This window comes from Ylistrum balloti, unplaced genomic scaffold (assembly GCF_031769215.1).
Source record: "Ylistrum balloti isolate Yb309-2 unplaced genomic scaffold, AGI_CSIRO_Ybal_v1 Utg370130, whole genome shotgun sequence".
NCBI classification, from domain to species: domain Eukaryota; kingdom Metazoa; phylum Mollusca; class Bivalvia; order Pectinida; family Pectinidae; genus Ylistrum; species Ylistrum balloti.
In genome coordinates, this window is record NW_026782142.1 from 92,739 (window position 1) to 222,613 (window position 129,875).

Here is a 129,875-nt window from a genome sequence, read left to right on the forward strand (position 1 = left end):
TACCCGTTTCTTTGATTTTACAAGTTCAAGTTCAATTTAAGAAATTAAAATTTTATAGACCATCGTATATGCCCATTGGAAAAAGAGTTTTAAAGGACGCGACAAACTCAACAAGGAGAGATTTATTAGTATTAGTAAGGCAGTGAAAGATGTCGCCATCTGATGGGGTAAGTAGACGGAGACTATATGACGAAGTTTTATGGTCGCTATCACGATTTTATTAGGAAACCACTACTCACATTTTAAAGAATACACTGTAAAAAGAAGATTAGAGTGATATCCATGTGTTCATCCCGAGTTATCCCGCCTATGCTCCTTGCTGTGGAATTATTTTATCCTTCATACATCTTCAATCAGTTTTTTTCATTTTTAAAATTATTAACTAACTTTAGATATAAGTTTTGATAACAATAATATGAAAAAGGTAAAATGCATTTTGATTTACTTTGCAAGACTTTTCTTTGCATCCTTACATGAGAAAGTGGAAGAGACTAATAATGATCTGCTGTCACCTTGGCAAACACGTCTGAACTTTCCATTCCTTCCCCTTTACCCGCTTTCCTTTTGTCTTATATGCCCTGTGGCGTCCTCATATGACCATGCCTATAAGTGTCCGTTGTTACGCTCGTCCTCACATGACCCTGCTTGTTAGTGTCCGTCGTTACGCTCGTCCTCATATGACCCTGCAGGTGAGTATACGTTGTGACGCTCGTCCTCATATGACCCTGCATGTAAGTGACCGTTGTGACGCTCGTCCTCATATCACCCTACCTGTAAGTGTCCCTTGTAACGTTCGTCCTTATATGACACTGCCTGTAAGTGTCCCTTGTGATGCTTGTCCTCATATGACCCTACCTGTAAGTGTCTCTTATAACGTTCGTCCTCATATGACCCTGCCTGTAAGTGTCCGTTGTTACGTTCGTCTTCAAATAACCATGCTCGTGAGTGTACGTTGTGACTGTCGTCCTAATCTGACGCTGACAGTAAGCGTCCCTTTTGACGTTCGTCCTCATATGACCCAGTCTGTAAATGTCCGTTGTCACGCTTGTCCTCACATGACACTGCACGTGAGTGTAAGTTGTGACGCTCGTGCTTATATGATCCTGTCCCTAAGTGTCCGTTGTTATGCTCGTCGTCATATGAACCTGCCCATGAGTGTATGTTGTGACTCTCGTTCTCATATTACGCTGACTGCAAGTGTCCCTTTTGATATTCGTCCTCATATGACGCTGACTGTAAGCGTCCCTTTTGACGTTCGTCCTCATATGACCCAGTCTGTAAATGTCCGTTGTCACGCTTGTCCTCACATGACACTGCACGTGAGTGTACGTTGTGACGCTCGTGCTTATATGATCCTGTCCCTAAGTGTCCGTTGTTACGCTCGTCCTCATATGAACCTGCCCATGAGTATGTTGTGACTCTCGTTCTCATATAACGCTGACTGCAAGTGTCCCTTTTGACATTCGTCCTCATATGACCCTGCCTGTAAGTTTCCGTTGTGATGCTCGTCCCCAAATGACCCTGCACCTGAGTTTACGTTGTTATGCTCGCCCTCATATGACCCTGCCTGTAAGTTTCCGTTGTGATGCTCGTCCTCACATGACCCTGCTTGTTAGTGTCCGTTGATACGCTCGTCCTCATATGACCCTGCAGGTGAGTATATGATGTGAGGCTCGTCCTCATATGACCCTGTATGTAAGTGACCGTTGTTATGCTCGATCTGACATGAGCCTGCCCGTAAGTGTCCGCTGTGACGCTCGTCCTCATATGACACTGCCTGTAAGTGTCCGTTGTGACGCTAGTTCTCATATTGCCATGTCCGTGAATGTACGTTGTGACACTCGTCCTCATATTACCCTGCCTGTAAGTGTCCGTTGTGACGCTCGTCCTAATAGGACAGTGCCTGTTATTGTAAGTTGTGCTGCCTTTTCTCAAATGACGCAGTCTGTAAGTGTCTATTTTGACGCTCGTCATCAGATGATACTGCCTGTAATTGTCCGTTGTGATGCTCGTCCTCAAATAACCCTGCACGTGAGTTAACGTTGTTACGCTCGCCCTCATATGACACTGCCTGTAAGTATCCGTTGTTATGCTCGATCTGACATGAGCCTGCCCGTAAGTGTCCGCTGTGACGCTCGTCCTCATATGACCTTGCCTGTAAGTGTCCGTTGTGACGCTAGTTCTCATATTGCCCTGTCCGTGAATGTACGTTGTGACACTCGTCCTCATATTACCCTGCCTGTAAGTGTACGTTGTGACGCTCGCCCTCATACGAAACTGCACGTGAGTGTACGTTGAGATGCTCATCCTCATATGACCCTGCCTGTAAGTGTCCGTTGTGACGCTTGTCCTCATATGACCCTGTCTGTAAGTGTCTCTTTTGACGCTCGTCATCAGATGATACTGCCTGTAATTGTCCGTTGTGATGCTCATCCTCAAATGACCCTGCACGTGAGTGTACGTTGTGACGCCCGCCCTCATATGAAACTGCACGTGAGTGTACGTTGTGACGCTCGTCCTCATATGACCCTGCCTGTAAGTGTCCGTTGTGATGCTCGTCCTCAAATGACCCTGCACGTGAGTGTACGTTGTGACGCTCGTTTTCATATGAAACTACCTATAAGTGTCCGTTGTTACGCTCGTCCTCATATGACACTGCCTGTAAGTGTCCGTTGTTACGCTCGTTCTGACATGAGCCTGCAAGCGAGTGTACGTTGTGACGCTCGTTTTCATATGACACTGACTGAAAGTGTCCGTTGTGATGCTCGTCCTCATATGACCCTGCCTGTAAGTATCCGTTGTTATGCTCGATCTGACATGAGCCTGCCCGTAAGTGTCCGCTGTGACTCTCGTCCTCATATGACCTTGCCTGTAAGTGTCCGTTGTGACGCTAGTTCTCATATTGCCTGTCCGTGAATGTACGCTCGTTCTGACATGAGCCTGCAAGCGAGTGTACGTTGTGACGCTCGTTTTCATATGACACTGACTGAAAGTGTCCGTTGTGATGCTCGTCCTCATATGACCCTGCCTGTAAGTATCCGTTGTTATGCTCGATCTGACATGAGCCTGCCCGTAAGTGTCCGCTGTGACTCTCGTCCTCATATGACCTTGCCTGTAAGTGTCCGTTGTGACGCTAGTTCTCATATTGCCCTGTCCGTGAATGTACGTTGTGACACTCGTCCTCATATTACCCTGCCTGTAAGTGTACGTTGTGACGCTCGCCCTCATACGAAACTGCACGTGAGTGTACGTTGTGACGCTCGTCCTCATATGACCCTGCCTGTAAGTGTCCGTTGTGATGCTCATCCTCATATTACCCTGCCTGTAAGTGTCCGTTGTGACGCTTGTCCTCATATGACCCTGTCTGTAAGTGTCTCTTTTGACGCTCGTCATCAGATGATACTGCCTGTAATTGTCCGTTGTGATGCTCATCCTCAAATGACCCTGCACGCGAGTGTACGTTGTGACGCCCGCCCTCATAGGAAACTGCACGTGAGTGTACGTTGTGACGCTCGTCCTCATATGACCCTGCCTGTAAGTGTCCGTTGTGATGCTCGTCCTCAAATGACCCTGCACGTGAGTGTACGTTGTGACGCTCGTTTTCATAAGAAACTGCCTATAAGTGTCCGTTGTTACGCTCGTCCTCATATGACACTGCCTGTAAGTGTCCCTTGTAACGTTCGTCCTTATATGACACTGCCTGAAAGTGTCCCTTGTGACGCTCGTCCTCATATCACCCTACCTGTAAGTGTCCCTTGTAACGTTCGTCCTTATATGACACTGCCTGAAAGTGTCCCTTGTGATGCTAGTCCTCATATGACCCTGCCTGTAAGTGTCCGTTGTTACGTTCGTCTTCAAATAACCATGCTCGTAAGTGTACGTTGTGACTGTCGTCCTCATCTGACGCTGACTGTAAGCGTCCCTTTTGACGTTCGTCCTCATATGACCCAGTCTGTAAATGTCCGTTGTCACGCTTGTCCTCACATGACACTGCACGTGAGTGTACGTTGTGACGCTCGTGCTTATATGATCCTGTCCCTAAGTGTCCGTTGTTACGCTCGTCCTCATATGAACCTGCCCATGAGTGTATGTTGTGACTCTCGTTCTCATATTACGCTGACTGCAAGTGTCCCTTTTGACATTCGTCCTCATATGACCCTGCCTGTAAGTTTCCGTTATGATGCTCGTCCCCAAATGACCCTGCACGTGAGTTTACGTTGTTATGCTCGCCCTCATATGACCCTGCCTGTAAGTTTCCGTTGTGATGCTCGTCCCCAAATGACCCTGCACGTGAGTTAACGTTGTTATGCTCGCCCTCATATGACCCTGTCTGTAAGTTTCCGTTGTGATGCTCGTCCCCAAATGACCCTGCACGTGAGTTTACGTTGTTATGCTCGCCCTCATATGACACTGCCTGTAAGTGTCCGTTGTTATGCTAGTTCTCATGTTGCCCTGTCCGTGAATGTACGTTGTGACACTCGTCCTCATATTACCCTGCCTGTAAGTGTCCGTTGTGACGCTCGTCCTAATAGGACAGTGCCTGTTATTGTAAGTTGTGCTGCCTTTTCTCAAATGACGCTGTCTGTAAGTGTCTATTTTGACGCTCGTCATCAGATGATACTGCCTGTAATTGTCCGTTGTGATGCTCGTCCTCAAATGACCCTGCACGTGAGTATCCGTTGTTATGCTCGATCTGACATGAGCCTGCCCGTAAGTGTCCGCAGTGACGCCCGTCCTCATATGACCTTGCCTGTAAGTGTCCGTTGTGACGCTAGTTCTCATATTGCCCTGTCCGTGAATGTACGTTGTGACACTCGTCCTCATATTACCCTGCCTGTAAGTGTTCGTTGTGACGCTCGCCCTCATATGAAACTGCACGTGAGTGTACGTTGTGACGCTCGTCCTCATATGACTCTGCCTGTAAGTGTACGTTGTGACGCTCATCCTTCTATGACACTGCCTAATATTGTCCGTTGTTACGCTCGTTCTCGCATAACCCTGCACGTGAGTGTCCGTTGTGACGCTTGTCCTCATATGACCCTGTCTGTAAGTGTCTCTTTTGACGCTCGTCATCAGATGATACTGCCTGTAATTGTCCGTTGTGATGCTCATTCTCAAATGACCCTGCACGTGAGTGTACGTTGTGACGCTCGCCCTCATATGAAACTGCACGTGAGTGTACGTTGTGACGCTCGTCCTCATATGACCCTGCCTGTAAGTGTCCGTTGTGACGCTCATTCTTCTATGACACTGCCTAATATTGTCCGTTGTTACGCTCGTTCTCGCATAACCCTGCACGTGAGTGTACGTTGTGACGCTTGTCCTCATATGACCCTGTCTGTAAGTGTCTCTTTTGACGCTCGTCATCAGATGATACTGCCTGTAATTGTCCGTTGTGATGCTCATCCTCAAATGACCCTGCACGTGAGTGTACGTTGTGACGCCCGCCCTCATATGAAACTGCACGTGAGTGTACATTGTGACGCTCGTCCTCATATGACCCTGCCTGTAAGTGTCCGTTGTGATTCTCGTCCTCAAATGACCCTGCACGTGAGTGTAAGTTGTGATGTTCGTTTTCATATGAAACTGCCTATAAGTGTCCGTTGTTACGCTCGTCCTCATATGACACTGCCTGTAAGTGTCCGTTGTAACGCTCGGCCTCATATAACAATGCCTGTACGCTCGTTCTGACATGAGCCTGCAAGCGAGTGTACGTTGTGACGCTCGTTTTCATATGACACTGACTGAAAGTGTCCCTTGTGATGCTCGTCCTCATATGACCCTGCCTGTAAGTATCCGTCGTTACGTTCGTCTTCAAATAACCATGCTCGTGAGTGTACGTTGTGACTATCGTCCTCATATGACCCAGTCTGTAAGTGTCCGTTGTGATGCTCGTCCTCACATGACCCTGCACGTGATTGTCCGTTGTTACGCTTGTTCTCGCATAACCCTGCACGTGAGTGTACGTTGTGACGCTTGTCCTCATATGACCCTGTCTTTAAGTGACTCTTGACTAATAGGACACTGCACCTGATTGTAAGTTGTGACGCTTTTTCTCAAATGACCCAGTCTGTTTCTCTTTTGACGCTCGTCCACAGATGATACTGCCTGAAATTGCCCTTTGTGATGCTCGCCCTCATATGACCCTGCCTGTAAGTGTACGTTGTGACGCGTGTCCTCATATTACACAGCCTGTAAGTGTCCGTTGTCACGCTCGTCCTCAAATGACCCTGCACGTGATTGCACGTTGTGACGCTCGCCCTCATGTGACCCAGTCTGTAAGTGTCCTTTGAGATGCTCGTCCTTAAATGACCTTGCACGTGAGTGTACATTGTGACGTTCGTCCTCATATGACCCTGCCTGTAAGGGTCCGTTGTTACGCGCGTCCTCACATAACCCTGCACGTGAGTATCCCTTGCGACGCTTGTCATTATATGAAACTGCCTGAAAGTGTCCGTTGTGATGCTCTTCCTCATATGACACTGCACGTGAGTGTGCGTTGTGACGCTCTCCCTCATATGAAACTGCCTGTAAGTGTCCGTTATGACGCTCGTCCTCACATAACCCTGTCCATTAGTGTACGTTGTGACGCTCGTTCTCATATGACGCTGACTGTAACTGTTCGTTGTAACGCTCGTCCTGATATAATCCTGCCTGTTGGTGTCTGTTGTGACGCTCGTCCTCACATGACCCTGCACGTTAGTGTACGTTGAGATGCTCATCCTCATATGACCCTGCCTGTAAGTGTCCGTTGTGACGCTTGTCCTCATATGACCCTGTCTGTAAGTGTCTCTTTTGACGCTCGTCATCAGATGATACTGCCTGTAATTGTCCGTTGTGATGCTCATCCTCAAATGACCCTGCACGTGAGTGTACGTTGTGACGCCCGCCCTCATATGAAACTGCACGTGAGTGTACGTTGTGACGCTCGTCCTCATATGACCCTGCCTGTAAGTGTCCGTTGTGATGCTCGTCCTCAAATGACCCTGCACGTGAGTGTACGTTGTGACGCTCGTTTTCATAAGAAACTACCTATAAGTGTCCGTTGTTACGCTCGTCCTCATATGACACTGCCTGTAAGTGTCCGTTGTTACGCTCGTTCTGACATGAGCCTGCAAGCGAGTGTACGTTGTGACGCTCGTTTTCATATGACACTGACTGAAAGTGTCCGTTGTGATGCTCGTCCTCATATGACCCTGCCTGTAAGTATCCGTTGTTATGCTCGATCTGACATGAGCCTGCCCGTAAGTGTCCGCTGTGACTCTCGTCCTCATATGACCTTGCCTGTAAGTGTCCGTTGTGACGCTAGTTCTCATATTGCCTGTCCGTGAATGTACGCTCGTTCTGACATGAGCCTGCAAGCGAGTGTACGTTGTGACGCTCGTTTTCATATGACACTGACTGAAAGTGTCCGTTGTGATGCTCGTCATCATATGACCCTGCCTGTAAGTATCCGTTGTTATGCTCGATCTGACATGAGCCTGCCCGTAAGTGTCCGCTGTGACTCTCGTCCTCATATGACCTTGCCTGTAAGTGTCCGTTGTGACGCTAGTTCTCATATTGCCCTGTCCGTGAATGTACGTTGTGACACTCGTCCTCATATTACCCTGCCTGTAAGTGTACGTTGTGACGCTCGCCCTCATACGAAACTGCACGTGAGTGTACGTTGTGACGCTCGTCCTCATATGACCCTGCCTGTAAGTGTCCGTTGTGATGCTCATCCTCATATGACCCTGCCTGTAAGTGTCCGTTGTGACGCTTGTCCTCATATGACCCTGTCTGTAAGTGTCTCTTTTGACGCTCGTCATCAGATGATACTGCCTGTAATTGTCCGTTGTGATGCTCATCCTCAAATGACCCTGCACGTGAGTGTACGTTGTGACGCCCGCCCTCATATGAAACTGCACGTGAGTGTACGTTGTGACGCTCGTCCTCATATGACCCTGCCTGTAAGTGTCCGTTGTGATGCTCGTCCTCAAATGACCCTGCACGTGAGTGTACGTTGTGACGCTCGTTTTCATATGAAACTACCTATAAGTGTCCGTTGTTACGCTCGTCCTCATATGACACTGCCTGTAAGTGTCCGTTGTTACGCTCGTTCTGACATGAGCCTGCAAGCGAGTGTACGTTGTGACGCTCGTTTTCATATGACACTGACTGAAAGTGTCCGTTGTGATGCTCGTCCTCATATGACCCTGCCTGTAAGTATCCGTTGTTATGCTCGATCTGACATGAGCCTGCCCGTAAGTGTCCGCTGTGACTCTCGTCCTCATATGACCTTGCCTGTAAGTGTCCGTTGTGACGCTAGTTCTCATATTGCCTGTCCGTGAATGTACGCTCGTTCTGACATGAGCCTGCAAGCGAGTGTACGTTGTGACGCTCGTTTTCATATGACACTGACTGAAAGTGTCCGTTGTGATGCTCGTCATCATATGACCCTGCCTGTAAGTATCCGTTGTTATGCTCGATCTGACATGAGCCTGCCCGTAAGTGTCCGCTGTGACTCTCGTCCTCATATGACCTTGCCTGTAAGTGTCCGTTGTGACGCTAGTTCTCATATTGCCCTGTCCGTGAATGTACGTTGTGACACTCGTCCTCATATTACCCTGCCTGTAAGTGTACGTTGTGACGCTCGCCCTCATACGAAACTGCACGTGAGTGTACGTTGTGACGCTCGTCCTCATATGACCCTGCCTGTAAGTGTCCGTTGTGATGCTCATCCTCATATGACCCTGCCTGTAAGTGTCCGTTGTGACGCTTGTCCTCATATGACCCTGTCTGTAAGTGTCTCTTTTGACGCTCGTCATCAGATGATACTGCCTGTAATTGTCCGTTGTGATGCTCATCCTCAAATGACCCTGCACGTGAGTGTACGTTGTGACGCCCGCCCTCATATGAAACTGCACGTGAGTGTACGTTGTGACGCTCGTCCTCATATGACCCTGCCTGTAAGTGTCCGTTGTGATGCTCGTCCTCAAATGACCCTGCACGTGAGTGTACGTTGTGACGCTCGTTTTCATATGAAACTACCTATAAGTGTCCGTTGTTACGCTCGTCCTCATATGACACTGCCTGTAAGTGTCCGTTGTTACGCTCGTTCTGACATGAGCCTGCAAGCGAGTGTACGTTGTGACGCTCGTTTTCATATGACACTGACTGAAAGTGTCCGTTGTGATGCTCGTCCTCATATGACCCTGCCTGTAAGTATCCGTTGTTATGCTCGATCTGACATGAGCCTGCCCGTAAGTGTCCGCTGTGACTCTCGTCCTCATATGACCTTGCCTGTAAGTGTCCGTTGTGACGCTAGTTCTCATATTGCCTGTCCGTGAATGTACGCTCGTTCTGACATGAGCCTGCAAGCGAGTGTACGTTGTGACGCTCGTTTTCATATGACACTGACTGAAAGTGTCCGTTGTGATGCTCGTCATCATATGACCCTGCCTGTAAGTATCCGTTGTTATGCTCGATCTGACATGAGCCTGCCCGTAAGTGTCCGCTGTGACTCTCGTCCTCATATGACCTTGCCTGTAAGTGTCCGTTGTGACGCTAGTTCTCATATTGCCCTGTCCGTGAATGTACGTTGTGACACTCGTCCTCATATTACCCTGCCTGTAAGTGTACGTTGTGACGCTCGCCCTCATACGAAACTGCACGTGAGTGTACGTTGTGACGCTCGTCCTCATATGACCCTGCCTGTAAGTGTCCGTTGTGATGCTCATCCTCATATGACCCTGCCTGTAAGTGTCCGTTGTGACGCTTGTCCTCATATGACCCTGTCTGTAAGTGTCTCTTTTGACGCTCGTCATCAGATGATACTGCCTGTAATTGTCCGTTGTGATGCTCATCCTCAAATGACCCTGCACGTGAGTGTACGTTGTGACGCCCGCCCTCATATGAAACTGCACGTGAGTGTACGTTGTGACGCTCGTCCTCATATGACCCTGCCTGTAAGTGTCCGTTGTGATGCTCGTCCTCAAATGACCCTGCACGTGAGTGTACGTTGTGACGCTCGTTTTCATATGAAACTACCTATAAGTGTCCGTTGTTACGCTCGTCCTCATATGACACTGCCTGTAAGTGTCCGTTGTTACGCTCGTTCTGACATGAGCCTGCAAGCGAGTGTACGTTGTGACGCTCGTTTTCATATGACACTGACTGAAAGTGTCCGTTGTGATGCTCGTCCTCATATGACCCTGCCTGTAAGTATCCGTTGTTATGCTCGATCTGACATGAGCCTGCCCGTAAGTGTCCGCTGTGACTCTCGTCCTCATATGACCTTGCCTGTAAGTGTCCGTTGTGACGCTAGTTCTCATATTGCCTGTCCGTGAATGTACGCTCGTTCTGACATGAGCCTGCAAGCGAGTGTACGTTGTGACGCTCGTTTTCATATGACACTGACTGAAAGTGTCCGTTGTGATGCTCGTCATCATATGACCCTGCCTGTAAGTATCCGTTGTTATGCTCGATCTGACATGAGCCTGCCCGTAAGTGTCCGCTGTGACTCTCGTCCTCATATGACCTTGCCTGTAAGTGTCCGTTGTGACGCTAGTTCTCATATTGCCCTGTCCGTGAATGTACGTTGTGACACTCGTCCTCATATTACCCTGCCTGTAAGTGTACGTTGTGACGCTCGCCCTCATACGAAACTGCACGTGAGTGTACGTTGTGACGCTCGTCCTCATATGACCCTGCCTGTAAGTGTCCGTTGTGATGCTCATCCTCATATTACCCTGCCTGTAAGTGTCCGTTGTGACGCTTGTCCTCATATGACCCTGTCTGTAAGTGTCTCTTTTGACGCTCGTCATCAGATGATACTGCCTGTAATTGTCCGTTGTGATGCTCATCCTCAAATGACCCTGCACGCGAGTGTACGTTGTGACGCCCGCCCTCATATGAAACTGCACGTGAGTGTACGTTGTGACGCTCGTCCTCATATGACCCTGCCTGTAAGTGTCCGTTGTGATGCTCGTCCTCAAATGACCCTGCACGTGAGTGTACGTTGTGACGCTCGTTTTCATAAGAAACTGCCTATAAGTGTCCGTTGTTACGCTCGTCCTCATATGACACTGCCTGTAAGTGTCCCTTGTAACGTTCGTCCTTATATGACACTGCCTGAAAGTGTCCCTTGTGACGCTCGTCCTCATATCACCCTACCTGTAAGTGTCCCTTGTAACGTTCGTCCTTATATGACACTGCCTGAAAGTGTCCCTTGTGATGCTAGTCCTCATATGACCCTGCCTGTAAGTGTCCGTTGTTACGTTCGTCTTCAAATAACCATGCTCGTAAGTGTACGTTGTGACTGTCGTCCTCATCTGACGCTGACTGTAAGCGTCCCTTTTGACGTTCGTCCTCATATGACCCAGTCTGTAAATGTCCGTTGTCACGCTTGTCCTCACATGACACTGCACGTGAGTGTACGTTGTGACGCTCGTGCTTATATGATCCTGTCCCTAAGTGTCCGTTGTTACGCTCGTCCTCATATGAACCTGCCCATGAGTGTATGTTGTGACTCTCGTTCTCATATTACGCTGACTGCAAGTGTCCCTTTTGACATTCGTCCTCATATGACCCTGCCTGTAAGTTTCCGTTATGATGCTCGTCCCCAAATGACCCTGCACGTGAGTTTACGTTGTTATGCTCGCCCTCATATGACCCTGCCTGTAAGTTTCCGTTGAGAATGCTCGTCCCCAAATGACCCTGCACGTGAGTTTACGTTGTTATGCTCGCCCTCATATGACACTGCCTGTAAGTGTCCGTTGTTATGCTAGTTCTCATGTTGCCCTGTCCGTGAATGTACGTTGTGACACTCGTCCTCATATTACCCTGCCTGTAAGTGTCCGTTGTGACGCTCGTCCTAATAGGACAGTGCCTGTTATTGTAAGTTGTGCTGCCTTTTCTCAAATGACGCTGTCTGTAAGTGTCTATTTTGACGCTCGTCATCAGATGATACTGCCTGTAATTGTCCGTTGTGATGCTCGTCCTCAAATGACCCTGCACGTGAGTATCCGTTGTTATGCTCGATCTGACATGAGCCTGCCCGTAAGTGTCCGCAGTGACGCCCGTCCTCATATGACCTTGCCTGTAAGTGTCCGTTGTGACGCTAGTTCTCATATTGCCCTGTCCGTGAATGTACGTTGTGACACTCGTCCTCATATTACCCTGCCTGTAAGTGTTCGTTGTGACGCTCGCCCTCATATGAAACTGCACGTGAGTGTACGTTGTGACGCTCGTCCTCATATGACTCTGCCTGTAAGTGTACGTTGTGACGCTCATCCTTCTATGACACTGCCTAATATTGTCCGTTGTTACGCTCGTTCTCGCATAACCCTGCACGTGAGTGTCCGTTGTGACGCTTGTCCTCATATGACCCTGTCTGTAAGTGTCTCTTTTGACGCTCGTCATCAGATGATACTGCCTGTAATTGTCCGTTGTGATGCTCATTCTCAAATGACCCTGCACGTGAGTGTACGTTGTGACGCTCGCCCTCATATGAAACTGCACGTGAGTGTACGTTGTGACGCTCGTCCTCATATGACCCTGCCTGTAAGTGTCCGTTGTGACGCTCATTCTTCTATGACACTGCCTAATATTGTCCGTTGTTACGCTCGTTCTCGCATAACCCTGCACGTGAGTGTACGTTGTGACGCTTGTCCTCATATGACCCTGTCTGTAAGTGTCTCTTTTGACGCTCGTCATCAGATGATACTGCCTGTAATTGTCCGTTGTGATGCTCATCCTCAAATGACCCTGCACGTGAGTGTACGTTGTGACGCCCGCCCTCATATGAAACTGCACGTGAGTGTACATTGTGACGCTCGCCCTCATGTGACCCAGTCTGTAAGTGTCCTTTGAGATGCTCGTCCTTAAATGACCTTGCACGTGAGTGTACATTGTGACGTTCGTCCTCATATGACCCTGCCTGTAAGGGTCCGTTGTTACGCGCGTCCTCACATAACCCTGCACGTGAGTATCCCTTGCGACGCTTGTCATTATATGAAACTGCCTGAAAGTGTCCGTTGTGATGCTCTTCCTCATATGACACTGCACGTGAGTGTGCGTTGTGACGCTCTCCCTCATATGAAACTGCCTGTAAGTGTCCGTTATGACGCTCGTCCTCACATAACCCTGTCCATTAGTGTACGTTGTGACGCTCGTTCTCATATGACGCTGACTGTAACTGTTCGTTGTAACGCTCGTCCTGATATAATCCTGCCTGTTGGTGTCTGTTGTGACGCTCGTCCTCACATGACCCTGCCCGTGAGTGTATGTTGTGACGATCGTCCTCATATGACCCTGTCTGTAAATGTCCGTTGTGATGCTCGTTCTCATATCACGCTGCCTGTATGTGTCCAGTGTGACGGTCGTCTTCATATGACCTTGTCCGTACGTGACGCTTCTCCTTATATGATCCAGCCTGTTGGTGTCCGTTTTGATGCTCGTCTTCAATAACCCAGCCTGTAAGTGTGACGCTCGTCCTTATACGACACTGCGAGTAAGTGTCCATTGTGATGTTTGTCCTCATATGACATTTCCGTGAGTGTCCGTTGTTACGCTCGTCCTCATATGACACTGCCTCTAAGTATCTCTTGTGACGCTCTTCCTCATATGACGCTACCTGAAAGTGTCCACTGTAATGCTCTTCCTCATATGACCCTGCCAGTTAGTGTACGTTGTGACTCTCCTTCTCAAATGACTGCCTGTAAGTGTCCGTTTTGAAGCTCGTCCTTATATGATCCTGCATGTAATTGACCGTTTTGAAGCTCGTCCTCAGCTAACCCTGTCTGTAATATCCCTTGTGACACTCGTCCTCATATGACCTTGTCTGTTAGGGTTCCTAGCTACTTTCGTCCTCATATGACCTTGTCTTTCAGGGTTCCTCGCTACAGTCGTCCTCATATGACCTTGTCTTTCAGGGTTCCTCGCTACTGTCGTCCTCATATGACCTTGTCTTTCAGGGTTCCTCGCTTCAGTCGTCCTCAAATGACCTTGTCTTTCAGGGTTCCTCGCTACTGTCGTCCTCATATGACCTTGTCTTTCAGGGTTCCTCGCTTCAGTCGTCCTCAAATGACCTTGTTTTTCAGGGTTCCTCGCTACTGTCGTCCTCATATGACCTTGTCTTTCAGGTTTCCTCGCTTCTGTCGTTCTCACATGACCTTGACTGTTAGGGTTCCTCGCTACTGTCGTCCTCACATGACCTTGTCTGTTAGGGTTCCTCGCTACTGTCGTCCTCACATGACCTTGTCTTTAAGGGTTCCTCGCTACTGTCGTCCTCATATGACATTGTCTTTCAGAGTTCCTCGCTACTGTCGTCCTCATATGACCTTGTCTTTCAGGGTTCCTCGCTACTGTCGTCCTCATATGACCTTGACTGTTAGGGTTCCTCGCTACTGTCGTCTTCACATGACCTTGTCTTTCAGGGTTCCTCGCTACTTTCGTCCTTATATGACCTTGTCTTTCAGGGTTCCTCGCTACTTTCGTCCTCATATGACCTTGTCTTTCAGGGTTCCTCGCTTCTGTCGTCCTCATATGACCTTGTCTTTCAGGGTTCCTCGCTACTGTCGTCCTCATATGACCTTGTCTTTCAGGGTTCCTCGCTACTGTCGTCCTCATATGACCTTGTCTTTCAGGGTTCCTCGCTACTGTCGTCCTCATATGACCTTGTCTTTCAGGGTTCCTCGCTACTGTCGTCCTCACATGACCTTGTCTGTTAGGGTTCCTCGCTACTCTCGTCCTCACTTGACCTTGCCTTTCAGGGTTCTTTGTTAGGCTTGTCCTGATATGACCATTGCTGATCATGGAAGGGTTGTCGTCTACGTCAACAGACCGCGTTTAGAATTGACCACAGAAATAAAACACAAAGCTCACGATATGATGTATTTTGATCACACAGCAAGACAAGATATATGTACAGATATATTGCAAATCCAGGCTTTTAAGAATGTTTACCTGTCTGAAAAATATGTTTCTCTTTCGCAAAACCATTAAACCTAAGATTATACATGATTGACATCCAAATTAATTTCATGGTGGTAATTTTTAGTTTGAAAGAATGATAAAAAATAAGTGTGTTTTTCTTTTCTTTTTTTTTTTTTTTTTTTGTACAAGACTTAAATGTCATTGAAATGATGTACATAATTAAGTTGATTTCAATCTAGATTTCAGCTAGTCTGTACATGAACGACCAAATATCGTCATCAGAACCGGAAGCAGAACAATGCTTTGCTAAGGGTCTATCATTTGTTTCTGATACAGGGGTGTTTACACACAAATATTCTCCTGTTTTAGTAACAAATTGAATGCGCCCATCTTTTCCTTGCGACAGGAACTTCCACGTGCCTTTGAGTACACTTGTGGTATTACTACACGTGTTAATACGTAAATTTTGACTTGTAACGTCAATATAAACACACTTGTCCTCAAATAGAAATTTGTTTGTTTTCGTGAATGTAAATGTATTGTAAGGCAGTATTCTGTACAAAAAACACTCGCTTGTAAACCCCACAAAATCATCATGAACTGCAAGACATTTTTGGCTTTTTACATGAGTGATTTCACCAAATAACAAAGCATCTTGACGGGGGAGTATCTGATCAGGAAGGATATTATCCAAATACCATTTAAATGGTTTACATTTTAGTGTTCGTTTCAACTGTATTCTTTTTCTTATCGACTTTAAATCTTCTTTAGTGAATCTTGGCATTTTTGATGCCGCTACTTTTGTAACTCTATAGAAGATGTTTTTATATTCTTCTAACCAAATCTCAGCTACTCTCATTAGATTTTTCACAATGATTGCCTCTCTATCGCCTTCATAGCTATATTCCGATGCTTTTTTGAATAAATGACCCACTCTAGAACATGGAACGGTATAAACATGTCCAGCACACAACCAATTCCGGAAGGACAGATCGAAATGTTCTCCTCCCCAAATCTTAAGTTCCTCGTCGAAACCCCCTATCCTAAAGAAGTGATCTTTTCTCACGACGATGGCGTTTCCAACCAGAACCGGCGTCCAGAAATGTTCTGTCTTATTTTTCGGCCAATATTGCGAAGGCAGCTTAAACCAGGCATAACTGTCAATAACAAGGGACGATATTCAAATATCATAAATTCAACAAAATCTTGTCAATATAATTACATGTCAAGGAAAATATTTCTAGTTTTGATAAATACATGATTGCAATGTCGTTTGTTTCTTGGTTTGTTTGTTTTTTGTTAAATGATAATACTACTCTTAGATTGTCGTACGTTTTTATAAACACTTGTGTATCATGGCAATATAAGGAATAAATATACAGGACAATAGCATATATCTTTTTTATCGCAAACAAAGCCATATTAAGAAAAGGGAAACAAACAAAACAGAAACGAAAAACTTGAAACAGATGTATATAGCATTGGACAGACCATTGTAGGCATATATCAGAATTCAACCTTTGATTGCCAAGAACGGTAGCCAGAATAAAATTTTATCATAATATCGATAAACTATACAACCCCCTCCACAGCCCCCCCCCCCACACACACACATTTTATGGTTCGTCATCCATCACCATTAATCATCATATCTTGAAGAGAGAATGAACATAATTTATAAAGCTGCTTATCAAGATTTAATCATGTCTATATTGAATTTTGTTATTTTATGAAATAACGTCAGACTTAATGATTGATTTGTTTGTGCCTGTTATACAACCTTAACGTTTCTTACTGAATAAATGCCCTGTGTGGTCTGAAGCAATCAATTGAAATATGCATTGAGTCTGCTTAATTGTAACTATTGACATGATGTGCTGACACATATTTCTAGGATATTTTCTAAATGGCTTCATTGACGACACCACTCAAGAGCTGAAGATTAACTTTAGGTCAATCGTTAGAAATTGATGATGTTACGGTAAAAGAAAATGTTTCTCTATTTAAATCAGAAGATTTTTCCGAATTTTTCAAAAGCAATGCATATACATGTAGTGTGAGATTCAGATACATACCGTAAATCCCAACCAAATCCTCCCGTAAAAGGAACTTCACTTTCAAGTGTGTAGTATTTGATATCGTTGTCTGATATTATATCAACTCGGGGCTGTAAAATCGCTGAAGGTTCTCTCATCAAAATTGCCAGTAACGGTTCAAGCCATTCCACATTGACTTCCATATGAGCATCAAAAAATACTAAGACATCAGCAGATGCAGATCTCGCCCCAATCATTCGTGATTTTACAAGACCTTCCCTTTTCTTATTATGAATAACCCTGACATTCGGAAGGTAAGAAACGTATAGATCTAGATCACTTTTAAGGTAGGGCAATGTGCTTTTGTCGTCGACAAGAATAATTTCCTGGATAAGATTTGAAGGTGACTTGTCCAGTATGCTGTAAATATTCCTAAGGATAAACTGGAGAGGCTCATCGCAAAATATGATCACCACGGAAACAGTTGGCATCGTGGATACATCCGGATAAGTTTGTCCAACACACTCCTTATACCTGGTGTCTGGAATAGTCCTCCTGACAGGCGTGAGTTCATTAGCTGTATTATTTAATTTTGTTATAAGGCTAGACGATTCCTTGTTACGTAGGACTATTTCTTTTAAAATATTGGCAAGTTCTTCATCACTTTTTGCCCACGTTGTTTTCCTGAAAATGATAATAATGTACAAAAATTACACTCCATCTAATTATTGTATCAGAAATATTTACAAAGGAATATAACAAGGCACACATTTTATGAAGTTATAAATCAACCCAATGTTTAACCATAATGTTGTATATATTTTGTCTTCTGTCATCACAGAAAAAAAACAAATAAATACAGGTACTTCTATGTTAACAAAATCTTAAATGACAGCAAAAACATAAGTATAAAAACATCAGCTTCGGGATCTCTGAAAAAGTACAAGGAGAATAAGACCAGGTGTTCCGGGAAGGTCATCGTCGTCTGATTCATCCATCACAGTCCACGTATTCTTGGTTAAACCTAATAATGTAAGCTTTCCAAATGTCGGCAAGAATGGAACCACCCGACACACTATAGCAGTATATGGACCGTTGGCAGAACAGAAAAATATTCAATATCTACACTAATGGTCTAAATGTAAACATATCTATATGCAGATTCTCATTTCTTAAGAGGATTATATATTTTCATTTAAATAACGATTTGTGCCGTAGTGATCAGTGAAGTCATGACATCAAGACATTTCTAAGAATTAGGTTTTCATTCGTGATACCTAATCATATACACATATGTTTGTGAAGACTGAGGGCGACTTTGTAAGATTTACATCACATCTGTAATGTTGTATTCTTACCTGTAACTTTTTGTGCTTATCATATTTTGTCCTTGTCGATCGTTGCTTAAGGTGGTAAAAGAAAATAAGTTGCTCTCTTCTCCTTCTTTCTTCATTTGGTCCAATCTGCTTCGAAGTTCTTTAATATTTTTTTCAAAGTCATCACCCTGTTCACTTATCTGTTTCCGTAAATCTGCAAGTCCAACACAGTGATGGCTGTTGTTGGCATGGTCAAATTCAAGAGACAAGAACGAAATTGTGATAGCAATGAAGAAAATGATAAAAAATGCCAGCAACAATACAGCAATTTTGCTGAAAAACCGGGGATACATCCTTAGCCTGGCCATTTACACTATTTGACTATTACGTATAAAACGCGACAGACCACGTCTTTTGCCTGCGGGTACAACCATTCAGTCAGTGTAGATGGCCTAGTTGGATATTTACCCGTAGGAAGGAACCAGACGACAAGGTATACCGAGGTGGGCTGTCTTCCCAAAACTTCTTTTCATTCTATTGTCATAGATAAGATAATATATGATGATTATACCGACAGCAATTGAATACACTACTATAACAAAACTCCTGTGTTATTATTTTGTGCTTTCTTTCGGTAAGGAATTAAAATGTCAGCTGTATAATTTCGTTAACGTTCGACCAATGATAAGTTAACAATGCTATGCCAAATAATGTTTCGGATAGATAAATCTTATTCTGCTGATGACAGATTGATGTTTAATGTAAGTAAGCGTCCCTTGGTATACGTTTCGTATAGATTTTTCGGTTTTCTTTTACTCGAAAACTATATTTACTCTAGAATATACAAACGTGTGAAAATTTGCATTACCGTGCTTTATGGTTGTGCGAGGTCACACTGAGAGAAAAAAAGCGGAGCTATAGTAAAAATTTACCAATGCATGTCTTTTTCTGCAGATTGCCTTTTGATCAATAGTGTACTAAACAAACAAACATGCTATTTCTCAGGACACATATACATCAGATTCATGTCTATTGTATGCAGAAGTTTAGCCTAGTTTAATCATTTGCCTTCGTCATTTTTACAGCCATGGTCATTTCGGGCATGCCAAGTTTTGATGGTGGTGGAAGCCTGAGTTCCCGGCGAAAAAAACTGCTTTCAGTACCTGGCGACTGTCCAACGTAGGCCCCCGATCCCGAAGTAAAAGGGTGATGATAAGGACGGTCAGACGCTTTAACCACTCAGTCACCTCTGTCGCGTGCGAAGAACCAAAACAGAAATATTACTGATCAGCTGAGATTTTGGAAGAGGATATTGCACACATAACCGGCTGAAAAAGGTGTTTGCTATCAGGCGGTAGGGTCAATAAAATGATACCATAAAATATCACCGCATTGATATATACTCAATTTCACATTGTAATACTGCAGAAAAGTAAAAACCAACTAATAGCAGGAACAAAAACACAAAAACTTCCCAGAAATTCGTAGGGAAAAACACACTAAGGAAAAATAAAAGTAGAAATATATGAAATCTCTCTGTTAATGGAGACGGAAACTGCCTTTAAATGCACGTGTTGTTTTATCACAAGTGCTTACATATAACTTGATATTTATATAACCAATGTAAACATATAACCTATGTTAACACATCAGTTTTCATATAGAAGTTTGTTTGTCCTGGTGAAGTAGAATATATTGTTTTGAATTTCAAATAAGTAACTTCGCCAAACACTACATCATCTCTGTGAGGAAATATTTTTTTAGGAAAAAACATCAATTTAAATGGTTTACGTTTCCGTGTTCATTTTAAGACCATGCCTTTTCTATTGATTTTAAATCTTCTTTCGTAAAGCTTGGTATCTTCGATGCAAGTATTGAAGCTACCGTCACAAAAAATGGTTTTTTAATCATTTATCCAAATTCCCATTAGATTTTTAACCATGAAAAGTCACTCTGTCTCCTTCAAAACTAAATTTCGCATTCATTTCAAACAAATGGCCAACCCTGAAACAAGGCACATTGTACACATGACCAGCACATAACCGATTCCGGAAGGACAGATCGATTTGTTCTCCTCCCCAAAGCTTAAGTTCCTCGTCGAAACCCCCTATCCTAAAGAAGTGATCTTTTCTCACGACGATGGCGTTTCCAACTAGAACCGTTCAGAAATCCGAGGACAACTTAAACCAAGAATACCTGTAACTATGATAAGGTATTTGTTTAGTGCTAAATCATCATCATCATCTTCGTCGTCGTCCGCGTCGTCGTCCGCGTCCGCGTCCTCTAGTATGTATAAAATTATGCAATTACGATTCTAAATTGAGTACCCATATTAGTATTTCTTTCTGGGAAAATCAACATCTCCGTATCTAAAGCCATACTTACTCCATCAAAAGAATGGAATGCTCTTTAAGAATTGGAAGCTTCATTAAAACATCTTGTTCATCCAGATAATACAATCGAAGTGATATCGTAGTGTAGTCAGTATGATTGTAAGGCATTACCTGTTGTACAAGAAAAATAGTGTAAAACGAAAAAGTGAAAATGTAAACCAGCCGAAGCCACATATACGGTATTTGTCGTCACCCAACGAGATGCACCGGATACTATAGTTTGAAATCTTTGAATTTTTGGTTGCACAATTGTCGATGGTTCTCTTATTGGAATGGTAAGTAACGGCTCAAGCCTTATTACGTTTCATTCCATGTGTATCGAAAAAAACACTACGACGTCAAGGTCCAGAGGGGATTTGTACAATATGCTGTGAACATTTCTGGAGATACTTTGGAGAGTTTCATTATGGAATATGATTACCATGGAAACAATTAGCATCATGGATACGTCCTGATATAGTTTTCCAAGGCATTAAACATGTCTTGTGTTTGGAATGGTCCATCAATCCATAAACTGTTTAATTGGAAAATATGACTGGACAATGCAGTGTAACATTTTGTAATGTCTTTCAGAAGAATGAGAAGTTCTTAATAACATTTTGATAATTTTGCAATTCTGAAAAAGTTAAAAACTGCACTGAATGTAACTGCTTTTTAATGATCCTACTGCACGTTGAAAGGCTTTGATACATTTACATTGTATCATTTCGTTTCTTCAGCTTTTCTCAAGGAAATAATCAAAGCTTATATACATGGGTCTAATGAACAATTGAACGATATTGCAAGGTAAGAACTTTGACGATACTATTTAAAGAAAACTGAAGTGTTTGACAAAGGCATATTCTAAATAGTGTATCACACCAAATGCCAATATCGTTTTTTCCTACCTTGCTCTGAATTTGATCTTCATTAAAACTGCAATGAAAACTGTCACTTGAAAGAGATTCGAAGGAGGAACACTAACAGAAAAAATTAACAAGAAGATAAGAACATTGTTCAAGTGTCGAGGAAACATGTGAACCATAACCGTTTATGGTATAAACGAATACCATCACTTGTATATACTATAAGATATTTTTTTCAGCGGGAATAAACTGCCTGTCATGTTAAATATCAAAGCACAGCAGTTCATCAACATAGGAGCTACTCCGGTACATTGATACAAATGTTTGACATATTCGCAATCATGTCTATAAAAATGTTAGACGTTAACTCAAGAAGTCGTCAACTAACAGATAAACTCGTAAAGAGGATTTCAAAAATTGTAGAATAATGAAAATTATAGGGATTTTTAAAGTCGTCATAGTAGTTTCAGTGAGAAATATTCCATTTCTTAGTGCGATATGAAGCTTGACGTGCTTGATTTTCGTTAGTTTGTCTGCTGGTTCCGTTGATGTAAATATTGATCTCATTTGAGAGCCTGACATCGCTCACTTGAATAAACCGAAATTTACATGGCGGGTGTCGTTGAGGAAGCAGAAGGGGCGTTTGCTCTTTCGGAACACCCGGTATTGTTGTTCTTGTACTTTTTTCAGGAATCTCCACGTAAATCTTTCTTTTGTTCATAGTTTGAGTTTAGATAATGATTATGTTGACTTTTTGGTGTTTTCTAGTTGTTGTTGTTTTTATATATATATACATATATATATAATACTAACATTAATGTAATGCCTATTGAACATTATAGATACTGCACTATTTTATTTTTTACCTCCATTTATCTAAATCGAAATTTGCTGTGTGTCTTTTGCACAATTTTGAAGATCGTGTCAGAAAGTTATCTTTTTAATATATAAATAAATTCATCGTTGAACCAAAAATTACCACTTTTGCGGTCTTAATAGAGGAGGGCAAGGAAACCGGAATACCGGCAAAAAATTATGTTCTTTGGCTGATGACCTCGTTCTTTTTCCTTTTATTATATTTGAATCTAATCCTGGTTGCCTAGGTTAAAGGTGAAAGAGACAATCCTTGCACAACCTTTCTGTTCATTCATTTGTTCTCGGCCGCAACGTTATATGTCACGTGGTGACAGTTTAACTAAGTAAAGGATGGAATTTTTAACTTGAGTTGTATTTGCCAGTTTTCTGAATTAAAAGAGCTCTGAAAAGCCATATTTTGATTAGTAGCTAGATATGTAAAGATTTAGTTGGTGACTAGATATGTAAAGTTTTCGTTGGTGACTGGATATGTAAAGTTTTGATGAGTGACCGGATATGTAAAGTTTTGTTTGGTGACTGAATATGTAAAGTTTTGGTTGGTAACTGGAAATGTAAAGTTTTGGTTGGTAACTGGAAATGTACAGTTTTTGTTGGTGACTGGATATGTAAAGTTTTTGTTGGTGACTGAATATGTAAAGATTTGATTGGTGACTGGTATTGTAAAGTTTTGTTTGGTGACTGGATATGTAAAGTTTTGGTTGGTGACTGGAAATGTAAGGTTTTGGTTCGTAACTGGATATGTAAAGTTTTGGTTGGTAACTGGAAATGTAAAGTTTTGGTTGGTAACTGGATATGTAATGTTTTGGTTTGTGACTGGAAATGATAAGTTTTGGTTGGTTGCTGGTATTGTAAGGTTTAGGTTGTTGACTGGTTTTGTTGAGTGACTGGATATATAAAGTTTTGTTTGGTGACTGGATATGTAAAGTTTTGGTTGGTGAATGGAAATGTGAAGTTTTGGTTGGTGACTGGATATTTAAGGTTTCGGTTGTTAACTGGAAATGTAACGTTTTGGTTGGTAACTGGAAATGTAAAGTTGTGATTGGTGACTGGAAATGTAACGTTTTGGTTGGTAACTGGAAATGTAAAGTTTTGGTTGGTGACTGAATATGTAAAGTTTTGGTTGTTGACTGGTATTGTAAGGTTTTGGTTGGTGGCTGGTACTGTCAGGTTTAGGTCGGTAACTCGATATATGAAGTTTTGTTGGGTGACAGGATATGCAAAGTTTTTGTTGGTAACTGGAAAAGAAAAGTTTTGGTTTGTGACTGGAAATGAAAAGTTTTGGTTGTTGACTGGATATATGAAGTTTTGTCGGGTGACTGGATATGTAATGTTTTAGTTGGTGACTGGCTTTATAATGCTTTTGTTGGTGACTGAAAATGTGTAGTTTTGGTTGGTGACTGGATATTAAAGGTTTTGGTTGGTGAATGGTATTGTAAAGTTTTGGTTGGTGACTGGATATGTAAAGTTTTGGATGTTAACTGGAAATGTAAAGTTTTGGTTGGTTACTGGAAATGTAAAGTTTTGGTTCGTTACTGAATATGTAAAGTTTTGGTTGTTGACTGGTATTGTAAGGTTGATGTTGGAGACTGGATATGTAATGTTTTAGTTGGTGACTGGCTTTATAATGCTTTTGTTGGTGACTGAAAATGTGTAGTTTTGGTTGGTGACTGGATATTAAAGGTTTTGGTTGGTGAATGGTATTGTAAAGTTTTGGTTGGTGACTGGATATGTAAAGTTTTGGATGTTAACTGGAAATGTAAAGTTTTGGTTGGTGACTGGAAATGTAAAGTTTTGGTTCGTTACTGAATATGTAAAGTTTTGGTTGTTGACTGGTATTGTAAGGTTGATGTTGGAGACTGGATATGTAATGTTTTAGTTGGTGACTGGCTATATAATGTTTTGTTGGTGACTGAAAATGTGTAGTTTTGGTTGGTGACTGGATATTTAAGGTTTTGGTTGGTGAATGGTATTGTAAAGTTTTGGTTGGTGACTGGATATGTAAAGTTTTGGTTGGTAACTGGAAATGTACAGTTTTTGTTGGTGACTGGATATGTAAAGTTTTTGTTGGTGACTGAATATGTAAAGATTTGATTGGTGACTGGTATTGTAAAGTTTTGTTTGGTGACTGGATATGTAAAGTTTTGGTTGGTGACTGGAAATGTAAGGTTTTGGTTCGTAACTGGATATGTAAAGTTTTGGTTGGTAACTGGAAATGTAAAGTTTTGGTTGGTAACTGGATATGTAATGTTTTGGTTTGTGACTGGAAATGATAAGTTTTGGTTGGTTGCTGGTATTGTAAGGTTTAGGTTGTTGACTGGTTTTGTTGAGTGACTGGATATATAAAGTTTTGTTTGGTGACTGGATATGTAAAGTTTTGGTTGGTGAATGGAAATGTGAAGTTTTGGTTGGTGACTGGATATTTAAGGTTTCGGTTGTTGACTGGAAATGTAACGTTTTGGTTGGTAACTGGAAATGTAAAGTTGTGATTGATGACTGGAAATGTAACGTTTTGGTTGGTAACTGGAAATGTAAAGTTTTGGTTGGTGACTGAATATGTAAAGTTTTGGTTGTTGACTGGTATTGTAAGGTTTTGGTTGGTGGCTGGTACTGTCAGGTTTAGGTCGGAAACTCGATATATGAAGTTTTGTTGGGTGACAGGATATGCAAAGTTTTTGTTGGTAACTGGAAAAGAAAAGTTTTGGTTTGTGACTGGATATGTAAAGTTTTGGTTGTTAACTGGAAATGTAAAGTTTTGGTTGGTGACTGGAAATGTAAAGTTTTGGTTCGTTACTGAATATGTAAAGTTTTGGTTGTTGACTGGTATTGTAAGGTTTTGGTTGGTGGCTGGTACTGTCAGGTTTAGGTCGGTAACTCGATATATGAAGTTTTGTTGGGTGACAGGATATGCAAAGTTTTTGTTGGTAACTGGAAAAGAAAAGTTTTGGTTTGTGACTGGAAATGAAAAGTTTTGGTTGTTGACTGGATATATGAAGTTTTGTCGGGTGACTGGATATGTAATGTTTTAGTTGGTGACTGGCTTTATAATGCTTTTGTTGGTGACTGAAAATGTGTAGTTTTGGTTGGTGACTGGATATTAAAGGTTTTGGTTGGTGAATGGTATTGTAAAGTTTTGGTTGGTGACTGGATATGTAAAGTTTTGGATGTTAACTGGAAATGTAAAGTTTTGGTTGGTTACTGGAAATGTAAAGTTTTGGTTCGTTACTGAATATGTAAAGTTTTGGTTGTTGACTGGTATTGTAAGGTTGATGTTGGAGACTGGATATGTAATGTTTTAGTTGGTGACTGGCTTTATAATGCTTTTGTTGGTGACTGAAAATGTGTAGTTTTGGTTGGTGACTGGATATTAAAGGTTTTGGTTGGTGAATGGTATTGTAAAGTTTTGGTTGGTGACTGGATATGTAAAGTTTTGGATGTTAACTGGAAATGTAAAGTTTTGGTTGGTGACTGGAAATGTAAAGTTTTGGTTCGTTACTGAATATGTAAAGTTTTGGTTGTTGACTGGTATTGTAAGGTTGATGTTGGAGACTGGATATGTAATGTTTTAGTTGGTGACTGGCTATATAATGTTTTGTTGGTGACTGAAAATGTGTAGTTTTGGTTGGTGACTGGATATTTAAGGTTTTGGTTGGTGAATGGTATTGTAAAGTTTTGGTTGGTGACTGGATATGTAAAGTTTTGGTTGGTAACTGGAAATGTACAGTTTTTGTTGGTGACTGGATATGTAAAGTTTTTGTTGGTGACTGAATATGTAAAGATTTGATTGGTGACTGGTATTGTAAAGTTTTGTTTGGTGACTGGATATGTAAAGTTTTGGTTGGTGACTGGAAATGTAAGGTTTTGGTTCGTAACTGGATATGTAAAGTTTTGGTTGGTAACTGGAAATGTAAAGTTTTGGTTGGTAACTGGATATGTAATGTTTTGGTTTGTGACTGGAAATGATAAGTTTTGGTTGGTTGCTGGTATTGTAAGGTTTAGGTTGTTGACTGGTTTTGTTGAGTGACTGGATATATAAAGTTTTGTTTGGTGACTGGATATGTAAAGTTTTGGTTGGTGAATGGAAATGTGAAGTTTTGGTTGGTGACTGGATATTTAAGGTTTCGGTTGTTGACTGGAAATGTAACGTTTTGGTTGGTAACTGGAAATGTAAAGTTGTGATTGATGACTGGAAATGTAACGTTTTGGTTGGTAACTGGAAATGTAAAGTTTTGGTTGGTGACTGAATATGTAAAGTTTTGGTTGTTGACTGGTATTGTAAGGTTTTGGTTGGTGGCTGGTACTGTCAGGTTTAGGTCGGTAACTCGATATATGAAGTTTTGTTGGGTGACAGGATATGCAAAGTTTTTGTTGGTAACTGGAAAAGAAAAGTTTTGGTTTGTGACTGGATATGTAAAGTTTTGGTTGTTAACTGGAAATGTAAAGTTTTGGTTGGTGACTGGAAATGTAAAGTTTTGGTTCGTTACTGAATATGTAAAGTTTTGGTTGTTGACTGGTATTGTAAGGTTGATGTTGGAGACTGGATATGTAATGTTTTAGTTGGTGACTGGCTATATAATGTTTTGTTGGTGACTGAAAATGTGTAGTTTTGGTTGGTGACTGGATATTTAAGGTTTTGGTTGGTGAATGGTATTGTAAAGTTTTGGTTGGTGACTGGATATGTAAAGTTTTGGTTGTTAACTGGAAATGTAAAGTTTTGGTTGGTTACTGGATAGTTAAAGTTTCGGTTGTTGACTGGAAATGTAAAGTTTTGGTTGGTAACTGGACATGTAAAGTTTTGGTTGGTGACTGAATATGTAATGTTTTGGTTTGTGACTGGAAATGATCAGTTTTGGTTGGTTACTGGTATTGTAAGGTTTAGGTTGTTGAGTGGATATATGAGTTTTGTTGGGTGACTGGATATATAAAGTTTTGTTTGGTGACTGGATATTTAAGGTTTTGGTAGGTGACTGGAAATGTAATGTTTCGGTTGTTAACTGGAAATGTAAAGTTTTGGTTGGTAACTGGAAATGTAAAGTTTTGGTTGGTAACTGGAAATGTACAGTTTTTGTTGGTGACTGGATATGTAAAGTTTTTGTTGGTGACTGAATATGTAAAGATTTGATTGGTGACTGGTATTGTAAAGTTTTGTTTGGTGAATGGATATGTAAAGTTTTGGTTGGTGACTGGAAATGTAAGGTTTTGGTTCGTAACTGGATATGTAAAGTTTTGGTTGGTAACTGGAAATGTAAAGTTTTGGTTGGTAACTGGATATGTAATGTTTTGGTTTGTGACTGGAAATGATAAGTTTTGGTTGGTTACTGGTATTGTAAGGTTTAGGTTGTTGACTGGTTTTGTTGAGTGACTGGATATATAAAGTTTTGTTTGGTGACTGGATATGTAAAGTTTTGGTTGGTGAATGGAAATGTGAAGTTTTGGTTGGTGACTTGATATTTAAGGTTTCGGTTGTTAACTGGAAATGTAAAGTTTTGGTTGGTAACTGGAAATGTAAAGTTGTGATTGGTGACTGGAAATGTAACGTTTTGGTTGGTAACTGGAAATGTAAAGTTTTGGTTGGTGACTGAATATGTAAAGTTTTGGTTGTTGACTGGTATTGTAAGGTTTTGGTTGGTGGCTGGTACTGTCAGGTTTAGGTCGGTAACTCGATATATGAAGTTTTGTTGGGTGACAGGATATGCAAAGATTTTGTTGGTAACTGGAAAAGAAAAGTTTTGGTTTGTGACTGGAAATGAAAAGTTTTGGTTGTTGACTGGATATATGAAGTTTTGTCGGGTGACTGGATATGTAATGTTTTAGTTGGTGACTGGCTTTATAATGCTTTTGTTGGTGACTGAAAATGTGTAGTTTTGGTTGGTGACTGGATATTAAAGGTTTTGGTTGGTGAATGGTATTGTAAAGTTTTGGTTGGTGACTGGATATGTAAAGTTTTGGTTGTTAACTGGAAATGTAAAGTTTTGGTTGGTTACTGGATATTTAAGGTTTCGATTGTTGACTGGAAATGTAAAGTTTTGGTTGGTAACTGGAAATGTAAAGTTTTGGTTGGTGACTGGAAATGTAAAGTTTTGGTTCGTTACTGAATATGTAAAGTTTTGGTTGTTGACTGGTATTGTAAGGTTGATGTTGGAGACTGGATATGTAATGTTTTAGTTGGTGACTGGCTATATAATGTTTTGTTGGTGACTGAAAATGTGTAGTTTTGGTTGGTGACTGGATATTTAAGGTTTTGGTTGGTGAATGGTATTGTAAAGTTTTGGTTGGTGACTGGATATGTAAAGTTTTGGTTGTTAACTGGAAATGTAAAGTTTTGGTTGGTTACTGGATAGTTAAAGTTTCGGTTGTTGACTGGAAATGTAAAGTTTTGGTTGGTAACTGGACATGTAAAGTTTTGGTTGGTGACTGAATATGTAATGTTTTGGTTTGTGACTGGAAATGATCAGTTTTGGTTGGTTACTGGTATTGTAAGGTTTAGGTTGTTGAGTGGATATATGAGTTTTGTTGGGTGACTGGATATATAAAGTTTTGTTTGGTGACTGGATATTTAAGGTTTTGGTACGTGACTGGAAATGTAATGTTTCGGTTGTTAACTGGAAATGTAACGTTTTGGTTGGTAACTGGAAATGTAAAGTTTTGGTTGGTAACTGGAAATGTACAGTTTTTGTTGGTGACTGGATATGTAAAGTTTTTGTTGGTGACTGAATATGTAAAGATTTGATTGGTGACTGGTATTGTAAAGTTTTGTTTGGTGAATGGATATGTAAAGTTTTGGTTGGTGACTGGAAATGTAAGGTTTTGGTTCGTAACTGGATATGTAAAGTTTTGGTTGGTAACTGGAAATGTAAAGTTTTGGTTGGTAACTGGATATGTAATGTTTTGGTTTGTGACTGGAAATGATAAGTTTTGGTTGGTTACTGGTATTGTAAGGTTTAGGTTGTTGACTGGTTTTGTTGAGTGACTGGATATATAAAGTTTTGTTTGGTGACTGGATATGTAAAGTTTTGGTTGGTGAATGGAAATGTGAAGTTTTGGTTGGTGACTGGATATTTAAGGTTTCGGTTGTTAACTGGAAATGTAACGTTTTGGTTGGTAACTGGAAATGTAAGGTTGTGATTGGTGACTGGAAATGTAACGTTTTGGTTGGTAACTGGAAATGTAAAGTTTTGGTTGGTGACTGAATATGTAAAGTTTTGGTTGTTGACTGGTATTGTAAGGTTTTGGTTGGTGGCTGGTACTGTCAGGTTTAGGTCGGTAACTCGATATATGAAGTTTTGTTGGGTGACAGGATATGCAAAGATTTTGTTGGTAACTGGAAAAGAAAAGTTTTGGTTTGTGACTGGAAATGAAAAGTTTTGGTTGTTGACTGGATATATGAAGTTTTGTCGGGTGACTGGATATGTAATGTTTTAGTTGGTGACTGGCTTTATAATGCTTTTGTTGGTGACTGAAAATGTGTAGTTTTGGTTGGTGACTGGATATTAAAGGTTTTGGTTGGTGAATGGTATTGTAAAGTTTTGGTTGGTGACTGGATATGTAAAGTTTTGGTTGTTAACTGGAAATGTAAAGTTTTGGTTGGTTACTGGATATTTAAGGTTTCGATTGTTGACTGGAAATGTAAAGTTTTGGTTGGTAACTGGAAATGTAAAGTTTTGGTTGGTGACTGGAAATGTAAAGTTTTGGTTCGTTACTGAATATGTAAAGTTTTGGTTGTTGACTGGTATTGTAAGGTTGATGTTGGAGACTGGATATGTAATGTTTTAGTTGGTGACTGGCTATATAATGTTTTGTTGGTGACTGAAAATGTGTAGTTTTGGTTGGTGACTGGATATGTAAGGTTTTGGTCGGTGAATGGTATTGTAAAGTTTTGGTTGGTGACTGGATATGTAAAGGTTTGGTTGTTAACTGGAAATGTAAAGTTTTGGTTGGTTACTGGATAGTTAAAGTTTCGGTTGTTGACTGGAAATGTAAAGGTTTGGTTGGTAACTGGAAATGTAAAGTTTTGGTTGGTGACTGAATATGTAATGTTTTGGTTTGTGACTGGAAATGATCAGTTTTGGTTGGTTACTGGTATTTGAGGTTTAGGTTGTTGAGTGGATATATGAGTTTTGTTGGGTGACTGGATATTTAAGGTTTTGGTAGGTGACTGGAAATGTAAGGTTTCGGTTGTTAACTGGAAATGTAACGTTTTGGTTGATAACTGGAAATGTAAAGTTGTGATTGGTGACTGGAAATGTTACGTTTTGGTTGGTAACTGGAAATGTAAAGTTTTGGTTGGTGACTGAATATTTAAAGTTTTGGTTGTTGACTGGTATTGTCAGGTTTAGGTCGGTAATTCGATATATGAAGTTTTGGTTGTTGACTGGATATATGAAATTTTGTCGGGTGACTGAATATGAAATATTTTAGTTGGTGACTAGTTATATAATGTTTTGTTTGGTGACTGAAAATGTGTAGTTTTGGTTGGTGACTGGATATTTAAGGTTTTGGTTGGTGACTGGTATTGTAAAGTTTTGGTTGGTGACTGGATATGTAAAGTTTTGGTTGTTAACTGGAAATGTAAAGTTGTGATTGGTGACTGGGAATTTTAGGTTTTTAGTTGGTGACTGGTATTTTAAGGTTTTGGTTGGTGACTGGTATTGTAAGGTTGATGTTGGTGACTGGATATATGAAATTTTGTTGGGTAACTGGATATGTAAAGTTGTTATTGGTGACTGGAAATGTAACGTTTTGGTTGGTAACTTGAAATGTAAAGTTTTGGTTGGTGACTGAATATGTTTTTTGTTGGGTTGACAGGACATGTAAAGTTTTGGTAGATGACTGGATATGTAAAGTTTTGGCAGGTAACTAGTATGATAAGGTTTAATTTGGTGACTGGATATATGAAATTTAGTTGGGTGATTGGATATGTAAAGTTTTGGTTGGTGACTGGAAAAATAAGGTTTTGGTTCGTAACTGGATATGTAATATTTTGGTTGGTAACTGGAAATGTAAAGTTTTGGTTGGTAACTGGAAATGATAAGTTTTGGTTCGTGACTGGTATTGTAAGGTTTTGGTTGGTTACTGGTATTGTAAGGTTTAGGTTGTTGACTGATTTTGTTGAGTGACTGGATATATAAAATTTTGTTTGGTAACTGGAAATGTAAAGTTTTGGTTGGTGACTGAAAATGTAAAGTTTTGGTTGGTGACTGGATATTAAAGGTTTTGGTTGTTGACTAGAAATGTGACGTTTTGGTTGGTAACTGGAAATGTAAAGTTTTGGTTGGTGACTGGAAATGTAAAGTTTTGGTTGGTGACTGGATATTTAAGGTTTCGGTTGTTGACTGGAAATGTAGAGTTTTGGTTGGTAACTAGAAATGTAAAGTTTTGGTTGGTACCTGGAAATGTAAAGTTTTGGTTGGTACCTGGAAATGTGAAGTTTTGATTGTTAACTGGTATTGTAAGGCGGATGTTTACGACTAAATATGTAAAGTTTTGTTTTGTAACTGGAAATGTAAAGTTGTGATTGGTGACTGGAAATGTAACGTTTTGGTTGGTAACTGGAAATGTAAAGTTTTGGTTGGTGACTGAATATTTAAAGTTTTGGTTGTTGACTGGTATTGTCAGGTTTAGGTCGGTAACTCGATATATGAAGTTTTGGTTGTTGACTGGATATATGAAATTTTGTCGGGTGACTGAATATGAAATATTTTAGTTGGTGACTAGTTATATAATGTTTTGTTTGGTGACTGAAAATGTGTAGTTTTGGTTGGTGACTGGATATTTAAGGTTTTGGTTGGTGACTGGTATTGTAAAGTTTTGGTTGGTGACTGGATATGTAAAGTTTTGGTTGTTAACTGGAAATGTAAAGTTGTGATTGGTGACTGGGAATTTTAGGTTTTTAGTTGGTGACTGGTATTTTAAGGTTGATGTTGGTGACTGGATATATGAAATTTTGTTGGGTAACTGGATATGTGAAGTTGTTATTGGTGACTGGAAATGTAACGTTTTGGTTGGTAACTTGAAATGTAAAGTTTTGGTTGGTGACTGAATATGTTTTTTGTTGGGTTGACAGGACATGTAAAGTTTTGGTAGATGACTGGATATGTAAAGTTTTGGCAGGTAACTAGTATGATAAGGTTTAATTTGGTGACTGGATATATGAAATTTAGTTGGGTGATTGGATATGTAAAGTTTTGGTTGGTGACTGGAAAAATAAGGTTTTGGTTCGTAACTGGATATGTAATATTTTGGTTGGTAACTGGAAATGTAAAGTTTTGGTTGGTAACTGGAAATGTAAAGTTTTGGTTCGTGACTGGTATTGTAAGGTTTTGGTTGGTTACTGGTATTGTAAGGTTTAGGTTGTTGACTGATTTTGTTGAGTGACTGGATATATAAAATTTTGTTTGGTAACTGGAAATGTAAAGTTTTGGTTGGTGACTGAAAATGTAAAGTTTTGGTTGGTGACTGGATATTAAAGGTTTTGGTTGTTGACTAGAAATGTGACGTTTTGGTTGGTAACTGGAAATGTAAAGTTTTGGTTGGTGACTGGAAATGTAAAGTTTTGGTTTGTGACTGAATATGTAAAGTTTTGGTTGTTGACTGGTATTGTAAGGTTGATGTTGGATACTGGATATGTAAAGTTTTGTTTTGTAACTGGAAATGCAAAGTTGTGATTGGTGACTGGGAATGTAATGTTTTAGTTGGTGACTGACTATATAATGTTTTGGTTGTTGACTGGTATTGTAAGGTTTTGGTTGGTGACTGGTATTGTAAGGTTTTGGTTGGTGACTGGATATATGAAATTTTGTTGGGTAACTGGATATGTAATGTTTTGGTTGGTTACCTGATATGTAAAGTTGTGGTTGGTGACAGGAAATGTTATGTTTTGGTTGGTGACTGGAAATGTAAAGTTTTGGTTTGTGACTGGATATGTAAAGTTTTGGTTGTTGACTGCTATTGTAAGGTTGATGTTGGAGACTGGATATGTAAAGTTTTGTTTTGTAACTGGAAATACAAAGTTGTGATTGGTGACTGGGAATGTAATGTTTTAGTTGGTGACTGGCTATATAATGTTTTGGTTGGTGACTGGTATTGTAAGGGTTTGGTTGGTGACTGGTATTGTAAGGTTTTGGTTGGTGACTGGATATATGAAATTTTGTTGGGTAACTGGATATGTAATGTTTTGGTTGGTTACCTGATATGTAAAGTTGTGGTTGGTGACAGGAAATGTTATGTTTTGGTTGGTTACTGGAAATCTAAAGTTTTGGTTGTTAGCTGGAAATGTAAAGTTTTGATTGGTGACTGGATATTTAAGGTTTTGGTTGATGACTGGAAATGCAAAGTTTTGGTTGGTTACTAAATTTTTAAAGTTTTGGTTGTTGTCTGGAAATTTAAAGTTTTGGTTGTTGACTAAATATATGAAGTTTTCTCGGGTGACTGGATATGTAATGTTTTATTTGGTGATTGGCTATATAATGTTTTGGTTGGTGACTGAAAATGTGTAGTTTTGGTTGGTGACTGGATATTTAAGGTTTTGGTTGGTGACTGGTATTGTAAGGTTTTGGTTGGTGACTGGATATATGAAGTTTTGTTGAATAACTGGATGTGTAAAGTTTTGGTTGGTGACTGGTTATGTAAAATTTTGATTGGTGACTGGAAATGTAAAGTTTTGATTCGTGACTGGGAATTTTAAGTTTTTAGTTGGTGACTGGTATTGTAAGGTTTTGGTTGGTGACTGGTATTGTAAGGTTGATGTTGGGGACTGGATATATGAAATTTTGTCGGGTAACTAGATATGTAAAGTTTTAGTTAGTGACTGGATATGCAATGTTTTGGTTGGTTACTAGATATGCAAAGTTTTGGTTGGTGACTGGTATTGTAAGGTTGATGTTGGTGACTGGATATATGAAATTTTGTCGGGTAACTAGATATGTAAAGTTTTAGTTAGTGACTGGATATGCAATGTTTTGGTTGGTTACTAGATATGTAATGTTTTAGTTGGTGACTGGCTATATAATGTTTTTTGTTGGAGGCTGGATATGTTAAGTTTTGTTTTGTAACTGGAAATGTAAAGTTGCGATTGGTGACTGGAAATGTAACGTTTTGGTTGGTAACTGGAAATGTAAAATTTTGGTTGGTTACTGAATATGTAAAGTTTTGGTTGTTGATTGGTATTGTAAGGTTTTGATTGGTGGCTGGTACTGTCAGGTTTAGGTCGGTAACTCGATATATGAAGTTTTGTTGGGTGACAGGATATGTAAAGTTTTGCTTGGTAACTGGATATGTAATGATTTGGTTTGTGACTGGAAATGAAAAATTTTGGTTGTTGACTGGATATATGCAGTTTTGTCGGGTGACTGGATAGGTAATGTTTTAGTTGGTGACTGGCTATATAATGTTTTGGTTGGTGACTGAAAATGTGTATTTTTGGTTGGTGACTGGATATTTAAGGTTTTGGTTGGTGACTGGTATTGTAAAGTTTTGGTTGGTGACTGGATATGTAAAGTTTTGGTTATCAACTGGAAATGTAAAGTTTTGGTTGGTGACTGGATATTTAATATTTTGGTTGGTGACTGGATATTTAAGGTTTTGGTTGGTGACTGGTATTGTAAGGTTTTGGTTGGTGACTGGATATATGAAGTTTTGTTGAATAACTGGATGTGTAAAGTTTTGGTTGTTGACTGGCTATGTAAAGTTTTGATTGGTGACTGGAAATGTAAAGTTTTGGTTCGTGACTGGGAATTTTAAGTTTTTAGTTGGTGACTGGTATTGTAAGGTTTTGCTTGGTGACTGGTATTGTAAGGTTGATGTTGGTGACTGGATATATGACATTTTGTTGGGTAACTGGATATGTAAAGTTTTAGTTAGTGACTGGATATGCAATGTTTTGGTTGGTGACTGAAAATGTGTATTTTTGGTTGGTGACTGGATATTTAAGGTTTTGGTTGGTGACTGGTATTGTAAAGTTTTGGTTGGTGACTGGATATGTAAAGTTTTGGTTATCAACTGGAAATGTAAAATTTGGTTGGTGACTGGATATTTAATATTTTGGTTGGTGACTGGATATTTAAGGTTTTGGTTGGTGACTGATATTGTAAGGTTTTGGTTGGTGACTGGATATATGAAGTTTTGTTGAATAACTGGATGTGTAAAGTTTTGGTTGGTGACTGGCTATGTAAAGTTTTTATTTGGTGACTGGTATTGTAAGGTTGATGTTTGTGACTGGATATATGAAATTTTGTTGGGTAACTGGATATGTAAAGTTTTAGTTAGTGACTGGATAGGCAATGTTTTGGTTGGTTACTAGATATGTAAAGTTTTGGTTGTTAACTGGAAATGTTAAGTTTTGGTTGGTGACTGGATAATTAAGGTTTTGGTTGGTGACTGGAAATGTAAAGTTTTGGTTGGTAACTGGATATTTAAGGTTTTGGTTGGTGACTGGTATTGTAAAGTTTTGGTTGGTGACTGGATATGTAAAGTTTTGGTTATCAACTGGAAATGTAAAATTTGGTTGGTGACTGGATATTTAATATTTTGGTTGGTGACTGGATATTTAAGGTTTTGGTTGGTGACTGATATTGTAAGGTTTTGGTTGGTGACTGGATATATGAAGTTTTGTTGAATAACTGGATGTGTAAAGTTTTGGTTGGTGACTGGCTATGTAAAGTTTTTATTTGGTGACTGGTATTGTAAGGTTGATGTTGGTGACTGGATATATGAAATTTTGTTGGGTAACTGGATATGTAAAGTTTTAGTTAGTGACTGGATAGGCAATGTTTTGGTTGGTTACTAGATATGTAAAGTTTTGGTTGTTAACTGGAAATGTTAAGTTTTGGTTGGTGACTGGATAATTAAGGTTTTGGTTGGTGACTGGAAATGTAAAGTTTTGGTTGGTAACTGGATATGTAATGTTTTGGTTGGTTACCTGATATGTAAAGTTGTGGTTGGTGACAGGAAATGTAAAGTTTTGGATGATAACTGGATATGTAAAGTTTTGGTTGATGACTTGTATTGTACGGTTTATGTTGGTGACTAGATACATGAAATTTTGGTTGGTGACTGGATATGTAAAGTTTTGGTTGGTTACTGGATATGTTAATTATTGATAGGTTGTTGGTTATGTAAAGTTGTGATGAGTGACTCGATATGTAAAATTTTAATAGATGACTGGATATAAACAAAATTTTCATTTGTTGCACATTTGGATTGGTATGTGGTGAAGCCTCGGGCTTCAGTACCAACTATGTGAGAAGTATATCGGAGAATTTCCTTCTCCTCCTAACTCATGCTCCACTGATGAAACATCTAACCTAAACAGTGTAAATGATGAATGTACAAATGAGCATTCTCTAGTAAAATCTGTGTTTTAACGCTTCATTTCATTATTATATTGTTAAACCTTATTAAACTATATATGACACACATCTTAATACCTAAAAGATTTAAAATAAAAGAAACAAGATCTCGGATATATAACAAAATGTAATATTGCAGTGTTTGACAATGCAGAATGGCTTTCAACATTTTGACTTCTGACAACTGGCATATTTTGATTAGGTATTAGGGAAACTGTGTCTTGCAAGTATCTTATATTCTAAAACCACCGATTGTAATAGATTTATTGTGATCTCAAAACAAGTAAATGCTACAATACAGATGTCACTCTTGCAACTAATCTATAATGCTACATAGGTTTTGATGTTTTGTCCGTGCAGATCAAATCAAAAGCTCAAACGCCTACACACGACGATAGGAAATTGTTCAGTAAATTGGTTCATAACCTGGTTTTGGAAAATCGTTCAGAGGTAAGAAACGGGGAAAATGAATGAATAACTTGATGACAACAGAATCATGCCCTTGATATGGCATTATCTCTTTAAAGTTGGGACCAAGGAAATATTTTCAATATTTGTTTTTTTCAACTGGTGTTGTAAAATTCACCCTATCTTTGTGATGGATTGTTGCTAAACCTACAATAACAATTGGTATGAGAGGTACGATTTCTTGAAATGTTACAAACTATGTAGCAATCATACGACTACATCTGTTTATTTATTTGGTTCAATATAATTCTAACATAAAGCGAATTCAACTATTTGCCAACATACATGTTCACTCTTTCATTTGTGTTAGAGCTGCTTTTTCAGTCTCTATTTGGTCCAGCTGATTATACAGGTAGTCGTCAGAGAAATGAAGGACCTGTCGGAGACAAAGGAGGGACAAAATGTTAACGTTCTGGTCCAGCTCCACTTCACATTCATAGTTTTTGATCGGAAGTATGTGTGACCTCGGTAGTCCCATCACCATAGCAACCCTGTCCACACATTCCTTGACAGTGGGACTAACGAACACATCACTTATTTCGTCAGTCACTAACTCACAAATCCGATCGATCTTGGTCAGTAATACCACTTGTGGAATGGCTGTAGGGGAAACACAACCGTACAAAGTGATATGTAGAACTGTTTAGAATATAAAATGGCGATAATCCTGCTAACTTACATGATGGTAAGATATTTTGAAGAATAACTAGGCGTTAGTGATCTGAAAAATGCCATTTATTGGGGATTAAATATTTTAAGGGTAAATTGTAATACAAAACGTAGAAAGTTATTAATATCATGATATGATAAAGTATTATAAAAGTATGGATTGTTTTCTATCAAAAATTCTTTGAAGATAATTTTACCAGCTACAGCGAAAGGCAGGAAATACAAATACATTACGTCATCGTAAGACGAAAACACTTACATCGTTGATTCATTTTTGTTTGCATGTTCTTTATTCTCTCAAGAACCTTCTCGGAAATAACGTCAACCGTGCTACTGTCAACCACAAATGCAACACAATGGATTCGGTCTCCTAAACCTGGGCCCTTAACGAAACCCATGACCTCTGGAGATAAAGGTACGGCTGGGTTAAACTGTAGTAATAAAAGAGACATTATGTTTGATATAGTGCACTGTTTTTGGCATATCTTGGTAGACTCTAAATTAACCATATTGATTTAGACAATCGAAATTGTGTGTTGAAGCAAAAATAATCTAGCAAACAAAATAACGTATTCATAATCAAAGGGCAAAACTTTGAGGTGAAATATTTAAAGCGATAGTGAAAGTGCAATTGATATACTTTTCGTTATCACAACATTCTTCTGTGGATAAGGACGGAAAGATTTATACTTCTCACCTGAAATCTGTCTGGAACATGCCCATCTAAAAGATAACATATCTCGTGATCATCCAACCCCTGTTCCTCTTCTAAACCGCGTGTGTCACACAGTCGGAAGTTGAGAGGTCTTCCTGCGTACCCGTCCCGTACTTGATACATACGGTACTAGAAAACAAAACAATTATAAAACATTAACATCATAACCAATCACATGATGATATTTGATGACCAAAAAGCACTGTAATACGTTCATGTCCCTCTTCATATATTAGATGTATTCCCTGTTATGACTCAACAATTTTGCAGATTAGTCGAATTTTACTTAACGACAATTGAAACTTACTGTTGTGGTGAGGCTATGTTCAGCACTTCCGGCGTTTGCCTGACCACTTATGTGTCCCCGGAAAATGGAGTTGATGGTATTGAAGAAACTTGATTTTCCCGAACCGACCTGCCCTACCATCAATATTCTGGTTTGTTGTAGACCTAGTCCAGGCAGGGGTTTATATGTTTCAATGGACTCCTTCAGCTCCTTCATAAACTGGGCATAAATCAAATATTGTTTAACGATACATCTTTCACACTGATAATTATCATGTCAGAAAAAAAAATCCAATTGTTCTTTCCCAATTCTAATTACATTTTCCCGATTAAATTGGCTCTATATGCAAATTTTATACAAAAGAAAAATTACAAATTATAATATTTTTCCATTAAGCCAAACATACATGTATATATAGATATGTTGATACCAGTAGCTCAATACATACTCTGGCATTCCATTCAACATTTCGCACCCAGGGTCTCTGTAGCATCTTCAACTCTGTAATTTTGTATTAAACAGTTCATAGTTTGATAAAGAACGAAAACAGCATAAGAACATCAGAGAAACGTTAAAAAAAGTCTATGTATCTGAGCATCTTCGATTAATCTTTATTTGTTCTTTATTACTAATAATTGTACAAGGAGAACTCGAAATTATGTAAAATATCATTCGAATTGACTGTGAAAAATTACCTTCCACACCGTAGACCTCCAAATCCAATACCTGCATGTGTCCGTTCATCACAGAGTTATAACTTTGTCCCTGCATATCGTAGTAACTACCTAGGCTTGTAGTACCATTTAATGGAAAGAAGTTACCATTTTTATTGATAATGCCGGTAAATGTTCTAAGATCATGTCCATTGCTTCCTCCAAACGTTGGTCCATAATTAGCATGCCCATAAATAGCACTTTCAGCGCTAGGCATTTTGGAGAATTTTTGTGGCTGGCAGTTCCCATTGTGTCTAAGTCGAAAAAGGAATGCCTTGTCGTCTGCTGAGTAGGTGTTGTTGGAATGCCAACTTGTGGAGGTATACCCTCCGAACACCGAGCCGTTAGTGTTGTACAAGATGGTTATGGTAGGTCCCTTGTTGTTACAGAAAGTGTGAAAGGTGGTGGCCACACAGCCGTCACGTGAAGCCTAGTTACAATTTAGTTAATTGATTAACCACATACAATTAACAAATATATATTCAATAGTGTAATTCAGAGATAATTTCATTTAAGAGATGAAAATGATAAAGCCAATAACAAGTCGTGTTTTATCAACTCACATGGACTATAATCTTTTGTGTAGTCAGCGATGTCTACCTGTGTTCTATGATTTATGCTTACATACATTAAATACTTCAAATATGTGTTGAATATTTACTTTAAACAGTAGAATGAAGCGCATGCGATGGTTGACGTCTATCCATCTATGGAGCTGCTCCCTGAACTGATCCGTCAAACTTGTTCCCATATCCTCCGTCAGACTTGAAACAACTGACGATGGTGTAAAGGACTTGTTTGTCGTGAACCTAAGAAAAGATGTCCAGACTTTGTACGGGTCCACATAATCAACGACACATATAATGTGGAACATGCTGTTTGGTCGATCGCCACGTGAACAGCCAGTGCCATTTTAAGATGAAGACTCCTTTATGTAGCTGGTGGCTATATCTCTAAACAACGCACGGAAGACCCGCCGCATACTACACTGAATAATAAGGGTTAGGTGTCTTGACCGAGGACACAACCATGCCAGCTTCCTGAGGAAAACTAACCGCTATGGATACTGAGTGTCGAACCACAATGTGGAACATACAATGTTTCAATACAGCATTTATATAGGCACATAAGCAGTACAAAAGCAACCTAATACCGTTCAGTATATAGGCAGAAAGTAGCAACATCGGATAATTGAATAAGCAATTCAATGCAATGTACATGCATATTCACATCTGAAGAAACTGACGATCGATTTACATGAGCTTATATCAATAAAGTGCCCTTGAAGTATATAACGCATATAAAATACAACTGTTTATTAAGGTGTATTATATTCAATTATCATTTTAATATGATGTTCCCAAGTTAGGTTTATTCTTAATTTGAATATAAATTGCATAGATACATACCAATGTTCTGTCAAAACTCTTTTCCCAGAATTATATCTTTGAGACAGACAATCCTTTAAAGAGTTCATGTAGAAAACATTCGCAACATTTCATCCGTCAATACAACTGCAGTGATGTAGACGGTATCGCTTCTCATGTGATGTGGCAGCTGGTTACTGAGTCACCGTAAGTTGGCATAAGGGCAAAATTTTAACTGCGTCTTATAAGTGATCCATACCATTATGCTGTGATCTGTTTGTCCACCTCATTGAAGTGCACCTTGTTTTTGAAGAAGAGACATATTTATGGTCAAGTCTGAAGGCTCACGAATTCTAAAGATGGTAGGTTCTTTGAAAAAAAAATAACAGAATATATAGAATAATAAGGACAAAACCTTGTGGTTATCTTGAAATCTACTAATTGATACTACCTTTTACATTATATCTGTATGAAAGCGATAGTGTTTAACAATCGTGTTTGGAACATTTTTCTATATAAAGTTAATACTCGTTGTCTCGAAATAATTTTTAAGTCCCGATTTTTTTTTCTTCTGTATCTTTGTAATCTTATTTCGGATGACTCGAATTTCATTGAGTTGCAATTTCGGTTGAGTTGAAACGATTTTGCAGTCCCTTCAATTGGAAAGCAAGGGAAAAATCATTCGTTGTATTGAAATTATTTTTTGTCAAAACATCGGCACGAAAACGGCTAATACATACACAAAGTAGAAAGTCACATATGTGTAACACATGGCTCATTACGACGTATCGGTGATCCATCGTACACAAAACACTTGGTCTCTGGCAATTAATTACCAATTTAATTATCCAGGTAAAGTTTGGTTTCTTAATAACTGTCACCATCCTGTAGCAGTGACTTACCTGTACATTAAAAAAGCAGCACGTTTACACAAAACATGAAAACATTTAGCTTGGTTGCGTGCATCTTCCGGAACGACAAAAACGAAACCGTCAAACCAGTATGACGTTTTAACGAAATCTGATTCCCACCATTCCGATATAAACTAATTTAATCTTGTTTACTTAGTTTTAACCATAGGAAATCTTACATTTAACATTAAAATAACACGTTGGTTTAATTATAATAAGGATTGTTGTTAAATGAACACATTTTTGAAACCGAATATTCACAAAAAGTATTGTTTCATTAATCATAGATAACCGTATGATTTAAACCAGAAAACGATTTTGTGTGTATTTTTTATGTAAACATCTTCCTGATGGAATAAATTTTGAATCACGCCAGACATATTGCGTCCGCTATTATTGTAGAAACACATTGCTTAATATTTGCTTCAGTTTATAAGGTTCGAGAAGAAAACTTTACTTAAGAGTCATTTTAGACAAAACGCTTAGAAACAACTATACATCTCCCTTATAACTAAAATAAGAGAAATTAGGATCTTCTGATAAAATGTCGTTTCCAATTATTTGGCGGAAAAGGATATGAAGACATCGTCAATATTCGTAACGCTATAGAGGATTATACAAAAGACACATTGGAACAAAACTTTTATTAAGGATATGCTGAAAGGCTATTTAACTGTTGCTGAATTTATGTATCTGGGACTTTTCAATGTCTTCTCAGTCCTTACTGGAAAAGTGAGGGGTGTATGACAAGTCTTGTTTCAATATTGATGCTTATATTGTATAAGTAACTCGGATGTTTATTAATTCTTTTCCACAAATATTTGTTTTGGTCATTTTATCTGACAATTAGCATAGGGCTTGCTGAATCTCAAAGAAACTAAAGAATATTGTAACGATTGCTTTTGATGATGAAAATATAATCTTACAGGATGTGTTTTCTCGGGTGTCATCATCCTCAAACTTTCAGAGTTTACGATAACTAAAGATCTCTGTACAGATCATTAGTTGACTTAAACTGTTATATTTCGAGGATGAAATTTCATGAACTGGATAAACTTTGGAAGCAATTTGTTTTATTCTCCTCGTACTCTTTTTCAGGAATCTCCGTGTAACTCTTTCTTTCGTTCATATTTTGCCCAGTTGTATGGAATTTGAGTATACATTATGATTATGTTGCCATGTTGGTAATTTCTCGATTTGTCGGATATCCATTCAATGTGTCTTTTTACCCGATTTAATTTCATTCTCGAAAGTAGAAAAAATCACGACATCTCTAATTTGTTATATAGTATTGCTATCTACGTTGTTTACAATTAAATGTGTTTGTTATTTATCTTGCAGTTTCAATATCAAAAAAGATTTTTGTTATAACCATATAATGTCACTGATTTATCTACTGTCTTTATACAGTAAACGTTTCACTGCCAGCTTAAAGTATATGGTACACAGTACAACGCAGTCTCGTTAGCATGTAGTAGTGTAAGTGTCATAAATATCAGTCAAAATCTAAAAATGCCCCCATATTCTGACAATTTACATCATCGCCTTTTCTTTTGAGGTACTTATCATCTGATGTATTAGATACATGTTTTTGTTAAGTGTACCGTCACAAGTCATTTGACTTGCTGTTACAGCTCTATACACGATTCATCCAAAGTCAACATATTTCAAACCATATAATATCTACTATGGGAACGTGCGGGCATGCATCAACTAAAATGATGTTCTGACAATAAACACATAATTATTAAAATACAGCTATTTTCATCTTATACACAAACGTTAATGACTTTGATACTTAAATAAAAATATATCTTTCCCATATTCTTTTGAGACAGTCTATCTAAGCATAACCTGGTCCTGCTTTCATCACAAGGTCTTTTTCTTTTTTTATTGGATCAACATATTTTAACAGTTTTCTCATTATTGCAAATACTTTGTCATCTTTCGTAACATCAAGCAACAGAACGTCAATTGGTGTATGAGCGTAACTACATATAATAAGTGTCAACAAATATGAATGAAATACAAACGGTTTACCGTGAGCTATCTTTATGCGAGTTTTACTTTCAATCATTTCTACAAATTCAAAAGTCGAGATGATAGTATGTCCATGAATTCAAGTCCCACGAATTCTTAGTTCCACGAAAATATATGATTTTACAGTATACCTTTAAATGATATTTTCTTTGATACTACCTATTTATGTAAATTAAAGCCCACAAGACTTTATCGTGTGCATTTCCTTTAGATTGCCTCGATGTTTGGTATCATGAGAGCTGATCAAAGTGTGGGAAGCTCAGAATCTGTGGTTGACCGCAAAACCAATCAATCCAGCTTAGACAGAGTGACACAAACACAGGTACGAGTATATGTGGATACAAACACTCTTCGTGTATACCTAATACTATATTATTGAAACCGTTTATATATTCTGTTTTATTGTGAAATATTGAGCAACATATGAAATAACAGAATGGCTTTAATACTTGAAGCATTGTTATGGTACTTCTGTCGAGCTTTTTAAATAATGTAAACATGGACTAATATCAATAATAGTGACCATGCTATAGCATTATTCACATGGTGAGTAACACAACTACCTTGATTTACAACAGAAGTTTCATTTTTGCTTTTAATAGAACTTGATTTCTGGTCAAGTAGAAGCACTATATGAAAGTGTACAGTTACAAAACGAGTTAGTTAAATCTCTAACTGAAGAAAAGGACATGTTACTTTATCAACTTGCTGAGGCTAGAAGCCAGCATCTGAAATCTCGTGTGGAACAAGGAGAAGAACCTGTCAGAACGAGACCTGCTTCCATTTGTTTGGGGCAAAACTGTGCCCACCATTCAGAACTTGAAAAACTGAAATCTAGGATGTCGGAATTGCAATCACATTCCAAACGCTCCGAAAGCATTCATGACAGACAAAGGAAACGACTTGAAATGGAAAACACAAAAGTAGTAAATGATAACAAAAAACTGAAGGAAGACAAAAAAACTTTTATACATGAAATTAGGCGGCTAGGAGAGATGAATGAGAAATTAATGAAGGAGAAAAATGAAATAGAAGAGAGGTGTCGGGCTTTAGAAGGAAATATCTACGATTTGTCTGGTGGAAGAGGTAACTATATTGTACATATGGATATTGAAAGTTTAGTCAAGGTTAAATTTTCATCCTCTTGTTATTGGGAAGAAACTAAAAGGTGGGTTTACATTGTGAGCTTCAACAGATTTATATATTTTTATGCATTTGTGGTGAATTAAGGATGAAAGTCATGTTTGGTCCGAAGTTTCAGTGGATTATTATACGTTTTGCGTTTTATGTACTTCTTTATCTATTGTTGTACTTGTAAGCCAAGTTGACATCGAGATTCGGTTCGTAGCGTCAACTATTTCTACGTTCTGCTGTTACTTTGATAATTGCTCTGAGTCAAACTCTGGACGTTCAAGGTTTATAATACTAAAAACAACACTCTGGAAACAAAACAAAAACGGGCTAAAGAACACATTTTGAATTCATTTCAATATCTACAACACTTCACGATATAAGTTTTGAAATATATCATATCTGTAACATTTTGAACTCTTTGGTGTTTTAGGTCTTTTTCGACAATATCAAGCAGGAAAACAATGTAACAAGTACTCGATTAAAGACAGCTTACACTGTACGTCTATGCATTGATATATCATTTGTATAAGGGATCAGCATTATATGTTAACTGTATAAATTTTAATGTATTATATTGTGTATTGAAGTAATATTTTATGTTTTGCGTTACAATATATACTGTAAATCACTTAAAATTTGCGAATACTTATTTTCGCGAACTTGCAAGGTCAGACATATTAGCGAAAACATGATTTCACGATGATCCAGAAATGCCGTTAAATTCGCGATGATGAACTGTTAGAGACCAAGACTCAGCAAGCCTCCGGTATCGGTAACGGAATCAATATGTCTGACATCCAGAGTTATTTTCGTACAAATAATTGCGATGGATTTGAATTGATTGACTCTCCTCGCATAATAAATCCCATGCAAAACATAAGTGATTTAAAGTACATCTTGTAGACATCTGCAAAGATTTAAAAATCTATTGACCAATACACTGATACAAATTAAATCATTTTAAATATCTCCATGTAAAGTTCCAGTGTATTTCTTCGCTGGAATTCAAAAAAACTATGCTGACGATGTATCATCAGAACTCAGTGCCATGTTGTCGCTTCAAATGGAGTCACGAGGTGTCAAAATTAGAGTTGAGCATTGCAGTGATCCCCAACACCTCTTAACGAACACTCCTCTGGTTGTCCTGTGTATCAACGCCTCCAGACTAGGCACTGACGTCCATCATGCATTGCAAACCGTCAAATGTAAGAAAGCCAAGTCAGGTGATTAACTGAATATCAAGTATTAGCATATATAGAGGACGCAACAAACGGGTAGACATCAAATTATCTTGTTGTCTGTTTTAAATCTTTTCAGTTCCGAAATGTCACTTATTCTAAAGACTGTTATTTTGAAAGCGAAAACTTGAAAATTACATTAATGCACAATACTATTGTCCAATTTGGACTTTCGTTAAAAATGTATCCTTTATGCCTCGATTTATCGGTAAAATTGCAAAACTTTAAACCCTCGAAAAAAATTGCAATAAATCTAATAAAAAAACTGGTTTGATTTAAGCTAGGAATTATGTTGCGTGTTTCTAGTACTTCAGAATACTGCATACACAGTAAGGAAAAAATTAAGATAAATTTTTCTTTTAAGATGAATTTGGAGCCATTTAACTATAAACACTTTGTTTTTGCCGCATTTATGAATGATAACTATAAAGGTGAAGACGTAGATATAATCATTATTAGACTTGCTGTTATGCTTTCTGATGCAAGGTGATCGTTCGGTGGCCCTTGTCGTTCTTCACCACAAGGAGTACCATGCCCTCCCATCCCAACCGAGTGAGAAACTATTGGTCGGAGGCCAGTATCGCCAGCTTGGGGTCATTGTGGACATAGCCTTCCTCAAGTCCAAGGGCATTTATATGTGTGGCATGAACGACAAAGCTTTGGACAGGCTCTGTTCTTTCCTGGTGACTATCATAAAACAAGTCTGATTTATCTACCTAGTGTGCCTTTGTTATTCTTATTTGTGCAACTATCACAATTTCTTATATCTATTGAAACTTGACAGTTGTATAAGGGGAAACTACTTATACATCATTCTTACTCCAAAAATATAATTAAGTCTTACCTTCAAATTCGAAAAAGGTTCTTGTTACTGTGTGCATTCTAAGCTTTATCAAATATGGTTGTTTTTGAACACACACGCTTCTGATTGAAAATGTATATAATGTTTTTCATGTCACATTCTTTCTGGCAACATAAAAAAATACAGAGAAAAACTGAGAAATGTGTATGTACGCATAAGATTAGTGTTCTTATGCTTATCGCTTTCAAGAGCATGTGCCCATTGTACCAAGAACGCCTTCAAAGGAAAATTTAGGTTGTTTAGAAAATTGATGTTTGCACGGACTATACAGAAAGTGTTACACCGCATCATCACAAAGTACAAATATATAATGTAAACACACATATCAAACGTTAATGAATAGTGTCTTTTTGACTACGCTATGTGACTGTATATCCCTACAGACACTGTGGCATGTAACACTATTATATCATCAATTTGCGCTAATACTATTTTTAAGGTTTTTGTTTATTCCAAGCAATCCTTCTAACCAACCTAATAGCATTGTATTCAACAAAAACAATCTCGAAATATACGATGAAAGATGAATTCTTACACACGCCTTCAAATGATAGTGTAGTCAAATAAGAAAAAAATATTTAGACATGTTCGATGTACTTGTAAGTACATATATTCCTTGTAATCTCATCATTAATCGTTAATCCAAGTAAGTAATGGCATATATATATATATATATATAAACATATGGCTACCTTGATTCATTAATGAAATATATTTTGATATGTATATGGGATATCTGTTCTTGTCAATATCATCTTATTTGAGATGTAACAAATTAATATTCGGTTATCTTCGGTGTAACTTTCGTTTTGTTTTGTGTAAATTTTTAAATCAGTAGATAATATGACATGATTAAGTTATATATTACCATTACTCATTATTACATAATATGATAGGTTCTGGAATGAGAAACATTTGTATAATGCCGTTTGTATTTTTTTTTTCTAAATTTCTACCAAAAGGTGCTATTCACTTGTGTGTCTTTTGTACAATCTTTTAAGTATATTTCTCTCTTCTTTTGGAGGACTCGCTCCGGAAATCGGTTATTGTTGTACAATAAAAGTTGTTACTTCCTTTTCATATTAAAAGATTTGAAATGAAATGTTATTATGTTTTGTATTATGTGTATGAACCTCCGTTTTCGTGCATACAGACATAAATGAATGCTGATAATAGCTGCAATATCTTAATTTGGTTCTGAAATCTATATCTGTCAGATACGTTTCTGTGTTCCCTAAATTAAACAAGGCAATTTAACGTATATTTTTATCGTGAAAAATATACCTAAGTCACCATTCAAGAAAGTGTAGCTCATTTTAATTGCTGTTCGCACCACAATACCACTCGACAACAACAGTACGAAGTAGAAAGAATTTCAAGTATTGTAGTGTGACAGCAAAAAGATCATATTCTGTATATTGTGTAAAATGATTTATTTCTAGAAGGAGTAAGGGGGGGGGGATATTTTTGTTGATTCCGTGGGTACTTTTATTTAATATATGCATGCATATGTCCATAAAATGGCAGTTAAAGATTATGAACATACATTTTAAAGAAAGTTAAGTTGATTCCCTTAATGATATTTATGCCAATGATCAAATACCAATACAATAAGTTTTTTTTTTTTTTAAATATATTTGAAATACAAGCCAAAGTACAATGAGTTCTTCGGTATCTATTTGAATTACTAGTATTTTTGCTATTGAAATGGTAAACAATGTGAAATGACAAAGACATGTATTCGCTCACACATCAACTTATATTTTCTGAAGAAGAAAACATGTAACAATCCTGAACAATCGTATGGAATGCTTATCAGACAACTTAAAACATATCTGGCTTCTTTATTTACAAGACATTTTCCATAGTTTTCTAAAGTACAGATCGACATTTCCTCAATATCACTATGTCACGAGAGTCCGATATAGATATATACACTGTCTATTTTCTGACACTATTCAACAATATCTTGGCGCTATTTCTTGATACCATGTATATGTATGGCTCATACATCGGGTAATGAATGGTGTATTTAACTTCATTACAATGTCAAAAGGGAATAACAACTCACACATTTATAGTAATTGTCACCAAACTTTATCATGGAAGAAAACACACATGTAAACAAATATTACAAAGAAATTGCCAACCTGTTAACAGAATCGTAATTTAGACTCAAATTCGATGAAAATATCGCAAACTATGAACAAAAATAAGATTAACATGAAAGAAAGGCTCCGAATAAGTACAAATAGAATATGGCCAGATGTTCTGAAAGGGTTACGTCTTGTAAATCCTGGTGAATCCATGTGGATAATGTCACATTCTCAAATGAGAACAAGGTATAATGTTTAAAACTAAGACGTGAAACGTACAATGATGATAATCCTATTAGTTCAGGTAGGCTAACCAAGTCCTACTTTAAAGGTAAATCAAAGCTACGATCGAAAATATCGAAGTCAAAATATTCCTGAGGGACAATTTCTTACACCATACTATGTTACACTGACATATAACAAAAATACATGGAAGCATAGATTGGTGCTTCAAGAAATAGTAAAACTCTTCGACTGTGCCAGACGAAAGAAAAGGATCAAAATTTATCAAAATCATGAAATCTTGAGTAGGCAGGACGGACAGTCTAGACGCAAACGGCATGGTCATAACAGGAGACCTTGAAATAAGGGCACGCATACATCAGAAATAAGTTTCCCAGCAAAGCTGGATTCAACACCACTTCGCCCAGATAATGTGCTGTGGTCACGCATTTCCAAGCAGGTAAAGATGGTTGAACGCTCATGACAGTATCATAGGGAAATTAAGTTGGACGACGCAAACGAGCGAGAGAGATATGAGTACCCGCAGTTGGTAAAAAATGTCAACATCACGGATGCAAGACATTGTGTCTGATTCTGGAATTCGGCAGCAGGAGGTCTACAACTTCTACGGGTCATATAGGAAGACCGAATGGAACTTATATGGGCAGCAAAATGGTAAGCAGATGGTGCTTCCATCTGAATATAATGAAAGAAGGAGGATAGAAGGAGACATCACAAGTTATGCCTTACGTGATGCAGCAAGACGAGTGAAAAATATATTTCTATCGACTGCTGCGACAATAACAAACAGCTATGACCACCGACCAGTGGCGCGCTCTATGGAGCCCTAAGAAGGTCCAGCTAATGATGGGACGGGCAAATTCAATTACATGTATGTTTCAATCATCACGTATGACGCTAGAAAGTTATTTTCTCTCCATTTCTACTTGTATAGATAAGACCATCGGGTCATATTGTATTTTCATCAATGCCTGTACACACTGTATTTAGTACAACATCAAATATGTGGTGATTCAAGTATATAAAAAGTAGTAATTTGAAAAATATATGTAACAGTGAAATTATTGCATTAAGATATAATAACAGAGCGAAGTTCATATCACTCATCTATTGGTTTCACGTCTATTATAAGGTAATTTCGTCCATCCTGTAGGGCGAGCCTTTATAGCTAATATCCTTCTTAGAATGAATACTAATCAACTCAAACATAGAGAAGAATATGAGCGTTCCATACTTCGAACCGAGATGTGATTGAGGTGGTGCGTACCGGGCAAATAAAGCGGATAAAAATTGCGTTTGAAAAATACATCATATTACCTATATGACAGATTCGGGATTACAACAAAAAAGTAATAGAAATAATAGCGTATATGGTAAGTTTAGAATAAAGATGTTGAGTTATTTCTACTTAAAGCAGATTAAAGAAGCAGAACAAACGTCCTTGGATGATCCCAAGTTAAACATATATAGTTTGCAGTACAATAAAATGAATCTCGTTATGGTTTTTTTCATGAATTTTTAAAGTTCATACTTAAAAGTGGAGTACGTGTAATAGTACGAAAGTGAAACATGTAATACGAGGTGGTGATTCAACTGCATAAAAAGTAACCATTTGATAATAGATGTAACGGTGAAATTGCAAAACTTAAATTCTGGTTTCCCCTGTAAAAAAAACAAAAGAAAAATAAATATCAGAACAAGACATATAAATAAAGAAAGAAATATGACAAAAATCGACGAAATGTGAATTTTAGGCAGATGACACTACAATATAATACTGGGCAAATTATATATTGAACACATTTCTGTTCTATATGTAAAGGAAAACAATTTCTTAACCAAGCCTTCATGCTTCTGTATAAAAAAAGAACATATGTTTTCTAAAGGAAAAGTGGTGGATTGTTCAATACGATCTTGTTAGTTGTTTGGATTTAAATTATTTACGGTTCAGTGACGTAAATGGACAAGACATACCTGTGTATTTTCATTTCATTGACATAGGTTAGAAATTATTTCAGAAAAGCTGCGATATCCGGGCTATTCACGCAGAAGATGGGAATTTATTTTTTGAACTCATTATTTATTTATCCATTTATCTTTTTTTGAAACATCGTAAAAGATTTTTTTAAACGCTTAAATTCTTAGCCATTATAAAGGAGAGTCGAAACTATGAGCTCGACTGGTTTCTCACTAAATATGCCTAAAATTTAGCACGTAAAACGAGAAGATATGGTAAAAATCCCCGTATAAAATGTTTGTGTTTTGCTGCACTTTCAATTGCCATAAAAATACCAAATTTCTTATCTTCAAAATCCATAAATAAGTACAGATATTTTAAGAAATACGAGTTACCTCCCTTACGATACACACATTGCCAATAGATATGTTAGTTTCCTGTTGAAAAGAAAAGAATTACAATTTTTTATTTAATGATGTACAAAACAAAAATATTACTTGTGTGCACACACAAAAATACTTTAAAACAATACAAATTAGGCACTTCGTCATATGCTGAGCTATAATAGGGGCCCAACTTCCTATTGAATTTTGGTTATGATTTGATTGGTTTATCGCCCCGGCATACTTGACACATTGACCAATCAAAGAGAACCATACTCTCTATTTTAGGCACGATGTACAAAATGGCAGTCAGTATAAAAACACAACTCGTTGAGGGCAAACGACTCAAAAGTTTTCTGAAAAAATGCACAAATGTGTCTTTTGTAGCTGTCAACAACCGCCTGGACCGTGCCACAATATTGTTACCGTTCATTTGCCTTAATTTAGATACTTTTGCTCTTCGGTTTGGTACTTTTAACATCACTTTTTATCCTGATTTTGGTGTAACCCCGAACCGCGTGTTGAACGAGTGTGCTTCTACAAAGTTGAGTCTTCATGCATTCGCGTTGTGTCATTCAAGTTTCATGACTCAAAATGCTCCTGGACTGACTTATGACCCAGTTTAGCGCTCCCGACGTCTGTCACTCTTTAAGATTACAGATTTTGGTGGACCATATGTGGAATATTTGGTTTTGTATGGTGTCTGTGTTTTCTAACGAACAGATGAACCGTCCAAAATGTCGACAAGGTTAGATTTCATTTTAAAATCATTTTACATTTTTCTTTTAATGATTGTGTGCATACAAGTGTTAATTGACGATCACTATGTAGTAGCCTTTGTCCATAAATTAATTCAATGTAAGAACTAAAATGCATCCTTCAGCTGTTCAGCTTCCTGTTCAGGCTGTTGTCAAATGCAGATTTTGTGCAACGTATACAATGGGATACACATGAACAGATTTCCTTATGACTCACGAATTGAAGAAAACATCCGGCGTGTAAATACGAGATGTACATGTAGATAAAATACTGACTCGTTTTAATTCACGAGTGATACCTTTATGGCAGCATCAATTTCAAGATTTATATTATTCCAATGAAAATGGATTGTTTTCAGTATTACCAATTGTCAAAATTGCAAACAAGACCTAGGTTGAGTTTAAGACTTCCTATTCAGTCCTACTTATGCTCACAATACGACAATGTGGCATATGACATGTCTATGTACGAGGATGGAATGGTATCCATCTGAGCCTGAGTGATTGCAATTGTTTAAATATTGATGCACTATTTTGAAGGATAGTGCAAAAAAATTGTAAATTCTTCCATTTCTCAAAATTCACTCAAATATGTCATTTTTACTCCAAAAATATCTCTTCTCAAGGAGGGACGGGGGAAAAATCTGATATTTAAAGTATTTATGACTGTGAATGAAATCTGAAATGAATGAAGTAATTAAAGTCATGAGGACAAGATGCAGTCATTTTTTTTTTGAGAATCTGAAGTTTCAATTGTCCCAAAACTACACTGAGAAATGAAACTAATTTAATCTATTGGTGAGTTCAGATGACATTGCTACATTGTTAATGAGAAATTGAACTGTAGAAAAATCTTGAAAGTCCACCTTCATAGCATCCCAGACTTTTGGAGTTGCTGTGCCGTAAAATCTTTAAAATACTTTGTTGTAAATAAAGGATGTGCTGAGGTGTCCCAGATGGGATCTAGCAACATGGCTGAATAATAAAATTGTGTATCAAATTGGACTTAATTTTTTCACAAGATTTCTAAATACACAACTTAAAAGTAAAATGTTGATGCAGTTACCATTGTAAAAGTAACTCTAGACTCGCTTGTTACATGCAAGATAAAAATAATTGTAATATTGTCAGAGCACGGTACAACATTGCAGAGCTTTTTATTTATTCATTTGGTACTTGTTGATATTCCTCATACTAAAATTCATATACCTAGCAGCATGGAGGTTGTATTGATGATTGTTAGTTTATTAGCAGTCAGTTGGTTTCTAACTACTACAAAGAAAGCAATGAATTGATTCAAAATTATTGTGAAATATTGATATTCGTGTTATATAACTGGAAAACGTTGTGATATTGTCATTCTGGGCATTTTTTGTTGTGGCACAGAGAGGATTCAATTTAATTATGTTTTTTATTGTATAAAAGAATAAACTTGATCATGCTTTGCATCAATATTTGAATTTACCTTTCAATCCAACCATGTAAAGCAGTTTTGGTTGTCTCTGTACATGAACTACATAACTGCAATTAATTTTGATGTCTGCACTAACTGCTTATGACAAAATTTGATTTGGAGTTGTGACAACAATATTCATAGATGTATAAATGATGAAAAGTTCTAAGTGTATTCTATAGTGGAAAAAACAGATTTGAACAATTTGGTTATAAAATTATAAGAACATATTTGAAAAGAAATGAAAAGTTCAAAATCTTTCACTGCATGTATTTTCCATAATTTATGAGAATTTTTATGGTGTGGTGCATTTATTAATGATTAATAACTAAAGAATGAACTTGCATGTCTTAATTAATGTAAAGAGGATGACAGTTACTGTGAATATGAATTAAGGCAGGATAACTTTGAATGAAAAACATGAAACTGCCACTAATAGCCATGAAGACTTCCTGAAATTAGCTTAGTTTAGTTTATTACCAGTGCAGGATTGTTACGATCCTCTATACCAGTCTTAGTGATACAAGGATAATGATTATCATTATCCAGGAGCTACAGAATTTCTGGTTTATTATTAAATACCAGTTCTTGATTTGCTCAGTGTTCATCTAATCTATTTTTAAAAGAGTTAACTGTTGGTGCAGGTACAATATACTCCAGAAGATTGTTCCATATTTTGACCACACTCAAAGCAAAAGAATGTTTCAGGATGTCAAGTTTACAGTGCTGCATGTAGTCTTTTGGAGTGACTCCTTGACAATCATGACAATTTGAATACTATTGGAATAACCTCGGGTGATGATTTATATACACTATTGTGATACATGTAATTTGAGTGTATATTTATAATTCTGGCTTTAGGAATGATGTAGATTTTTATTATAATTATTAAAGTATGCAGAAAGATAGTCGAACTTTAAGGCCAGTATTTTTGACCACTTCAGAATGAAAAACGGTGCTCCAGATAATATTTGCATGCAATGAGTATGTACTCTCAGATTTTGTTCTTCAATGCTGAAAACCAAAATTAAATGCTGAAAGTCTTTACATAACACAATAGAGTGAACATTTAACTGTATGAAGCATTCTTCTCAACCAGAAACCTCCACCATTATGTATAAAATGTCGTTTAGTTGTAATTCTGTGCAATTTAAATTTAAATCACTTGAAACTTAGGATAGAACTCCTTTCAGTGTAGTATTTTCAACGATGATTGTTCAAAGAAAACTTGATAACTGAATAATTGAAGTAACAATTAACTTTTGAACAGTAAAGTGTGTCAAAGAGTTATTAATTACTGATGGCTGGGCCCTCTTTTACCCTAGGCTTGTACCCCTGCATCAGCCTAGCCTTACGCTGTCTCTTCTCTGCAAGCGACATCTTGACAGGTTTGGTGAAGTCAAATGCTTCAAGCTCTTTCTCACAGTATTTCAACACTTTCTGCCTTTTAATGAGCACCTGTACCTGCTTTTTAGCCTGTTCTGCAAGCTAAAGCTTCTCTCACACTCCACACTTGTAACATTAAAGCAAAGTGCAATGTTGCACAACTTAGAAAATTCTGGAATCAAATCTTTGTGACCAGTTATCACTCTAAGGCATAGCCTCTCTGTTGACAACTCTTTATATGTCCTTGCTATCATCCCTTTCCGAACTGGCCACTCCTACTCTAGTCTACCCCTATCCAACAGACTGTCAACATCTTGCACTTTTTCTCTGTATCCATGAACCAGATCACCTATTCCTAGCTTTGTTTGTTTGGCTGTATAGTAAAAGTCTGAAACACATTCCAGGACTTCTTTTGCTGAAACACTGTTAGCTGTGATTGGTTCAAGAAGAACACCAATATCCTTGAAAATATCACTGTCTTCCTTACAAAACCTGTGCCTGATATTCTTCTTCAGAGAATTCAGGTAGGTGTCTCTCAAGCTCTGAAACTCTTGGTCAATATTTGGGCTATATTTTCTCAACTTCTCACTTTTGAACCTGGCCTCATTGTCATTAATATCTATATCTGCTTTGATTTTGCTCAGACTTTCCCCATCCATTTCATGGAAAGATTCCAACTTTGAGATGGTCCCATCCATCAAAGGCTGAATCTCACTGAACAGGAGTGTTTGACTGCAGCTGGCAACTCAACATAGCAATGGTATTGTGGATGTCTAACAAGCAAAATGGTCTTGTATTGAGAGTACTTGAATAAACCAGATGCCACTGAATTCCCCTCTCCTGCAAATATGACAATGTACTCAAGACTGACTTCTAGCTCTCAAATACTGCAGCAACAGCATTTCTAAGTCCCAAGCTTCTGATACTGTGGGGTTCTTTGATGGCCAGAACAGGCTCATTCAGTAGTTTTTGGACTGCAGAGAGCTGTTAAATTTTTACACTTGATCCACTCATAAAAATGTATAAGGAGTTGAACTTCTCTTTCATCTGCTTTAGAACTTCACACTTCTTGATACTATCTGTCACTGCCAGATTCAACCTGTGTGCTATACAGTGGGTCATAGTTGCAAAAGGTGAGGTTTTGGATTTGATTTGTACCCCTACACCTGTCTTTCTCCCTGTCCTAACTGCAGCTCTGTCAGTGGCCAGAGATACTACCTTTGTCTTGTCCAAACCAAGACTATCTAAGCATTGAATCAAGTGATTAAAAATGGTGTGAGCTCTACCATTAGGCACTTTCACATTTGCTAGAAATTTGGTAACTGCCTTGCCGTTTTTACGTACCTAACACATGGCCAGATGCTTTTGCACTGCTAGGTCAGTACTTTCATCAAGCATTATTGCAAATAAATTAGATTCTGCAATCTCTTCACCTACAGTATAGAATCTTTCAAACAGTTCTGAATTTCTGTCAAACTATCCCAACTAATATTTTTGTATTTGATCTCCACACCATTCAGGGCCTGTAACTTTTTCAGCAGGCATTTCTTCCTTAGTAACCATGTACACAGTTCTAAATAATTTAATATCATCATCTGAGCAAGATATTGATGAAACTTCACATTCTTGTTCTCTCTAAAATAAAAAACTTGTTATATTTCATAAAGTTGAAACAAGAGTTGAGAAATTCTTGCTCGAGCAAAAACCAGAGCGAGTGGGGGTCCTGCCAGTGGAGACTAGCCTCTCTCCTGTCTATATTTTTGTCATGTGAATTTTGACCCATGTCTTGAAATACACAGCGAGCATTTTAGTGTACTGCCTGTTTATATAAGCAATTTCGTGCAACAGTTTATTTGAAATTGGGACAATTGAGATTTTATTACAGTTACGCTAATAGAGTACGAAGACACACTCTGGTGCAAACTAATCCGCAGTAGTTACCTCCCCTTATCAGAGGAAATTCTTTTGCAAAGCGAGCATGCAAGGGAGATCACTTTGGAGGAGTTTGACTTGGGTGTTGAGACCGAAGTGAACCTTTTTATTATATTGGACTAGTTCCTAGTATATTTTCTCACAGACTAGCATATCATGATATGTAAGACCTCACCGCTGAAGACCAGTTTACTGTTTCGGTATTCTCCGGCACCTCACGGCCGACTTCATCATCGTACATTATGTATTTACTTGCAACTTAACAAGTCTTATGTGTACGCACTTTTTCATGTGTTTTTGTATGCTCAGCTTGTCATTTTTTTCTAAAGATCATGCAGGAAAATACTTGTATGCACGCCTTATCTGGAGCACTGGAAAAATGAATATACACCAATTTTCCCTCTTCATTTGTACAGTAGCAAGGCAGTTATCATTGATAACAGAACACCTGGTCTTATTCTGTTTATGGTTTGTCAAGGGTCTCTGCATAAATCTTTTGCCTATTCATATTTTGCTTTGATTTGATTGATTTTGAGTTAAATTAAAATTCTATGACTAAAATGTGTTAAGATAAACTCCAGATGTTGGAGGGTAAAGCATTTGATATGTATAAAAGCAAACCTTTTGGAAAAATGTTTATCAACATTTGGAAAAAAAATTAATTAAATACACATTGACTTCAGATTGAAAATTGGGTGTGGTAAGATCATATATTTTCAAGGAGCCCAATTTTTCTGTTTTTTTTTGTTTTTTTTTGTTTAGATAGTATTCATAGATGCAGGACACTAGATTATCTACTGATACATGTTGTTCATGGACATATACATTTTTTAGATTATAGAGTACCCAAAAAATTGATGAAAAGAAATTTCCAACAAATATGACTTTACAGTACATGTAGTTTAAGTATGGTTTAAATCTAATTAACAGAAAAAGATTATTAAAGTGATGGCCTAAATAAAAAGCAAATGAAATGATAAAAAAGTTGATAAACCAAACACAAGTAAATGTTGTACAGAACACTTTACATACATGATCTAGTGTTAATTGGTAGGAAGTTTCATATAGGATATACAATGTTAATAGATAGACCAAATGACATTAATGTGAATTGTACATTATTGCATATCTACTTGTACTTCAGACTTTTGTAAAAAAAAAAAAAAGATCAGTAATAATTTTTTCTGGTAATTTTCAGTAGTTAGGACCTAGTAATATGCATGCAGGTAACATATTATATTACAATATTTATTTTAAAAAGTGTATTCAGATGACTAAAATACAATGGTGAATTGATTGTTGTTTGACAAGTATGTCACTTTGGTTTGCATCTGCTGGCTGACTGTTATTATCTTATTTATTTTAGTTATGTGATTTCCATATTGTGTCAGTAAGTTTTTTTTTGTTACTTTTGTAATATGTGCCTTTCTAGAAAGATAATATAACTTGATAGTTCAATAACATTACACAAGCTTGCCATTACTAACTGCTATTTATATATTTATTAGCTCATGAGTTATGAGGAACCCCCCACCATCATCATCCCACCTCAAAATTTTCGGGTAATTTTTTAAAAGTATACGTCCAACACCCTTCTTGTTTAGTATTTCAAATCATTTAAGGTCTAAGTTAAATTTTCAAAAGAAATGCCAATTTATATGTTCATATTCTTTGCTTTGATTGATAAAACAAGGTACCATTAGGTACTCAGCATAGTTGAGTTGATTGACAGATTAATTGATACTTGAACCATTTTTATTTGATTGCAGATTAGACAGATTGTTTCTGCTTCTTGACACTGGGTCTACACCACTGATTAGGAAGTCGGCAGCTGAACAACTGGGGGAAGTTCAGAAACTTCATCCCTATGAACTAAACAATCTGTTGTCAAAGGTAAGCTACTGAAACGCAATATGTACTAGTTCATCTTCTGTTTCTGTATCAGGTTAGCTGTTCAAACCCAATCTGTACTAGTTAACCTTCTGTATTAAGTTAGCTATAGAAACCCGTTCTGTACTAGTTTACCTTCTCTGTTGAGTAAGCTGTTGGAACCCAATGTGTACTAGTTCACGTTCAGTATTGAGTAAGCTGTTGAAACCCAATCTGTATAAGTGAATCTTCTGTATTGAGTAAGCTGTTGAAAGGAAATCTGTAATAGTTAATCTTCTGTATTGTGTAAGCTGTTGAAAGGAAATCTGTATTAGTTAATCTTCTGTATTGAGTAAGCTGTTGAAAGGAAATCTGTACTAGTTAATCTTCTGTATTGAGTAAGCTGTTGAAACCCAATCTGTACTAGTTAATCTTCTGTATTGAGTAAGCTGTTGAAAGGAAATCTGTACTAGTTAATCTTCTGTATTGAATAAGTGTTTGGAACCCAATCTGTACTAGTTCACCTTATGTATTGAGTAAGTGTTTGGAACCCAATCTGTACTAGTTCACCTTATGTATTGAGTAAGTGTTTGGAACCCAATCTGTACTAGTTCACCTTATGTATTGAGTAAGTGTTTGGAACCCAATCTGTACTAGTTCACCTTATGTATTAAGTAAGAGTTTGGAACCCAATCAGTACTAGTTCACCTTATGTATTGAGTAAGCTGTTTAAACCCAATTTGTATTATTTACCTTCTCTATTCGATAGGCAATTGAATCCTATTTCGTTTTAGTTCACCTTCTCTATAGAGTGAGCTTTTGGAACCCAATATGTACTAGTTCACCTTCTCTATTGGGTGAAATATTGAAACCCAATTTGCATAAGTTCACCTTCTCTATAGAGTAAGCTATTGAAATCCAATTTGTATTAGGTCACCTTCTGTATAGAGTAAGCAATTGAAATCCAATTTGTATTTTTGTTTACTTTCTCTGCTGAGTAAGCTATTGAAACCTTATCTGTACTAGTTCACCTGCTGTCTTGGGTAACATGCAGAAGTTTTATCCTCAAGCAGTTGATTTTTTCAGAGTCCCTAAAGGCAAACAGTTTCTGGATTTATGTATTTCTTTTTGCAGGTTGTTTATGAGGTATGTCAGATGACTGTTAAGGTCCATGGGCCTCTTGTATGTCAATGCCATAGATCTCAACTACCGTATTTGACCCAATAAGCGCCCATGTCCCTATAAGCGCCCTCCCCTCTTCAGATACCTAAAAGTCGAGAATTACTTACATTTTAGTCATGATCAAGAATTGTTATTAGTCAGTTTATAAGGAGATGTACTCCAGAAAAACGTAAAAAACAGTAAATCTCCAGTCCACCAGCATCAGAGGAATGTTGATAAGTGTCTGCTGTAGCTCTATCACAATGTTCCCACCGTGCCTGATAAAAAAAATTAGCTGTTTTTGACAGTTCACTTTGAATGTGACCCACTGTTTTCCTTTCTTTCACAACTCTGGTTGCAAACTTGTCAAACGGATTATTATTCTCTATAACTGTATCAAGGCACTGTCCTATGAATGGTTTCCAACATTCTCTACCTTGTGTATCTTGGTGTCGCGCGCTCAGCCACAGTAACGAAGACTGAATACGCATAGTCCATTACTTAACAGGTAAAATAGCCATTGATACACCAAATTAAGAAATGATATTTTCATGTGTGATATATTATCTGACAGAAACAAATTAAGCAGTTAGATATCAGATGGCAAATAAAATAGTTGTGCTAAACAGGCAAGTATGAATGGAATTTGATATCTTTATCATAAATAAATTCCCTTTCGTGTCTTCATGTTAAGATGATTTGAAACAATATATCGACGACCGCATAATGACAGTGTGCACCTTGTTACATAGAGGTTGACACTGAAATTATGGCGACCACAGACACATCACAATCTCACACAGGTGGTCGAATCAAGTCGTATGAAATTTCTTTCAAGTTAGAAGTTGTGGAGTTTGCCAAGGAATGGGGAAACAGCAAAGCATCAAAGCAGTATGGTATAAATAGGAAGCGAATTCGCGATTGGAGATAAAAAGAGAGTGAATTGAAAACCTCTTTACAAAACACCTCAAAAAGGAGATGGAAAGTTCCTGGTGGAGGCAGTTTTTTTAGCACTGAATGTGTTTCTTTTACATCTAAGATGGTCTCTAATAAGCGCCCCCCTTAATTGCAATTTTTTAAGTGCCCTGGGCGCTTATTGGATCGAATAAGGTAAGTATTATTTAATCTTTAGAGTTAACAGTTTTAATTCTGGTGCATGGCTACCAGCTACAATCTGAACAGAGAATTATTTCACCTCATGATTTTGCGATCTTGTTCTTTTATTAAGGTACATGGCTACTTACGGAGTCCTAATTGGGAGACAAGGATTGCTGCTGGACAAGCAGTTGAAGCTATAGCAAGAAATGTTCCTAAATGGGAGGCCAAACTAGTCCCAAAACAAGGTAACAACCCTCTATAAGAGTTAAAATAGTGCCATATTTAAGCTGTATTGTATTTGAATTGAAATCTAAAATTATTATCTTACAGAAGTGTAAACAGGTATAATTGATATTTCAAGAAATGTTTTAAGGTTTTCTTAGTTTGAAATTTAAGGAGGATTTTTTAACAAGAAGTTACAAGCTAAGTGAACAAGGTGTAGAATTTGGTCAATTATAAATCTTAGAAATGTCAGAACAGACATCTCTTTTGATGATAAGTCATTCTGCGGTTCATTGAGTTAATAATATGATGTACTTGAATCCCGATTTGTCTAATTTCAAATGAAATGCATGTGCTACAGAACCCCAGAGTGACCCCAGCTGTGTACAGTCTCCTGGACAACTATTATTTGCTCAATTTGATCTCAACAAAGTCCTCAATTATGGTGCATCCTTGGTGGGGTCCGAGGAAAAGATGTATGAGGTTGATAACAGCACAACTCGTAAGTACTTGTAATTGATTGATTCAAGTTACAAAATCAACGATTACTTATGTGTAGGCTCATCTGCAAAGATTTATACTGTAAAACCATGTATATAATTAGGTTGTGATTTTTCTCTCAAGAAGAAAAGTTTACAGGTCTACTATAGTAATTATTTGACCTTTGACCTTATAAGCAGAATTGGCGGACAAGGAACAGTTAAGTAGACAGAGGCAGATGCTGAATAAGAGGCTTGGTCTGGATGTGGCTGGAAATCTTGGTCTCGGCATAGGCTCTGATATCTTCACTGACGATGACCTAATTATGGGTATCAAATCCAGCAACGGTGTCAACACGGAAGACCAGGTATTGTATGTGTTTTGTGTTGTCTTCATCGTTTAGTAGAGATGACTACTGTTAATGTCCCATTGCAGACCAAAACATACAACATTCAAATATGAAATTATCGAGATCTTACCTATGGATCTACTACAGAATTTTGTTTTGGTTGAGTTTGTATTTATGAAAACCAAAGTAAATGCATTCAGAGCCTCAGTATGAATGATATATGCCAATGGCAACAATTGTGAATTGTGAACAAAAAATTTCAATTTTTCTTGCATTTTATCATTGCCGACTTAAAAAAAGATTGTTTTAAGACGTTTTTTCTCAATGTAAGGATTAGAAAACGGAAGATAATATGTCACCTGATTATTTGCCCTTCATGGTGTTTTTGTTGATGTGACTTTAAGATTTATATACTTGTGATAATTTGTAGCCTGATTTTTTTAACATAGAAATGCCTTCATTTATTACAGAAATCGGTGTCAGATATTGTGAAACAACAGCTGTTGCTAGTGACTGGAGGAATGAGTGCTCGAGAGAAAAACAGAGTCAAGAGGAAGGCCAAAATACTGGCTAAACAGCGATCTAAAGAATGTCAGAGGTCAGTACTGTGCAATTGTGTTTTGTCCATCGTTGTGTGCCTTGCACCATCTGCCATGCGTAAATTTTCCATTCAAATGACGACTTCTTCTCAATAATCAAAAGACCCAGGGTGTTGATGTTGAGTCTATAACATAATGAAGGACAAAGGTCAACCAAGTTTGTTAAAATAAATGACCTTGACTTAATTTCAAGGTCACATGAGTCAAATGTATTACAATCTTCAAACAACTTCTTTTGGGTTAAGTGAGTTGAAATCTTACAATTTCTTTTTCTACATGGTGTAGTATCGTGTATAAAGAATATGATGTCAAGTTTGCAGAAAATGTTTTTATAAACCAATGATGTCATCTTTGTAAGTTGTAGAGTAGTTGAGGAATTTATTTTAGGCCTTTTTAGGTCACCTGAGCCAAAGGCTATTGCCATCATGATTTGTCTGTCGTCGTGCGTTGTGCGTCGTTAATTTTTCACATATTCAACTTCTTCTCAAGAACCACGGAATGGATTTTGACCAAACTTGGCACAAAGCATTCCAATGGGAAGCCGCTTCAAGTTTGCGAAGAAAAAGGGCGTGGCCCGATTAGGGGCCCCAGGAGGGGGAAAAAAGGGGTAAAATTAGGTAAATCTTTAAAAATCTTCTACTCATGAACCAATAGTCAGATTAAGTTCATATTTCATATTTAGGGTCCTTATGGCAAGGTCTACAAAGTTTGCGAATGAAAAAAAAATCGGGTCAGAAACGGCCCCACTAGGGGGCACTTAAAAGGGTCAAAAATTCAACTTTGACCAATTTCAACCAAATTTGGTAGAAAGCATCCCTTAGTGAAGAACATATGAAAGTATGTTGAAAAAAGTGATAATGTCTCCTTTGGGGCCAATAAGGGGTGTAAAAAGGGCCATATGTAAAAACCTTCTTTAAATGACTTCTTCTCAAGAACCAGTGGATGGATTTTGACCAAACTTGGCACAAAGCATTCCCATGGGAAGCCGCTTCAAGTGTGCGAAGAAAAAGGGCGTGGCCCCAATAGGGGCCCCAGGAGGGGGAAAAGGGTGGTAAAATTAGGTAAATCTTTAAAAATCTTCTACGCATGAACCAACAGTCAGATTAACCACTGGGTTGATCATGTCTAAACTTGATACGAATGTTCTACACAAGGTCTTGGCAAGTGTTTGGGAGTATTCAAAATCCATGATGGCCACCCTGGCCTCTGTTTGGCTAAGACATTTTGGACTTCCTCTCAAGAACCACCAGGTGGATCATGTTCAAACTTGGTACAGATGTTTACACACGGTCCTGCACAAGTGTTGTTACATTTTTGCAACATTTTAAAATCCCCAGATTATTGACATATATTCCTCAGGTGACCGTTAGGGCCCCTTGGGCCTCTTGTTTTATATAGGTCTTGATAGTCAGATGACCATTAAGGCCTGTGTGCATCTTGTTATTGTTCTGTTGCATATAAATTGGAGCAGTCATAGCTAAGATTTTTTTTCTTTGGGAAAAAAAAGTTGCATATGCACTCAAATGATCAGAAGTGGGACTTTCCCTCCTTAAACCCAGGGTTCCAACATCAAAGTCTTTGGAGGGAATTTTACAGTACAAGAAATAGTATCTATGAATTGATGATTTTTTTACCTGATGGGCTTATTACTGGATTAGTATAATAGTAATCATTGAGTCATGGATCAATTAATTGGGATAAAAAGTACCATAGAATACATGTAATACATGATCAAAATCTTCAGGCTGGATTGGAACCATGATTGATCACAAAAATAACCAATGAATTATAAGTTGAAGGGAGGTAATTCTGAAAATCCTGAAAGAAACATTTTAAGCCATTTCTTATGGATGCATATTTCAGTGAACAAATGACATTGGAAACAGAACCACCATGTAAAAAGGCAAAGTCTAGGAATGAACTTGACCTTGGCAGTGATGGGAAGCTTGTGATGGAGAGCTCGAATGACAATACTTTAAATATGGAAGAGGTTAGTGCAAGTTTTCAAAATAGCAATTTTTTCTGATAATCTGTAATCTTTAGTGCCATGATTGTTGTAAACTGATAAAAATTCTTTGATTATGTCTGTATTTGTGACTGTATTTGTGGCTGTATTTAGATTTGCGCCTGGTTGATTCTGATATTTGGTATCTGGTTTCAGGTAGAGGAGTGGCCTTTTGAGACCTTCTGTGAGCTCCTGATGAACGACTTATTTCAGAGTACCTGGGAAAGTCGTCATGGAGCTGCCACAGGATTACGGGAAGTAATCAAACTTCATGGTCAATCAGCTGGGATGTCTGTTGACACACCAGCAGACCAGGTAAGGAACCTTGAATGAAGCATTACACCATACTCACTGGTAACAAATCTACTAAGAATAACTTCATCACTGCCAAAGGAAAATAAGGATGAAAATTGAAAAGAGTAAAAAAGGATGAAAACTGGAAAGAGGAAATAAGTGGAAATGGGGAATAGGGATGAATAAAAGATTTCAACAATTTGACAAATGACTGGTGTTAGTTTTCGCAAAATAATATTTTGATGGTTGCAAAATCATCTACTGTGGTTTGGTGTGCATAATACTGGACTTTCCTTTCAGAACTGATGGTTAGCTAGAATTGGTTATGACACCCAAGAATTCATTTTCTGTCTCTTCTACCAGCCCTTCAATCTAGATATCTAACTTTAGCATCATATTATTTATCCAAATAGACAAAATTTCTATATTTTTCTCTGCTTATTTTCAGCATTTGTCTGAATCTTTACAGTGTGAATTTCCACTTTATGCTACTTTCATTATTCTCTTTAAACTGTTCCCAGGTTAAGACCATTAACCAGGTTTGGCTGTCAGACCTGGGCCTCAGGCTGGTATGTGTGATTGCCCTCGACAGATTTGGGGACTATGTGTCAGATGAGGTAAGTCCATAACAGATTAAGATTCAGAATAACTACATGAAGAGTATGATGGTGAAAACTTTTCTACATAACAGTCAGGTTTGAATTTATCTTGTCGCTAGTAAACTGATCATACTTCATTATTGTAAATTTTGGATTTTGTTATCAAGACTGTTCATACATGCTTAAAGGTGGTTGCCCCAGTGCGGGAAACATGTGCCCAGACCCTTGGAGTGGTAGTGCGGTGTCTGGAGCCTTGGGGAGTGGAAGGCGTGGTCCACATTCTGCTTCAGCTGCTGGCACAGAGACAGTGGGAGGTGCGACATGGTGGATTATTGGGCTTTAAGTACCTCTTGGCGATCAGAAAGGTAATGAAGACTTGCATTCAGTATCATTTCAAAGTAAAGGTCAATCATCACTTCTAATCAAGTGACTTTAGACTAAGAAGTAATCTGTCTAAACCTATAAAAATTTCATATCATGTAAGTATATCTGGCTCACTGTCAAAATCAAGCTAAAATCACTTCAAATTATACTGATCTGTTTCCTGACATCTGACAATATGTGTTTGTAATGAAATAATGAAATGCCAGTTTTGGTTAATTGCCCAAAGGCGACGCAGAATTTTCATATATAAACAGATTGTTTCTGCTGAAAACCAATAAGTAATTAGCTTTGTCAGATCCTTTTAATTTATTAGTTTTGTCAAACAGTTTGTCATAATCCATTTCTGTATTCTTTTGAAAAAAAGTAAAACTAAACAATTTGGAATTGAAAGCAATATGTTACCCTGTGTTATGTTTGTAAATCTGCAAATTCAGTCTATCCGAATTAAAATCAGGACGGCTATCAAATGCTGCTTTCATTATTCACCACTGTGCTTTAGCCATTTTCAGTATAAGATCCAGAATTCAAGATAATTAGAAAGTTTGTGTACTTGATGAGTGAATGCTTTTCTGATGGAGAGCAAATGTGTTTTAGGATATGACAGACAAACTATTGCCAGCGACCCTTCCTTGTTTGTTCCAAGGTCTACAGGACATCAGCGATGATGTACGTGCAGTAGCAGCTGCAGCTCTGGTGCCAGTGGCTGACAGTGTGGTTTCTCTGCTGCCTGGTCAGGTAACTGAGGAAGCCACTATGGAGCATAAGTTCAGAGTTGTAGCAGAGGTTCAGGATTGTATCTGAAGATGTAAAAAAAAAATGTGATTTCTCAAAAGGCTTGATATTTATTGCATCATGCCTGAAACTATACTGGGAAAAGTATTTAATATTTGATCTGCATGTAGACTTTGCTAGGTAGACTTTATGATGTCTCTTACTTTCTGAATATTTTCCGAAACGTTTTTTCTGTGAAAAGTATTTGTGTCATTTCTTTAAGAAAATGGCAGCAAAGTTGGTTTGTACTGCAACTTCTAGAAATAACAGTAAAGAGATCTATGCACAATTTCCCTGATCCTAGATCATTAGGTCATCTGGACCCGAAGGGTCCGATGACCTATAGTCATCATGCTTCGTCCGTCGTCGTCCGCCGTGCGCCGTGCGCCGTCCGCCGTGCGCCGTGCGCCGTCCGTAAACTTTTCATTCAAACGACTTCTTCTCAAATACTAGAAGGTCTAGGGGGCTAATACTTGGCACAGAGGATACTGGCATGGAGCTCTACCAAGTTTGTTCAAATGAATGACCTTGACCCACTTTAAAGGTCACAGGGGTCAAATATGTTAAAATCTTTAAACAACTTCTTCTCATTAACCAAAAGGCTCAGAGTGTAGATATTGGGCCTGTGACATGCTGGGATGAAGGACTACCAAGTTTGTTCAAATGAATGACCTTGACCCACTTTAAAGGTCACAGGGGTCAAATATGTTAAAATCTTTAAACAACTTCTTCTCATTAACCAAAAGGCTCAGAGTGTAGATATTGGGCCTGTGACATGCTGGGATGAAGGACTACCAAGTTTGTTCAAATGAATGACCTTGAACCACTTTAAAGGTCACAGGGGTCAAATATGTTAAAATCTTTAAACAACTTCTTCTCAATAACCAAAAGGCTCAGATTGCTGATATTGTGCCTGTGGCATGCTGGGATGAAGGGCTATCAAGTTTGTTTAAATGAATGACCTTGAACAACTTTCAAGGTCGCAGGGGTCAAATATGTCAAAATCTTTAAATAACTTCTTCTCAAATACTAGAAGGCCTAGGGGGCTAATACTTGGCCCATAGCATGCTGGCATGGAGCCCTACAAAGTTTGTTCAAATGAATGACCTAGGCCCACTTTCAAGGTCACAGGGGTCAAATATGTTAAAATATACAAAGGACTTCATCTCAATAAGCAAAAGTCTATGAGTGCCGATATTGGGTCTGTAGCATGCTGGGAGGAAAGGCTACCAAGTTTATTCAAATGAATGACCTCAACCCACTTTCAAGGTCACAGGGGTCAAATATGTTAAAATCTTTAAACAACTTCTTCTCATTAACCAAAAGGCTCAGAGTGTAGATATTGGGCCTGTGACATGCTGGGATGAAGGACTACCAAGTTTGTTCAAATGAATGACCTTGAACCACTTTAAAGGTCACAGGGGTCAAATATGTTAAAATCTTTAAACAACTTCTTCTCAATAACCAAAAGGCTCAGATTGCTGATATTGTGCTTGTGGCATGCTGGGATGAAGGGCTATCAAGTTTGTGTAAATGAATGACCTTGAACAACTTTCAAGGTCACAGGGGTCAAATATGTCAAATTCTTTAAATAACTTCTTCTCAAATACTAGAAGGCCTAGGGGGCTAATACTTGGCCCATAGCATGCTGGCATAGAGCCCTACAAAGTTTGTTCAAATGAATGACCTTGGCCTACATTCAAGGTCACAGGGGTCAAATATGTTAAAATATACAAAGGTCTTCATCTCAATAAGCAAAAGTCTATGAGTGTCGATATTGGGTCTGTAGCATGCTGGGAGGAAAGGTTACCAAGTTTATTTAAATGAATGACCTTGAACAACTTTCAAGGTCGCAGGGGTCAAATATGTCAAAATCTTTAAATAACTTCTTCTCAAATACTAGAAGGCCTAGGGGGCTAATACTTGGCCCATATCATGCTGGCATGGAGCCCTACAAAGTTTGTTCAAATGAATGACCTTGGCCCACTTTCAAGGTCACAGGGGTCAAATATGTTAAAATATACAAAGGACTTCATCTCAATAAGCAAAAGTCTATGAGTGCCGATATTGGGTCTGTAGCATGCTGGGAGGAAAGGCTACCAAGTTTATTCAAATGAATGACCTCAACCCACTTTCAAGGTCACAGGGGTCAAATATGTTAAAATATACAAACGACTTCTTCTCAACAAGCAAAAGTCCATGAGTGCTGATATTGGGCCTGTAAGATGCTTGGAGGAGAGGCTACCAAGTTTGTTCAAATGAATGACCTCAACCCACTTTCTAGGTTTGGCTTGCTTTTTGTCAGATGACCGTTAAGGCCCATGGGCCTCTTGTATTTTGAAAATATTCTGTGTTAAGCTGTTCCTGCATGTAGTCCAAGATTATAAAAATCTGAAAATGATTATTTGTTTGGGTATCCAGTTGTGAACTTTAAAAAAGTATTCTGTTATGTTGATCACGATGAAGATTTTGTTACAAAATATTATTTAGGTACCCCTGATTGTGGCCAGCCTCTGGCATACGCTTCTGGACTTGGATGACCTGACATCCTCAACAAACAGTATTATGACACTCCTGTCAACAATCATGGCTCATCCGAGAGCCTCTGTACTAGACTGGTAAGCACAATCCTTCCAAAGTCTCAGTACTGATTTGGTAACATACATATATTAACAAGGAAAATATGGTTTTATAACTGGTTTCAAATTATTTGATAATTTATTATTGAAATAATTGCTAACTCAATCAATTAAACAGAATGATCAAAAACACTTTACAGTTGGTTTAAGTCTTTCTGTGTATGTTAAAGGATGGACAAGACAGAGACTCAATACTTGTTATGTTTCAGGCTGACTACTCCTTTAACTGACCTTGTCCCTAGACTCTGGCCATTCCTGCGACACAACATAGCATCTGTGAGGAAATCAGCTCTACAGACATTCAGCACTCTACTGGATATAGAAAGTGTTCAGGTATATCTTGCTGCCCATTCTCTTTGTTTCCTCTTATTTTTTACATCCTATGCTTTATTTTCCACTTTTGGATTCCCTCTTGACACCAGTGCCCATATGGACCTGGCTGTTACCATAAAAAATGAAGAAATGTATACAATTTGATGTGGCTTAATGCTAGTTATATGATTGTATCTCAACTTTCAGCAAATTTTTTTTCAGAACTTCTGGAATTATGCCTCTTAAATGGCAAAGTATAATTATCAAGTTGTTTTGGTTTAAGCTATTCAGTCTGACACCATTATGTATATTGGTAAGCAACAACCAACAGTCACACTGCTTCTGAATGATGAGGCCTGCAGAGATAATATTGTCAGGTTACTGAGGAAAAGTGCTGGGCACTCCGTCAGACGTACATATTGCAACATCTTGTCTATTCATGTATGGAATCCCTTTAAAGTTAGGCCATGATCTCTATAGATGATGATCCAGCTAGCACTTGACGACGAGCATGTGTTGAAAATAGCTATGGCTGTACTACATGTACATCGCTCAGCTACTTGTGGCTGTTGATGAAAATGATCTGATTTAAAATCTTCTTTGCCATTATAGATGGGGCTGTAGTTCATTTTCCCTCGAGGTTTTGACATAATTGACAGATCTTCCTTTTATTAGCTCACATGCCCTAGCACTGCGTCTGTTCGTCTGTCATCCGGCCGGCCGGCGTCCATCAACTTTTCATTTAAACAACTTCTTCCAAAATACAGGAACGCCTAGAATCATTATATATGGCTGGAAGGTTACTTTGATGAAGCCCAACAAAGTTTGCACAAAGAAATGACCTTGACCCATATTCAAGGTCATAGAGGTCAAATATGTTAAAACCTTTAAACGACTTCTTCCAAAATGCCAGAAGGCCTAGATTCATTGTATTTGGCTGGAAGGTTCCTTTGATGAAGCCCAACAAAGTTTGTGAAAAAAAATAACCTTGACCCATATTCAAGGTCGCAGAGGTCAAATGTGTTAAAAACTTTAAGCAACTACTTTCAAAATACCGGAAGGCCTAGAATCATTATATATGGCTACTATGTTCCTCTTGAGGTGTCCTACAAAGAAATGACATTGACAAATCATCAAGTTCACAGGAGTCAAATGTGTTAAAATGTTTAAACAATTTCTTCTGAAAGATCAAAAAGTCTAGAATCATTATATTTGGCCAGTATTTCTTTTTATGAAGTCCAAGAAAGTAAAAGAAATGACCTTGACTCATTGTTAAGGTCACATGGGTCAAATGTGTTAAATGTGGAACATATGCATAGATATAGTAATGTTGGTCATAAAGATCCAGGTGAGCGATACAGGCCCTCTGGGCCTCTTGTATTGTTATATGTTGCAGCATCCTACAAACGCATGGCTGCCACTGATTCTCCAGGATGTTTTGCGGCACCTCATACAGCGCAGCCTTCTTGAGGAACGGCATGATGTTCTGATCACAGTTGGAGAAGTTTGGTCAAAACTGCTTTCCAAGACACCTATAGAACATCTCATTGCCATGGCAACTCCTTGGCTAGGTGTATGGCTGTCTTTGTGTATGCAGCCTTCTAAAGTCCCATTTGAGCCAACATACCTGATCCAAGCAAAGCATCGGGGACGGGTACGTTTGAACACTTCTGTAGTGATGGTTCAGGCAAGCGATAAATTGTTTCCTTTGCACAGTAAAGGAGGAGTGCCAATTTGGGCCTTCCGGCGGCCATGACCGATATTTTTTATTTCTTGTGTAGGAATTCCTTGGGGTTAGGCGGTCATGATATGACATAAAATTAAGGTCAGATCTGAGCCATTCATTAGTTATGGGGGGGTAAAATTCATAAACAGCTCCATTATGACAAACCTACATTATATTTTTGGATTTTTTCTTCTTAATTTTCATGTAATAATCCATATCAAAACATTCATTAGTAAAATTGATTGAAAAAAATATTCCATTGTTGAAAAGTAGGTCATGGTAATTAAGCTCATTAATTGCGAATTATATTAAAGATGAACTTAATTTTCTGCCTTAATGCACATAAAAACAACACCTTTATCATGTGTCATGCTTTAGTAAGATTTATTTTTGAATACTTTATAGAAAATGGAGAATTAATTAATGGGAGGGGGCGGGTTCACACTTTTGACAACTTTTGGTTGATATCAGAGTTGTCTTATGTAATTATATTAGATAATAAATATCTAATAAATAAATGTTAAATTGTACTGCATTAAGAACTGTTTAAAATAAATTGCTTGATAAATGTAGAGATATTTAAACCAGTTTGGTACGGCTGGTTGAGCTTTAAGCTAAAATGGCGGGATATAATGCCATCCCCTGACATATACCTTGTTAAGGATCTTTGTGTCTATCGGTGAGTATACATGTGCACCTTGTCTCAGACAGTTCATATACCCTTATATATACAATTAATACGTGGCAACTACACTTCACAACCTCAGCGATTTTAGTATACTTTCTTGGTTTGACTGTCACTGATATTGTACATATAATTTAGACATATAATTGTAATTCAACTGTTGTTCATAATTTTGTTCATCCAAATTAAGGTTTTAATAAGGAGTGTTTTCTAAGTTTATGCCCTGTTTTCTTTTCTTTTATCAATATGCCAGTGCACAGGCAGTGCGCTTGTTGTAAAGCACAATGTAAAGTAAGGCTGAATAAAACAGACATTCTGTCTTACTTGAAAGCAAATATTAATGATGCCTTAAGGTTTGGTGACCCCGTATGTAAAAAATGCAGGGGAAGATACTACAATCACCATTCATCTACTGAACATCCTAGTAGCGATGTAGAGCACCAGCTTGAGTCACCTGAAAACAAAAAAATCTAACTTGACATTCCACGGGCTACATTAGGTGAATCTCGATGTTTCATTTGTAAAATGTTAAGAGAGGAATGTAAAAGTAAAATGGTAATGCTCTCAACAGAAATGCGAGTAAAGATTTTTATTAAGACAGGTATCCTTGTCCCAAACACCTGCAGATGTTGTTCTTCCCACATAGTGAATGGTGATTTCCCATCTGATAGTCTATCTTCACTCGCATATTCCAGCAAAGACACTGAACTGGATTCTTCTGAAATATCAGAGATCCTTTTGGCACTTAGGGCAGCTGCTTCAAAGAAAAGTTGTTTAGACTTTGATTCCTCAGATGGATTAACTGATCAAGATTACTACCGTCTCACAGGTCTGTATAAAAATCAATTTTCTGACCTTTTAGGATCAGTTAATCCCTCTCTTTACTCTACACTGAACAGAAGCGCAAGGACTGCATTAGCCATCCTGCTTGTAAAGTTGAGGACTGGCATGTCTTTATCAATATTAGCTTCTCTGTTCAACATGACAAAGAGAATATGTGGAAAATGTTTTTATTCAGCTCGCCAAGCATTGATGACCCACTTCGTTCCTTCACACCTTGGCCTGCAACACATCACTAGAGAACAAGTAATTCAAAACCATACAACGGTATTTGCAAGGAAGATGTTTGCCTCTGGTGAAGATGTCGCTATAGCTGTTGCTGATGGCACATATATTTATGTTGAAAAGTCCAGCAACTATACTTTCCAATGACGCTCTTTTTCGATGCACAAAGGATGCCCTCTCCTGAAACCAATGCTTCTTGTGGCCTCAGATGGCTATATACTGTCTGTCCTAGGCCCATATTTAGCAGACGGTCGAAATAATGACGCCAACATTACAAAACACATGTTGAAAACTAACACTGAGAACATCAAGGATTGGTTTCAAGATGATGATGTTCTTGTCGTTGACAGAGGCTTCAGAGATGTGACAGAACTGTTGAATGATGCTGGCATCAAAACAGAAATGCCATTTTTCTTGCCAAAGGGGCAGAAACAACACACACATACTGAGGCAAACGAATCTCGTCTTGTAACAAAGGTAAGGTGGGTTGTGGAGTCGGCAAATGGGCGGATTAAGCAGTGGAAGACCTTGGGACATGTTTTGCCCAACACTCTCATTCCAGTTGTAGGTGATTTTGTGAGAATTGTGTGTGCAATTTGTAATGCTTTTCGCCCCCCACTTGCCTCTGATTCTCCCAATGACCTCATCATTGCTGAGCGAATGTTGGCTCTGTCAAAATGTCCCAATAAATTGCAAATTCAAGTTGAAAAAGAAGGTTTGGCTAGGAAAAGAGCCATATGGGTCAAGCTTGATGAGGCCAGTTTGCCTGACTTTCCTCAGCTGACAGAACCGGAGTTGAGAGATCTTACCATGGGAGTATATCAGTTGAAGCAGGCAAAGTCATATACCATGGAGCACTTGTCTGAAGATGGCCAGTATGTATTAATGGCATGCAGGGAAAAGCCTGGCTTAATTAAAGTTCAGATTCGTTCCAGACATGTTGCTTCGAAACTGTACAACCTGTGGATTGAGTATTCCCCTGGTTTGACTCCTATATCTGGTTGGTATTGCCAGTGTAAGGTTGGTGCCAGGGTAGTGGGCTGCTGTGCCCATATTGCATCTGTTCTCTGGTACCTTTCTTATGAGCGACACCAGTCTAGGATAGCACACCCAACTGCCTCATCAAGCTACCTCAGCTGTGCTGATGACGCAATGATGATTGAGGACTGGTCTGAGTCTGACAGTGACAATGAGTAACTAACTATGTGTACGACCATTGTATGTATAGTGGAGTGAAATGCAACACTAGAGGTTAAGATTGATATCTTTCATTAGCCATTTCTGTGTTAATACTTCGGTAAAACCACTAGATACAGACATATGGTCAAAGTTGTCGAACTAAAATTCAAAGCACCGCCTCTTCTTTGTTTTCTTTAAAGTATGCAAAAATATTTCTTATTAAAACATGGTACATGATAAAGGTATTGTTTTTATGTACATTAAGGCAGAAAATTAAGTTCATCTTTAATATAATTCGCAATTAATGAGCTTAATTACCATGACCTACTTTTCAACAATGGAATATTTTTTTCAATCAATTTTACTAATGAATGTTTTGATATGGATTATTACATGAAAATTAAGAAGAAAAAATCCAAAAATATAATGTAGGTTTGTCATAATGGAGCTGTTTATGAATTTTACCCCCCACTTTACCCCCCCATAACTAATGAATGGCTCAGATCTGACCTTAATTTTATGTCATATCATGACCGCCTAACCCCAAGGAATTCCTACACAAGAAATAAAAAATATCGGTCATGGCCGCCAAAAGGCCCAAATTGGCACTCCTCCTTTGAATGACTTATCTTTTACCGTGCTCTGCAAAAGAATTTGATGGATGTTATTCAGTGGAAGCTTAGCCCCTTGCCTAGTTTCAACAGCACAGTGTGTTTTTGAGTGAAAGCTTCCCACTCCTATGTGTTTGTACAGCACTGTAAAAAAAAACAGAATTTAGGTATTATTGGACCAGATGAAAATCTTGTTAAAATGGGAAAATTAATGTTTTTACAATCATAATCCAGTTGGAGGTTACTTCTGGACGACAACGAGTCAGTGGCGGACAGGAGAAGGAGCAACAAGACTACATCGCCAGTACAAACATGCTCAACAGTGATGTCCGAGAACGGGACACAGCTGTAATGAAAGCCAGAATGCATACTTCAAGGTATAAGAATTTCAAATGTAACATTTATTTTGTTATTAGTAGTGAGGGGAAAATGCATGAGCACTTTGTTCAGACATGCTTTATGTATTCCTATAAGCTGTGTGTTTCTCTGCCATCATTTGACACTTTATGAAGTCACACCCGATTGAAGTTTATGCAGATTTTTCAGGTGAATTCTCATCAGTTAAAACCTCATCAGTTATTTTTAAATCACTAAACTTGAAGGAATACAATATAAATCAAATCACTTGGATACTGTTCTATATGCATACTATGGACTTAGTTTGGACTTTTGATGAAGTTGATACAGCATGAATGTAAAGCAGAAAATGTACTGTGTTAATCCTGCAGTAAGTGTCATCGGCCAACAAATTATCTTGGTTATTAAAGGACTGTGCTGATAGGGGTGCTGACAAATATACTGGTTTTCTCATTATCAAACATGGGCTTTATATTACGTTTTTGATATCATGGTATATTCTTCTACCTGGTATGTAATGTGTATTTTTTATTAAATAAAGAATTATGTATTATTTTCAACTGATGAACTTTCCTTGCTTCAGGTTACTTGGAATATTGTGTAGTTACATTACCAGGGAAGTGCCCAATTATCCTTTGGAGGCAGAGAAACCAATTCACTCCCTCAGTAAACTTTTCCTCTTCCACATGAATAATAAGTCCGCTATTCAGCGCTTTATTGTTGGCCAAGTTCTGTATTATTGGGCATCTGTAACAAAGGTAATTTCATCTTTGAGTTTTGTTTCAAAGCTTATAATTGGATATGTCTTGAGATTGAAAAGTGTACCCATATCCCACATCTCATTGTTCTGACAATAAATCATTTAACAAGATGCGTACAAATGAATTTGTAATTTTCTTGCTGTACCTTTGACCCTACCCTGATGTAATTTAATCATTTAAGATAGCTTCAAATTAGAAGTGAACAAAATTTGATATTTCTTCATTTTCATATTTTGTTGACAATCAAAATATTTCATTTTAAGTTTTTTTTTTCAAATTTAGGACTGTCCCTGCACAACTGAAACTAAATCCAAGCTACTAGAGTGCCTTAATGAAGCCATCTACTTTGATGAAATTGCTGCTTCGTTCACCCATATGCAGTCTGATTGTCAGAACTTCATAGCTGGACTGAAACAGCAAGGCATCGACATGGATTCTATCATTCCTCCAGGGTATGTAGTTGAAAGGATTCATGTGGACTCAAATCCCTAAAATGTTTTGTAGGAATAGTTCTATAATATTTTCACAATGTATTTTGTTTTCATCAAGGACATTTTAGTTGATATGATAATGTATCTAAGTTTATTGTTTGGCTCTGCACAGCTGTTCCTAATTGAGCATATATGTGGAAATATATTGACAGAAGGATAAATAATTGTGTTCTACATCTCCAACTGTCTCCCTGTTCATGCAGGGACTTTTAAAAGCAATGTGTTCAGGAGGTGACAGATTTCTTTTCACACATAATCAGATATTCAAACTCTTGCAATCTTGGTGAAATATGGGTGCAATATCCGCAGAGTAGTGAAATTATGTACTTTGTCTAGTGGTGTTTGATTGCCTCGTGGTCTATCACGGTAATGTTGATTTGATAGAACTTTGTCTACATCAGACAAAGGTGATGAACTTTTAAGTTTGCCAAAATCTCTATACAAAAGGACCACATAATTGAGCTGAAATAATATAGATATCATGTGTTCACTAGGAGTATCCTTTCTGTGGAACAAGCCTCATCCTTGACCAGTACAGTTTACGATCAGGTCAAAATTACATTAAAACCTAATGCTCTTCAGACATTTGAGGACAGAAGGAAACAACTGCGTTCCATTGTGGAACACACCACACAGGAACTTCAAACTCTCACTGTCAGGTATGTCCTTGTGTTAGAAGTCAGGATGTTGACAATATCTGCTATAAGTCATAGTAAAGTATGATATACTGTAGTTATTTACACCCCACATATACTGTAATTATTTACACCCCACATATACTGTAATTATTTACACCCCACATATATTGTAATTATTTACACCCCACATATACTGTAATTATTTACACCCCACATATACTGTAATTATTTACACCCCACATATACTGTAATTATTTACACCCCACATATACTGTAATTATTTACACCCCACATATACTGTAATTATTTACACCCCACATATATTGTAATTATTTACACCCCACATATACTGTAATTATTTACACCCCACATATACTGTAATTATTTACACCCCACATATACTGTAATTATTTACACCCCACATATACTGTAATTATTTACACCCCACATATATTGTAATTATTTACACCCCACATATACTGTAATTATTTACACCCCACATATATTGTAATTATTTACACCCCACAAATACTGTAATTATTTACACCCCACAAATACTGTAATTATTTACACCCCACATATATTGTAATTATTTACACCCCACATATACTATAATTATTTACACTCCACAAATACTGTGATTATTTACACTCCACATATACTGTAATTATTTACACCCCACAAATACTGTAATTATTAACACCCCACATATACTGTGATTATTTACACCCCACATATACTGTAATTATTTACACCCCACATATACTGTAATTATTTACACCCCACATATACTGTAATTATTTACACCCCACATATACTGTAATTATTTACACCCCACATGTACTGTAATTTTTTACACCCCACATGTACTGTAAATGATATTTTAAAATGTGCTTTTTTTTTTTTTTGTTTTCAAGAATGAAATATATTTTTACAAAGTAGATATGGGTACCTCATAATTAAGATCCTTACAGCAGTTACATCCATTGCTGTGGTTTATTTTAAAACACTGTATCATTCTCTTCCTTCACATCAGTAAGATCACAAAGAGTTTAAACACCTTATAAATTGCAGTCAAATTGCAGTATGATCAAAAGGTTGTTCACTTGGACTGATAAATATCTGCAATATGCAAGAAGACTTAAGAATTTCTCAAAATGAAAAAATCTTTGAAAAATGAAAGTAAAAAATGAAAATGAAGAGGAGAAAAAAAAGAATTTCTCCAAAATAGGGGGAAAAAGTAGATAACACAATGCTCTGTCCAAGGTTGTGACTATTGTTATACAGAGTTCAGGTTAGCTTGGCTAAAGCTGTGGTGATGATGGATATCCTCCCTGATAAACTGAACCCTGTAATTCGTCCACTGATGGATTGTATCAAAAAGGAGAGCAACATCAACATACAGGTCAGTCGTAAAGAAAATCATTCCAAACGTAGGTTTATATAGAAAAGTGTGACCTGTCAAATATTTTTCCTTCAAGTTTCTTTACTCTTTTTATTTTCAAGTCAACATTTTGAAATTGCCCAGCTCTTGCTTCAAAATTTACTTAATTTTAAAGTAGATATTAAAACCATTGTTGACCCAATATGTTGAAATTGAACTTTTTGTTGTTGTTGTTGAAGGCAAAAAATCTTTAGATAAATAGACCAGTTTATGTGTTATCTCTCTGACAGGTAGACGGTATTTAGCAACACCTCAGTTTACAGACTGTTTCATTATTCTATTCTTGACTTGCTTACAATATTTTTGCTGATATTCATCAGTTTATCTGTAAGTAATCTATTTCATCACTGAAAGTTTGAAGAATACTTTTAGGTGTGTACAAATGGAGTTTGAGAAACATGAAAATAAGGCATCATTTGATAATGTGTTTTTTGTTTACAGAGGGAGGCAGGCGACTGCCTTTTATTCCTCATCCAGAAATGTGTCGGTAGAAGTCCCAGTCCCAATGGTAAAGTGGTGAAGAATTTGTGTGGATTCCTGTGTGGGGATCCTAGCTTCACCCCTAAAGTTGAGTCACCAGCCCCACCTTCCTCAGGTAACACTACCTCCTACAGTGCTGGTCAGTTGTTTGTTCAATTGTTCCACTGCAAATACAAAACTAAGGCTGTTTTTAGAATGACAATACTATAAGAGATGTTTACTAAAACTTATCGTATAGATATCTGGTGTAGGGATATTTTTTAGGCTTATGAATGAAACTAGATAAAATATCAAAATGAGCTTCAGCTGGTTTTAGTGAAATCAGAGATACATAATTGTCATTTGATTAAATTAGGTTTTGTATCATGTGTTTAACAGAAGTCTTAATGATTGAAGAATTTCGTTCAATGTCAAGTTCAAAATACAATGACAAGTGTTTTTCTTCATTCTATGAGTTAATTCTGCTCTAACACAAGATGATAATTTATAATGTTCCATTTAAGGAAAAAGGAGAAAAATGTAATCCAGATGATTTTGAATATAAATAGCAGGTGAATATGACACAATATGATGCATGGTTTTGATAATGTTTCTGTACATTCTCTCTTACAGAGAGTAGTCCATCAAATGAAGTTCCATGTAGGAAACACACTGGGATCCTCACACTGACAAAACAGCAAAAAGTGAGTTCTCACCGCTAACATTTATGGATAATTTATTTATGAGTATTTATGAAGCCAGCTTATCTGTGTTATGAGTACAGTTTGCCAACTTTTGAATCTGACATATTGATTTCATAGAATTTACTTCAGCGGAGAAAAACAGCTTCTGGCAATTGTTTAGAACTTGATACCTCCCTAACTTTACTGGATTTGAAGTATACACACAGTCTGTCTGTATTTCTGTCTTGTGCTTCCCATTTTTTGTTGTATCTCAATGTACACTGACACTGAAATCTGCCTGCCATAATTTGTACGTAATTTGTTGCAATTGTCACAATAATTTGTTATGATTGCCACAGTAATTTGGTACAATAAGTGTCGCAGTAACTTGTTATAATTGTCACAGTAATTTGTTATGATAATTGTCACAGTAATTTGGTACAATAATTGTCACAGTAATTTGGTGCAATAATTGTCACAGTAATTTTTGTTATAATTGTCACGGTAATTTGGTACAATAACTGTCAGTAATTTAGTACAATAAGTGTCACAGTAATTTTTGTTATAATTGTCACGGTAATTTGGTACAATAACTGTCAGTAATTTAGTACAATAAGTGTCACAGTAATTTGTTATGTAAAGTGTCACAGTAATTTGTTACAACATGTGTCACAGTAATTTGGTAGAATAAGGGTCACAGTAATTTGGTCCAATAATTGTCACAGTAATTTGGTACAATAAGTGTCACACTAAGTTGGTACAATAAGTGTCACAGTAATTTGGTACAGTAATTGTCATAGTAATTTGGTACAATATGTGTCACAGTAATTTGGTTCAATAAGTGTTACAGTAATTTGGTACAGTAAGTGTCAAAGTGATTTGGTAAAATAATTGTCACAGTAATTTGGTACAATAAGTGTCACAGTAATTTGTTATGTTAAGTGTCACTGAAATTTGGTACGATAATTGTCACAGTAATTTGGTACAATAACTGTCACAGTAATTTGGTACAATAAGTGTCACAGTAATTTGTTATGATAATTGTCACAGTAATTTGGTACAATAATTGTCACAGTAATTTTTGTTATAATTGTCACAGTAATTTGGTACAATAACTGTCACAGTAATTTAGTACAATAAGTGTCACAGTAATTTGTTATGTAAAGTGTCACAGTAATTTGGTACAATAATTGTTACAGTACAATAATTGTCAAAGTAATTTGGTACAATAATTGTCACAATTATTTGATATGATGATTGTCACAGTAATTTGGTACAATATGTGTCACAGTAATTTGTTATTTTAAGTGTCACAGTAATTTGGTACACTAATTGTCACAGTAATTTGGTTCAATAAGTGTCACAGTAATTTGGTACAATAACTGTCACAGTTATTTGATATGATGATTGTCACAGTAATTTGGTACAATATGTGTCACAGTAATTTGTTATGTTAAGTGTCACAGTAATTTGGTATAATAAGTGTCACAGTAATTTGGTATAAATGTCACAGTAATTTGGTAAAATAATTGTCACAGTTATTTGATATGATGATTGTCACAGTAATTTGTTACAATATGTGTCACAGTAATTTGGTCGAATAAGGGTCACAGTAATTTGGTCCAATAATTGTCACAGTAATTTGGTACAATAAGTGTCACACTAAGTTGGTACAATAAGTGTCACAGTAATTTGGTACAGTAATTGTCATAGTAATTTGGTAAAATAATTGTCACAGTTATTTGTTATAATTGTCACAGTAATTTGGTACAGTAAGTGTCACAGTAATTTGGTACAATAAGTCTTACAGTAATTTGGTACGATAAATGTCTCAGTAATTTGTTATAGTAATTTGGTACAATAAGTGTCACAGTAATTTGTTATGTTAAGTGTCACAGAAATTTGGTACAATAAGTGTCAAAGTAATTTGTTATAATTGTCACAGTAATTTGGTACAATAAGTGTCACAGTAATTTGGTATAAATGTCACAGTAATTTGGTAAAATAATTGTCACAGTTATTTGATATGATGATTGTCACAGTAATTTGTTACAATATGTGTCACAGTAATTTGGTAGAATAAGGGTCACAGTAATTTGGTCCAATAATTGTCACAGTAATTTGGTACAATAAGTGTCACACTAAGTTGGTACAATAAGTGTCACAGTAATTTGGTACAGTAATTGTCATAGTAATTTGGTACAATAATTGTCACAGTAATTTGGTACAATAAGTGTCACAGTAATTTGGTACAGTAATTGTCATAGTAATTTGGTACAATATGTGTCACAGTAATTTGGTTCAATAAGTGTTACAGTAATTTGGTACAATAAGTGTCACAGTAATTTGGTAAAATAATTGTCACAGTTATTTGTTATAATTATGACAGTAATTTGGTACAATAAGTGTCACAGTAATTTGGTACCATAAGTGTTACAGTAATTTGGTACAATAAGTGTCACACTAAGTTGGTACAATAAGTGTCACAGTAATTTGGTACAGTAATTGTCATAGTAATTTGGTACAATATGTGTCACAGTAATTTGGTTCCATAAATGTCACAGTAATTTGATACAATAAGTGTCATAGTAATTTTGTTCGATAATTATCACAGTAATTTGGACGATAATTGTCACAGTAATTTGGTACAATATGTGTCACAGTAATTTGGTTCAATAAGTGTTACAGTAATTTGGTACAGTAAGTGTCAAAGTGATTTGGTAAAATAATTGTCATAGTAATTTGTTACAATAAGTGTCACAGTAATTTGTTATGTTAAGTGTCACTGAAATTTGGTACGATAATTGTCACAGTAATTTGGTACAATAAGTGTCACAGTAATTTGGTATAATAAGTGTCACAGTAATTTGGTACAATAAGTGTCACAGTAATTTGTTATGATAATTGTCACAGTAATTTGGTACAATAATTGTCACAGTAATTTGGTACAATAATTGTCACAGTAATTTTTGTTATAATTGTCACAGTAATTTGGTACAATAACTGTCACAGTAATTTAGTACAATAAGTGTCACAGTAATTTGTTATGTAAAGTGTCACAGTAATTTGGTACAATAATTGTTACAGTACAATAATTGTCAAAGTAATTTGGTACAATAATTGTCACAGTTATTTGATATGATGATTGTCACAGTAATTTGGTACAATATGTGTCACAGTAATTTGTTATTTTAAGTGTCACAGTAATTTGGTACACTAATTGTCACAGTAATTTGGTACAATAAGTGTCACAGTAATTTGGTACAATAACTGTCACAGTAATTTAGTACAATAAGTGTCACAGTAATTTGTTATGTAAAGTGTCACAGTAATTTGGTACAATAATTGTTACAGTACAATAATTGTCAAAGTAATTTGGTACAATAATTGTCACAGTTATTTGATATGATGATTGTCACAGTAATTTGGTACAATATGTGTCACAGTAATTTGTTATGTTAAGTGTCACAGTAATTTGGTATAATAAGTGTCACAGTAATTTGGTATAAATGTCACAGTAATTTGGTAAAATAATTGTCACAGTTATTTGATATGATGATTGTCACAGTAATTTGTTACAATATGTGTCACAGTAATTTGGTAGAATAAGGGTCACAGTAATTTGGTCCAATAATTGTCACAGTAATTTGGTACAATAAGTGTCACACTAAGTTGGTACAATAAGTGTCACAGTAATTTGGTACAGTAATTGTCATAGTAATTTGGTAAAATAATTGTCACAGTTATTTGTTATAATTGTCACAGTAATTTGGTACAATAAGTGTCACAGTAATTTGGTACAATAAGTCTTACAGTAATTTGGTACGATAAATGTCTCAGTAATTTGTTATAGTAATTTGGTACAATAAGTGTCACAGTAATTTGTTATGTTAAGTGTCACAGAAATTTGGTACGATAATTGTCACAGTAATTTGGTATAATAAGTGTCACAGTAATTTGGTACAATAAGTGTCAAAGTAATTTGTTATAATTGTCACAGTAAGTTGGTACAATAAGTGTCACAGTAATTTGGTATAAATGTCACAGTAATTTGGTAAAATAATTGTCACAGTTATTTGATATGATGATTGTCACAGTAATTTGTTACAATAGGTGTCACAGTAATTTGGTAGAATAAGGGTCACAGTAATTTGGTCCAATAATTGTCACAGTAATTTGGTACAATAAGTGTCACACTAAGTTGGTACAATAAGTGTCACAGTAATTTGGTACAGTAATTGTCATAGTAATTTGGTACAATATGTGTCACAGTAATTTGGTTCAATAAGTGTTACAGTAATTTGGTACAATAAGTGTCACAGTAATTTGGTACAATAAGTGTCACAGTAATTTGATACAGTAATTGTCACAGTAATTTGGTACAATAAGTGTCACAGTAATTTGGTACGATAATAGTCACAGTAATTAGGTTCAATATGTGTCACAGTTATTTGGTAAAATAATTGTCACAGTTATTTGTTATAATTGTCACAGTAATTTGGTACAATAAGTGTCTCAGTAATTTGGTTTAATGGTCACAGTAATTTGGTAAAATAATTGTCACAGTTATTTGGTATGATGATTGTCACAGTAATTTGGTACAATAAGTGTTACAGTAATTTGGTTCAATAAGATTCATGGTAATTTGGTACAACAATTGTCACAGTAATTTGGTATAATAAGTGTCACAGTAATTTGGTACAATAAGTGTCACAGTAATTTGGTACAATAACTGTCACAGTAATTTGGTACAATATGTGTCACAGTAATTTGGTTCAATAAGTGTCACAGTAATTTGGTACAATAAGTGTCACAGTAATTTGGTACAATAAGTGTCACAGTAATTTGGTACAATATGTGTCACAGTAAAGACTCTACATGAAGATTAGCAAACCTGGATTTAATTTCTTCATGCAGACAAACTGGTTCTTAAATGCTAGATTTCATTCATAAATTGAGATGACCTGCACTTAATAATACAGGTTGAAGCTGGTGAGATAGCAAACTACGATCAGTAGACCCATCTGTATTTCATTAATGAACAATGCTGGTCTAACTGGTCAAACCAAAAAACAAAACAGCTCACATATCTGAACCTGATGGGTGCAGCATGATAAGCAGAGCTCAGAGTGAAGTTTTGAAGTTTTCTCTCATTTTAATCTGTCACACAAAAGAGACAGTATATATTTATAGTTATTAAAGATCACCAAATATTGAAAGGGATTTCTCCAAGATTGTCTGAAATCTCGAGCCATGTGGTGTACAAATTAATTGTCCTTAGTTCATTTTCATGACGAAAGTTATCATGAAGTTAATGTGTCTTAAATAGAATAAGATCAAGAAACATCCTTACATGCAGTATATTTTAACTTTTCTCAAAATAAACACAACTGTTTCTGTTGTACAGGTCCCAGACAATGGAAGGAAGTGGCTACGTCGTACCCCTAGTGTCAAAGTTGATGTAGATATCCCTGCTGATGTTACACATGACAATGTTGAGGTAATGAAGGTTTGGGATAGTTTCAGACACTACAGTTGTGTCCATGATGTTTAGTCAGTTTTCATTAAGTTGGTTAATTTTGATAACTTGTACTAGCATATGGTTACATAATGCATGAACTTATGAACCAGTTTAATATTTTGTATGCTTTTGAATTTTTTTCTGTCTTGAGAAATAAGCAAATTGCCACAAACATTTGACAAAATATTTTTTAGTATTCAATTTATTATGCAATATTACTTCCCACGCTGCATTACAAAATGTGAAGCCATTTCAGAATTATTTACCATGCTGTAGTAGAGGTAAAATACCCCAAAAATTAAAAATGTCAGTAAAACACTTCATCAGGGCCTTTAGTTCCATCTGGCTGTCACCAAGTATAGGTTTTGAGTTCTGTAGCTTCCAAGCAATCCAGTTGAAATTAGAACATGTCTTCATTTTCATTCACCTTTAGTTCAGGTTGACCTTAATGTGACTCTGACCTTGACTTGACCTTGTTGTCACTTAAAAGTGCTACAGTAGCACCAGACCGTCAAATGATTCCATGACTAAGTCAGGATTCTCATATTTCATATTTAAGCACAATTGTAAAGAAGAGTGAAATAAAGTTCATTATCATATAATGTGACTGCATGCCATCTGTCATTGGAAGAATCCCTCAAGCGTGGCCTTTGTGATATTATTTGGATATTTTCGGTTCATCCAGTTGAAATCAGAAAACCAGTTAATATCGGAAAACTGGATATATCAGGCACCACTAGAAATTAGTTCTGGAAATATGCTAACATCCAGGCTCTTATTATCACATGACAACCTGAAAAGATGGAGTGGTATGGTGTGTCTGCTTCTTCAATATTTCTTGATTATATGATAGAACAGTTATGGACTTTTTACTTGGTTAATATGCTGGGATATTGACCTTACTTGGTTAATATGCTGTGATATTGACCAGAAGAAAACAAATATTGATCAAGACAAAGACCAAGTACATATTATGTGATATTTGATTAGTGAACAGACACAACACATCAATGAATGCTTTAATTCTAAAACTGTTACTTGATTTGAACAAAAAAATTGATATTATATGGGTTGTTTTGTTGTGTGTATGGATCATAATAATTACTGAATAAGAAGTTTTTAAAATGAATAATTAACAAAATAAATCTGCATAACATAATTCAAAATATGTAAAATTGTATTGAACTTGAATAAATATTTGCTCAAGTATGATAACCTTTAAAAAATAAAATAACGAGAAAATTTCCCAAAAAAATGTGTAATTATTATTTTCCGTATTCCTGCTAATATGTGTAGTAAATACCAGCCCCCAGACCCCAACCCTTTTCCTGAACCAATTGAAAATGTCGCTGTAGTATTGATTGGTTCTAAAAATAACTTCCACTAGTGTACAAACAATTCTATACAGCATTTCTGGTTATAGCACAGCATAGCACTGCGTAAAGTATTTCCTAGTGTCAAGATAAATAACACAGGGTCACATTATTGTTCTGCCACAATACTCTGTTGTCTGTTATTTTCAAAAGGATTGCTTTTGGAAAATTGCGGAAAAAACCACAACAAAAGTCACTCAATTCAATGGAGGGAATTTTGTTATATAATCTAACTCTTGACTAATTTGACTTAGCATCTGGAGAGTTTTAAGTTAATTTAATGTCTCTGAAATTGACAATGAGAATAGCACAGCAGAGTATGGTACATCATATTTTCATTTTTTTTATACATATATTATAAAGATGTTGGTCAACACAGGCAAAAGTTACAGTAGAATATACAAAATTGCAAGTGTTTATATGTGTATATAATTAGAAAATTATAGTTGTGTCTTAATTATAATTTCTGAAACTGTTAGAATGTAACAAATATATCACAGGAATTCATACCAGGATTTAATTTTTCCAAGGCCCAGCGACAGTTAAATATCCAGAGACGTGGTGCAGACCTGTCCCTCAACATAATCACTCGCCAGTTAGGAGACAAACTACCAAATTCTCTACCCCAGTTCTGGGAAACTGTCTCTCAACCTCTTTCTCGGGTCCCCACAGGTAAGTCATGGAATCAGTTCTCTCAGGGACCCACAGGTAAGTCTAGGTATCAGGTCTCTCAGGGACCCACAGGTAAGTCTGGGTATCAGCTCTCTGAGGGACCCACAGGTAAGTCTGGGTATCAGCTCTTTCAGGAACCCACAGGGACCCACAGGTAAGTCTGGGTATCAGCTCTCTCAGGAACCCACAGGTAAGTCTGGGTATCAGCTCTCTGAGGGACCCACAGGTAAGTCTGGGTATCAGCTCTTTCAGGAACCCACAGGGACCCACAGGTAAGTCTGGGTATCAGCTCTCTCAGGAACCCAAGGTAACTCTGGGTATCAGCTCTCTCAGGGACCCACAGGTAAGTCTTGGCATCAGTTCTCTCAGGAACCAACATGTAAATCTGGGTATCAGCTCTCTCAGGTCCCCACATGTAAGTCTGGGTATCAACTCTCTCTGGGACCCACAGGTAAGTGTTGGTATCAGCTCTCTCAGGAACCCACATGTAAGTCTGGGTATCAGCTCTCTGAGGGACCCACATGTAAGTCGGGGTATCAGCTTTCTCAGGTCCCCACAGGTAAGCCTGTGTATTAGCCCTCTCAGGGACTCACAGGTAAGTCTGGGTATCAGTTCTCTCAGAGACCCACAGGTAAGTCTGGGTATCAGGTCTCTCAGGAACCAACAGGTAAGTCTGGGTACCGGCTCTCTCAGGGACGCACATGTAAGTCTGGGTATCGGCTCTCTAAGGGACCCACATGTAAGTCTGGGTATCAGCTCTCTCTGGGACCCACAGGTAAGTCTGGGTATCAGCTCTCTCAGAGACCCACAGGTAAGTCTGGGTATCAGCTCTCTGAGGGACCCACAGGTAAGTCTGGGTATCAGCTCTCTGAGGGACCCACAGGTAAGTCTTGGTATCAGCTCTCTGAGCGACCCACATGTAAGTCTGGGTATCAGCTCTCTGAGGGACCCACAGGTAAGTCTGGATATCAGCTGTCTGAGGGACCCACAGGTAAGTCTGGGTATCAGCTCTCTCTGGGACCCACAGGTAAGTCTGGGTATCAGCTCTCTCAGAGACCCACAGGTAAGTCTGGGTATCAGCTCTCTCAGGGACCCACAGGTAAGTCTGGGTATCAGTTCTCTGAGGGACCCACATGTAAATCTGGGTATCAGTTATCTCAGGGACCCACATGTAAGTCTGGGTATCAGCTCTCTCAGAGACCCACAGGTAAGTCTGGGTATCAGCTCTCTCAGGTCCCCACAGGTAAGTCTGGGTATCAGTTCTCTCAGGGACCCACAGGTAAGTCTGGGTATCAGTTCTCTCAGTCTGGGTATCAGCTCTCTAAGGGACACAGGAAAGTCTGGGTATCAGTAAGTCTGGGTATCAGCTCTCTCGGAGACCTACAGGTAAGTCTGAGTATCAGCTCTCTGAGGGACCCACATGTAAGTCTGGGTATCAGCTCTCTGAGCGACCCACAGGAAAGTCTGAGTATCAGCTGTCTCAGAGACCCACAGTTAAGTCTGGGTATCAGCTCTCTCGGAGACCTACAGGTAAGTCTGAGTATCAGCTCTCTGAGGGACCCACATGTAAGTCTGGGTATCAGCTCTCTCAGGGACCCACAGGTAAGTCTGGGTATCAGCTCTCTCAGGGACCCACATGTAAGTCTGGGTATCAGCTCTCTCAGGAACCCACATGTAAGTCTGGGTATCAGCTCTCTGAGGGACCCACAGGTAAGTCTGTGTATTAGCCCTCTCGTGGACCCACAGGTAAGTCTGGATATCAGCTCTCTCAGAGACCTACAGGTAAGTCTGGGTATCAGCTCTCTCAGGGACCCACAGGTAAGTCTAGGTATCAGGTCTCTCAGGAACCCACAGGTAAGTCTTGGTATCAGCTCCCTGAGGGACCCACAGGTAAGTCTGGGTATCAGCTCTCTCAGGGACCCAGAAGTAAGTCTGGGTATCAGCTCTCTGAGCGACCCACAGGAAAGTCTGAGTATCAGCTGTCTCAGAGACCCACAGTTAAGTCTGGGTATCAGCTCTCTCGGAGACCTACAGGTAAGTCTGGGTATCAGCTCTCTCAGGGACCCACAGGTAAGTCTAGGTATCAGCTCTCTCAGGGACCCACAGGTAAGTCTGGATATCAGCTCTCTCAGGGACCCACAGGTAAGTCTGTGTATTAGCCCTCTCATGGACCCACAGGTAAGTCTGGGTATCACTTCTCTCCGAGACCCACAGGTAAGTCTGGGTATCAGTTCTCTCAGGTCCCCACAGGTAAATCTGGGTATCAGCTATCTGAGTGACCCACAGGTAAGTCTGGATATCAGCTCTCTGAGGGACCCACAGGTAAGTCTGTGTATCAGCTCTCTCAGAGACCTACAGGTAAGTCTGGGTATCAGCTCTCTCAGGGACCCACAGGTAAGTCTAGGTATCAGGTCTCTCAGGAACCCACAGGTAAGTCTGGATATCAGCTCTTTGAGGGATCCACAGGTAAGTCTGGGTATCAGCTCTCTCAGAGACCCACAGGTAAGTGTTGGTATCAGCTCTCTCGGAGACCTACAGGTAAGTCTGGGAGTCAGTTCTCTCAGGGACCCACAGGTAAGTGTTGGTATCAGCTCTCTCAGAGACCTACAGGTAAGTCTGGGAGTCAGTTCTCTCAGGGACCCACAGGTAAGTGTTGGTATCAGCTCTCTCAGGAACCCACATGTAAGTCTGGGTATCAGCTCTCTGAGGGACCCACATGTAAGTCGGGGTATCAGCTTTCTCAGGTCCCCACAGGTAAGCCTGTGTATTAGCCCTCTAAGGGACTCACAGGTAAGTCTGGGTATCAGTTCTCTCAGAGACCCACAGGTAAGTCTGGGTATCAGGTCTCTCAGGAACCAACAGGTAAGTCTGGGTACCGGCTCTCTCAGGGACCCACATGTAAGTCTGGATATCAGCTCTCTCAGGGACCCACAGGTAAGTCTAGGTATCAGGTCTCTCAGGAACCCACAGGTAAGTCTTGGTATCAGCTTTCTCAGAGACCCACAGGTAAGTCTGGGTATCAGCTCCCTGAGGGACCCACAGGTAAGTCTGGGTATCAGCTCTCTCAGTGACCCAGAGGTAAGTCTGGGTATCAGCTCTCTGAGCGACCCACAGGAAAGTCTGAGTATCAGCTCTCTCAGAGACCCACAGGTAAGTCTGGGTATCAGCTCTCTCAGGTCCCCACAGGTAAGTCTGGGTATCAGTTCTCTCAGGGACCCACAGGTAAGTCTGGGTATCAGTTCTCTCAGGGACCAACATGTAAGTCTGGGTATCAGCTCTCTCAGGGACCCACATGTAAGTCTGGGTATCAGCTCTCTCAGGGACCCACAGGTAAGTCTGGGTATCAGCTCTCTGAGGGACCCACAGGTAAGTCTGGGTATCAGCTCTCTCCGAGACCCACAGGTAAGTCTGAGTATCAGGTCGCTCAGGAACCAACAGGTAAATCTGGGTACCGGCTCTCTCAGGGACCCACAGGTAAGTCGGGGAATCAGTTTTCTCAGGGATCCACAGGTAAGTCTGGGTATCAGTTCTCTCAGGTCCCCACAGGTAAATCTGGGTATCAGCTATCTGAGTGACCCACAGGTAAGTCTGGATATCAGCTCTATGAGGGACCCACAGGTAAGTCTGTGTATCAGCTCTCTCAGAGACCTACAGGTAAGTCTGGGTATCAGCTCTCTCAGGGACCCACAGGTAAGTCTAGGTATCAGGTCTCTCAGGAACCCACAGGTAAGTCTTGGTATCAGCTCTTTGAGGGACCCACAGGTAAGTCTGGGTATCAGCTCTCTCAGGGACCCAGAGGTAAGTCTGGGTATCAGCTCTCTGAGCGACCCACAGGAAAGTCTGAGTATCAGCTGTCTCAGAGACCCACAGTTAAGTCTGGGTATCAGCTCTCTCGGAGACCTACAGGTAAGTCTGAGTATCAGCTCTCTGAGGGACCCACATGTAAGTCTGGGTATCAGCTCTCTCAGGGACCCACAGGTAAGTCTGAGTATCAGCTCTCCGAGGGACCCACATGTAAGTCTGGGTATCAGCTCTCTAAGGAACCCACAGGTATGTCTGGATATCAGCTCTTTGAGGGATCCACAGGTAAGTCTGGGTATCAACTCTCTCGGAGACCTACAGGTAAGTCTGGGAGTCAGTTCTCTCAGGGACCCACAGGTAAGTGTTGGTATCAGCTCTCTCGGAGACCTACAGGTAAGTCTGGGAGTCAGTTCTCTCAGGGACCCACAGGTAAGTGTTGGTATCAGCTCTCTCAGGAACCCACATGTAAGTCTGGGTATCAGCTCTCTGAGGGACCCACATGTAAGTCGGGGTATCAGCTTTCTCAGGTCCCCACAGGTAAGCCTGTGTATTAGCCCTCTCAGGGACTCACAGGTAAGTCTGGGTATCAGTTCTCTCAGAGACCCACAGGTAAATCTGAGTATCAGGTCTCTCAGGATCCAACAGGTAAGTCTGGGTACCGGCTCTCTCAGGGATCCACATGTAAGTCTGGGTATCAGCTCTCTAAGGAACCCACAGGTAAGTCTGGATATCAGCTCTCTGAGTGACCCACAGGTAAGTCTGGGTATCAGCTCTCTCAGGGACCCACAGGTAAGTCTTGGTATCAGCTCTCTCAGGGACCTACAAGTAAGTCTGGGAGTCAGTTCTCTCAGGGTCCCACAGGTAAGTCTTGGTATCAGCTCTCTGAGGGACCCACAGGTAAGTCTGTGTATTAGCCCTCTCATGGACCCACAGGTAAGTCTGGATATCAGTTCTCTCAGAGACCCACAGGTAAGTCTGAGTATCAGGTCTCTCAGGAACCAACAGGTAAGTCTGGGTACCGGCTCTCTCAGGGACCCACAGGTAAGTGTTGGTATCAGCTCTCTCAGGAACCCACAGGTAAGTCTGGGAATCAGTTTTCTCAGGGACCCACAGGTAAGTCTGGGTATCAGTTCTCTCAGGTCCCCACAGGTAAATCTGGGTATCAGCTATCTGAGTGACCCTCTGGATATCAGCTCTCTGAGGGACCCACAGGTAAGTCTGTGTATCAGCTCTCTCAGAGACCTACAGGTAAGTCTGGGTATCAGCTCTCTCAGGGACCCACAGGTAAGTCTAGGTATCAGGTCTCTCAGGAACCCACAGGTAAGTCTTGGTATCAGCTCTTTGAGGGACCCACAGGTAAGTCTGGGTATCAGCTCTCTCAGGGACCCAGAGGTAAGTCTGGGTATCAGCTCTCTGAGCGACCCACAGGAAAGTCTGAGTATCAGCTGTCTCAGAGACCCACAGTTAAGTCTGGGTATCAGCTCTCTCGGAGACCTACAGGTAAGTCTGGGTATCCGCTCTCTCAGGGACCCACAGGTAAGTTTGGGTATCAGTTCTCTCAGGGACCAACATGTAAGTCTGGGTATCAGCTCTTTGAGGGACCCACGGGTAAGTCTGGGTATCAGCTGTCTGAATGACCCACAGGTAAGTTGGGTATCAGCTCTCTCAGGGACCCAGAGGTAAGTCTGGATATCAGCTCTCTCTGAGACCCACATGTAAGTCTGGGTATCAGCTCTCAGCTCCCCACAGGTAAGTCTGGGTATCAGCTCTCGCAGTGACCCACATTTGAGACTTGGTATTAGCTGTGTCAGGTCCCCAGAAGGAAGTCTGGGTATCAAATATCACGGGTTCCCACAGTCTACAGTTCTCTCATGTCTTTGAAGACACATGAGCAATTCTACTGCAAATGATTATAATTTAGCATCAGAGTATTTTCTGTTATATATTTCTTCTTACATGCTAAACTTACGAGAAAAATGACAGTATATGTTGATTTATAAAGTACAGGTGGTAGTTGATATTAAGATGTAGCGATAGGATGGTCAGATGGTGCAGTCATAACACTCCCCATTTATTTGGGGTTTCGACTACTGAAAGGTATGGGGTCATCTGCCTTAACACTTGGGTTTTTCAAAAGAACTTCTGTTTCCTCCCTCTGGGTCAACAAGAGGGATTAATATAAGTTGGAAATACTTGTTTGGTTTGGGGATGAACTATTTTCAGGGTGGTTAATGAGTTGCTGGCAGTGCTTACATTTCCTCTGCAATATACAAGTATGGATTTCAAAAAATTCACAGAGGATTGAAGAGTGGGGTTTATTACATGGGGACTTAATTTATAATTGTTACAGATGTAGATTCTCACTGGGAATTGAAAGAGGATGGAGCTGAGGAGCTTGTCCATAGCCTACAGGTGCTTGAATGTGTGTGTGCTTCCTTGGACCCAACCCTTGTCTCACAGGTGAAAGTGCCAATGTATCAATATGTTAAAAAGTGTCCAAATGTGCCAATGTGTCACAAAGATTTTTCACTGGGTTTGTAAGATAATGTGAAAAGTTAACTCACAAAAAGTATAAATCTTTTTAATCATTAATTATCTTAATTGTCACAAAGAAAAAAATACCTTTGGCTGATGAATAGCTAAATATGAAATGTGCAAGATATTCTCTGTTTATATGTATGTTTGGTTGTTATTTCCAAAAGTTTTGAAAATAAATAGATAAATAAAATAAAGCTAGTATGAGAGTTCCGACATCAGGTTGTTCAAGTCATATTATAGTTTAACTCCTCTCTTTTTCAGATTGTGGAAAAGCTTCCAAATTTACTGACATGTCTTCAATGTTCCTATACAGCTGTGAGGCACATGGCTGCCCGCTGTGTTGGGGCTCTCTCAAGGGTTATGACCTCTGACCTGATGACCTTTTGTGTGGAAAGTGTGATCCCGTTCCTTGGAGCCTCAGACCAGGAATGTCAAAGACAGGGAGCAGTAGAAGCTCTATCACGTATCCTAAGTAAATAAGACAGGGTTTTGGAAAGTGTTTGTTGAAGGCAGGAGAAAGATCAACACGGCTTCCTCAACACATACTGCATAAAATTAAATGTTGGTTGTGCAAGAAACTTGATTCTTTTCATGGCCATACTCTTTGAAAATAAAATCCAACAAATAAAAAGATGAAAGATCCATGTGTATAGTTGTGGTATCCACTAAATTTTTATCCCTCGGATGATGTTTAAGGTTTTTGCCATACAATAAAGTACTCTCAAATATTTCTTGTTATAAAAGTTACCTGATCCTAACCAGAATTCTCTAAATATATAATAACCTTGAGGAAGAATTTAGCATTAGTTTCTATCATTCATGAATTTCTTTCGTGCAAATTGAAATTCCATTTCTGCATTTTTTATTTCTCATGGTTTTTATATAACAATAAGATTATATTTAGCATTTTTAATGAGGTTTGAAAACTGAAGGTGACTTATCACTTGTACCATTGGGATAAAAGGTGATGTTAGTGTTGCTATTTTTAGATATCTATTGTAACAACTGTCTGTGTGATTTATCAAAACTGTCAATTTACCTGTCCAGTTCTCCAATATAGTTTTGTCCAAGGCTTTATTTTCAAGAAAATGAAGTAGCTTACACTCATAATATAGTAAAAAACGAAGTTAAAAAAAATGGTGATGCTCGCTTGACCTTAATTCAAGTACATATCATAAAGGTCAAAGGTCAACTGTTTCATAGCATAGTTTATGTCTGATTGGCCTATTGCCAAAGTAACCAAAGAGGTGTAGGGAGAAAGTGTGTTTTGTCCTGCTTGGACTGGCGAGTTGTATCCTTGACCAGTGTCCAGATGTGATAGAACAGATGGGAGTGGACCTGTTGCCTTACATAGTGCTACTGGTTGTCCCAATCCTAGGTCGTATGAGTGACCAGAATGATGCTGTCCGTCTTCTTTCTACCAATAGCTTTGCTTCCCTGATTCGACTCCTGCCACTGGAAGTAAATATCACATTTTTTACAAACAATAACATTGCTGAAGATTTAGGTGTCACATGGAATACTAGAGGATCTATCATGCCGTATTGTCTGAGATAAATTTTTTTTTTTTCCAAGCTCTTTAGATTCTAGGATTGGCATCAAATAACGTGATGGTTGTTAACATGCTAAAATGTAGTACGAAACTAAGAAAGCTGATGGCTTGCTGATGAAATGTCTTTCTGGATGCACATTTATCATTTATTTTACTAATATAATATGGTATCAGAGTAATTGTGTTTTTCATTCTGAAGGCAAGTATTCCAGACCCACCAGAGATGAATCCAAGATTAGCAGCCCAGAAAGAAATGCAGCGGAAATTTTTAGAACAACTCATGGATTGTTCCAAAGTGGAAAGTTACCAAGTTTCAGTGCCTGTAGATGCAGATCTCCGCAAATACCAACAGGTACAGGGAGAGTACGGTAATCACATCTATCTAGAAATCTAAAAAAGTTTGTCTTCAGTAACTTATTCCTTGAGAACTTTTACTGATATTTGAATCAAGCCAAAGTTACTACAACATCATTAATTTTTGTGGGACATTTATTTTCGTCAATTTTGTAGGCACTCTTAATCCCCAAATTTCTTTGTCCATGAATAGTTAATATAAGCTGATTTACAGAGCGATAATTATTGACAAAAATCAAAGGTCCACGAAATAGTAATTTTTTTGTTAAACCATGAAAATATTTTATTTGACAAAATTCAGAGAAATGTCAGTTTCATTAAGATTTTGAATATTTGAAGGATGGTGTAAACTGGCTGGCGTTCCTGAACAAGTACTCTCTGCATGGCATACTGTGTGATGACATGGGTCTGGGGAAAACACTGCAGTCCATCTGTATTCTGGCTAGTGACCACTACCTTCGTGATCAAAAATACAAGGTCCCTATTATGAAATCCCATGATAACATCACATTCTTTTAATTATATTTTAATAATCTGAAGTTAATTGTTTACCAGGTAGGTAAATATTTCAAATGCGACAATATGTTCTCTATTCTGGACTGGAGTGTTTCTAGACAGAGGAAAACAGCAGTGTAAAATTCCTATAATGTGAAACTCTTTTTGGAAGCAGATGCATGTCACCTTAAGGTAATCTTTAGACTTTAGAGTAGGTTATAACCTTAAACAAGAGTGAATTAGAAGTAGCTATGTTTTGTACAGAGATCACCTGACCTTATATTTACAGAAAAACAAGATTCCAGACTGTGCTCCATTATCTTCAATAGTGATATGTCCTCCAACTCTGATTGGCCACTGGGTTTACGAGGTTCAGAAATTTGTGGACCAGCAGTATCTAAATCCTCTGATGTATGCAGGGCCTCCAAGTGAACGAGTCAGGTTTGTATTAAATAACTATATCACAGTAACAAGTGGTGCCAACTTAAGAGTAGCAGGAACCAAGCTGAGTGTTTCAAACTGGTTCAAGATCAACATTAATGTTGTTATACTAAATTTATTTTATTGTATAAGTCTTCAATTATTGTTCTGCTATCTTTTGTGAAAGGAGGGTTTCTCTAATTCTGATTTTTGTACCAATAAAGATGTTAGGCCTTATTGTTTTCATTATTAGAGGCAATCATTGAGAAATGTAAACGTACTGGATAATTATGTTTTACAAAAACAAGCATTTTCATTGGCTCTTGATATCATGGATAAATCTTGCTCACATAATGCACTAAATCCATGTCAACTTCTATCTGTTCATCATTTCATGGACATGGAAACTTGTGGATTCATAGTACCGTGAATTCAACAAAAATAAAAAAACCCACAAGAAATAATGATTTTGCAGTATGATTCAACTGTAAAATACAGACCCTGTAAAAATTACAAGATAAATGGTTTGATTCTGAATTGTGTTTTACGAATTGTTTTGACTTGCTATATAAATGATGTTTGTAAATGTAAGAATATTGTGTTATATTCTGAATATTCTTCTTAATGACAGGCTTCAGAAGAGGGTGAAGAAACACAATCTGATAGTGGCCTCATATGACGTTGTCCGCAATGATATTGAATTCTTCAGGTATATGATGAGAAAATCATTTATTAGCTTGATATGGAGGCCTTAATTATTTTCCCACTGTTTCCAAAAGAGATAATAATACATGGAGGTGTGCACTCTGCTACCACAACTGGTGTATATCTCATATGATCTCGCCTACCACTGTCAAAGTTTTAAATTCATGAGTAAACCTCATATATTTTATTGTATATGTAAATTGTCAATCTTTACAGACAACCTCAGATGTCGTAATACCTAATTCCAAGTAACACACAAATTTGATACAGCAGCTGTTATACTTATATAGGCAAAATATTTTGAATAAAAAAGTTGTCTTGCTGGGTTTGTTTATGTGTTGTGAAAAATCTTCAAGATGTGCTCATTTCATTTTGTTTTTAATGAATTTGTAGTCAGTTTTAAGTAGTTGTTACTTCATCAATACAAAAAGCCTGATCTGAATCAAGTGTAACACGTGAAGGTAAAAACATTCTTTGTAGTAATTACATGCTTGTACCATCAGGGTTTTTTCAAATTACCTGTTTGACCGCCTTTCAGTACAATCAACTGGAACTACTGTATCCTAGATGAAGGTCACATCATCAAAAATGGAAAAACAAAGGTGAGAAATATTATTTTGTGAAAATATTTTAAAATCCTAGTTCCTTAAATATGAATATTGCAATATACAGTTGAAACTCATTGTTTCAAAATCGCTTGAGTCAAAATTCCGTTTGAGTCGAAATGATTTTCAAGTCTTTTTTACTTTTCTTACTTTTAGTTCAGCTGACTCGAATTTCATTGAGTCCAAATTTTGGTTGAGTCGAAGCAATTTTTCAGTCCCTGGAATTGTAAAGCAAGGCAAAACTCATTCGTTGTCTCGAAATTAAATTATTAATTTTTGTCAAAACATTGACACGTCTTCCGACAAAATTGATCTATACATACACAGTGTAAAAAGTCAACGGTGCATAACACACGGCTAATTACAGCATATGGGTCCATCATAACGACATTTGGTCTTTGGCAATTAATTTCCATTTAATGTCTAATTAAAGGTTGGCTTCTTAATTAGTATCACCATCCTGTAGCAGTGGCTTATCTGTACGTTAAACAAGTAGCACGTTGGCAAAAACATGAAAACATTTAGCTTGGTTGTGTGCATCTTCAGAAAGAATAAAAACGAAACCGTCAAACCAGTAAAAAATTTTTGACGAAATCTTATCCCAACCATATCGAGAGAAACAAATTTTGAGCTTGTTTATTACTATCGTAGCCAAGTTAGTATAAATGTTAGTCTGTAATTATCATCTTACTTTAATATTTGATATGAAACACTATAGCTGGATTTATGATAACCAATTTTAGTCCAGTATGGAAAACTGCAGTCCCTCAATGCATGTATGACAGAAAATCTGCATGTCTCTTTTTCACAGAAAATATATAAAAATAAATCTTTCGTATTATATTCATTAGTTATATGATGATGTTGAGAGTAAAAGATTCATACTCTGTCACAATTCCAGTATAATAGGCTATTTCAGTAAAATATCTACTTTACATCAGGACTCCAAAGTTAATCACTTTTATCCAGGGTTCGGTTTCCTGTTTCCAATTTCTAAGCAGCTAAAAAATATTGAATTCAGTTGGTGTTATCTTTAAAAAAAAAAAGAGTTTTGGGGTGGGATGGATGTTTTTCTGGAGTACAGGTAAGCATAAAAGATCTAAAAAAAAATTGTATGAAAATGTGATTGTATGCCATTGGTTGAAGTTTTGAAGCCTTTATAACTTTGTCACAGGCTGTAAAGCTGCTATGATATAATCTGTCTAGTGCTGACAGAAGATTTTTATTTTTATCAGTTATCAAAGGCTGTGAAGCAGCTTCAGTGTAATCATCGTCTTGTATTAACGGGAACCCCCATCCAAAACAATGTCCTTGACCTGTGGTCACTTTTTGACTTCTTGATGCCTGGCTTTCTCGGGACAGAAAAACAGTTTCAAGGAAGGTACGGCAAGCCTATTCTCCAGAGTCGAGATGCTAAAAGTACCTCCAAGGAGCAAGAGGCAGGTGAGTAGCACCACCTGGTGGTATATCAAGAAGAATTCAAGAAAGCACACAATCTACAAAGACCTATGAAGATGCTATATACTTGTTAAATATTGTTTACTACAGTCCAAACCAGATGAATGGCCTTCACTCCTGATACAAAAATTATATGCCGTCATAGTTTAAAGCATCCATAAAAAGAAGTTCATTATTTTTCCATTTTCATTACAGGAGCTTTAGCGATGGAGTCGCTGCATCGTCAAGTTTTGCCATTCATCCTACGACGATTGAAGGAGGATGTCCTACAGGACCTGCCACCTAAGATCATACAGGACTACTATTGTGACCTTAGTCCTCTACAGGTATGTTATTGGCTGTTGGCCAAGAAATAGGCCCAAGGTCACTTCTTTATGTCACTGACTGGTAGCTAGGAAATAGGGTCAGTGTCACTTCATGTATGTCGCTGGCTGATTGCCAGGAAACAGAGTCAAGGTCATTACAGGTATGGTCAAGGTCACTGCTGTATTCATTGCTCAATAATTCAGTAGCAAAGGCATCTGAACGTCTTTATGATTAGTACTCCACCTCTTGGCCATGGGTTCAAGGTCTATGTGGGACTGTTGTCCAGTACTAGCCCCAGGTAAGACATTTTCTGTGGGAATTCCAGCTTTCTTTCACCACTCAAACCTGCCTCATTGTGAAATAGGATGTAAAGGATATAAACCAGGGTGCTATAATAAAAGCACATTTGCTTTTAATTCAAAATAAGGATGGATTACTACAGGACAAAGATACTGTTTTTGTTGTTTAGTTGACTAAACAGTGAAAGATATGAAGGGCTTACTTTCAGGAATGGATGTTATTTAGTACATTGTGTATTATTTTATGACAATTTTCACCGTTCCTAATGACAGCAATGTTCACCAGTATAAGATCTTGTGTAAATTTCCGTTTCATCCTGTTCAAATTTTCAAAAATTGGAATTTAGTCATAGACATATTGATGGCAAGGTTTACAAATTTTGATGTTTTGAGCAAAACTGTATAAGAAATTATATACATACAATTTTTCAGTATAAACAGCAGTATTGACATTATATTACTACCAGGTTGAGTTGTATGAAGACTTTGCCAAGTCTCAGGCTAAGAAGGGTGTTGAAGATATGGTCACATCACTGAAGTCAGAATCTCCAGAGAAGAAAGTACCTACCAAAGGCAGTACACATGTATTCCAGGTATGTGTTGCCTTATTTGAGAGGATCAGTTCGTGGTTTTGTGATGGGTCAAGGAATACAGTGTTGTCATATAGAGAAAAATCTTTTGTCACCTTGGGTTTTCACAGGAAAAAAGGTTTGATTTGATCAGTGTTGTGCCAAAAAATGTTCAAAATTGTTGATGAATTGTTGCAAAGAATTAATCTAAATGGATATAGATATTGTTATATGTGTATGATATGCATAGAAAGAATTATGTACAACTGCCATTACTGTTTTCTTTTTTTTCTTTTTGGAAAGAAAAAACATATAATCATATGACATGAAAGTCAACAGTCAGCTTGATCTGTCACTGTGTCTGTTCATAAAAACTTCAGGCGTTACAGTATCTGCGTAAAGTGTGTAACCATCCATCTCTTGTGTTGACCCCGGCCCATCCTAAGTACGAACAGATAACATCACAGCTCAAGAAACAGAATACCAACCTCAGGGATATACTGCATGCTCCAAAACTCAATGCTCTCAGGTAAGGGTTTGTTTGAGATTTTCTGATTTTGGATTGAATTTGCTGATTATGATTGTTTGCCATAGTTTAATGCTCCAGTGCCTGAAAACAAATTATTGCTGCTTGAAGTAAAATGGGAAAGCTGTCTTTATGTAAGCTGTCGCTAAAATTAGCAAATATTAATGTAAACAAAAAAAGGTCGAGCCAATGTCGGTTTAGAATGAGATGGTTGATAACTGGGCACTGCACATTGGATGTGGATACCGAAAGATTGCAGGATGATGAAATAAAAAATCAACATTAATCCAGGTAAGTTTCAATCACAACAAACACCAACCATCACCAGTGAATGACTCACTGGTGACACTTGGTGTGTGTTGTCAATGAAATATTAAAGTAAATACTTGAAACTGTCGAGAGAGATGAGGCAGGACTAGGTAGGAAAGCACTGTTTTTTTAAACAATATATATAAACCATACATTATGCTGCTCATTCTTAAAGGCATCTTTACACAATAATCAATAGCTACAATATAACTCTCTCTTTTCATACTTCCCAAAAGTAATCAATGTAGCAAAATATTCCAACTACACATTCAGGTGTAAATGAAGTGTTTTGAAAAAGATTGAGGAGTGAAGGAATGCATTAGCAAGAAATAAAAATTCGAAATTCAATCAATATGTCAGCTGTTTGCTATTTTTTGTTGTCCTTGCAGACAACTCCTAATGGACTGCGGAATTGGTGTTGACCAGTCCATGCATGTACCTGGTCAGCAGCAGGTGACCAGCAATCTTCCTGTGGTCAATCAGCATCGAGTCTTGCTCTTCTGTCAGCTCAAGGGCATGCTGAACATTGTAGAGAAAGACTTGCTGAGGTTTGCTAATGTTTGTCATTGATTAAGTAGATATGTATATCTATATGTCATGTAAGTAAAGGAGTTAGGACTAGGAAACTTTGTCACTGATTTAAATGATATTGCTGTTTTACTTTTACTAGACTAAGTGAAACTCACATTTCAATAACACTTTACTTTCCATTTTTCATATCATTCAGCAAAGTATGTAATAAAAGTGAAATTCACCAAGTTCAAATAAATATTAATATAAGCTTTGTGTTTGTACTTAATTAAAGAAACCACGATTGAAGGTGTTCTCCTGAAATCCAGATCTAAGGTAAAAATGTAAGCAATAAGAAAGATATCCTTTTTTTCTATGTTATTAGATAATAACCATATCTAGACGCTGTGCTGTTGTGCTGTATTTACTTATCTAGCCCTCTCTCCATATAGGTGCTTGTCTGTTAATATTTAACATGGTCATTCAAATTTCAGAACACATATGCCTGGTGTTACATACTTGCGACTTGATGGAAGCATTCCAGCAGGCTCACGGCATAATATTGTCAATAGGTGAGATTTGATATCATCCACATGTACAAATATTTCTGTTATCTTAAATGTCTTAGTAAACTAAATTTTGTAAACAACCTTGTTTTTTATCAAAATTCTGATTGAAATGTATTTAAAGGAAAACCGGAAAAGGTCATTTATCAAGGTAATTCCAATATTTGTAAGATCTATTTATGAAGCACGTGTAAAAAAATAAAGATTTGATGACCTACAGACAGTTAAAACTATTATGATTTGAGTCATAAAAGGAAGATAATATGTTTACAAAATATAAAACTCAAACAAATTTACAGTGAATGGACATCATAAATCAATGATTATTTCATCCCTTTTAGTATTTGGAGATCATATAAATTAATGTTTCTCCTCATGTAGTCATATTTGTTTTAGTACATTTATTATAATAGTGTTTCTGTACATAAATATTCTGTTATTTCATCCCTTTTAGTATTTGGAGATCATATAAATTAATGTTTCTCCTCATGTAGTCATATTTGTTTTAGTACATTTATTATAATAGTGTTTCTGTACATAAATATTCTGTTTGATCATAACATTTCATTGACAGATAATAATATTGCGTTTGAATGCAATGATTTAGTTTTTATGATATCCATTTTCAGCCTTCATACATGTACATACAGAATGGTGTAGACCATGCTCTATTGAGATGTTGTCACCCTAGTCAAATAAATTATGAACATCTGTTTAAAGCAACAGTATATTGGAGTATCTGATATGATAAGTGGAATATTATTGTAAGGCTTGTACCTGTCAAAAAGGAAAGAGATAACAATATAATTTGATACAATTATTTTCATATTTTATGTTGTTGTTGACCAGTGGTTTTGTTGAATGGACATTGATATGTGGTTTCAGATTTAACAATGACCCGTCAATAGACCTGCTCCTGTTGACCACACATGTCGGTGGTCTCGGTCTGAATCTGACCGGAGCTGACACCGTGATATTTGTGGAACATGACTGGAATCCAATGAAGGACCTACAGGTAGTGCTTTTGTAGATAACAGTGATCATCTAGGTGTAAAGTCTGAATACGGACGCAGTTACAAGTCATCTTAATGGTTAAAGAAGATATATTCCCAAAAACACTCACTGGTGGTTAAAGGAATTGTGCTGTACAGTCTGTTTCAGCACTTGGAGAACAAATTTTCTGTACAACAACAATCTTAGCTTCAGAGAAGTGTCTAGATATGAGAATATTTTGATGAATTAAAAGTCCTATGTGGAATGTCCCTTGTTTATGGAAACAAGCAACAATTTTGTGCACTGTTTACCTGATAGATAAGTTTTAGCGTGGAGTATGTATCCACCTTGTACCTATCCTTATAACTTAATGCAGGTATAAAAAAAAAGATTGATGATGGAGGTCAACAACAATTATTTACTTCATAAAACATACTTATTGCACAATAGGTGGTCTGAATGTTGACTCTGGCTAGAAGACGGGATGGGCTTATTACTAGACAATGTGATAGCATTTGTTGGTGGGTGGGCTCATAATCAGACATAGACTTATTGCCAGAGAAAAGTGGGTACTATTGCACTTGGAAAGTACAACATATATTTTATGAAATATAAGTTGATGTAACTTGTTTCACAATTGTTGCAATAACAATACATGATATAATTATAGTTTCCTTCTGTGGTACACTGCCGGTAAAGACTTGGATTGGAATGCTCCAATAAAACGTATTAATTGAAATCTGAATCAACAGGCAATGGACAGAGCGCACAGGATTGGACAGAAGAAAGTTGTAAATGTTTACCGTCTGGTGACCCGTGGAACACTAGAAGAGAAAATCATGGGGTAAGATATGTTTAAAGTATGTTTTTTTTCATGTTCAACCAATGTAACACAGCCTGCACTTTTCTTCTATTTACTACCTGCTTTCTGATCTAAAATTTGAATAGATTTTTGCTTTGTCCTGGAAAATAATCCTCAATGATGATGTGGATAATAAAGAGACCAAATGGTACTGTCCATTTTTACAGGTTTTATATCAAATACATTGTATGATTGTAAATGCAGTTATATCTTTCTGATCATCAACTTTTCTCCATTCAACCACAGGTTACAGAAGTTCAAAATGACTATTGCCAACACTGTGATCAGCCAAGAGAATTCCAGTTTACAAACGATGGGAACAGACCAGTTGTTAGACCTTTTCTCATTGGATGATGAGAAGAAGGGTCAAAGTGCATCAGGCACAAACCAAGCAGAAGCTGGTTCTTCCAAAAAGGAAACGGTTTCCTCTATGCTGGAAAATTTGGGTGACCTTTGGGATGAGGATCAATATGACACAGAGTATGACATGACAAGCTTCCTCAACTCCTTGAGCACATAGGCAGCTCCCACCCCCAGCTTCCCAATACAAACAAGAAAAAATAGAGGACTTTTGTGATCTCAAAAAATTCAGAATAATAGTTTTATTCAGAACACTAATTGTTCATACAAAACATTTAAACATTATAAATCGAAAAGTGTATGTAGGTTTTCAAACCGCTGAAGTGTGAGAGAAATTCTTTGTGAAGGAAAATGTGTTATGAATTAAGAATATTGGCATGTTTGTCTGTTCATTGTACCAACACAGTACTTTGTTTATATATCTGAACCAACTGAAGGAGCATTGGGTAATGTTCACATTGTATTGCTTTCTTCACTTGATGATCACATCTCTTTTTCGGTGCTAAGACCCTTTTGGTTCAGTAAAAGGTTTAAATCCAGAAGAATGATAAGTCTGATACAGGTGTAAGTGGTTTTTAACTTTAATTTGTAAACCAAGTTCTCTTACTTGATATCTGATATGTGAAATCCAGTTTACAGTACAGTATTATAAGAAAAAGGAGACCCATGAAATGTACTGAAATTAAGATGGGCTTTGAAAGTTTTGCAATCTGTGTGTTCCAAAAAAGTGCCAGAATTACAAAAATGCTGGGAAAATGATACTGAAATGTGCTGGAACTTAAATATTTCTAGATAAGAGCTTGAATGAACTGCATAGATAGAAAATTAGAAAGTGCATACATTTCATTACATCCTAAAGGACCCCTTCAACACTTCTTTTGTTTATAAAATTTAAATAGTACAATGGAATTTAATTTATTGATTCTATGTTACTATTTGTTTGAAATCCATGCTGCATAACTGCAAAATACACAATTTATGAAGTGGAAAAGTGAAAATATGGAGCCTTCTTTTATGCCTTTTCCCTTTTTTTTAATCTATTTCTATGAAATTTCAACCTTTTCCAAATCAATGAAATATCATGTAATGAGGAAATCTTAGCAAATTTGTATTTTATTTGTCCCACAATGTCATAACATCATGTTCTACACCTAATTATATTAAGGTGGTCATTGCTCAAGGTTAAAGAGTCAAAGGTCACATTGACCATCTTCTGGAAATTCATTAAACAATGATACTTTATATGCACTAGGGTGAGACATTTGTGTCCTGCAGAAATTTTCTAGGTTTTCATTTTCTGAAAACTTGACTTCGAATAGTGAAAATGCTTGAAATTTATTAGTTGAACCCTGGAATTTTAAATTTATTTCAGTGTCCATTTTATTGATATTCAGACTGAAACCTGCTAATTAAAATGCTAAATTGCCTTTGTCTATCATTTGTTGTTTTACACTTGTTTGTTAAAATTGACTTCTAAATGTTAATTTGATGAATGATTTGCCATTGAGATTATACAGTTACACATCACAATACATGTGTAGCTTTAATGTAATTAGGATTGAAATCATGTGACTTGTTGCCAGGTGTACATGTCTTGGAGCAAGGTGTACATGTCTTGGAGCCAGGTGTACATGTCTTGGAGCCAAATGTAATGTCTTGGAGCCAAATGTACATGTCTTGGAGCCAGGTGTACATGTCTTGGAGCCAAATGTACATGTCTTGGAGCCAGGTGTCTATGTCTTGGAGCCAGGTGTACATGTCTTGGAGCCAGGTTTACATGTCTTGGAGCCAGGTGTACATGTCTTGGAGCCAAATGTACATGTCTTGGAGCCAGGTGTCAATGTCTTGGAGCCAGGTGTACATGTCTTGGAGCCAAATGTACATGTCTTGGAGCCAGGTGTACATGTCTTGGAGCCAGGTGTACATGACTTAATAGCCAAATGTATGCAACATATAGCCAAGTGTATGTGTTTTTAGCTAGATGTATGTGACTTATATTATGATGTATGAGACATATAGCCATGTGTATGTGTTTGTTGCCAGGTGTATGTGTCTTTTAGCCCTGGTGTATGGGACTTATAGCCAAGTGTATGTAGCCAGGTGTATGTGACTTGTAGCCAGATGTATGTGACTTGTAGACAAGTGTATGTGACTTGTAGCCAGATGTATGTGACTTGTAGCCAAGTGTATGTGACTTGTATACAGGTGTATGTGACTTGTAGCCAGATGTAAGTGACTTGTAACCAGAAGTATGTGACTTGTAGCCAGGTGTATGTGACTTGTAGCCAGATGCAAGTGACTTGTAGCCAAGTGTATGTGACTTGTAGCCAAGTGTATGTGACTTGTAGCCAGGTGTATGTGACTTGTAGCCAAGTGTATGTGACTTGTAGCCAGGTGTATGTGACTTGTAGCCAGGTGTATGTGACTTTTTAGCCCAGTGTATGTAACATGTAGCGAAGTGTATGTGACTTGTAGACAGATGTAAGTGACTTGTAGCCAGAAGTATGTGACTTGTAGCCAGGTATATGTGACTTGTAGCCAGATGCAAGTGACCTGTAGCCAGAAGTATGTGTATTGTAGCCAAGTGTATGTGACTTGTAGTCTGAATTAAATCTGATCTGTATGTATTGTAGTACATTGCAGTCCTGTATGTAATGTAGACAGCACATGACTTAGAAATATTTCATCATCATTGAAGTCGTATAATTGTATCATTTTACCTCATAGCACAGTCATCATGAATGGTATTCCAAATAAACAGACTAGTGATAATGTGACTTCCTGGTGTAAAGTGATAATGTCAGATGTTATATGACTTGGCAGTAGAGAGAATAAAACTTAATTGTGTGAGTTTACCTGTTTGTGGTAGGTGCTTGGGGTGAATGTGGGACATATTTGTGATAAATCTGCTGTCTACTCTCTGTATACATTATATAAAAATGTATATACCATTTATATAATTGGCCCTTGCTTCATTACATAAACACTGAAAAGTCCATGCAAATGATAATGCATAACAGGCTTGTGAAACAGATCAAATGATTGTTTGTCAATAAACTTGTTTTTGTTTACCTATTTCTGGCTTTGTATTGTTATTTACCCCAGACTTTAATTACTGATAGATCTATATCTGTGTATATATTTTACTCATCATCGCTGTTAATAATGACAACAGTGTCAGGATAATTATATACATGCATACTTGACAAGTTTCTCTCTAAATTAAACTCATTTCAATATGAATTTCTTTGGAACAGTAAAGCTGACAAATTAGTAAGAAGAGAAGTTGTTAAAAAGGATTACATTGATGGTTTAAAAATGGCTAATGTTAGAGCCTTTATCGATTCCCTTAAGCTAGGATGGATTAGAAGTCTACTTCAAAGTGCAGAGTAATTCTAAAAACACATGTAACCTCAGACCTGATGGCCAATTATGGTACTGAATGCATACAACGCTGTCAAAATAAATGTAAAAACAAGTTTTGGAAGGATGTTTTTAAAGCATATAAAAGTCTACTTTATGCTAATGACAACAGAACAAATAAAAATGAAGTATTCCTGAAAAGCCCTATATGGTTCAACAATCAAATAACTATTGATAAAAAATCAATTTTTATTAAGGACTGCCTAGGAAAGGATGTCATTGTTGTGAATGATCGGATAAAAAATATTAGTTCTGGAACATTCTATTCTTTTCAGGAATTCACTCAAATCTACCATATACAGACTAATTTTCTTCAGTATCATAGTGTTCTCTGTAAAGCATTTTAACCCTGATCCAGATTTTCCTAAAATAAAATTAGAATATCCTTTTATCCCCTTAAACTTGGAACCTTTCTTTAGACAGCCTAAAGGTTCGAAATATTTTTGTTATATTTTAATAAAGAGCAAGGTTATCCCATAAGGTCAGAAAAAAAGGAATGAAGTCTTCGATTTTAGTGATTCTACATGGGACCCAAATTTTTAAGCTACCGTTTCTGATATCGACAAATACAAAGTTCCAATGGTTCCAGTTTAGAATTAATCATCACATTCTTTTCTTTTTAAAACTCTATGCAACTCTGTGATTGAAACTATAACTCACAGTTTATGGGATGCAAAGAGGTTCAAAATCTTCTTAGTAGCTTTGAAGTTCTGTTACGTGCACTTATCCTATTTAACTTTAATAAAGCATCCTACTTATTTGGTTTCTTAACACAAAATTTAAATAGTAAAATTGATACTGAAATATTAATAGTTATCAAATATATATATATAATGCACTCTTTCCATAACTCCCTTAATATCAATGCCTTAGTGAACACAATCATAAAATACTAAAATGTACAAAGATTTATTACAATTAGTAAGGGAGATAACTCTAAGGAAAAGTTTAACAAACTTGTTGCATTATCAGTTATTTGTCCCTACCCACCCACCCACCCCCCCCCCCCCCCCCCCCCCCCCCCCTCTCTCTCTCTCTCTCTCTCTCTCTCTCTCTCTCTCTCTCTCTCTCACACACACACACACACACACACACACACACACACACATAAGCACAACACAAATGTATGTAAATGTTTGTAAACTTGTTTCTATATACCCTATAAGTGATTATAAATTATGAGGGATGTATGTCTACTGATTATGGGTTAAATCATGAATGCAAGGTGATACAGAGCATGTGTAAAACGTACATATACAATCATAATTCTTCTATTATTTTGTTATGCTGGATAAATAACTTAATCCTGTTCAGAAGATGTGAGGTCTGGTACAAAATACACACATGTATTAGTTTTAATCAGTTCTATTGGTGGTTTGTACTGTATGTGTGATACATTGCTAATACAAGTATGTATGTATGATTTTTATTGTATGTATGTATGATGTATATTTATTACTAGTATGTGTGGTTAGTATGGTATGTGTGGTGTATATCTAATACTAGTATGCATGTGGTTTGTTTTGTATGTGTGTGGTGTATACTTAATATTGATGAATGATCTGTTTTGTATGTGAAGAACAGGAGGTCAACAAATTTGCCATCATCTCTATGTAGATGGTGGAGAAGACATAAATATACTGACTTTGCAACACATCAAAGTTTAGTTTAAAAAAAAACATATCTCATTTAGCCCTATAAATTGTTAACATCCCCACCCCCTCACCACCACCACCACTACCATCATCATAATCTACAACCAAGATAGTTAATATATACATGTCTAAAATTACTTTTTCAGGCTGAGATCGGTAATTATGATTAGAAATAAATTTAAGTAAATACACCTTCATACATACCTTAGCATGTATGTAAGAATGTCTCTAGGGGTCTTGTATAGTGTAAATACAAGGGCGCGACGATTTACCCAAATACACCCAAATGTACCCAAATACACCCAAATATACCCCAATACACCCCAATCTTTCACAAATATGCTCAAATAAAGCCAAATCTTACCCAAATATACCTAAAATCTACTCAAATGTACCCAAATCTTACCCACATATACTCAAATAAAGCCAAATCGATTTACAGGAACGTGCCGTAACGGACTCTGTATTATCAGGGACGTATATCTGTTATATACGTTCCTGTTATTATATTTTATTACTAATAAACGATATACACATGATAAAATAGATTATCTTTGTCTAATTTTAGCTTCCATTTACAAAGGCAATTCCTATAAATTCCGTAATACCATATAGGCTAACGGGCAAAAACGGACAAAATGAAGGGGGAACAAAGGGCCTGTTTCCAGTAACGTTAATTCTCCATAGGAGCCTGCCCCCGTATAATTTCTTATCTAGCTCAACTACTGCTTTTTTCTTTTCCGAAAAATAATTTTACACCTTTCCGACACCCAGATTTCATAATTTTAGTGAAAATGTATGTTTATAAAGTTGTCAATTCCAGCATCAAAGACATAAGTTCGTAAATAAAAGAAGGTTATCTCGAAATTGTAATTCGCAACATAGTATAAATTTCTTTTGATAAATATTTCCAAAACATCGTGTTTATTCATAAAACATAAAAAAAATATTCTCGGATGAAAATGCACTTGCAGAGACACAATTATGAAGAAAAATGCCATAAATTTGCAATTTTCTCCCGTTATATAGTTTTGGATGGATATTTCCATCAGAAAATCGGATAGAGCTTTACTTGTTTCATATGTGTACCCAAAATCAGCTAATTCCATGTGGTGGAACGTTCTCATATCGCCGCCTGAATGTGGTTGTAAATTGAAAGAAAAGGGGAAGTTAGTAACAACCTTGTCTGAAACCCTATTATATAGCTTATATACAAACTGTTATATTGAATATCAGAGCGGATATTTTCATGACAGTTTTATGATGTGTAAAAAAAAAAAAAAAAAAGTACTGTTTTCCCGTCTCGATCTTGATTACTTGAGAACCATTACGTGTGGAACGTATCAGATATCTCTGGCTCCTGGTTACATCGCCGAACATTTAAGTGATGACGGCGACTATGAGGTGTGGCTTTACCAGCACTCCCCAGACCTTCTCCGATGTCAAATACATTCTCGACACAAAGCCAAACGAAATATAACGTTTGGATACGGTTCACCGTCTCACCCGATGTTGAGGCCCCAATAAAGGACTACTACTGCCAGTGCCCAGTTGGAGAGAGAACGATGAGAATGTGTGCGCACATCTCCAGTATCTTGTACTACCTTGGGTATTACAGGACGCTGGAAAACCCTCGACCATTACAACCACAGGTAAAGAAATTTCGACAAAACTTGAAATAGTTTTTCATGCGGCAACAGAGTGCATATGTCGAAAGTATGTTTGGGGCTCGATATGAAATATCCCCGTTACCATGTGACTAACCAAACTTATAAATATAGGTATTATACAATCGCCGGTAGCTATGAACAATCCCGTAAATGCGAAAACCAACCAAAATCATAAGGAACACGTTTTGTTTGTCGTTCTGTCTATTTGTCAGCCAATGTCTTTAACCACGGGGACTTGCGAAGTAGCCATCTTGGATTTTTTATGAAAAAGTGTTTCTCTCACTTTTTTTCATATCTGTGTACATATTCTCAACATACCGAGGAAATACTCTCGTTTTTTTGTTAATTATCTAAAGAAAGTCGAAAATCGGCAATTCAACCATAGGCTAATTCAACCCAACATTTGAAAATGTTCCACCACTTACATTTTGATGATTTTTCCTCTCATCATTAGCATATTACGTACTACTTTATAGGATAAAAATTGGTTTGCATCCAACGCCCATAAAAGGGTGTATTCTCTAAAAAACACAGTTTTTGTATCTAAAATGTTATCATCGAAAATGGCATTTTTGAGATTGTTTCTTCCATAAAAAAGCCAAATGGCGCGATGGAAACATGATTTTTTGTCACAATCATGCCATGAATGTATTCTTTACGGTGACTATCATTTGATTAGATTTTCATTAATATTTTACATAACATGCACATTTTATCAGCACTTGGACAGCTTCTGAAAGGTACAACTTTGAGGAGCCATAAAAAACAAACCAAGTGACCTAAATCTTTATACTTTATAGATTTGTGACCACAACGGCATGGGCAATGCACCACCAACAGGAAATTTGAATCAGAGAAGGGGCCGATTTGGAAACCGGCCCTTTGGGTAAGATTTGGGTACGATTTGGCTTTATTTTGATGTATTTTTGAATGTATTTTGGTATATTTGGGAAAGCTTTTTGTGTATTTGGGTGTATCTGGGTAAATTGTCGCGCCGTAAATACAATTCGCAGACTTCATGTATAATTGTGTCCATGTGGTTGCACATTGTATATTAACATTTAAATCACATGACATTAAATAACATCTTTCCATAAAGACTCTTCATAAATTGTTAATAGTCAATCACAATTTGATACATTTTCAGGGATATGCCATGAACAGAAAACTATTTTTGTCATGTTATCGCTGATTTCGTTATTTACGACCTTTTGTGGTCCAAGTGGAAACACAACGGCATATATCATACATATATATGTGCACCACTGTAAGTTGAACAGTACTGTGTCTGATGTTTTGATACAGATTGTTTAGTCAATTATTGTGGATTCTGTTATTGACTACTAGCAGCAATAGCTCTTCTTTAGCATCTTTCGAGGAAAATCGACCCGTGTACCAAATCCTAGCGCAGTTCCACGGACATGGAGATATATACATATCAAATTCAAAGTATGCTACACGTTGGAACGTCAGCAAGTCTATCAAAGGTGAAGCGTTTACGAGAAGCAGATTTGTTTTGTTTTCGTCTAGTTTCACTTTGTGTTGACAACCAACACGCTGACTGGCCATCCTAAGCAATGATTCAGCACGCAACATCCGAAACGTCATCGCCTCATTTAGGTATGACATACATACCTGTACTTACGATATGGCAACAGGTAATCGTGCCATTGATCTGAAGCTGGACGCGGAAGTGAAGCAGTGAAGAGCGACAGACGAGGAGATATTTAGATTCAGTACTATTAAACTTTTGTATATATCTGGTAAGCCACCTCAGCTTAGATGTTTTCAAACATTACGATTTTGTTACATTGTGACGGAATGAGAGGAGACGGGTATTATTATTTGAAAGTATAACATACACAGTTATGTAGGTGATAAGACCGCATGCAGATGATGTCAGTGGTTACTATAGCTTATAGTTTCTGAGTTACCTGATGTTGATCTCTGAATTGAGCTTAAATCTACTCTACAAGTAAGATAAATATGAGCAAATTTGAATCAGAAAAACACAGATTATTTTCAATACAAGCCACTACCAAGGGCAAATTACACTCAAACCTTCGAGTCCAACTCTTACACGTGTCTGGCTGAAGAGAATGTTTTGTAAACATGGATGGTAATTCAATGGAGTTTATGGGAATGCAGAGAAGTGCAAGTGTTATTACATGAATTTGAAAATCATCTTGATCTTCTGTGTATTGAATTCTCTTTCAATAAAGAATCATTTCTATTTGGAATCCTATCAACACTTACTAGTTCGGTTGTTAATGAAATCTTAATTCTAATTGAACAGTATATTTATCAAACTAGATGTTTCAACAAAGCTTAACATCTTGATGCTCTTCTTAATATTATTAAGGATCATAATGTTGTTCAGAAGTTTTCATACTTTGAAAATAGTGAAAATAAAGATAAGAAATTTTGACCTGAATTGGAGGAAGTGGAAGCCTCTACCCAGGGCAAATTGCACTCAAACCTTTGAGTCGGTAAGTCTACACATTTTTGTGTTCATTCATTTAATATTGCAATTAAATATCTTTGCTTTTTCTCTCTATTGTTTTGTTTGTTTTTTGTTTTCTTCAGGCACAGCTGTTTAAAAAAAAAAAATAAAAACATCCCCAGAACTTGACAGTGATTCAAACTTACATTGTGAAATATCTAATAATCCTCTTACTTTTAAAGATTGTAAATTATACACTTTGTTCTTTATACCACATTGAATTTCCCATCTCTCTCCCTCCTCAACTGTAAAATGTGTGTGAATGTCTGATGATTATGATGCATGGTCATATGATTGTGATGATTATGATGCATGGTCATATGATTGTGATGATTATGATGCATGGTCATATGATTGTGATGATTATGATGCATGGTCATATGATTGTGATGATTATGATGCATGGTCATATGATTGTGATGATTATGATGCATGGTCATATGATTGTGATGATTATGATGCATGGTCATATGATTGTGATGATTATGATGCATGGTCATATGATTATAATGATTATGATGCATGGTCATATGATTGTGATGATTATGATGTACATTTAATGATGATTATGATGATGATGTTTTTTGTGTGAATATTGGTATGTATGTCATGTTATATTTTTATGTATCATGCATTTTTTTTGTCTAATTGCTTCAATGGGATGTGATACTTCAATTCCAAATGTGTTATTTTGTAGTACTGTCATGATTTAAACTCTGTTCCTCTAAACCCCAGAAAAGATACAATGCCTCTGAGATATCATAGAAAATTTGGTGAATGCATGCAAGATACAGTGTATAAAGTCACCATCTGGTTTAGCGATTTATAGTCTAACCTCATTACAATACAATGTATACATAACCATATAGTCTCTATTGTATATATATATATATATATATATATATATATATATAGAGAGAGAGAGAGAGAGAGAGGATTCCACAGGAATTGTTGTTATATCTATATAGCTGAGGTTCATTAAGGCAAAAATTGCAGAAAATTGACAAATTGACAAATTAAACTGAAAAGTGATTTGGTTTTATCTACATTATGTGTGATCTCCATTGTTATGTCACAATGCAATCTGCAAGTCATCCTCAATCTTGGTCCCAAGTAAAAGTTGCACAATTATCTTATTAGTAAAAAAAGCAATAATGTGACTTTCACCTTGAGCTGAGTTTGTCTACAAGTGTGTGACATCATTTAATGATCTAAGTCCGACATCACAATAAGTTATATATACATTTGTGTACATGTAATATACATTACATTTATTGTTGTATTCACTGATTAGCTCAAGCACAGCGATCAAGTGATACGTAAATAGAATTAAATGTATTGGTTTTAAGGCTGTGTGGTCTTACTTCTGAAGAACTATAAAGGCACAAAATGGCTGCTGCTGGTGATAAAGAAGCTGATACACATCATTGCCATCTAAAAGCTTGTAAACTTGGAGGAACTGTCAACCCAAACAATGGCAGAGTAGATGTGCGTGGTTTCACTGTCAAGGCTAAACCAGGTACAATCCACACATGTATAGATATGCATTTACCTGTATGACAGATAAAGCAATTTCTGAAAAGGTGGTGAAATTTACACTAGCAATATATTTATTTTAGATATTTACAAATCGATTGCTTGCAAATTTGATTCAATATTCACATGCTTTCAACACGTAGAAGAGTCCATGGTATTTAAGACAGCTGCTGTAATAAAAAGTATAAAAGGTATAGATAATTTCTTATGGAAGACAACATATATAAGGAACAACAAGGTTTGCTTATTTGTTCATAATATCCTATGCTTTATTTATATCCAGAATTCCTGGCAAATTGGGATGATGATGGTGTAGGAGTGTTTCACATGGTATGCTGGGAGCTACTGAATGACCTAGCCCACAAGTCAGAGGTCACTGAACTTTGCAGTCAGGAGAAGGCTCTTGTACTGGAGGCGGAAGAGACAGCAGAGTTTCATCAGTCTGTTGATGCTCTCATGGCAGACACAACCAGGATAGCTCTCATGATTAAAGAATGCAAATATCCTATTGCATTTACAGGTATATAAATGGAGAAGATACAGCTGTATCTTGTTCTGATACAGTCAGATTCTGTCAGATCATCTTGAAAGTTTGGTGGAAATTAGATTCTCCTTTTCAATCAAAATAAAAAAATATTTTATTTCTGCCATTCCTTCAGAAAGGATTCAGAATAGATCCAAAAGATCGATCTGATTGGACAACATTGATAGCATAAATTTTTTGCATGGTATATATGAAAAGCACTTTTTTATTTACTTTTTGGCATGGATGTCAAACATACCAATATGACATTATTTTTTTCTTATTTGACAACCTGTCAACAAGTGCTAATTGTGTAGTTCATCAGTTAATGAATGCTTTACAAATGTAGAGATGTATTATTAGTATGATGATTAGATAATAACCTTGTACATCGACAGGTGCCGGGATCTCAACATCAGCTGGTATCGGAGATTTCCGGGGCATTCATGGAAAGTGGACCAACCGTGATAAAGAAAAGGAGCATGGTAAGGAATGGTACAGATTTTGCTACTAATTTTACCTGGGGTTGGAAACTGGTCTTGGATGATGTCTTATTCATGGTTTCCTTTCTTAATATGAACTGAATGTTCATTGTTTAGAAGTAACTATCATATTTAAATTATCTCTATTAGTTAACTGAGATTTTGCTTCCATTAAGACATTTTTCTTGATTAAATGACAGTCTATTACATTGCTGATGAACATTTCACAATAATAGCTGCTGAACATTCGAGATAGCCATTTCAGAAGTCAGTTTCATGAATAGTTTCAACTTTCAGAAATTTTGTAAGCCCTATACCTACTTCTAGGCTCTGTTAAACTTGGGTTTAGTCCAAGAAACATGCTTAATTCAAGATTGCTAAAGTATTTTGACATCTCAAATGTGGTTTCAGCTTATTCTGTATACTAGGTAGACTTCTTAAAAAAAAACTGTGTAGTAAAATCATGTCATGTGATTTAACTGATTCTTGACTGGAAGGACCTCCATGGTGACAGACTATCCTGTAACATAACCAAAAGATTTGAGATTTCTTTTTTCAAACCTTGGAATATTAGGGGTTTTAAATAATAGAAACTATCTTTCGATGTCTTCTGTTTACTCTTTATTTCCAGTGTTACAATATATATTTACAGCAGAATGATGCATTGATTTTTGAAATTTCCCCGCTGCTAACTATCAGTTGCATATACAAGAAATTCAGACTGCTAACAAAATTATTAAGTCTTGTGACTGGAGTGACTAAAATTCAAGAAAACTTCAGTTTTTCGTCTAACCAGGAAAAGCATCTATTGAGTGAACATGTCTAAGACTATTCATGAAATTTGGTGCTAAAATTTTCACCTTATTTTTACAATTTTTTAACATTAGTTTAATTGGCAGACATAGGGTCCATTCTTCATATCCATCCTGCAAATCTTTATCATTCCAGCCCTGACACCAAAAACTTTTACCATGATGAGCATGGGCACAGAAAATATATTATTGGCATGACAACATAGCAAATTTATCAATATTATTGTTTCACAGGAAGTCAGAAGGAAGGAAAAACAAAAGCCAAACGAAATGTAATGTCGCTGCGCCCAACATACACTCATGAAGCTTTGCTCAAGTTGCTAGAGATGGGACACCTTCAGTATATCATAAGTCAGAACACTGATGGTCTTCATCGTCTGTCTGGTGTGCCAGAGGATAAAATCTCAGAACTTCATGGAAATGGTTTTGTAGAAAAATGTGAAAAATGTAACAAACGTTATGTGATGAATCATAACCACAGATTTGGCCCCAAGGACCCTAAAGTGCCTGTGAAGAAATGTGGACACTGTAGAATCAATCACAGGACAGGAAGAATATGTCCTGATCCAGTGAGTAGTCTTACTTTCAATTGGTTTTATTTTCCACTATTTTCAAGGATTGAAAAATACAGGTCACTAAATACAGACATTTTAAGAATGAAATTTATATATGTATGTATATATATATATGTATAAATCCTGTCATAGGAATTTGATGAAAATACATCCTTTTTGAATATTTGAAAACTGTTCAACAGAATTAGTTTAACAGTTACATTCATTTTCTATTTCACAATATCATTTTCTCATCAATAATATATTAAAGATTCTAGTGGCACTATACCCTAATGTGTCTTTCCATTTGAAATTCCTGGTGTATTTTTTCACAGAAATGCAAAGGCTATTTAATGAACACCATTATAAACTTTGGGGACAACCTTGAAGGAGAGGTACTGGATAATGCTGTAGCTAATGCCAAGAGAGCAGACATGGTGCTGACCCTAGGATCAACCCTTAGAGTCTCTCCAGCCAATAGTCTGGTCACTATGGGTCAAAAGCCGGTCAAACTTGTCATCTGCAACAGGTAAACTTAAAATATCTTTAAAATTCTTTGAAAAAATCAGAGTTTGCTAGTTAGGGTTTTATGTAATCAAGGCAGTGGTCAGTTGATATTCCAGTAACATTCTATTACATTTTACCACATAACTTAGACTATATATTTTCATTGATTTTCATATTAGAGCTTGAAGCAATTTTTTATTGGGATTTTCAGATTATTATAACAAAGAAAAGTTGTTGGTCATAAACATCAAAATATGGTCAGCAGCATTCTTTGGGGAAGGGGAACCAAGTCTGTTTATATATTGGTTCCCAGCCCCCATAGGCCTGAGGCATTGGGCCCAAATGGGGAAATTTTGATCTTTAAAATTTATCTCCTGTAGGGATGAATGGATATTGCCCAAATTAGGTCTGAATCATTCTTGGGTGAAGGGCAATCAATCTTGTATTAACATTAGATCTCATGGGCCCCATGGGTGGAAGGAGTGAGGCCCAATAGGGGAAACAGAGTAAAGTCTTTATGATCCTACTCCTTCTGTGGGAATGGATGGGTATTGTCCAAGTGCGGTCTGAAGCAATTTTGTGAATTGTGAATCCGATTTCTGTTTGACCACGAAGCAGGAACCCAGTAGGGAATTATTTCAGAAAGTATTTGTCATTTTTAAAATTCTTTGTTAAATGATTGTATAACTGATTTAGCCATGTGAGCGATACACCAAAGTGAGCGATACACCAAAGTGAGCGATACACTAAAGTGAGCGATACACCAAAGTGAGCGATACACTAAAGTGAGCGATACACCAAAGTGAGCGATACACCAAAGTGAGCGATACACTAAAGTGAGCGATACACTAAAGTGAGCGATACACTAAAGTGAGCGATACACCAAAGTGAGCGATACACCAAAGTGAGCGATACACCAAAGTGAGCGATACACCAAAGTGAGCGATACACTAAAGTGAGCGATACACCAAAGTGAGCGATACACTAAAGTGAGCGATACACCAAAGTGAGCGATACACCAAAGTGAGCGATACACCAAAGTGAGCGATACACCAAAGTGAGCGATACACCAAAGTGAGCGATACACCAAAGTGAGCGATACACCAAAGTGAGCGATACACTAAAGTGAGCGATACACCAAAGTGAGCGATACACTAAAGTGAGCGATACACCAAAGTGAGCGATACACCAAAGTGAGCGATACACCAAAGTGAGCGATACACCAAAGTGAGCGATACACTAAAGTGAGCGATACAAGCCCCTTGGGCCTCTTGTCATACTGTCGATCAATGGTTTTACAAACCAAGACATATTATTTCATGATCAAACTTATCTCATCTTTGTGTTCCAGGCAAACAACACCTTATGATGATGTTTGTGAGAGGAAAGACCCATCCACCAAAGTACAGCTTGGCTGTCGTGTGTTTGGGGACTGTGATGACTTGATGAGAGCAGTCATGCGACAGGTAGTGGACGCTAGTGAACTTGAGGAGTGGGAACTAGGTCGAGAGGAAAGGATCAAGTCTTACAATAGCAAACGAAAGCACTAAATCTACACGCTGATCCAAATTATTTGTTTTACTGGAAAATTTGATTGAGTTTGATTTGTGTCTATGGATGTTTTGTAATATGATTGCCTATTTTTAGCACCATTTACAATTATTTAAGACTGTATCGTTTTATGATTCAAGCACTCTACCTGTTTAAAATAATTATCATATTCAACTTTGAAAGGTATTTCCCTTTTAAAAGGAAACTATTGTATTGCTTTCCAAATATATCATTTTCATACACCCAATACATGCATTTATACGCGTAGATATTGATCAGGAAAAAGACTCAATAATTATGTCTACTGCAGAGGTACACATAATTGTAATTTTAATGAAGTTATAACAAAAATGTGTAGTGAAGGACTACATTGTGTAACACTGTTTGGTCATATGATCACTACTGTGATATCATCAATGTAATGACATGACCTTTACTGTTTTGTAATAAGTATGTTTAATACATACTTAGCTAGAATTTGTCAACTTGTCAGATTAATTTCCAGCATACCTTTCCATGTAATATGATATCTCATTATGTCATACATTTTCAATGCATAAGTTATGTTTTTCATTATTGAATGTGAAGGATACAACTTAAGAATGTTATTGTTTATCATTATATGACAGATAGGAAATACATGTGTCAGAATTATATAATGAGTACATAGATAATAAAGGTCAGTCTGCCCACTACAGTGTGTATAGATAGTAGCGTCATGCTGGGTCAACATCCCCCTGGCTGAAGGGAAGGGTCTGACCCCCCACTGTCAGCTACAGTATACAGGATATAGTATCTGGTATCCCAGAATGAAGAAATGTGTTTATTTTATATCTAAAACAAGTAGTAACTTTAGATATTGTATAATTTAGATCAGAATATGAATGTCATTAGATTCAGTAAGTTGTTAGGAATTTGTACCTGTTCTCAGAATTGCAATAGATAGCATAGTCTTGAAACTGCATAACGTTTACAGTAACTTCAAGTATATTGAAGTCAGCTTTTCTTAAATATCACATAAGTATAACAATACTTTTAAATATGTTGTATATCATAAGAAAATAGAGGAAGTCTTCTTTTATCATGACCTTTTATATTGTTTGTATAAAGTGAAGCTTATCTTATATACTAATTTACAATTGGTGAAGAAACACAGAATGGTCCTGTCTGGTAAATTGTACAGTTCCCTAGGGAGCCTGAACAGGGTGTCCTCTGTCTGGTGCAGGGCTACATGATAATATAGGGTCTGAGAGCCCAAAACTAGTGTTTGGATTCATCCTAGGCTCAGTTAAAACCGGAACAAGGACGTTAAGCTCCAAAAAAGAAAGAAAAGAAAGACAAAACTAGTGAGTTGGTTAGTTGTTGAATTAGGGAGCATGTTAGACTTCTACTATATGGGACTAGTTATTACTACAATTACTACTACTTGATTTATACTTAGTCAGAAGCTATGGATGTATGTGCGATTGATATGTTGTGATGCAAACCTGAACTGAAATGATATAACTGATGCTTTGACTAAAACATAAGTAAATCTAGACTTTTGGGTATCTGAAGGGGGAGGGGGCGCTTATAGGGACATGGGCGCTTATTGGGTCGAATATGCTATATACTGTATTTGACCTACAAAGTAGTACAACGTCTGTAATAAATTATGTGGAACTTTCAAAACAGAAATGGTAAGAAGCCTTTAGATATATGATATAAAAAGGTTCCTAGACTTTTAATGGTGCTGTTGCTTGTCATAGCTTAGGGTTTAAGAAGTGCATGAAGAAATGTAGTGTCTTTTTAATCATGTTTCTTGGCCATGATGCAAAATTAAGAAATTGTGAACAACTTATCAAAATATTAAAGAATTTCTTTTTGCTATTGGTCATTTGTTTGCATTCTTGACCTGATTTGACCTTATTATTGATAAAGATCAATATCGAAATAGAAGGACCCCTCGGCTATTGATGAACTTTTCTTCTCTGTAACCATTGAATGATCATAGCCACATATTGAATGCCAGATATGTGCTAATTCCCAGGTGATTCTGTTGGTCCAGAAACTGTTGCGAAAGGTTTCATATCTTTGGTCTCTTTGATAAAATAAAAGGAATCACGCAACAAATAAATAATAATCTTGCTGATTTTGGATTAGAAGAGGAACTCTTTCATGATATTCCGAGGAAAACATTGATCGGGATGCCATGTGGTCATTTATGCCTCAGTGACCATACTATCCTAAATGTTGGTGCCTTGTAGCAACAATTCGTTGTCCCACTTAATCTTTTATGTAATAAATCGCAACATATAGGAGAAATTTCCTACAATCTACTGGATTTTTCACGAAACTTATGGTTGACATGAACAGTCTGTTACGGCAATGGCATTGCATTTTCTTTTGACCTGAAAGCTACACTCTTATGATTAACAAGTAGGTTAAGAAAATCCATGTTGTTCTGACGTCATGAATGTTAACAGGTTTCTTAATCCCGTCTTTGAAAAGCTTCACCATAAAAAAGTGTTGTTTCGTCTAACAAATTAGAGAGGACTCGACCTATGCGATCCCCTTTTGTCCGGCGTCATGCATTGTGGGTTGTGCGTCGTGCACCATAAACTTTTCATAAAATTTCAATAAAAGTTTACAAACCTTCTATGTCTACAGACGCACCAAAATTGTAAATGATTTGGTCTCTGACCCCCAGGTGCTGAGGGGTGGGGCCAAAAAGGGTAAGATTGATTGAAACTTCAAAAATCTTCATCTCTAATCCCAAATACTCTTCAAGGATGAAAGTATCTTATCGTGCTTTATCAAAATTTTAAGTTTTTTTAAAGATGCTTTACCAAATTGTAGATTTCATGACCTCAGGGTCGCACATCATTTCTATGGCATGTTATATGTAGCATTGTTACTCAGGTGACCATAAAGGCCCTTTGGCCTCTTGTTAAACTTAAACCTTTTTATGTCCGTTCCTACCTCATTTCTATAATTCTATACAGGATGAAGTTAAGTTCAAGGCATTGTGGAGAGGGACATATGTCTATTTCGCCCTTCGTCCGTGGACTGTTGTCCGCCAATCATGTAATAATTCTTTTTATTGCTATATGGAAGTGCTGAAGGATCATATTCAAAACTTATATACACCAATTTTAGGATAGCATGATCGAAGACATAAGAAAATACTCTCTTGGATTTTGACAAGACTTCGTGTTGCTTTTTCTTGTATTGTATGAAGTAGTATAGTATGTAGGTTTTTTGCGCGCCTAAAATGAAGTGCAGTACCTTGACACGTATCAACTGAAATGAGGTGCAAAACCAAGATGGCGACCGGAGGTGTCACGAGAATGAGTTGCAGAAACAAAATGGCGGCACAGTATAATCGTCTGGATGAGGAGCAGAAATAAAATGGCGGCAAGTGTCACTCGGATGAGGTGCTGCGTCAATCATGCGATGCAAAAAAAAAAAAAAAAAATGGCGGAAAGATGTTAGTAATGATAAGTTTTGACATGAGGTGCGAATGTTTGTTTTGGACGGACAAACACGCCTGAAGGTTGTGATGTGTTAGCCTACCTCGAGGTGCTCGCAGTATCCCATTTGCGTTCATAATTTTCCTTCTTTATATATTCTGAAAATCACCTTAATTATAATGTGAAATAGGCACTGCCTAAAAGCGAGCCCGAGTTGGCCAACAAGATGCACATTTTGAACAGCCTGATCCATGTCTGCACTGAAGCGTGTTTTTTTTTTTTTTTTTTATCTGTTGTATATTTCGTAAGATTTTAACAAAACATCGGCACATACAAATGTACCAATATATCAGCAGCAGCAGCAGCAACACATCTTCTTCTAGAAAACAATGTATTGCCGTGATCAGGCGATACATTGTTTTGATGGCACAGTTGTAACACACTTGTCTTTCACCTTGTTGTTCGGGGTTCGATTTCCCGACGGGATACAGATTTCCCTCCAAATTTAGAACTTTCTCATGCCTACGACAAGTGTGTTTTTATAGGTTGAAATATGTAAGTAAGTCATGCACACACCATCATACTCCATGAAGGCAGAGAAAGAAGAACAAAACAAAAGACGGCAAAATAACGCAAAACGTGGCATTTTCCTCTTCCCAGCTATTTAAAAGAAAGGCACACAATCATATATATATATATGTTATTATTACAACAAGTTCATTGCTATTTGTTATTTCTAATTGTTCCATACAAAGTACTGAAATAGAGAACTTCTGCTAGAGTACTAGCTTGATGCCCGTACAAAGCTTTGAGTAATTACCTTGAATGGTTTAAGAAAACTGGTCTGAAAAACTTAACTTTGTGATTTGGCCTATCTGTTTACATGGTAACATAAAAAGTATTTAAACGGAGAACTTCCCATAGCAAAAGATAAGACTAGCTTAATAAATAAAACGTTTTGAGCAATTACCTTGTCCGAGTATTCACTCAGAAAAACTGAAATTTGTGATGCTTATCGGTTTCAGTGGTAACAATAAATGTGTTAATTAAGTCTTTGACAACACTCTGGGCGACCATGAACTACTACAACATCAACGCTAACATCATCCGCGTCATACAGAACCTATACAACAAAACCAGCAGTACCGTTTACCTGAACGGGGACATTGGAGACTGGTTCCGAACCACAGTTGGAGTGAGACAAAATTGTAATTTTTCAACGAGATGTTTGTTATATGTTTTTCAAACCATTAATATATATGTTTGTTAAATTCATTTGAATTATTTAAGACTTTTAGTATGATTTCACTTCCACACGGAAGCTTAAAAAGATATTTTGTCGGTCAGAATCATTTAAATCCATTCAACGGGTCGGCAGTTTTCATTGCGTGCTGCGGCAAGTGTATTGTGGCTAATGAAGTTCCAGCCACACTTCCGTTTAAAGTTGACGGTATGGGCAGGTTGTAAGAGTTTAATTATCACACAATAACATAAAGCACTCGCTGCGCTCGCTATAAGAAATATAATAGAACATTCAAACTTTTCAGGATGATATACTAAAGGAGGAGCTTGTTGCCAAACTCCAAAATGACAGTGATCCAAACACAGTATTCAATTTTCAAAGATGTTAGTAATGTAACGTGCACAGGGTTCGGAACCTGTCTGGTCTGTCCTAAGTGTATTCGTAGGATGTGCTGTGCAATGGTAGCGTAATAAATTTATAAACCTACGGCACACTGACCAAGTGTGGCCTGTAAACTATAGACCCCATCAACAAGGAATTAGAAATAACTACATATGATTCCCGATTATTACGACTCAAATAAACAATATATCACTTATCAGGAGAACAACACCAGGCTACTTGCCACGGCCCGAAAATACAACAAACTACAAATACAATATACGCACTGGTCTATTGCGCACTTGCTACCTTGCAACGGCGCTCTACCACACTTGACTTGCCACTGCGCACCGGCTGTATATGGCTTAGCTACTGCACCGTAGTTATTGCCTAGCCTATGCGCTCCAGTCACCACTGCGCTCCAGTCAGAGAAACCCTGATGTTATAAATGGTCTAAGACCTTAGCACCTAAGGAATATTGAAAAGACTACTTCAGTCTTTTCCCCCAAAGACTTCTTCAGCTTTTGGTTCCTTAATTAGATAATTATTTATAGCGAGCGCAGCGAGCGCTTTATGGTATTGTGTGTGTGGTTATTCAACTCCAACAACTTGCCCATACGATCAACTTCAAACGGAAGTGTGGCTAGAACTTCATTTCCCACAATACACTTACCGCAGCACGCAATGAAAACTGCCGACCCGTTCAATGGTTAAACATTATTTTGACCAACAAAATCTCTTTTCAAGCATTCATGTGGAAATAAAATCATACTAAATAATTCATATAATTTTTAAAAAATATATGTGTAAATGGTTTGAAATACATACTTTCAAAAAATTGTTGAATGTTTTTGCTTTTAACCATTCATAATAAAAGCACACTTTATTCCGGATTAACTAATTTCCGGTTCAGAACACGTAAACTTTCTACATTCTGATTGGTGAATATATATATACAATGGTGTTAAATTAAGAAGACTCGATTTAATATGCCATTCTTATAATAATTCGAGTACATGATCTCTTATTTACATTAGCAGTGTTAACACTTAAAATGTAGCAGTTTCATTTTTCTGAAATCAGCTGATCTTCCATTGCCGACTGTTTAAAACTTAAGCCTTCACACAGATCTGTGATGCGAACTTCATCAAATCCTTCTTGTCACTGCCAGTTCCTTCCTATTGACAATATTCATGATCAACTTTATCTTTATCTTTTAAAAATTCCATTCCTGAGCAGGAACATGAAATTTTAAAGTAGGCCTAGATGGTTTTAATAAAACTGACATAAACTAAATACAGATGGAGAGAGCAAGTTATAAAACGTTTTAATCTAGTAATTTCTCAAAATCTAAAAATTCCCCCAAACTACAACAAAATCAAAGTTTTCATCAAGTCCATATTCTCTACAATTTCAGGAACAATTCCTGGAACATACAAATTGGTAAGAAAATTGTTGATGTGTGGTGATGTTTACCATCTAATCTACCTTAACTGTATATATAGCTGTCTTATAATCTCCCCCTCATCCAAGCATCACCATGTGATGGATGAGAGGGATTCTCTGTAATGAAAGCCCGAAGGCTGGACGGTTACATTGCACTTATCACTCTACAAGGTGCGCAACACTGACCTTTAAAGGCCAACATGAAAATTGCGTGCATGACCACTGTACCGAGGTCACCCTATAAAAGACACGTTCACCCGTGCCCCTACGCTTATTCAAAGACCAACCATTTTGTTGACAAATCAAACCACCCCAACCCAGGGGAGGGATAATGTAACCGCCCAGCCTTAGGGCTTTCATTACAGAGAATCCCTCTCATCCATCACATGGTGATGCTTGGATGAGGGGGGAATTCTCTTACATTCAGCCCTCCGTTACCAAAAAAAGTAAAACTCGGAGTCATAACACATGGCATCTGGATCAGGCATCCAGGACACAAATCTCAACAACTCGTGTACCTCATTATCAATCAACTCCATTTATTGTGCATTGAAACATATAGAACCAGGAAGCCTAGTTTGTACTGGGGTCTCAGCAAACTGTAATCTGAGCCCCCGAACTGTTCATAACACCCATTCATCATCCGTAATGGACTCCCAAAATGAAACTTTTGAGCTCAAACGACCTGAAGGTAGATTTTCACTCACCTTAAAATCTATTCTTTCGACTTCCGGGACCCCTGTGCCTGATTCACACTCTGTTGCTGGTACGGAGCATCCTGTCTCCTGTACCCACGGCCTCTGTCGTGATAATTCTGGCCCTGCCGTAAAAAAGGACGACCACGTCCGCCCAGGCCTCTCTGGTTGCTCCAGGCTGTTCTACCTTTATTGTTGTTAGAAAACATATTAAATGCCTTTGAGGTTTCTGTCAGTTCTTTAACGTTTTTGCCTAATTCATCGACAAACAGTAACTTAGACACCGGCATGTCTTTAGCACAAATAGCATGATAAGACGCCGGTAAGGCTGGCCTCATGCCATACCTTCTCTTAACCGACAATTGTTGAAAAGCATTCCCAACTAAGGACAACGCATCAACACACAAAGGCCTAAGTGTCTCCCTAAACTGAGGCAAAGTCATTAAGTTTTGGGTTAGCTTCACCAGAGGTATAAGCCCTGTGGCCTGGGATTTCTGCACTTCCTGTAATTGTGCATCCCTCGTCTGCAAATTTTTGTTCAATTTACCCCAAATCTCCCTATTACAACGTGGCACCGTAAGACCATCACAGTTCTTTGGCAACTGATATTTCTCCATCATTTTAGCCTTTGAAAGCAGAACTAACCAACCGTGCCACGCCGTCATGGACCTCCGCTCCATATTTCACTTCGCCAAAAATATCGGGCATAAACTCCTCGGCCTCTGCAGACGGGAAAAGGTCAGAATAAATCTCATCTAGCCCTAAACTAACAGCGTTATTACCTTCCGGTAACCTGCTGTCAAAACTGTCACCAAACTCGGACTCGTATTCACTTGCTAGACCCAGCGGGTCATGCATAGGGTCACAGGCAACTGTGACAGACGGTAATTTATCGTCAGAAACTACGGAACAACGTTCCCTAGATAGGCGGTCGAGTTAAGACTCCAATTCCTTAATTCTGGCGGACTTGCCCACCTTAATACGCTTACCTTCATTCTGTGCGGGTCCCCCCAGTGCTGCCGAAGCGACACGCTTCCTTCCAGCATTACCCTCAACGGGTACGTAAGAGGCCTCGCCGCTTACAACATCAACCAAAAACCTCGTCCTCGGAAGGCTGTACAGTACGGATGAAAAAATCACAGCCAACGGTTTCTTCATCCGCCGGATGGAGGGAGATATTATCCTCATTCTCAAAACTTACCGTACTCTTACTAGAAGGGGTGGACACAGGTTTACCCCGCACCACTAACCATAACTGGAGCCCGAGCGCTCAAAGCGAAACAGTCTAAAACTGTCAAAAGAAATCGAAGTGCAACCAAACAAAAATACTAAGTGTACTAATGACAAACACAGCGTGTTCAGTCTGTCAAGCGCACCTTCGAATGACAAAAAAAGGGTGGACGTGTCTTTTATAGGGTGACCTCGGTACAGTGGTCATGCACGCAATTTTCATGTTGGCCTTTGAAGGTCAGTGTTGCGCACCTTGTAGAGTGACAAGTGCAATGTAACCGGACAGCCGGAGGGCTGAATGGGAGAGAATTTGAATTGAAAATTTTTGCAGAACAGACCTTTAAAGACAAACCTTTCAAGTGAAATGTTTAGGACAATGCCTTCAATTCCATGCCACATTAGTTGAGTATATATGCCTTTCATTAGTGTATTTTTGGAAAGCGGGTCAAAAATACTTTCAGGAATGTCCATAGTAACTCCATAGTGAACAATGAAGCACAACAACACTGTGTACTAACAATAATCATTCTCCATTCAGCTGCTTCAAGACAAGACAGCACTTGTATAGTCTAAATAATTGATATTCTGAAACCTCTCTGCTCAATGCTATCTTCCTATTTTCCCATGGTTGCTTTCCATCTGCCATCTGATCTGAAGGGCACATCTTTAGGACAGGCAATTCATATCCAAACCTGCATTGTCATAATTTACTGATATATTGACTGTTGAAACACAATTGACACAAGAGGACAATCTTTAACTTGTGCCCTGTCCAGGCCTAAAACCAAAAGAAAGACAAAATGGCAAATTGTCTAATTACGCAACATGAAAACCTGGGCCTCAATGTATGAACATATTGTACATACAAGGATCATACCAATTGTACAAATAACAAATAATCAAACTCTGGTGTTTGGAATGATGCATTGCATTTATTTTTCTTATTTTTGAACACTCTATCACAACTGAAGAGGGAAACAATTTTTGTTAAATAAAAACATAATCCTTTATGTTATCTTTTAATTGTTAATGATCTCTGTACACAGGTAAAATATAAAATATGTACACTATAATACCTTATAAAATTCATGATTTTGTGTGGTACTGTTTTTTCCTTAATAAACAGTAGTACAGTACTGCATTTGCTGTCGAATCTCTCCGATATCTTCCCCCATGATACAGCAATTTTATGTATACATGCA

General features: G+C 37.4%; 3 protein-coding genes across 4 annotated transcripts; 2 read left to right on the forward strand and 1 right to left on the reverse strand.

The window, feature by feature from the left end:
• Nucleotides 1–37,481: 37,481 nt before the first annotated feature.
• Nucleotides 37,482–40,326, reverse strand: LOC132550591 (interferon-induced protein 44-like). Its single transcript, XM_060214682.1, has 7 exons — nt 40,237–40,326; nt 39,558–40,005; nt 39,311–39,363; nt 38,884–39,081; nt 38,559–38,705; nt 38,121–38,292; nt 37,482–37,792 (listed from the first exon to the last, which is right to left on the reverse strand). Exons 1-7 carry the CDS (start codon nt 40,324–40,326, stop codon nt 37,482–37,484), a joined length of 1,419 nt encoding a protein of 472 aa, XP_060070665.1.
• A 12,059-nt stretch (nt 40,327–52,385) lies between these two features.
• On the forward strand, nt 52,386–108,040 carry LOC132550589 (TATA-binding protein-associated factor 172-like). Of its 2 annotated transcripts, XM_060214679.1 has the most exons (40): nt 52,386–52,554; nt 59,105–59,228; nt 61,594–61,708; nt 62,047–62,187; nt 62,366–62,532; nt 62,985–63,112; nt 64,977–65,103; nt 65,275–65,433; nt 65,934–66,029; nt 66,200–66,376; nt 66,990–67,130; nt 69,657–69,784; nt 70,015–70,138; nt 71,514–71,771; nt 75,618–75,760; nt 76,324–76,498; nt 76,784–76,953; nt 77,487–77,651; nt 78,918–79,035; nt 79,516–79,669; nt 80,167–80,237; nt 85,624–85,716; nt 87,641–87,782; nt 93,934–94,043; nt 94,383–94,584; nt 95,434–95,582; nt 95,873–96,025; nt 96,367–96,504; nt 96,812–96,963; nt 97,574–97,651; nt 98,186–98,249; nt 99,488–99,695; nt 99,906–100,036; nt 100,783–100,908; nt 101,265–101,413; nt 102,109–102,267; nt 102,724–102,801; nt 103,681–103,810; nt 104,541–104,632; nt 104,897–108,040. In XM_060214679.1, exons 1-40 carry the CDS (start codon nt 52,544–52,546, stop codon nt 105,168–105,170), a joined length of 5,520 nt encoding a protein of 1,839 aa, XP_060070662.1. In that variant the 5' UTR covers nt 52,386–52,543; the 3' UTR covers nt 105,171–108,040. The 2 variants fall into 2 exon arrangements, with proteins under 2 accessions (XP_060070662.1, XP_060070663.1); XM_060214680.1 differs by lacking the exon at nt 96,367–96,504.
• Nucleotides 108,041–115,620: 7,580 nt separating this feature from the next.
• LOC132550590 (NAD-dependent protein deacylase sirtuin-6-like) lies at nt 115,621–120,813 on the forward strand. The gene is made up of 6 exons (XM_060214681.1): nt 115,621–115,780; nt 116,081–116,317; nt 116,719–116,805; nt 117,849–118,183; nt 118,504–118,697; nt 120,027–120,813. Exons 1-6 carry the CDS (start codon nt 115,651–115,653, stop codon nt 120,223–120,225), a joined length of 1,182 nt encoding a protein of 393 aa, XP_060070664.1. The 5' UTR covers nt 115,621–115,650; the 3' UTR covers nt 120,226–120,813.
• The last annotated feature ends 9,062 nt before the right edge of the window (nt 120,814–129,875 follow it).

Bases quoted from the DNA above. Each gene is read 5' to 3' on its own strand.
- LOC132550589 (XM_060214679.1), top strand. The intron at 79,036-79,515 runs GTCAGTCGTAAA...TTTTGTTTACAG, and splicing joins AGAGCAACATCAACATACAG to AGGGAGGCAGGCGACTGCCT. The intron at 94,044-94,382 runs GTGAAAGTGCCA...TCTCTTTTTCAG, and splicing joins ACCCAACCCTTGTCTCACAG to ATTGTGGAAAAGCTTCCAAA.
- LOC132550591 (XM_060214682.1), bottom strand. From the start codon at position 40,326: ATGGGAACAAGTTTGACGGATCAGTTCAGGGAGCAGCTCCATAGATGG. The intron at 39,082-39,310 runs GTATGTATTGAG...ATTTATGCCCAG, and splicing joins ATGTTGAATGGAATGCCAGA to TTTATGAAGGAGCTGAAGGA. The intron at 37,793-38,120 runs GTAAGTGTTTTC...TTTCCCCTACAG, and splicing joins AACAAAAATGAATCAACGAT to CCATTCCACAAGTGGTATTA.
- LOC132550590 (XM_060214681.1), top strand. From the start codon at position 115,651: ATGGCTGCTGCTGGTGATAAAGAAGCTGATACACATCATTGCCATCTA. The intron at 115,781-116,080 runs GTACAATCCACA...ATTTATATCCAG, and splicing joins CACTGTCAAGGCTAAACCAG to AATTCCTGGCAAATTGGGAT. The intron at 118,698-120,026 runs GTAAACTTAAAA...TTTGTGTTCCAG, and splicing joins AAACTTGTCATCTGCAACAG to GCAAACAACACCTTATGATG.